Below are 144,179 nucleotides of genomic sequence, written 5' to 3' on the forward strand. Positions count from 1 at the left end.
GCGGGTCACCCTACTGGACCAAACCAGGGAGCAAATCTACGCAAAGTACCGCCTAAGTGGGCCAATGATAATCAAGCTGATCCGGGACCTAGACCCCCTCCTGCAGCACCCAACAAGGAGGACCAATGCCGTTCCCACACATGTGCAGGTATTGTGCAGCCTGCACCTACTGGCCTCCGGAAGCTTCCAGGGAATAGTTGCTGTTGCAGGGGGAATATCCCAGCCCCCTATGTCCCGCTGCCTAAGGAGTTTCCTGGAGGCCATGCTGGCCCGCCTACACCACTACATATCATTTCCCACCAGCCAACAGGACTTGAACGAAACCAAGCTGCAATTTTACAATGTAGCCCAATTTCCACACATCATAGGATGCATTGACTGTACCCACATCCACATCTGCCCACCAGCAAAAACAGAATACATGTATCGGAACCGCAAGTCCTACCACTCCCTCAATATACAGATGGTATGCAATGCGAAGACAATCATCACGGACATAGTAGCACAGTACCCGGGGAGCACACATGACTCCTTCATATTCCGGCACAGTGGCATCCACACACGACTGGCCAGGGTAGACTTTGGAGAAGGACACCTACTGGGTAAGTACACATGCCACAGAACAGTACAATGTGCTAATGACGCTGCGCTGCACAGGCACTCACCCTCTGCTCCTATCATGCAGGTGACAGCGGCTACGCTCTCCGTGAGTACCTACTCACCCCATACCTGAACCCAGCAACACCACAGCAACGGCGTTACAATGCAGCACACATACGCACAAGAAATTGCATTGAGAGGACATTTGGCCTTTTGAAGAGCAGATTCCGCATACTGCACAAGACTGGTGGGGCCATCAAATACGATCCTGAGGTCTGCTGCCGCATCGTGGCCGTGTGTGCTATCCTACACAACATTGCTACCAAGCGCAGGATACCTGTAGACATCTCAGGCAGTGAGTCAGAAGGGGACAATCGGCCACCTGCCTATGTGCGTCACGCACGCGGGGAGAATCCAGCAGAAGGACACAGGCGCCGCAACCAAATCTGCATGAACTATTTCTAGGGCACCCACTCCCCACACCCATTACTCAACTCATGCATGACAACATTAATAATGACATGATGCACTTTACGTTATTCAGAATTTTAGTTACTGTTACTGCACATTAAACATGCCATTCTGAAAAGTGTGAAAAGAGTGACATATTGCGTCATATGTCCAGGTTAGTCTGTATGGCATGCTTGTTGCGTCAGCATGTGGCCTCATTGTAATGCACCACAGTTCAGTGGCGTCTCCGGGTAGTTGCCCCTGACCTCCTCTCTACGTCCTCCTCCTGATTTTGCCGTGCGGCGGCAGAGGGCCTGCTGCTGCGGTGGGGTGCTACGACCGGTGGTAGGGACTGGCTGCTGTGGCTTGATGTTGCCTCACTGTTGTCGTCTGCCCTCCCCGCCTGGCCATGGCCACTGGCCTGCATGCCCTGCATGGCTATTGATATGTTCTCCAGGGCGGTAGCGACGTCCTGGCAGCACTGCACCATTTGGACCTGCATGGCCAGGGATCGGCGCGAGAGCTGGGAGGTGGCGTTCCCAATAATGTGATTTGACCTCGTGTACGCCGACAGGTGGGTCAACAGTTGTCGGTGTCTGCGACAATTGACATCCCGCTGCCTGGACATTGCCTGAGTGTTGGCCTCCACAGCTGCTGTGATTTGTGCCACATTACGTGCCGTCTTGTCCAGTTGGAGGTGGATGACGGCTAGGTGTCGGGCCTGGGCCTGATGCTCACTCAGCATCCTGCGCTCAATAGAGAGCCCACCTGCTCGAACAATTCTGCCCCTGCCAGCGCGGGATGTGTTGGTGCGCGGCTCCCTGACCAGACCGCTCGTCTGGCTCCTCACAGCCACAGGGCGGCGGGTTTGTTGGCGACCTGCTGCTGGTGTTGCAGGCCCCACTGGTGGCTGTGTGCTGCGTGGTGCTACAGCAGCGCCTGTTGTCACGGGGGTGGCACGGGCCAGAGGGGCGGGTGTTGGGATGACCGCTGTTGTGGCAGCTTGCCTGATGGTCCGGGCTGTGGGGTATGGTGTGTATCCCCCTCCGTGTCCTCCGTGTTCTCCTCAATCACCAGGGCCTCGCTGTCTGTGCTGGGGACATCAGCGCCACCTGTGATGTGAAGTGGGCATTGATTAGTGGCATGTTCCGTACACAGTTAGGCTTGCTACATGCATGCAGTCTACCATTCCCTGTCTCGCTGCAGGATTGACTGTCACTGGACATGTCAGGCTCTATGGTACAGGATGGTAATTGTGGGCAGACTACATGTCCCACAATGCAATTGCGTTATGGAGCTGTACATTGGCTGCATGATTGGGGTTTGTAATGGGATGCACTGGAGTCGTGGACAATGTTAGGGGACAGGGGGTTGCAGTCGCATGGCACTTACCTGGTGTGTGTTGGGTGGGTCGGGAGGAGTTAAGCTGGGTCACACCCACGCAGGCCTGTGGGTTGATGGTCTCCTCCACTTGGTCCTCCTGTGGGGTGTTCGGTGGGACGGTGGGCTCCCCTCCACCTGTCACCAATTGCTCCCCCAGCCTCTCAGCAATCTTTTCTTTTGCCCGCCCTCTCAAGTCATACCAGCACTTTTTCAGCTCGTCCACCGAGCGCTGGGTCACACCCACGGCGTTCACTTTGGCGCAGATGCGCAGCCATATGCGTCTTTTGTCTGCCTCTGGTACCCTTCGGGAGTCTTTGCCAAATAAGCGGTTGTGATCCCTGGAAACTCCTTCAATTAGGTGTTCGAGCTCCTGCTCCGAAAACTTTATTTTTCGCTTTCTCCCACTGGTGGAAGCTCCTGCTGCATCCTGTGCCATGCCTGCCACTGTGGTGTCTCCTGCTGTAGTCCTTTGGGAATGCTGGAGGGGAGCTCTGCAACTGCTGCCTGTACTTCAGCCTCTCACTGCTGAATGAGGGTGGGACCTGCCTACTTCCTGGTTATGATGTCATCACTGTGCTCAGGATGCGACTTCCCGTTTTTGCGATCTCGCAGTTAGCGAGATCGCAATTTGCGATATCGGTAATTGCGAAATCGCAATTTCAACAGGGGTATCGGCAGATTCTGCGATTTTTTACTGATTTCTGCCTTCTCGCAATCGGCGATTGCGGCCGCTTGCGAATCACATTTTTAAATCGCAAAACTTCATGAATGCCGTTCTGCGATTTCTAAATTGCGATTCGCATTTTCTCGCAATTTAAAAATCGCAGAATTGGACATTGATGAATCTGGCTGTTTTTTTGTTTTATTGTTGTTGTAACTTTTTTTTAAGTGCCTCTCTGAGAGTCAGAGAGGGGCCTCTGTCTAGTTGTAAGGTCTGACAGGGAAGGGAAGATTGCGTCTGGCATCTTCCAGTGTTCAATTGTGGGTTAGTTATAAAACATATTTAAGGTATACCTCTGTCTACTTATAAGGATTGACAGGGAAGGGATATCTCCCAGTCAGTAGTCCTGAGAAAGAAGCAGGAATACTGTATCTGTCTGGCCAACAGGTTAACGATTTCCTCTTGTGTTAAGGTTTTCTCTTATATAAGAAGTGAAGAAAGCAGTTGTTCCCCCGGGTTATATTAGACACTCTATTTTCGCTAGCTTAAGCATTGTTTCATTATATAGATATATTTGTGCTACAGAGATAGAGTTTATGCCTGTGCAGGAAGGCAAGGAGTTTGCATGATGCAAATCTCAGCTATTTGCGGGCTCAGGAGAAGTTCCGAGTCCCAGATAAGATGTGCCACTCTACGTCTTGTGACTGGCACATGAGGATTTATGATAAACAGTTATCAGACTTCCTCTGCTTTTGTTAGGGGCTGTCAATATATATTTTTATTTCCAAAGACAGTCAACATAAGTATTGTGTGATCATAGTTTGTGAACAAAACGCCTTTTCAATGTGGGTTTCTGTTCTCTTTCTGTGTTAAAATGAAACTTAAAGACGTTTATTTTTTGCTATGTTGTTTTAAGACATGCTTCTGTACGCATTTAGGCCAGCAGAGGAGAATGTGCAAATAAGTTCTGTGGGTTTATATATATAAATAGACGTGCACATAATATGATTCACATTTTGTATAATTGAAGTGCGATTATTTAATGGTCAAATCTCTTTTTATTGTGGTCTTTTTTTTTAGCATGCATTGTGGTTGTCTTTTTAAGCATCGGTGCCTGGCGCACCTACATTTTAAGGGGCAGATTTATGACGGACTTGCGCCACGTTTACGCCGCCGTTGCGTGACGCAATGGCGCGGAAACGTGGTGCATCCCTGCGACCTATTTACAACGTGACGCATCTAGGCAGATGCGTCACGTTGTAAAGCCCTGCGCCACATGAAACCTGCGTCAGGTTTCATGTGGGCGTTCTGTCGCAGGGTGGGCGTTCCCTCGTAGGAAAGCCCCGTAAAACTGACGCAGTGAAATCTACAAGATTTCACGGAGTCAGTTTTACGAGGCTGCTGCGTCAAATCCTTACGCCTGCTTGAAGCAGGCGTAAGGAGTGACGCACCACGTTATGTATGGGTGGCCTCTGTACATTGCAGGAGTTGCGTCGCACTTGCGACGCTACTCCAGCAATGCGCCACCCGTACACCACAAGATGCGTCACGCATCTCCCCTTCCTTGCACCATGGTGCGCCGCATTGTCAATGCGGCGCATCTGTGGTGCCGCAAGGAGGGAATTGCGTGACGCATCAGTTCCAGCGCATCCCTGCTGATTTGCAGAGATGCGCCAGAACTCATAAATCTGCCCCAAAGTATTTAGTGAAACTATTAATAATAATAATTAGAAATTATAGGTGTATATGAAAGCTGTTGCCTTTTTGTGAATAATTTGTATTATATAGTCACCCCCCCCCCCTCCCCCCCCCGCCACTATCTGACCCATGTGGCACAGCACCACATTTAATTAGCACAAGTCACTTTCAGAATAACTGACCACGTAATGCACAACAACCAACACCGATTTGTTGAATTCGTTCTTCACATTTATATTTTGGAGTATGTACTTGGTGACAGGAGGTTGCGTCTGGCGTCTCCCACTTTGTGCCACACATACGTGTTTATGGGACTGCTTCTGGCAGCTCACATTTGTTTTGAATTTTGATTAACTATTTGGTGTAAATTGTATTGTTTGATCTTTTATTTCTGCAAGGAATGGGAGGCATCTTATTGCATTGAGATTAACAGTGTCTTTTTTCAATTGCGTGCTTTCAAAGGGGAACTATTTTCCTTCATCACATTGCCTTGTGGGTTCCTCTCTCGGGCCTGGCATCAGCCAACGCCTTTCAAACTCTTTCTCTTCATGGTAAAAAGTATCCTTTGTTCTCCGCCGTTTTTAGTTACATGCAGTGTATTTTAATAGCTATACTCTAGTTCCTTCTCTCGGTCTGCATTTTGCGTCTCTCCCTCTCTTATCTGGCTTATGGGCCTTTCTTATCTCTTTTTCTCGCAGTTGTACAACAGGTTTTCAGTACTGTTTAGCAAGATCTTATATATGGGTGTACTTCTATCTTACGCCTGCAGTCTTTTTAATGCTTTAGCAAGATGTAATACATAGGTATAATTTCTTTAATTTCTTGGTTGCACAAGGTTAGTTGCACAACTCCACATTGATTGTTTTCTTTTTAATTCTATGTTTGTTACATATATGTGGATTAATTTTCTGTCTGCTTCTTTGATCATCCCCCCTCACGTTTCACCCATCACATTTTCTGCGTGCTTGGCCCCATAGTAATAGGTCTTCCCACTTGCCTTTTCAGACAAGTAGTAGCCAATGGGGGGAGGAGGGATTTCCCTTGACGCCAATGAGCAATGGCATAATATATTCAGGGCAAATGGACGTAAGAGTCACACTATAAGATTACATCAACACAAAATACTGCAACCCCAAGATACTAAGTACAGAATAATTTACTCCTACCTCCCGAATTCAGCAGCAGCCAAGGCAGGCACAAGCAAGAGATAAAACAATGGAATGAAATGCACGCTAGTTACATCCCATTTCGTTTTGGATAAATATAGGTCCAATACATCATTGTAGGCCCTTACAAGCAAAAGACTACAATATACGGCGTTTACACAACGTGCATGATACGTAATGAACGTGGGTTGGGTTTGTGGGAACCTGTGGTTGACTTGATAGTCACAGGTTCATATGCTTCTAGGTCTATTGAGCATTTCATCCTTCTTAAGTGGATAAAATGAGTACCATTGAGTTAGGGAACAATAAAGATTTGGTGTTTAGCGTCAATACCATTTTGAGTGAACGTTCAACGCTTTACAAAACCCACATATTATTTTAGAATAAGCTATATTTTGCATATTACGATTAAAGACAACACACGTTTTTAGATATTAAGTGGTGCTGAAGGGTTTATAGATTCTTTCTTGGGCTGCCTTCAGAAGTAATATTCCTGGCCGACCACAGATTCTGGGCGTTGAGCCAAACAAGAAAGAGACTTCCTGTGGTTGGCAACAAACATGAGATTGAGAAGAAAGAAAAATATGTATGTGTAGAAAAATATTTGTGTCTGTGAAAGTGAACAAGAGAAATAAGTTGCCTAGAATCACACAATTTTGTAACGGGGGAAGACCAGATTGAATACAGTGTTTCAGGTTTCACGTTGTGCAGTTTAGTGATGGAATATGTATGTATGTATGAGGCCATCCTATTTAAGGGTTATAGTAAGTGCAGCTGTGTAAGAGGAGGTAAGGAATAAGTTGTGGGATATGCACAGCTGTGTGCAGCCTTCAAAATATGAGACAACCAGAGATCCATAGGAATAGATTACCACAGGTAGCCATCACACCAACTTTCTTCAACCATGCCCCAGTGCTAGGAAAATACAAAAGAATAAACAATATGTGCAGATATAAAGTAGATTTCAATGTTAAAAGACGGTATGCATGGAGTAAGCAATGCTCAGTATTACAATAGTGTCAGAATAAAATGTGTAGATTTAAAGAGGCCTTTTAAAAGTACAGTTGCAAACTTTAGAGGTGTTTGCATATATTTTGCAGTTCGACCTCTATGAGTTTGTGTCTCCCTTAAATGTTTCTATCTCCCAGGAACTATTAGAGTACAATGTTTTGGTTCTTCTTTGTTTTTCGGAGTTAATTGATGTTTCGAGCATTTAGCAACATTATTACTATTATATTCTTCCCTGTGTTCCCAAGAAGTGTATTGGATTTCCTGTCTTCGGGAAGTTGGCATAGATAAGCTCAATGTTATTGTTTTCATCACCTCTTGTCTGGTTAGAAATAAAATATAAATAGGAAAGATTTGTCATGCCACAGGCTCAGGCCTCCTACATTTTCCCACACGTTTGGATGACGGCTGGACCATGTGTCCATTATGATATTAAAGCATCAACAACTTTCAGCAATGACTGAACGGAATGCTTAAAAATAAAATAGGCAAAATAAGCGCCACAATTGAGGGAAATAAACTAAATAAATAATTAAGAGAAAGCAAAAATAGTTATTGCCCATGGATCACTCTGTTTCCACTCACAAATATTTCAATGTTCTGACAACGACCTAACGCCCCATATACTTTTCACTGAAAAATTAATATATTTATAAGTCACATCAACTAGACCTAACAGTGACATTCAAATTATGAAAGAAGACATATATTTGTATAAGTTAACACGTGCTGTGAAGTTTCTGTCTACTCAGGTGCACCGGCAGAAGGAGAAGTGCCCCATCATTCCTAAGTCCAAATAGAGAGGAAGAGGACAGGTTATCAGCCGCAACAGGCACACCGCCATCTTCACAAGCAGATGTATATATATATATATATATATATATATATATATATATATAACCTACTGGCGGTCGCCAGTAGGCAGTTATAGTTAGGACCTAGTTTCCATAGGAAATCCACAACATTCTATTTGGAATAACTTTGCCGTCGGTGGACGAATCTTCGGGAATTTCTCCAAGAAATTGTCCTGCTCGGTTCCGCTCCTTCCCTGAAAGTTTAGGGGTGATTCGTCAAGTGGGGGCTGAGGAAAAAGGGGGTCCCAAAATGTGTTTTCCCCATGCAATTTTCCATGGGGACCTTTAGCCAGGGCTACAGCCCGAAAGGCTGAATGGAATTACACCAAATTTGGTAGAGAGGTAGAGTTCGGTTCGCAGATTGTGCATTTTGTTAAATGGTGTAAATCTGTTCAGTAGTTTTTGAGAAAATTACAAGTAAAATCATAGCGATATCTAGAGACGGAGTTCAGCACGCGTACGGAAATCCGTTCAATTATGAGCGCGAGCTGCATGCTGATTGGCTGTGAACTGTCTGTCAACACTCGAAACCAGGTAGCACCGAGTCACAAGAAAACAGCAAAACAAAGTTGAGAAATAAGGGAAGGGCGCAGGCTAGAAACATTCTGAACCTATAGTCTTGGTCAGGGGGTGGTACATGGATCTTTAGGCTCAATTTTAATTTTTTTAAAAATAAAAAATGGCGGGGTACTCGTGCAGTACTTGTACGTGGTGGAAAAGGTGAAAAAAAACTAGAAGTCCATTTTATTAATTCGGTCTCGGGTGGCAAATTACTGGGGCAATTCTTTTGCATAATGGGGGCTTGTAAGGTGCCCCGAGCACTGGGGAATGGCACTCCTCTGGTTTTATTTTGAAGTATGTGGGGGGGGGTTAGGATCCTACTCCCCGCAGTCTCGGGGAACGGCACCCCTCGGGTGTTTTTAAAAATAAAAAAAAGTTTTGAGCTCTATCTCTCTCTCTCCCCGTACACGTTGCGGGGAAAGCCACCTTTCTAGGGCAGTAATATGTAAAATGACCTTCCAGCTCCGGGTACCTGCCTTGTCTGGGGTTTTTTATTAATGTTGGGAGGGTGGGCTTGATAATACGTCCTTGTTAATTCGCATAGAAGCCTATGTTCTGGTGTTAACATGGGCTTCTATGGGAAATAACAAGGCCGTATTATCAAGCTCATTATCGCCGTTTTATCGTCAGTTTCCTGACAATAAAACGGCGATAATTTTAACACCGGTCCTTGATAATATGCACCTAAGTTTACTGGTAAAAAAAAAGAGCAATGGGCCATATTATCAACAAAAAGGCAATACTTTATCGACGCTTTTATCGGTAGGAAACTGTCGATAAAGCGGCGATAATGGGCTTGATAATACAACCTTGTTATTTCCCATAGAAGCCCATGTTAACACCAGAACATAGCTTCTATGGGAATTAACAAGGGCCTATTATCAGGCCCATTATCGCGGCCTAAAAGCGGCGGAATGTATCGCCTTTTGTTGATAATATACCCCTTCATTTCTATGATAGTATGTAGTATGTAAAACTTTCCTTTTTTTTGTGTAGCAGGTGTACTCTACGCATGCGCAGCCTCGTTTTGAAGCCCACGTTTTTGTCTTTTTCTTCAAGTTCAACAAGCAAACCTTTCTTTACTTCAGGTAGTAAATTTGTCGCTTTCTTTTCCCGGGTCGTGTGTGTCATCCGCTGCTGTACTTTTGTATTATATTAATAATCATAAATTTTCTATATTTATTTGAAAGGTAGTGCCGAGGCGCCAAACATTGATAACGTACTCCGTACACCGCCATTTTAGTAGTTTTTCACTGTTATTTTTATTATATCTGTTACTTAGAACTCAGTAGTTTTTAATCCTAGTCTTGAATATCTTACTATAGTATTTCAACATTATTTTTATTGTGGACCGTCATACCCCTCCCCCACAAAATAAAAGAAGTATGTCGTTTTTTTTAATTAACTTTTATTAAATCAATAAATGTAAACAAAACTGAATTATAACTTTATTAGAAGCAACTAGAAAAATAACTTTAACAACAAACAATATTATAAACAAATTGTTAAATGGACTCCAAAAGATGTCCGATTGGTATTCTGCAAAACAAAAAAGAAAATCAGAGTTTAGAATTATGTAGATGTGAGTAAATGAGCTGAAGCATAACAAGTTTTGGTAACTCTACGGTTTTACGTGTGCAGTGTGCCTCGTACATTTCAGTTCAGTTATACTGCCGCATTCAAGTGGTGTCTATATGGAAGTGCCTACTGCGTTACTGACGCCCGTTATGCCGACTTATTTCTAATGCATTGGTATAAAGGCTTTGTAGATCTAGCCTCTGTGCTTACCGTTGTATAAACACTGCGGCCAAACACTTCGGCCAGTTGAATTCACAACTTCTTTTGAACAATTCTTCTACACGTCCAAGCAGACAGGAGTGTCTATAAGTTTAAGAGAGAAAGAGAAATGATGTCACAGAGAGTGAGAGAGAGAAAGAGAGAGAAACAACATTAAAACTGTGTCGCAGAGTCTGGAGTTGAGATTTTTTCTTGAAAAGTCAGACGTAGATTTACAAGCTCCTTGCATCACTTTACCCATGTTAAAAGTGACTCAAAAGTGGCGTAATAAGGTGGTGGATCTGTTTGTCAGACAGTTGTAACCTATATGTTGTCACTGCTCGGAGGTAATTATAGATTTTACAGAGAAGCTGCTGTACACTACATACTCTGGGCGATATTATCAAGCCTGGGCGTCAAAATTATGGACAGGAAAGTGCCGCTGAAATGGCGATAATGGGTTTGATAATATGCTCTATGGAATTCCAATCGAAGCTCATGTTAGATGTCCTTCACATCTGCCGATAAAGTGGCGATAATTGTGTCGCCCAGGCTTGATATTATGGCCCCCTCTCCTTTCACAAATAAAGGTAACACAACAGTTTTACGAGTGCAGTGTACCTGGTGCATTTCACTTGTTATAGTGCCATGTTTAAGTGGTGGCTACATGGAAGTGCCTACTGCGTTACTGACGCCTGTTATGCCGACTTATTTCTAATGCATTGCTAGGAAGGCTTTGTAGATCTAGACCTCCGTGCTTACCGTTGTATAAACACTGCGGCCAAACACTTCAGCCAGTTGAATTCACAACTTATTTTCACCAATTCTTCTACACGTCCAAGCAGACAGCAGTGTCTATAGGAGAGAAAGAGAAATGATGTCACAGAGAGTGAGAGAGAGAAAGAGAGAGAAAACAACATTAAAACTGTGTCGCAGAGTCTGGAGTTGAGATTTTTTCTTGAAAAGTCAGACATAGATTATAAGCTCCTTGCGACACTTTACCCATGTTAAAAGTGATTTAAAAGTGGCGTAATAACTAAGCATGGGCGGAAAATCCGTTACGCTCGAGGATTTTGCGGATTTTCGGTAAATTCGCAATCCGCGAGATTCGCGAATTTCCCGCAAAATCCGCAAATTCGCACGCAGCGGATTTTTTTTCTTTGCGGTGTAAGTTCGCAATTGCGAACATGTAGGTGCGGCGGGCAGCAACAATCTCGCACTCGCGAAATTACAAAAATTGCAATTCCGCACAAGAAATCTACTAGCAAGCAGCATAGACCTTCTGAAAATGATTATTTTTATCAGAATAACTCCTCAGGTTGACATTTGCCTGCACTTTTTTAGATTTGAGGCCTTTTGATTTTCTTTGGATAACTTTTGGATTAGAAATCAACTTTCTCATATAAGCTTGGTGGGGCATTAAAGTTGCTGTAATGCTGCTCTGCAGAAAAACGAGTTTTGCAAAAGTGAAAGCAGGTTCAAAAGTTCAAACTCATCATTAGTAACCGTTCCCTGTAGTGCTTCCTGACAAGGGCCCCTCCAGAGTTCAGTTGCTAGTTGCAACAATTGTATGACCCTGCTCTGACCCTCACAGCAGGCTCATAGAATAGCTACAAGTAGGCCACAAAGGTCCTGGAAAAAAAATTGCACTGCAACAGAAAGCAAATTACAGATAAGGATGCAGGTGCCAGACTGGAATTTTAAAACAGTGACACATTAATAAATCAATCCCAAATTAATCCATGTCAGTTGAAGCAGGCTGGTGTGCTTGCTTTTTCCCCCCATAATCTACAGTGATGATGAACCAGAGGGTGGCATAAGGCATTGATGTACCAGAGGGTGGCATGGGTAAAACAGAGGGTGGCAGGGGTGAAACAGAGGGTGCTGGGAACCTGTGATGATGAACCAGACGTAGAAACAACATAATCGTGACCGTTGCGAGCCAACATGTAAGTTCGCAATTGCGAACTGGTACAAAACCCTCGCGAACTGGCAGAAATCCTTGCGAACTGGCAGAATTCCTTGCAAACACAAAAAAAGCATTCAGCAGGTTCAAAAGTTCAAACTCATCATTAGTAACCATTCCCTGTAGTGCTTCCTGACAAGGGCCCCTCCGGGGTTCAGTTGCTAGTTGCAACAATTGTATGACCCTGCTCTGACCCTCACAGCAGGCTCATAGAATAGCTACAAGTAGGCCACAAAGGTCCTGGGAAAAAAAATTGCACTGCAACAGAAAGCAAATTACAGATAAGGATGCAGGTGCCAGACTGGAATTTTAAAACAGTGACACATTAATAAATCAACCCCAAATTAATTCATGTCAGTTGAAGCAGGCAGGTGTGCTTGCTTTTTCCCCCCATAATCTACAGTGATGATGAACCAGAGGGTGGCATAAGGCATTGATGTACCAGAGGGTGGCATGGGTAAAACAGAGGGTGGCAGGGGTGAAACAGAGGGTGCTGGGAACCTATGATGATGAACCAGACGTAGAAACAACATAATCGTGACCGTTGCGAGCCGACATGTAAGTTTGCGATTGCGAACTGTTACAAAACCCTCGCGAACTGTCAGAAATCCTTGCGAACTGGCAGAAATCCTTGCGAACACAAAAAAATCCGCAAATTTGCGAGAATTCGCGGATTTTGCGGATTGCGAGTTCGCAAATTCGCAAAATTTGCGAACGCCAGATTCGCAAAATTCGCCCATGCTTAGTAATAACGTTGTGGATGGATTAGTTACTTACCTGTAATCCTAGTTCTCTTCCAGGGGTATCCTCATCAAAGTCATAAGCATTAGAATATTCCCGCCCATGCGCGGGACCCCGGAAACACTATATTATATGTGCCCCATATATATATATATACATATATATATATAAATAATATACATATAAAAACAAGCAATAGCAGCCAAATCACATTAGAGCTGAAAATGCTGTGAAGAATTTCCACCATACATGTATAATAAGCATTAGAAACATGAGAAACAACACCAAAGATTGTTTAGAAATTGTTTTAATGCTCAAAAAGCAGTAGAAATTCTTATAACTCACTGGAAGCATAGGAAGCTCCCAGGCTGCATTGCAAACACACAGTCTAAAAAGACTGAAAAGCTAACCTGTAGCTGAATAGCAATAAACTGACACCGTGCCTTTAAGGCACTCATGACCCCCAGTATCCCATCATGCCCCAGGGGTGACAGTTAGGTCAGTTGTTCTTTTCGGAGACTGAAAACAAACCCAATAACACATAGGTTAACAATATCTCCTTATTAAAGAGTATCCTGTGACCGGGGAGGCGGGAGGGTTGCTTATGACTTTGATGAGGATACCCCTGGAAGAGAACTAGGATTACAGGTAAGTAACTAATCCTTCTCTTCCAGGGGATCCTCATCAATAGTCATAAGCATTAGAATAGAATAGCGAGCCTCTCCTCATCCCTGCGGGCAAAGGAAAGATAAGACAGAAATCTCATCAATAAGCTTGAGTAGACAAACAGACTACCCAAACAGATTCCTCAAGGAGGCTTGTTGATAGGCCAACTTAATGCAAGAGACAATCCACCTGGAAATGGACCTTTTTGCTGCTGGAAAGCCAGTTCTCATTGCACCATAGTTCACAAACAGTTGGTCCGTTTTCCTAATCCCTTTAGTCTTTTGCAAATAAAACTTAAGCACTCTTTTAAGATCTAAGGAGTGAAGTGACCGCTCGGCCGGGGTCGTAGGATTTGGAAAAAAGGAAGGGAGGGAAATAGACTGATTTATATGAAAATCAGAGATGACCTTAGGCAAGAAGGATGGGTGAGCCCTTAGGACTACTCTGTTATGGTGGAATACAGTATAAGGTTCCTTTGCACAGAGCGCTTGTATCTCACTGACTCTGCGCGCAGAGGTAATTGCCACCAAAAAAGCTGCCTTCCAAGAGAGATGTTGTAAGGAAGCCTTGTGGATGGGCTCAAAAGGTGGAGACATTAACCTTGATAGAACTAGGTTTAATTCCCACGGAGGAGAAGGATTTCGCACAGGGGGATAAACTTTCTTCAATCCCTGGAGGAAATCCTTGACCACTGGAACCTGAAAGAAAGACACCTGGTCCGGTGACTTCCTGTAAGCCACAATAGCTGACAAATGCACTCTAATGGAAGCGTACTTTAAACCAGCTGTTGCGAGGGAAAGGAGGTATGGTAAGATGACGTCCTCCTGCCCCTTAATCGGATCCAAATGATGATCCCTACACCACAAGTAAAACCTTTTCCACTTGAAGGCATAAGATGCTCTCGTGGACGGTCTCTTAGCCTCCTTTAAAATGTTCATGCATTCTGGAGGCAGGTTCAAATGTCCGTATTGCAGGACCTCAGGAGCCATGCTGTTAGGTTCAATGATGGGAGGTTGGGATGCATTATCCTCCTGTTCATTTTGCTCAACAGGTCCGGTCTGCAAGGGAGTCGTTTGTGTGGACACACAGACAGATGTAGAAGGTCCGGATACCACCACTGCCGAGGCCAGTCTGGAGCAATCAGGATCATTTCCATGTTCGTCCTGAGGAGCTTGGAAACCACTCTCGGAATCAGAGCCAGGGGAGGAAACGCGTATGCGAACATCCCTGCCCAATCCAACAGAAGAGCGTTCCCCTGCGTCCCTGGCCTGTGGAACCTGGACGCGAAGGCGTGGCACTTGGCGTTTTCGTCGTCTGCAAACAAGTCTATGGATGGACGTCCCCAGCAACGAAAAAGCTCTTCCACTACTTTGTCGCTTAGCACCCAGTCTGGCTGATCTTCGAAGTGCCTGCTGAGTGCGTCTGCTTTGACGTTCAACTCGCCCGGAAGATGCACCGCCACTACTGTGAGACCTCGAGCGAGAAGCCAATGCCATATTGCCTGAGCCTCTCGAGACAGTGGGCGAGATTTTGTGGCTCCTTGCTTGTTCAGATAGAACATGGTTGTCGTATTGTCCGTCTGAACCAGGACTGAGTTGGATGTAATCGCTGGCAGGAAAGCTTTGAGAGCCAGGAATACCGCTCTGAGTTCCAGCATGTTGATGTGGTATGTCTGCTCCTGCGCAGACCACTGGCCCTGAATCTGAAGCGGACCCATGTGTGCTCCCCAGCCTTGCAGGGAGGCATCCGTCACTATAGATTGGGACGGAATGGGCTGGTGAAATGGCACTCCCACCATCACATTGTGTCTCCGAGTCCACCATCTGATGGACTCTTTTGTCGTCTGGGAAAGATGGATCCGGTCCTCCCAACGTCCTGTTGCCTGGTCCCACTGATCCTCCAGAGCCTGTTGTAGAGGACGCATTCTCAGCCTGGCGTTTGGGATGAGAAAGATGCAGGACGCCATGGAACCCAGTAGAGACGCTACTTGTCGTGCTGTTGGAGGCCGGGACTCTAGCAGAATCCCACATTTCAGGTTCATGGAAGAAAGTCTCTCCTCCGAAGGAAACGCTTTTCCCACGCTTGTGTCCAGAACGGAGCCTAGGTAGTGGATGGATTGCGTAGGCCGCTGGACTGACTTCTCCAGGTTCACATGGAGGCCGAGCCCGTGAAGCTGGTGCAGGCACAGATGCAGATCTTGTGTTACCCGTACCGGAGATGGACCCTTTAGGAGCCAGTCGTCCAGATATGGGTAAATGAAGAGACCCTTCTTGTGAAGAAAAGCCGCCACCACTGCCATGCATTTGGTGAAGACTCGTGGTGCGGACTTGAGACCGAAGGGTAACACCTTGTACTGGTAATGTTTGTTTCCCACAACAAACCTTAGGTACTTACGATGTTGTTGCGCAATCAGGATGTGAAAATACGCATCTTGTAGACCCACCGAACACATCCAATCTCCGGCTTGTAGATGAGGACATATTTGGTGAAGCGCCAACATGCGGAACTTTTCCTTGACGATAACCTTGTTTAGGAGTCGTAGGTCGAGTATGGGTCTGAACTTGTCCTCCTGATCTTTTTTGGGGACAAGGAAATATCTGGAGTAAACTCCTTTTCCTCTTAGAGCGAGAGGAACTTCCTCTATCGCTCTTTTTTGCAGCAGGATTTTTACCTCTCGTCGGAGCAAGCTTAGTTGGTGAGGGCAAGAGGTCTTCGGAGGGACGCTCTTTGGAAGAGCACGGAAACGTATCCTGTATCCATTGCGCAGTATATTCAGCACCCACTGATCTCTTGTGATGCTGACCCACTCTGCCAGGTGTTGTGAAGCACTTCCTCCCACTGGAGTGGGCAACGGCGTCAGAGGAAGCCACTGTTCAGGCCTTTCCTCCTCTCGTGGTGTTGGAGGACTGCTGGTGACCTCCCCTTCCTCTGCTGGGCTTGCCACGAAACTGGGGTTTCCCTTGAGTTTTGTTTTGGGACCACTGAGGGGTTTGAACCCTCTGTTGAGCCCCTCTCCCCCTGTTGGTCTTGAAGCGGCGCTTGAATTCCTTTTTCTTCTCCAAGCCCACCGCCTTCACCGTGTCCAGCTCAGTCTTCATTCGGGTCATCTCTTCGTCCGCATGTTCACCGAAGAGAGCAGAACCCGAAAAGGGAAGATTTAGAATCCGATGCTGAGCATCCGGTTTTAGACCTGTAAGGCACAACCAGGCCGATCTTCTGGCACAAACACCATGGGAATAGGAATGAGCCGAAAGCACCGCCCCATCCGCGGCCGTGCTTATCATCTGGTTTGCCACCAGACATCCCTCCGTAACAGTTTCTTCAAAGTCTTGCTGGTCCTCTTTCGGTAGCTTGGCTTTGAATCTTTCCATTGAGTCCCATAAGGCTCTGTCATACCGACCCAGGAGCGCAGCTGCACTGGCGACCTTAAGAGTGGAAGCAGCAGAGTTGCAAACCTTCCGACCCCAGGAGTCTTGGGTTTTGCTGTCCTTATCTGGCGGGACTGAAGATGAACCAGCAACCGCATGTGTCTTCCTCGCCGCTGCCACGATGACAGAGTCTGCTGGAGGGTCAGATTTCACAAACACCGGGTCAGAAGCCGCCGGTTTGTACTTCTTCTGAATGCGTGCCGGGACTGCTCTGATTGCTGCTGGGGTTAGGAAAACCTTCTTGACAGGGTCCATAATCCCCGGAACCAAAGGCAGCAGAGGTCTGGAGATGGCCTTCTTGTGTAAGGTTTCAAAAATGACTGTCGTCGTTACTTGAGGGACAGACATTTCGATGTTCAGTTTAAGCGCACCTCTCTGCAGAACATCCAGATACGTGCCAATATCATCCACTGGGGAGGACCTGGACGTTGGACTGTCCGTCAAAGTCGGGGAGTAGTCCCTCTTGGACGATCTGGTAGAAGAAGTTGAGGAAGTAGACGGAGTACATCTATGTCTATGGTGAGTACTGAGTCTTCGCTCCCGCGACCTCCTTGAACGCTCCTCCCGTCTAGGGGAGCGAGATCTGACCCGATCTCTTGTCCGATGTTCCCTTCTTGGGGATCGGGATGCCCTGGGGGATCTGGCAGGCGATCGCACGGGAGATCTGCCCTGAGGAGATCGAGACCTTTTCCGACCTTCCAGTCTAGGTTCCCTTGTAGGAGATCGAGACTTTCTCCGACCTTCCAGTCTAGGTTCCCTTGTAGGAGAACGGGATCTTCTTGGCGCTTTGGAGGGTAGCGCCACAGGGGATGTGCGCCTGGGAGGGCTACGCTTGTCCATCTCCTCCACCAGGTCTTGGAGAGGAGACCTGTGGTCTGGACTGGCATACTCCTGCATACGCTTGGTAGGCCCAGCGTCTCGCCAATGGTCCAAGGATCTGTACCATCTAGGTGACAGCCTGATGCGCCCTGCCGAAGGATCTGGACGACGCTCCGGAGTTCTGTGTATAGGGCTTCCGGACCTTGAATGCTCAGTAGAGGAGCCAGAGGACCGATAAGATGAATGGTGAGAAGCAGATTCTGTCACCATGATCGTATCCGAGTGTCTCGACATCGAGCGTTCCTTTCTCGCAGTCGAACGCATTCGAGGAGTCGGAGGATCAAACAATCTTGACCTCGAATGTCCATGAGAGGTTCTGTAGTCTCTCAACGTCGAGCGGCAATGAGTAGCCGTCGACCGAGCCCTCTGCTTCGACGTCGAACGGCGGTGACAGTTATGTCAGTTGTTCTTTTCGGAGACTGAAAACAAACCCAATAACACATAGGTTAACAATATCTCCTTATTAAAGAGTATCCTGTGACCGGGGAGGCGGGAGGGTTGCTTATGACTTTGATGAGGATACCCCTGGAAGAGAACTAGGATTACAGGTAAGTAACTAATCCTTCTCTTCCAGGGGATCCTCATCAATAGTCATAAGCATTAGAATAGAATAGCGAGCCTCTCCTCATCCCTGCGGGCAAAGGAAAGATAAGACAGAAATCTCATCAATAAGCTTGAGTAGACAAACAGACTACCCAAACAGATTCCTCAAGGAGGCTTGTTGATAGGCCAACTTAATGCAAGAGACAATCCACCTGGAAATGGACCTTTTTGCTGCTGGAAAGCCAGTTCTCATTGCACCATAGTTCACAAACAGTTGGTCCGTTTTCCTAATCCCTTTAGTCTTTTGCAAATAAAACTTAAGCACTCTTTTAAGATCTAAGGAGTGAAGTGACCGCTCGGCCGGGGTCGTAGGATTTGGAAAAAAGGAAGGGAGGGGAATAGACTGATTTATATGAAAATCAGAGATGACCTTAGGCAAGAAGGATGGGTGAGCCCTTAGGACTACTCTGTTATGGTGGAATACAGTATAAGGTTCCTTTGCACAGAGCGCTTGTATCTCACTGACTCTGCGCGCAGAGGTAATTGCCACCAAAAAAGCTGCCTTCCAAGAGAGATGTTGTAAGGAAGCCTTGTGGATGGGCTCGAAAGGTGGAGACATTAACCTTGATAGAACTAGGTTTAATTCCCACGGAGGAGAAGGATTTCGCACAGGGGGATAAACTTTCTTCAAGCCCTGGAGGAAATCCTTGACCACTGGAACCTGAAAGAAAAACACCTGGTCCGGTGACTTCCTGTAAGCCACAATAGCTGACAAATGCACTCTAATGGAAGCGTACTTTAAACCAGCTGTTGCGAGGGAAAGGAGGTATGGTAAGATGACGTCCTCCTGCCCCTTAATCGGATCCAAATGATGATCCCTACACCACAAGTAAAACCTTTTCCACTTGAAGGCATAAGATGCTCTCGTGGACGGTCTCTTAGCCTCCTTTAAAATGTTCATGCATTCTGGAGGCAGGTTCAAATGTCCGTATTGCAGGACCTCAGGAGCCATGCTGTTAGGTTCAATGATGGGAGGTTGGGATGCATTATCCTCCTGTTCATTTTGCTCAACAGGTCCGGTCTGCAAGGGAGTCGTTTGTGTGGACACACAGACAGATGTAGAAGGTCCGGATACCACCACTGCCGAGGCCAGTCTGGAACAATCAGGATCATTTCCATGTTCGTCCTGAGGAGCTTGGAAACCACTCTCGGAATCAGAGCCAGGGGAGGAAACGCGTATGCGAACATCCCTGCCCAATCCAACAGAAGAGCGTTCCCCTGCGTCCCTGGCCTGTGGAACCTGGACGCGAAGGCGTGGCACTTGGCGTTTTCGTCGTCTGCAAACAAGTCTATGGATGGACGTCCCCAGCAACGAAAAAGCTCTTCCACTACTTTGTCGCTTAGCACCCAGTCTGGCTGATCTTCGAAGTGCCTGCTGAGTGCGTCTGCTTTGACGTTCAACTCGCCCGGAAGATGCACCGCCACTACTGTGAGACCTCGAGCGAGAAGCCAATGCCATATTGCCTGAGCCTCTCGAGACAGTGGGCGAGATTTTGTGGCTCCTTGCTTGTTCAGATAGAACATGGTTGTCGTATTGTCCGTCTGAACCAGGACTGAGTTGGATGTAATCGCTGGCAGGAAAGCTTTGAGAGCCAGGAATACCGCTCTGAGTTCCAGCATGTTGATGTGGTATGTCTGCTCCTGCGCAGACCACTGGCCCTGAATTTGAAGCGGACCCATGTGTGCTCCCCAGCCTTGCAGGGAGGCATCCGTCACTATAGATTGGGACGGAATGGGCTGGTGAAATGGCACTCCCACCATCACATTGTGTCTCCGAGTCCACCATCTGATGGACTCTTTTGTCGTCTGGGAAAGATGGATCCGGTCCTCCCAACGTCCTGTTGCCTGGTCCCACTGATCCTCCAGAGCCTGTTGTAGAGGACGCATTCTCAGCCTGGCGTTTGGGATGAGAAAGATGCAGGACGCCATGGAACCCAGTAGAGACGCTACTTGTCGGGCTGTTGGAGGCCGGGACTCTAGCAGAATCCCACATTTCAGGTTCATGGAAGAAAGTCTCTCCTCCGAAGGAAACGCTTTTCCCACGCTTGTGTCCAGAACGGAGCCTAGGTAGTGGATGGATTGCGTAGGCCGCTGGACTGACTTCTCCAGGTTCACATGGAGGCCGAGCCCGTGAAGCTGGTGCAGGCACAGATGCAGATCTTGTGTTACCCGTACCGGAGATGGACCCTTTAGGAGCCAGTCGTCCAGATATGGGTAAATGAAGAGACCCTTCTTGTGAAGAAAAGCCGCCACCACTGCCATGCATTTGGTGAAGACTCGTGGTGCGGACTTGAGACCGAAGGGTAACACCTTGTACTGGTAATGTTTGTTTCCCACAACAAACCTTAGGTACTTACGATGTTGTTGCGCAATCAGGATGTGAAAATACGCATCTTGTAGACCCACCGAACACATCCAATCTCCGGCTTGTAGATGAGGACATATTTGGTGAAGCGCCAACATGCGGAACTTTTCCTTGACGATAACCTTGTTTAGGAGTCGTAGGTCGAGTATGGGTCTGAACTTGTCCTCCTGATCTTTTTTGGGGACAAGGAAATATCTGGAGTAAACTCCTTTTCCTCTTAGAGCGAGAGGAACTTCCTCTATCGCTCTTTTTTGCAGCAGGATTTTTACCTCTCGTCGGAGCAAGCTTAGTTGGTGAGGGCAAGAGGTCTTCGGAGGGACGCTCTTTGGAAGAGCACGGGAACGTATCCTGTATCCATTGCGCAGTATATTCAGCACCCACTGATCTCTTGTGATGCTGACCCACTCTGCCAGGTGTTGTGAAGCACTTCCTCCCACTGGAGTGGGCAACGGCGTCAGAGGAAGCCACTGTTCAGGCCTTTCCTCCTCTCGTGGTGTTGGAGGACTGCTGGTGACCTCCCCTTCCTCTGCTGGGCTTGCCACGAAACTGGGGTTTCCCTTGAGTTTTGTTTTGGGACCACTGAGGGGTTTGAACCCTCTGTTGAGCCCCTCTCCCCCTGTTGGTCTTGAAGCGGCGCTTGAATTCCTTTTTCTTCTCCAAGCCCACCGCCTTCACCGTGTCCAGCTCAGTCTTCATTCGGGTCATCTCTTCGTCCGCATGTTCACCGAAGAGAGCAGAACCCGAAAAGGGAAGATTTAGAATCCGATGCTGAGCATCCGGTTTTAGACCTGTAAGGCACAACCAGGCCGATCTTCTGGCACAAACACCATGGGAATAGGAATGAGCCGAAAGCACCGCCCCATCCGCGGCCGTGCTTATCATCTGGTTTGCCACCAGACATCCCTCCGTAACAGTTTCTTCAAAGTCTTGCTGGTCCTCTTTCGGTAGCTTGGCTTTGAATCTTTCCATCGAGTCCCATAAGGCTCTGTCATACCGACCCAGGAGCGCAGCTGCACTGGCGACCTTAAGAGTGGAAGCAGCAGAGTTGCAAACCTTCCGACCCCAGGAGTCTTGGGTTTTGCTGTCCTTATCTGGCGGGACTGAAGATGAACCAGCAACCGCATGTGTCTTCCTCGCCGCTGCCACGATGACAGAGTCTGCTGGAGGGTCAGATTTCACAAACACCGGGTCAGAAGCCGCCGGTTTGTACTTCTTCTGAATGCGTGCCGGGACTGCTCTGATTGCTGCTGGGGTTAGGAAAACCTCCTTGACAGGGTCCATAATCCCCGGAACCAAAGGCAGCAGAGGTCTGGAGATGGCCTTCTTGTGTAAGGTTTCAAAAATGACTGTCGTCGTTACTTGTGGGACAGACATTTCGATGTTCAGTTTAAGCGCACCTCTCTGCAGAACATCCAGATACGTGCCAATATCATCCACTGGGGAGGACCTGGACGTTGGACTGTCCGTCAAAGTCGGGGAGTAGTCCCTCTTGGACGATCTGGTAGAAGAAGTTGAGGAAGTAGACGGAGTACATCTATGTCTATGGTGAGTACTGAGTCTTCGCTCCCGCGACCTCCTTGAACGCTCCTCCCGTCTAGGGGAGCGAGATCTGACCCGATCTCTTGTCCGATGTTCCCTTCTTGGGGATCGGGATGCCCTGGGGGATCTGGCAGGCGATCGCACGGGAGATCTGCCCTGAGGAGATCGAGACCTTTTCCGACCTTCCAGTCTAGGTTCCCTTGTAGGAGATCGAGACTTTCTCCGACCTTCCAGTCTAGGTTCCCTTGTAGGAGAACGGAATCTTCTTGGCGCTTTGGAGGGTAGCGCCACAGGGGATGTGCGCCTGGGAGGGCTACGCTTGTCCATCTCCTCCACCAGGTCTTGGAGAGGAGACCTGTGGTCTGGACTGGCATACTCCTGCATACGCTTGGTAGGCCCAGCGTCTCGCCAATGGTCCAAGAATCTGTACCATCTAGGTGACAGCCTGATGCGCCCTGCCGAAGGATCTGGACGACGCTCCGGAGTTCTGTGTATAGGGCTTCCGGACCTTGAATGCTCAGTAGAGGAGCCAGAGGACCGATAAGATGAATGGTGAGAAGCAGATTCTGTCACCATGATCGTATCCGAGTGTCTCGACATCGAGCGTTCCTTTCTCGCAGTCGAACGCATTCGAGGAGTCGGAGGATCAAACAATCTTGACCTCGAATGTCCATGAGAGGTTCTGTAGTCTCTCAACGTCGAGCGGCAATGAGTAGCCGTCGACGGAGCCCTCTGCTTCGACGTCGAACGGCGGTGTCCGGCCGCCGACGGGGACCTCTGCCTCGACGTCGAACGACGATGTCCTGTCGTCGACGGAGCTTTCTGCCTCGACGTCGAACGGCGATGGCCAGCCGTCGACGGAGATCGCTGCCTCGACGTCGAATGCCTGTGCGACGACGGCGGAGGGGTATTGGGCACCCTCGACGCCGAGCGCTGCTGCTGCACTGACGGAGACAGCGTCCTCGACGCCGATCGACGAGGTACTGTCGACGGCGGAGGGGTCACACTTCTCGACGCGGGTCGTCGCCTGGTTGACGATGGCGAAGTGACCTCCCTCGACGCCGGTCGTCGCCTGGTTGACGACGGCGGAGGGGTAATGGATCTCGACGCCGACCATCGCCCGGTTGACGGCGGCGGAGTAGCCTTCCTCGACGCCAATTGCCGCCCGGTTGACGACGGCGGAGGGGATTTCGACGACGGAGCTGGTTCTTTCGACGTCGGCGACGTACCTGGTCTTCTGCTCGACAGCGAGCCCGCCGTCGACGGTAGCTTCGAAGAGGAAAACTCCACCTGTGGATCTTTTCTCAGCGCTGAGCTCGACGCTGAAGTTGAAGGGTGTGAAGACTTCTTTTTTGAAGAGGCATGAGTCTTCTTGGAGCTCTTCTTCACTGGAGATCTCCCTCTCGAAGCTCTGTGAGACAGGCCATAAATTCGAATTCTCTCCCTGTCCTTGAGAGTCCTTCCTGACAGGTTCTCACAATGAGGACAGGTGCCTGGATCATGATCTTCAGGCAGGCAAAGGATACAGACGTCGTGGCTGTCTGATTTGGCCTTCTTGTTGCCACAAGAAGGGCATTTATCAAAGAGTGAAGGCATTTTCAGAGGAAAGTGCTCACCAAACTGCTGGATACAAGCAGTATCTTACTTGACTAGATGTAAGACGTCGAAGTAAGAGCAAAAGTTGTCAAAAAGAAGCAATTTTTCGGTCAAAAACCAGAAAAATAGTGGAGCTGTGTAACCAGGGTCCTTCACTGAAGGAGCCGGAAAGAACAACTGACCTAACTGTCACCCCTGGGGCATGATGGGATACTGGGGGTCATGAGTGCCTTAAAGGCACGGTGTCAGTTTATTGCTATTCAGCTACAGGTTAGCTTTTCAGTCTTTTTAGACTGTGTGTTTGCAATGCAGCCTGGGAGCTTCCTATGCTTCCAGTGAGTTATAAGAATTTCTACTGCTTTTTGAGCATTAAAACAATTTCTAAACAATCTTTGGTGTTGTTTCTCATGTTTCTAATGCTTATTATACATGTATGGTGGAAATTCTTCACAGCATTTTCAGCTCTAATGTGATTTGGCTGCTATTGGTTGTTTTTATATATATATTATTTATATATATATGTGTATATATATATGTGGGGCACATATAATATAGTGTTTCCGGGGTCCCGCGCATGGGCGGGAATATTCTAATGCTTATGACTATTGATGAGGATCCCCTGGAAGAGAACTGTTTGTTAGACTGTTGTAACGCATCTGATTTTACAGAGGAGCTGCTGTACCCTACGCACTCTGGGCCATATTATCAAGCCTGGGCGACAAAATTATTGCCACTTTATCAGCAGGAAAGTGCCGCTAAAATGGCCATAATGTGTTTGATAATATGCTCTATGGAATTCCAATCGAAGCTCATGTTAGATGTCCTTCTCATCTAACATGAGCTTCGATTGGAATTCCATAGAGCATATCATCAAACCCATTATCGCCACTCTAGCGGCACTTTCTTGCCGATAAAGTGGTGATAATTTTGTCGCCAAGGCTTGATAATATGGCCCTCTCTCCTTTCACAAGTAAAGGTAACACCATAGTTTTATGAGTGCAGTGTACCTGTAACATTTCACTTGTTATAGTACCGCGTTCAAGTGGTGTCTATATGGAAGTGCCTACTGCGTTACTGATGCAAAAGTGGCATAACGGCATTATAAATATGTCGATTTATTTCTAATGCATTGCTATGAAGGCTTTGTACATGTAGGCTGCTGTGCTTACCTTGTATAAACATTGCGGCCACCGGAGTTCACCACTCGACTTGAACTCTTCTTCTATACGTCAAAGTATATTCAATACGTTGCAGACAATTCCATTGCTGTTGCTCGATAGGCGGTGGGTGCATCTGAAGGATGTTTGGTGAAGGAAACAAAAGGACATTTTGATTAGTCATCGTAAACTGAGTTGCGTAACTACTGTCAAAAGTGAATTTTAATGTGGGTTCTTAATATTCCGTAGTTAGACTGTTGCAGCTTCGCCACTTTTATTGGCAGGAAACTGCCAATAAAGCGGCTATAATGGGCTTGGTGGTATGCCCTTGTGAATTCCTATAGCAGCCCAGGTTAACACAAGAACCTGGGGTGCTATGGGAATTCACAAGGGCATATTATCAAGCCCATTATCATCGCTTTATCAGCAGTTTCCTGCTGATAAAACGGCGATAATTTGAACACCGGTCCTTGATAAAATGTCTGTTTGTATTGTGAATATATTCCGGACATTTCAGCCATTATAAAAACGTTACTATTGGAAAAAATAATTAAATATGTAAATAATACATTATATAGGAGTGTGTTTGTCTAAAATATTAAGTCACATTTTAGTATGTAGTCAGCTACAACCCTTTGACTCCTTCTGATGCGTACTCAAGTGTCACTGCTCAACTTTTGTGGAAACGAGTTTCTTCATGATGTAGTCACGATCTTCAACAAAGAAGTCTCATCCGTGTTGCCGAGCCTTGATACCTCTATGTCTCCCGACATACTCGTTCTCCCATCATCAGCATCATCGCAGGTTCTTCACCCGCTCAATGCTTCGGGTACCACTAACTCAGTGACCAAAGAGGCCACGCATGTGGTAGTGGGCCCATTGTTCGGTGCTTTGGGAACAACTCTAAAATGGCGTACAACGCGTGCACTCCGTCTTTTTTATAGATAGGGTCACGTGTGTAGTGACGGATGCACTGAATGGGTTTGGTGTGGGTGCATACCAGCCATGAGGGAGTGTGTATGACGATCTGACAACTAGACCTGCAACTAAGAAATCACTACAATGACAATTGTGGGCCTTGTACTTTTGTTGTGTTTTCCTCATAGCGTAAGAGTGGCCTTCTTTTTTCTATGTGACGTTATAGAGTCACCATGTATGTAACCTATTTTGTGAGGCATTTTATTGTACAATGCGTTTGAAAAACTAGTTGTGGTGGGGTGTTTTTTAAATTAAACTGTGTAATCTGGTTACCAGTTTGTTGAGTGTAGAAGTATATATATATTTTTTCTATTTTGTATTCTATCATAATTGTGCTGACTTTTTTGCTTTAGCGTGCAGTACTATATTATTTTATAAAATGTATAACAAACTGTTGAAATCATGTTTGAAATTAGAATGGAAGCATGTAAGCTGCTCTCTGTGAGGAATAGCAATGCCGGCTCCCGAATGATGCAGGGAGCCGGCTGGTACCGTGTTGGATTTGGGGCTCTACCTACGGTCTTGAACGTTATATTTGAGGCTTGGTGAATGGGGTGTCTGGTGATTGTAAAAAATTAGTGATATATGCTATTTTTTTTTTACAATATATTTATTGTGCGCGTACAGTGCGAATTTTGAAAGTTGTTCCATAAGTGTACGTAAGCAAGAAAAATGAATTAAAAATAAATCTTTTACAGATATTTATCAAGTTTATGTGTTTATATCTTTGTTGCTTGTAATGAGACGTTTTTGCTTTATTGGTACTTATAAGTAAGTGCTTATGCTTAGTCTAAATTTGTTGAGGAGCAGTGTTTTATACAGTGCTGAACTTTTGACCTCTGTTGACAGATGACTTTTGCATGATCTGTTGGGGGTAGGGTGGAAAGTTATGCCAGTTGGAAAGGTTTGGAATGTTAAATCAATAGAAATGTGTGTTTTGGTTTGAATTAATGTGTACAGGATTTTAATTGGTTATTTATATGTATGTATGTGTAAAATGAGAGGGAAAATGTTCCATTTGACGGTTCTGCTGCAAACACGGAACTAGAGAGATTCTGTACAAGAATATCCACTGTGTGAGTGGTATTCTTTTTAATCTACAAATCAATTTGAAAGGTGAGTTGATAAGTTGTATGGGAGTGTGTGCGGTGCATCTTTGTACATTAAGGAATTATGGGGTATATCAAGACAGGCAATAATAATATTGTCGCTTTATGGGTAGAAAACTGCTGATAAAGCGGCGATATTGTTATCGCCTGTCTTGATAATATGCCCCTATATTTGTCAGTTGTTAAACTTTTTCTAGTAGTAAATGTGTTTTGCTATAAGGCAGGCTGTTATGTTTTTTTGTTTAATATCAGTTTGTGCGTCTCTGTACATTAAGGGATTATGGGCCGTATTATTAATAAAGGGCGATACATTATCGCCGATTTTTTCGGCAGGAAACTGCAGGTAAAGCGGTGATAATGGTCTTGATAATATATCCTTGTGAATTGCCATAGAAGCCCAGGTTAACATTAAAACCTGGGCTGCTATGGGGGCCTATTATCAAGCCCATTATCATCACTTTAGCGGACGTTTCCTGCCAATAAAAGCGGCGATAATGTATCGCCCTTTACTGATAATATGGCACTGACGGGCATATTATCAAGGACCGTTGTTAAAATTATCGACGTTTTATGGGCAGGAAACTGCTGATAAAATGGCGAAAATGGTCTTGATAATACGCCCTTGTTAATTCCCATAGCAGCCCAGGTTAACACCAGATCCTGGGCTGCTATGGGAATTTACAAGGGCCTATTATCAAGCCCATTATCGCCGCTTTATCGGCAGTTTCCTGCCGATAAAAGCGGCGATAATGTATTGCCTTATGTTGTTGATAATATGCCCCTTCGTTCTGTACCCTGCATCACAATTTGTGATGCAGGGCGCGCTACGAAATTCAGGGGCATATTATCAAGGACCGGTGTTAAAATTATCGCTGTTTTATCGTATTCGTAGGGTATGCTGAGAATGATTAGCAGTAGAAACTATGGTGCGATCACTCTCTCACTGTCAAATCAGAGCACAGGACGCGCTATGAGAATAGTTAGAAGTGGTCACTTATTGGAGATCCGATTCAGCTGTGTGGCTTATTGTGCGATGTTAGCAGGCATCGCTTACATGATAACGGTAACTGAGCGTGTGGTTTGCTATAAAAAAGTTGTGTTTACTCCTCTGTATGGGAAGCTGGATGTTTCCATCTGGCCTTTGATTCTGACCTTGAAAGAAGAGTCAACCAAATGAGCCGTATAAGAGCGCTATTGTCTCACAAAGAGGTCGCAGTTATATCTACTACAGAAACATTTGTCCTTCATGTAGCAAACACCCGCACAGAAGTGTATGCTTTATTAAATACAGACGTGCCCTGGAATTTTAGGGAGGTAATTTAGACTATCTTTAATGCGTCCTCGAGTAGGATGTTAGCATACTTTTTTAAAGTTATAAGCATTGGCCTTGTGACTTCTGTAGAAACTATATTTGGTGTCTTGTCGGTGTTTTTTCATTCGATTTTTTCCAGCATCTTTGGTGAATTGTGCTTAATGCTCACATTAGTTGCCGGTGTGCTTGTATTAATTTGTTTAGTTAAATATGGATGCACATCTTGCAGCCGACGACAATATTTCTCGGTTGTTGCTGGTCCGCAACCGAATGCTTAGTTACTATGGAGCGCTGCCTCTTGCAACGTTGAGTGCAGTTTATGGATTATCGTTTCGATTCTCCTTTTTCACATGCGTTCAACCTGTGTTCCATTGCCTGAACTGTGATTTCGACTGGGCCCTGGATTTGTGTCTCTGCAGTACGGTGTCTCCCAACCCAGATTATGACCAGCTGATGAGCCCCTTAGTGGTTCATGACTTGCTCTGTTCTGGCATCGGGATTATGGCCTTAGCAGCGACACATGGAATAATGGGACATTGGAATGTTTTTGCAGCAGCGCATGACTTCTTGGCACGCAGTTACATTGAAGATGACCCTAGTTTTCCTCCGAGGCTCCAGTCGTTGAGGAACATGTATGTTCATTCTCACTATTGAATTGGATGGCTGAAATGTTTTCAGATGAGAACAATGACTTCCTGTTGGAGGCTGTTGCTACATACTGTACTTATACGCTGGTAGAATAAGACTGTTTGATTTTTCTACCTATTCTTTATTATTTAGTTACTGCTTTTTATCAAAGATCGAATAATTTTTTTTTGCAAAATTGAACTTGACTCTGCTTTTTAGGCTTGGACTGTGCGTTCGTAATTTGCCCACGTTTATATTATGTGCTTTGGTCAAGGAAATGTGTTGTGGGCTGAGCCTTGCACTCACACTGTGTTAAGTTAGCATGGGTTTATAAAGAGGCTTAAACGCCATTTTTGTTTTCCTGCTCTGCTTTGCACACAACACGCACTTGCAATATTGTTTAGAGAAGGGTGAGTATTTTACTTCATATGAGAATAATTTGATATACTACATTTGTAGACTGCCTCGCTACTTTAGTGTGTATAGTGAGAGCCTGAAACATCAAGGTTATGTTGGATACTGTGTGTGTTATTCGGAATGATGTTCGCACGTTCGAGCCATAAGAGATATGCAGCTGTGGCATCTCTTATACTTGTGCGTTTAGTAATGAAGTGTGCAGGCATGATTACACACAGTTTGAGAACTTTCGTATCTTGACAGTTTGTGTAGAACTCAATGTGATCCACTACTGCTGAGTAACAGAGGTATGGGTCTACCTATGTAGTCGTATGAGATCTTTTGTAGTTATAAACTAACCTTCTAAGTAGGGAGGGTGACATTTAGGTATATTTTAAATTTGTTTCACTTTTGCATTATATGATGCTTTCTCCCTTTGTATATTATGGAATAGTAACAATGCTGACAACTTTGTTTCTGATAATATGTTTGCTTGTATTATGTAAGGTACTGGGCATGAGATTATGGTGTTAGAAATAAACATTTCAAAGTTGCAGGTGTGCTTATTAAGTGCGTGTTTTTGACTGGTGTAAGAATGTAACGAAAGAGGGCTCTTTTTATCTACCCTATCTGAGGTAACCTAAGTCGCATGTTGTGGGTTGATTAATAATTGGTGTTTTTGCTATAGGAGGAAGAACCATTGAGTCACTGATTGCTAGTCTGTTAGGGTGTTTGGGTACTAAGGTGGGGTTTGGAACACCGTAATTCACTGAGGTCGTAAGTCTTTATGCACAGTTGTGTGTAGGAGCAGAATCACTGCAACAGTAGTTACAACAAAAAGGCTCGATAAAGGGCCTTGAGTTTGAATCAAAATATGAAATTGAAGAATAATTGATAAGTGCAGCCAAGAAAGGGAGCAAGTGTGCAAATTTCATAGTGCCTTCGTCCGGGGTAGTTTACATACGTTATAGTTAGGAATTAGCATTTCAAAAACTTTAGAAATTCACTAAAAAAAACATAGGTTTCACACACGTTATAGTTAGAAATTAGCATTTAAAAAAACCTAAGAAATTCAGTGAAAAAACCATAGGTTTCACAAACGATATAGTTAGGAATTAGCATTTAAAAAACTTTAGAAATTCACTGAAAAAACCATAGGTTTCACACACGTTATAGTTAGAAATTAGCATTTAAAAAACCTTAGAAATTCACTGAAAAAAACATAGGTTTCACACGTTATAGTTAACTGGACATTTCACTCATACAAAACCATTGAAATTCCCCCGCAATGCACTGCTGATGACGTCACATATTACATCACTCATGACATGGTCAGTGGCATCACTCATGGCATCACTGATGACATCTCAAGTGACATCACTGATGACATCACTGATGACATCATCCTTGTGAAAGAGTGACAGATCTCCTCTCGTAATAGCATAATATAACCCTTGATACACACATTCATAAAAATGGAAATACCAATTCTAGTTACAACAACTTATTCAGTAATTCTAAAATCTACATACACATCTAGTCATTCAATAACAGTTTTATATAGGTACTCATACATTTACTCACTCATCATATGTACTCATAGACCTATACATCTTATTACACACCGACCCTCATCTATAGATTTACTCACACACAAACTCACACATGCAAACATCCATTTACTTGCATATACAGCTATAGACCCACCACTACACTTACTTCTACAGAATCGTACACATACTTACTCTCTTAAACAATCACTTATAGAAAGAAAAAATACTTATTTATACAGGAACTCTTACAATCTCTCGCTCTCATATAAACTAACTTATATACATATACATCAATACTCACATATACTAGTTTAACACATATATAGTTACTCATAAATATACTATTGAGACAGTGATTCACTCACTAACACACCCAAACACACACTCATCCACCCATACAGTCCTGCACACATGCTGTCTGCAAAAAACATACAGTGAGTCACCCATTCATGCGTCTATGTGGTAAGTAATACCCCCCACTAAACCATACAGACACTCATACTGATACTCTAAAAACCAACTAATAACCCTTTTCGACACTCGTGTAGCTAGTCACCAACCCATGCAGCCACTTATACACAAAGTGAGACACTGATACAGATATTTTCATATTTAAACATTACTCGCTAATACATGTATTCACTAAGATACACTTAATAAGTCAGTTATACAATCATTTTTACAAAAAAAAACCATCCATTTAGACACTTATTTACACATTTTTTCTTCCATCGACCTTTAGATATACATATATAAAACATATTTATTTTTCAGAAAGACAAACATTCACTGGATGATGTCATTAGTGATGTCATCAGTGATGTCATTTGAGATGTCATGAGTGATGTCATGAGTGATGTCAATGACCGTGTCATGAGTGATGTAATATGAGACGTCATCAGCAGTGGTTTGCGCGCGTGCGAGTTATAGTTAGCTGAACTAATTGTAACGGGGGATTTTCATTCAATGGTTTTGTATGAGTGAAATGTCCAGCTAACTATAACGTGTGAAACCTATGTTTTTTTCAGTGAATTTCTAAGGTTTTTTAAATGCTAATTCCTAACTATAACGTGTTTGAAACCTATGGTTTTTTCAGTGAATATATATATATATACATATATAAAATAGCACTAGGTATATTGCGTTCTTGAAGTGGTTTGACTATTTGAATGGCGCAAGGAGGAGTGTGTATCTAAAAGAAATAATGTGTATGCATATTAATGTTTTTCATTCCTAGGTTCTTCAGAATTGGAGAGAATATTGTTGTAACAAATTACAATGTACGGTGGAATGTGCTAAAATGCATTCTAATGCAGTGCATTCGCCAGGGACAACAAAGTATAGGAGAAATTAGGAAAAATAGAAATGTTGTGTTTGTTATGTTATGTTCATGTATTGATTATTAGTAATGAGTATATGCAGAAGGATAGTGTGCATTGAATAACAGTGCTTCGTATTATAATGTTCTAAGGATACAGCATTTACAGATTTACATATGTCTTTTAGTATACAGGTGCAGTCTATAAGGGTGTTTGCAAATTGGATTTCAAGGTATACAGGATTGGCACATTTTGACAGCTATGAGTATTTTGATTCCCAGGGGTGTTGCTGTGACAGAGATTCTCAAATATGTTTGTTGTTGGGACAAGCTATAGTACAATGTTTAATTGTTCTTTTTCCTTTTGAGACAATGGATTCCTTTGTTAAAAGTGTTGTATAAGGATGCAATATCATTTTTAGATTATTTCCTTCATTTGGAGTTCCCTCCTTACCTCAGCTGGCCAACAAATGCAGCATGCCCCAAATAGCTACACTACTGCAAGGCATGTTGCTACCAAAGTTTCAATTGTAGAATGAACTGAACACACCTCCTCCAAGGACTATGTTTCATGAAGTAGACAATTTATTAATGCAGATGTAAAAAAAAAGGAATAGCATTAACTGGTTGTGAGTACACAATGGTTCAAATTGCTTCTACTGCACATAATATAATGAAACAAAGATAAAGGATGACCATATGTACTATGACCCTGAGTATATAATGCTTGCTTCCATGGCCTGTCCTTTTTCATGGCTCATCACTTGTAGGACGTGATGGGAAGATCGGACTGTTTTCCTAATGCTGTATTTCCACTGCACCAGGCCACTTCATTTCCCCACATTAAATGGACTTCATCATCATCCCCCCTACTCAAACTACAAGTACGTGTTGGTTATTGTGTGCATGTTCAGCAAATGGACTGAGGCATGCCAATCCATGAAAAGCAATGCACAAACTGTTGCCAAATGCCTCCTGAAAGAGTTCATACCGCCCACAACTCAGATATTATTGCAGCGGCTATGGGCCTCCAAATCTTCATTTTTTGCTGCTTTGATCTTCAGGAGTTTATCCATTTGTGTCAGTTGCCTCTGCATCTGAGAGCTGGCATCCTCTGTGTCCGTAACCCGTTGTTCCACTACTTTAAGCTGTTCATCATGTTTGTCTGCTGTTGTGTGTTGATTTAGATACCGTATATAGGTTTCCTGATTTATGCCCTTATATACACAAAATTCGCGTTGCCCATTTTAGGCATAGAAATCCTACCCTTATTTAGGCATTATCCATGCTAACCAAATACAGGCATGGCCACCTACAGCCGTCCATCCACATCACAATGAGTTCTTGGAAAACCAGATTCTTAAGCCTTTAGGACTTCCCCTTGCTTGGAATATTGATTTCTCCAAGAACTCATTCATCATGCATGAACATCTATTCCTTAGGGGTTCATTCATGACGTTCCTCTGCCCGACTTTTACGTCAATACTGGCATTCCTAAACACATTCAAGGTATAAATATACCTTCACTTGCCATGGCAAACCACGGTTCGGCTGCATACTTGCATGACACGGCTCACCACGGCAAGTTCGGAAGGAAGTCGAGTCCCCGCCTGACGCACTGACCAGACACTGTCATCCTCTTCGCAGAGAATCCAGCTCCTTGCGGGGTGTTAGAGATCGAGACCCGGAAAGAGATTCCAACCTCTCTCATTCTAAGGTATGTTGGGGACTAGAACATAGAGGAACTTTTGGAGAACCTTGCCAACACCAATCTTAAACTATAGCTAAATTAGACTATAGAAAAACAGTACCTACTTCTTACCTCATACTACACTTAGGCTAGGTACACTGGGGTAGAACTAGCTAGAAGCACCAGATGAGTATTCTCATTTTAGCCTGTGTAATTTATGTATGTATTTTTATGAATCTATGTCATAGCTACAAACCATGCTATTGCAGTATTATTTTATCTTACTGCTAAAGCTGTACGTATTTTACTTCACATTCTGTCTTACGATTATAGCAGTTCATATCTCTTGCACGAGAAATTAGACTGTTCAATAAACCCTTTTTATTGAAATGACCGTCTATCTACTTCTGTGTAACTCTGTAGAAACGAAGCATGCACGATTGACTGAGTGAAACTGTTATCTATTGTTTCCACGATTCTGGGACTGTTCCGATTCTAAGGGAAACAAAGTTGTTATGTTTATGCGGTTGTCAGAAACTAATCCCTTCTTGTTTATTCAAGAAGTTTCTAGTGAACTCTGAGTTAGCTGGCACACACAAGTAATTAAGGTTAATGTACTTGATAGAGACATATTGACCTCAGTCCTATGTCAAAACAGTACTGTATATTATTTCAATGTGCAGAGCCTATCAGGGATATAGGGACTACACTACATGGTGCCCAACGGTTTGGTAAGGCACTAATTTAACGCTAGGTACATAAGTAACTCAGTTGTGCTTTTCTCAGAGACCCCCACTCATAATACTCCATAAGACGTCTGGAGTGGTTAGGGATAATATCCGCCATATCTGAGTAGGACGAAAATCCTATGTAACAGCTTTTTGGTTTGTTCAACATTGAAGGATACAGTGTTCCAAAATATTGTGCACCTTATCTTTGTTCCCTTGAAACTTGCTCTGCAATTTTTCATTAAACAATGTCTAATAACGGGACTAACAACAAAACCGGTGAGCTGTACCCGACGATTTTGCGGTAGCCTTTGATTATACTGGTTTTAATGAAACCGATGAAAATGCGATAATCATCGCTCCAAATTTAAGGAGAGCCATCACTCTAAAACTTATAAAACATGGCCTAACAGCAAGAGGTGGTAGAGCAGTTTTTGTGATAGAGACACATGAATCTCACCAGACAGAGGTATTCTACTCATAGATAGTGTTCCCTGAATCACATCCAGTAACTAAAACGTTTCATTCTACAAAGAAGATGAACCACCTGAGGAATATGGGGCATATTATCAAGGGGGTTTATCTCTGCTTTTTTGGCTTTAAAAGCCAAGAAAGCGGAGATATAATTATCTCCCTATTTCCTAGCTGTCGCTAACACCAGTTAGCAACAGCTAGTAGGAGATAGCGACCTTCCTGGGCCCCACTTTGCATGTCAGAGAAATGTATCACTAATGACATGCAAAGTGGGCGTGCCAAGATGTTACCGACTGGAAACAGTCGCTAACATCGCTATCTCCTATTACCAACTTTTGGAGATATTCGCGCTAAGCGCGAATATCTCCAAAAGCTAACAACTACCCTGAGCAGTTCTTAGCCATGTTATCCAATGGGAGGTGGATAACATGGCTAAGAGCATTAGCTCTGTAATGCATGAATATCGCTGACTTTCAGCGATATTTATGCATTGCAGCCGATTTTTATCGCATTTGCGATAAACCTTGGTAATACCAAGGTTTATCTGCGATAAAAATCGCCGCAGGTCGGCGATACATTTTTGTCTCTAACCAAGCAATAGCGATAATTATCGCTATTGCTTGGTAATATGCCCCTATATTCCTTTCGAGGATATTGAAATTCCACTCACATACCAGGAGCATGATCTCTGCATAAAAGGCATCCTAAAAAATTACAATTACATTAACAGGCTCGGTCACTAGGTAGACCAGTAGCAACGTGGTTGATTTTAGCCAGCTACACACACCATCCTTACTTTGAAGAAATGTCAAATGATAAATTAAATACTCAACTCAAAGAGTTAATCAAAATGTATAGACAATTGGTTCAATATGTCATGCGGACTTTCACGGTCCAAAAAACAATAGCTATTCCAAGACAAACCTCTCGCCAGGGGAATGCGCTAAAAATCACCCCATAGACTTTACACGCAATCATGGGTAAAATGCCCACAAATTCCATTCTAGATAGCTCACAAAATTACTCAAATCGAAGTGGTAATTCCTAATTCTAGCCCTTATGAGAAACACAGAATTCTAACAATCTGTTTACCAAGGGGGATAACACCACATGGTGTTCCGTCTATGGCAGTAATACCTGATGTCCTGAAACAAATTCAAAACGAATACGGGGCAGAGCCTGCTCTGAATTTAGGTATGAAGTTACTGAAAAATTTCGACCAGGTCTCAACAATAATATTATCTAATATTAAAGGTGAAGCAGTATCATTGGCAATCCGCAAGAAATTAAGCAAATTTGATGTAACAGAACAACCACAAGAATTAGCCGGAATAATTGAAAAATCCTATGAAGAATTAGGCAGAGACAGTTTGGATGGGAAACCAGCTAAGCCACAACTGTCTGGAGGTCCTGAGAAGGGCTCTATTAAACATAATCCTACCTCTTCTAAAAAGAAGTGGGAAAATAACAAACAACATTCAAAAGAGAAACGTTCTCACTCTTGAGGTAGGTCTCCTCAAAACGAGCCCTCTGAAAGGAGGTATAACCTCAGGAATATGGATAATTTGAGAAAACCTGATATTTATCAAGATACTGATACACGTTCCTCTCGTATCTTTCAGACATCCGAAAGAAGAGGACGGTCAGATCAAAAAGAAGAACGTGTGAAGTCCCAAGACGATCAACATGTTCAGAAAAACAAAACAAAACCTCAATTCTCCCAAAAAGAAGGCAGCAGGTCTAAAGATCAAACATGCCGAGGATTCTGAGAACACAATTCAAGAACGGATAATGGGCTCAGACAATGCTGGACAGTGCAGCAGAAGTAACAATAGCTCACCAGAACCTGAAGGGAATTCTGGAGACAGTGGACTTGAATGAGGACATTCAAGTTGAGACTGTAGACACCATGGTTAGTTCTCCAAATAGGTTATATGAAATAACACTCCAGATGGAGGGAGACATACCAAGAAAAGTAAAAGCACTCTTTTGGTAGCATCTTTCAAAGGAATATGATATACTTCTAGCAGAACAGGACTAGCTACCAGAATTTGTCAGGGAGTGCCCACATGGGGAAGACATCATTATGCCAGCCTTCTCCAACCATATTTCAGTAAATTTAAAATATACTTATGCCAGGAAATGGGCAGTTGCCCAAGCCCCAGCATTATACAAAAATCATGTAGGATGGGATAAGGATTCACCTCACCATAAAATCCAGTTAGAAAATCAACTAACTGCGCAAAGGCAGTATCCAATTTAGCTAGAAGCTAAAAAACATGTCAGGTAGATCTTAGATCAACTTGAATACCAAGATTGAAACATGCACCTCATCAATGAAAAATCCTTTGTTTCCTGTTTCCAAACCAGACAGTACATATCGTACAGTTTTGAATTACAGACACCTAGATTCTTGTTGTAAAACATTTGTAGTGCAAAATGCACATAGTACAGTGTTTTAATCTCAGAGTAGTTTGGTATATTTTCCTCTTGGTACATTCCGCCTCCCCCTCCCAAAACAAATCTCCATGAATAAACAAATGGGTCCTGGGCCTAGAAAATTACTGCTTTAAGGTAGAATACCTACCAGGACCTGATAATGTGATTGTGGACTACCTATCCAGGTCTCCCCTTGCGGTCAATCATAGTGAGGAACCGTTAGATGTTCCTATTTTTTCCATGCATTTACCCTCACTAACAACAGATGAATGGGATGAGAGTGTGAAGAAAGACATAGACATGGAGGTTCTTAAAGACTTCATCATCAATGGATTGCCTAAAAGTCGATCTGTAGTTCCAGATGCTGTCAAAGATTATTGGGAGGTGAGGTATGAACTATCTCTCATGTCCGGTAGGATACATCGAGGTGGAAAAGTAATTCCACCCATGGATTTGGGGAACAAAATAATTGACCTAGCCCATGAAGGACACTTAGGCAGGAGTCTCCCAAAAAACAAAGTCAGAAGTTGCTTTTGGTTTCCAAGAATGGTTTCAATGGTCGAACTCAAGGTCAAGGAATGCACCAGCTGTGCGAAAAGTGACAAAAGCAAAGTCCTTCATAAAGCTCCTCTATCTCCTGTCGATGTTCCGGAAGTGCCATGGACCAAGCTGGCCATGGACATAATTTGTCCAATGGATGCCCTGGGTCCCCAGAAAAAGTTCATGTTTGTTCTCTTCGATTACACCTCCCATTGGGTCACTTTCAAGTTTACACCATCCACCACGACAAACAATCTCATCTCTTTCTTGAAAAGTATTTTTGTCTACGAAGGCATACCAGCCACTCTCTTAACAGACAATGGGATGCAATTCACTTCAGAGACAATGAGGGAATTCTTGAAAGATTTAAACATAAGACACGAGAAAACTGTACTCTATTGTCCAAAAGCGAATGGTCTGGCAGAGAGGGCCGATCGCATGGTGAAAGAACACATTCAATTATCCATCACCAATGGATTCAATGTCGAAGAGTCTTTAAGAGAGTGCATTTGGGCATACCACACCACAGCCAACGTTATCACTGGAGTGTCACCTTTTGAGTCCCTGAGAGGGAGAGAACCCAGCACCAAAATGAACCCCAGGTGGTTGGAGGGAGGGAAAAGAGTAATGCCTGATCTTGACCAGAGTAAGGAGAAAATCTATCGACACCAACAAAAATATAAGAGTTGGTATGACAAAAAACAGGGAGTCAAGGACCACGAGTACAAGGCAGATACCCCAGTGGCTGTCTAGAAACCCACTCATGTGCAACCTGGGTCGAGCAAGTACCATGCTCCCCTATGAGTGGAAAAGGCCGGCAGGAAAGTTGTTCGCCTGGAAAATGGACAGACATGGAGTGACGATAGACTTGTGGACATTTCCTAGAATTTTGTTTCCACCCTGACTTTGTGTTTCCTCAATATAAGGGAATGTGTTGTAATTTCAGAGTAGTTTGGTATATTTTCCTCTTGGTACATTCCGCCTCCCCCTCCTCTCTCCTGCTCCCTTAGAACATTCCTTTAGAGCTCAAGATAGAATGTTGAGAACCTTCAGTGAGGAGAGTGGATGATCAGAAGAAAGAGTCTTGTACCTTACCTGCTCTGGAGTCTGCCTTTCTTTCTTGAACTTCAACATACAGCATTAATGAATAACATTGTGCGTAAAAAATATAAAACCACATTAGATATTTCTAATGGTTTCTTTTGTCAAAACATACCACCTGAAAGCAGGTATTTTACAGCTTTCTCAATAATGGGGATGCAGCGTCACTTTTGTCGACTCGCACAAGGGTTCAAGAACAGCCCAGGGCTATTCTGAGCATGGATAACAGAGTTACTACAAATTTATGATAACAGACGATGACCTGGACAGGCACTTGAACAGGGTGAGTACCATTATATTGGGCTTCGCCTCTGAGGAATCTAAATTCAATTTAAAAAAATCAAGAATTGCCCATCTCAACGTCCTTTTCCTAGGATATGAACTATCAAGTGAAGGCAAAAGCCTGGCGTCCAACTTTTTAGAAAAGTGTGCGCTGCTTCAACCTCCAAAAATTCTGAAAAACTTGCAGTCGATTCTAGGTTTCCTGAATTTTGGAAGAACATACAGTCTAAACCACGCAGAAAGGGTTAAACCTCTCTACGAATTAATCAAACCTGATTTTAAAATCACACATTGGATACGGGAACACACAGATATCCTGCGTTTACTTCAAGCTGACATGTTAGTAACAAAACACTTACAAACATGCGTAAACGTACGCAACTTAGTGATCCGAATCATTCCGGGTCAATGCGGACTCACCTACTTAACTTTTAACGAAGGTGAAACAGTACCAATTGCATACAAATCACATTTGTATACACAAGCAGAAATTAAATTTTACATTAGCAGAAAAAATTCTGACAGCAGTTCAAACCGCTGTAGCAAAGGAAAGAGCCCTAGCACAGGGGAAACGCATTATGGTCATAACTCCTGTAACAGCCTTAGAGGCAGTTACAAAAGCTAGTACTCCGGATGCAAAAGCTTTACATCCAAGATGGATACAATGGGTTAATTCTCTTGCTGCAACTGATGTTGAATATGTTTTTGATCCTTATTTGAAAACTCAAGGATTCCTGCAATATGAACACGAATGTCCTCTGCCTACTGAAATGCTCCCTCTTGATCAGTACGAATTTATAATTTATACTGAGGGAGCTGCACAACCCGCTACGGGGTAAGCAGTGAAATAATACTGACTGTCAATGCTTCAAGCAAAGGCAGTGGTGCAGCGTTACCTAAAAATTTCCACTCACATACAATTGATGCGAACAATGCTCTGTTTGCTCGAATCCCTGGAGTGGGGGATAGGGTAATACCAAACATGGAACATAGATTAGGACTAATCCTAGCAGCACATGAAGGGATAGCCTCTGCTCATGCAGGTGTTTCCGCCACAGTATCATTATTAAAACAGATATACTGGTGGCCAGGCATTAGAAAACAGACCAGAAACTATGTTTTGTACTGTGAAATATGCCAGAAGATGAAAGTCTCAACTGTGAAACGTCCTGCGCAGACGCCCCTGTTAATTTCAGATAAACCATTAGCTTGTGTTTCCCTGGACCACTGTGGTCCCTTACAAAGGGATGGGAACTATAAATACATCATGGTCGCAGTGGATTCGTGTTCAAGGTTCCTTTGGATGTGGGCTCAGCGCTTGGCTGACGCTCAAACTGTTATAAAAGATTTGCGAGTCTTTATCGGCACATACGCAATTAACTACATTCTGACCAGGGTCCTGCGTTTAGCTCTCGAGCTTACAAAGAAGCCATGGCCAGTTTGGGCATAGCATTGCAGTATTCTTCTCCATCCCATCCTGAGAGGAATTCTGTTGTAGAAAGAAAAAAACGGGACATAAAGCAGTCTATAACAGCTAGGGCATTAGGTTCGAGTGATGGGTGGGTCAAACATCTTTATGGGGTCCAACGCTCATTAAACAATTTGCCAAGAAGTTCTCTAGGGGGTGTCACTCCATATGAGGTCCTATTTGGGACTAGAAGGTTGGTTCCGGACCATGACATGAAAGGCACAGTGGTGGAAAATAAAAAATGTGATATCAAAGATCATTTGGCTGTTTTATAGGACTTAAATGAACTAAGGGGCATATTAGCAAGAACCTCGTTAAAATTATCGCAGTTTTAGCGGCACGAAATTGCTGCTAAAACAGCGATAATGGGCTTGCTAATATGCGTTATAGAATTCCAATAGAAGCCCAGGTTAGATGTCCTGCACATCTAACCTGAGCTTCTATTAGAATTCTATAACGCATATTAGCAAGCCCATTCTTGCCATTTTAGCTGCAGTTTCCTGCCACTAAAACGGGGATAATTTTAACGTGGTTCTTGCTAATATGCCCCTAAGATCAAACCAAAGCAACGTGTTCCTGAAGCCAACCATCACTGGGGAAAAAACAGCCGTCCCAGCAAGGCCTGTCTGGATCCCAAAGCTTGGTGATCTAGTCAGAGAGAAAATCGCGGACAAGAAGGAATTTGGGCCTTCATACATACAAACAGTACCTATCCTAGTAATCCATTGATCAATAACAGTACTTTTGCCCCCCCTTGCTGGTAAAAAGGAGAAAAGACTTGTGTCTATCGACCTGATCAAACCACAATAAGTGGCCAATGTTAAGCAGTTGGCCAAGTGGACTCCGACAATGTAGCAGACGCACTCCTCTAGCTACAATCCAAGAGGTTCAAACTGAGAAACTCATCACATTTGAAGATTCTACAGTGAGAAATGAAGGACTAAGCAACAAAGCTATGGAACCCGTTCCTCTTGAGACCCAAATAACAGTTCGTCCTGATACACCAGCCTACAACGAAGTAACAAGTGACCAACTGGTTCCAGCGATTTCAACGAATCATGATGCAATTCCAGCCATTGACAGAACTGCCTCCGGCTAATTCATTAACTTTGATTCGTTTTCTGAGGATCCTAGCGAACCTGAAACAACGCCAGCACAAAGACCTTTCAAAGAAAAAGCAACAGACTTTTTTCATCTACTGAAAAAGACTTATCTGGTTTACCATGGATTGAACTATGGATTGTTTTGGGAATATTCTTCTTTCTACTTTGATTAGCTCTGGTAATAACTCTAAGTATGCTGATAAATGGAAGATATATTCATATGGACACAGCAAGTGAAAGAGTGAACTTACTTCTCCAGCCACACAAATCATCCCATCGTGAAGCAAGAGACTTGTCAGCAGTGAACATCACAACCGTTCCTATACCAGATGGTATAGTTTGGGACAAAACCTGAATATTAAATTTTTGGCCCGTCAGAACTTTTGAAGATTCCACACTTATTTAGGATTTCATTAGGTGACTTTATTACCTCTAGTACCTTTTCTGATGATTGGAACTTCGAGCCTGTTAAAATCATGATGTCTGATCTAGAAATGTCTGCAGTATTCAAAAAGCATGAATATTTAGAGGGTTCATCAGACTATGAACAAATGTATTGTTATAACCATGATGGTCATCATTTCTTGCATAAAACTGCAACACCTATAAATGTATTTATGTATAACCAATGGGAACATTGTCCTACACCTCCAAAGGGTAGCTCAAAAACGTATGCAAAGAAATTTCCATATTTTTCAGGGTTCAACTTGTCAAATCCAGAAACGTTTTATTTAAAAAATGTGAAGAAGACAGGAATGAAAAATATGTTAACCAATACAAAACAGATTTATTCTGCTGCCTTTATAGCCCAGCTGTCTAGACAGGGTTTCGACTTTTGGAAAGACAACATTGAGAGAAAATCCGTCTGGGGTACAAAAGATTGTCAAGTGCAGGGGATAGAAGCTTTGTTTAGAGCCTGCATCATTCCTGAGCAAATTATGTTTTTGAATGACACTATCCAACAAACATCTTGGCTTGGGTTAGCAAAGATCAAAGACATGCCTGCACCTGCAAGTAATAGCACTACACAGGGGGAGGTAAACGTACATACTATTTTTCATCACAACAGCTCAGATCCAGATTGGAAAAATGGTTGCTCTGGCCAACAGACACAAACAACTGTCAAAATCGATTCCTGAACAAAATACAGGGTTTCGCTATCATTAGGCCAGACCCACGCTATGTTCAAAGACAACATCCAGGGGTAGTAACAACATACAGTGTAGGGACACTTTGCCTTGATTGGCTACAGAAAGCTACACTAGAGGATGTGGAAAAACACTTAAATGTATTTCACGAAGGCGCAGACCTTAGGGAATTCTTGCTAGGTCCAAGAAGACTGCGTCAAAAATGTTTCATATATGCTGGTATTTACACTGCTTATAATGAAATATGGAAGGTTACCCAAGCAGAAACTGCAGAAATAATAAGAGAAATTAATCATAATAATTTTGAGAAATCTCTCGCTGTAGTAGACAATGGGTTAATGACTCTGTCATCCAGGATATATACATTGGACAGCATTGCATCCTCTGACATTATTGAACAAGACTTGGTCATGTTGCAACATGCTCAGTCTCAACTACGTTCTATCATGCTGTTAGGCTGGATGCTACAAAACCTGCGTGCAGGCTATGTGCCTTGGCGTTTAATCAACACTACAGCACTGTTTTCAGAATTCAATCTCACTGATAAACAGATCAAACTGGCACAAATGGGAGCAGACTATACGGTGCTGAGCATTCAAAAACTGGAAAAATGACCATTCACGGGGGCAGAAAACCAGCTACTGATTGGATTATACAAGGTAAAATTACTCTGCCTGTTACAACTTTCCATTTTCAGTATTGCCTAAAACATATACCAGCAGGCAAATATGAAAGGTTGGGTAAAGAATACATCAAGACATCCTAGGATTTACCTTACACACACAGATGTTGGAGTAGGGGGTGTGAATTGTTTCTTGGCGGTACAAACTGTGAAAACACACTAAGCGGTTCTCTCTTATTCTAGGGTATTAATTTACATGGGGCCTGTGATGGTTCCACTACAAACGTATCCTGCCACCTGCAAGGTTCACCAGCTGCAGTAATTATTCCAATTTTTGGCCAACTTTCGAATGGAAGTTACATTATGTTGAATGATCACAGCTGGTGTGGCATGTTGCCAGGTGTTCCATATCTAGTAACGGTTACATCCAGGGTCACTTGCGTTATGCAAGTCTTGTTCCCTCAGATCAAGACAGCCAGGAAGTCGCCTTAATGACCTTCACTGAACATCTCTTCTATACGAATTGGTACTCTAAGCAGAATGAAAGCCATTCTTTTACAACAAACAGTGCCGCTGACCTTGGCCAAATAAACCTATGATCTACAAGTCGCAAGAACTTCAGTCGAGATACAAGCCCTTTTGAATACAAACTGCCCTATACATTTCTCAGAAATGTTGGAACGGATCTTAAACATGTCTGATACTAGCGGTATTGTACATGTATTTAAGAACGTGTGCTCAGGACTGTTAGCACACTTTCAAGCAGTCCTCGGAATTATTCCCAACTTTGTGCACTCTGTGTTTGGCGGACTGCCACTATTTTTAGCACTTGTTGCAGGGATCCTATTTTTGCTCCTAATGCTGCGATATGGCAAGTCAAATTACCAACGTCACTCCAAGCACCATAGAGAGAGCTCTATTGGAGATGAAGTGTCCTGAGCGCATCGTCCAAATTTTAGGTTTACATTGTCTACGAGAATTAAATACCACATGGTTTCTGTCAGTCAGTCAGTCAGTCAGTCAAGTTTCTTTATTCGATTAATACAAATCAAAAAAGATGGACACATAATACATTTCATCATTACAACATTACAAGCACAGTACATTGATGGGGGCGCTAGTGAGCGCGCAAGCAGTATGGCCGCATTCACATGAGGCTCCTGCTGCCTGGATGCATATCCAACATTTATCATCTCTATTCCGCCACCTTTACCCTTCCTGACTCCTCTCGGACGGAGAGGCGGCTGTCTGGCGGCTTCGGTGCAATTTTCATGAAAATCCGATCTGCCGTTTTAAAGTTACAGCGCCCGGAATCCTGACCGGAGCTGAGCCCGGAGCTGGCTGCTGAGGCCGGCGGGATCGGCAATCTACTGGAGACCGCGGCGCACCACGAGGAGGTTAGGCCCTGAAGTGCTTGCTACACCGTGGTGATCTCCTACACACTTCGAGGACCCCTCCCGGACTGTCTGGTGGCCTCGGTAAAGCTCTTCGGGGAAATCTGATTTGCCGGTTTTGAGGCACAGCGCCCGGAATCTTGGACCGGGGCTGGGCTTTGGACTGGCTGCGGCGGCCGGCGGGATCGGCGACCTACGGGAGCCCGTGGCGCACCACGAGGAATCCAGGCCCTGAAGTGCTTATAACGCCCTGGTACTATCCTGAACGCTTTGAGCCCATTCGGGCCGCAGTATCCACGCCAGAGAGGCTTCCTATCAAGGGCACCACTGGGAAGTGCATGCTTTTAGCCCCCCTGCGGGAACGACGTTATTTCGTGGAGACGCTGTGGGCAGCGTGTGACAACCGGATCCGGTGAATAGCGACCATCTCCTCTGACCTTCACAGAGCACGGCGGCTTCAGGACTCAGAGGTACTGGGGGTGTTGTGGGGGCCTGGGTGGCCAAGACGACAGCTGCTTGCTCCAGATCGACTGCTAATTTCCCCCCCCCCCCACATCAGGACTGCGTCTTGGGGCGACGCACTGCCTCCTATCCGCGCTTAGAGACACACAGCCGGGGAGAGTAGGAACGTGTGCATGCTGAATGTGCCTTGGGGATAACCCAGCCCCCATTTCTCTCTGGACTCTGGTGCAGTGACCTCCGGAAAGCGACTTGCTGCCCTGCATACCCTACCTCTTTTGGGGCCATTCTGCCACACTAGTAAATTGACTGTTTACTCACCACTGCTGCGCCGATTGCCCCCCCCCCCCCCAGGACATCGCGGTATTCACGAGGAGTGTGGCGAAACAAGGGGCAGTCATTTATGACCTCGGACACCAGCCCACTGTGTGGCACCCGTAAGCAGCGTCTCTCGCCGACTGCGTCAAGCCCCTACAAAAGACCTACGATGGGCAAACCAGATCATCGACAGCCCAAGCTATCGTTTGACCCGCTCACGTCCAAAAAAGGGCTCCGGAGCACACAAGATGCAGGTACCTCTCAAGCCAATTCAACGGCCGAACATGGCGCCACCTCGGTCACAGCCGACTTGCAGCAGATGATGCAGGAGATGAGGCAGGGCTTCACCACCATAGTGGACAAAGTGGACAGGATGTCCTCCAGAATGGACGCCATGGTCCACAAAATAGATGTGCACGAGGAACGCATCACTGCAACTGAACGACGCTTATCTGACAACGATGATACCACGGCCTCCCATACAACGCAACTCTCGAGAATGGACAATGTTCTACGAGTCATTGCGGCTAAAAACGAGGAGTTGGAAGCCCGCAGTCGCCGGAATAATATACGCGTCATAGGTGTGCCGGAGTCTACCAACACAGGTCGCATGGAGGAGCATGTGGAAAAAATACTCATAGCGGCGATCGGTCCAGACGCATTTTCCCAACAGTTCATTGTCGAAAGAGCACATCGATCACTGGGGCCGCGGCCTAACCCTGGAGCAGCACCACGGCCTATCATCGCGCGTCTCCTTAACTATCGAGACCGAGACGCTGCACTGAAGGCAGCGCGCGCCAACCGCACTCTTACCTGTGATGGGGTCTCCTTCTCTATCTATCCTGACTTCACCCCTGTGGTGCAAGAGCAGCGCCAAAAATTCCTGGAAGTAAAGAAAAAACTTTGTGCGCTACAGGTGGATTATGCACTATTATACCCCGCCAAACTTACCGCCTGATTCATCAACGGGCCGTTTTGCGAGCCCCTAATAGCGATTCATAGCGAATCGCTATTAAGGACTCGCAAAACGGCATTCATGTAGGAATCGCATAATAAAATGCGATTCCTACTGATTCCTAATTTGCGATTAGCAAATTGCTAATCGCAAATAAGGAATAACTCGCCATTCATTCCTATGGGCCAAAAGGCCCGTAGGAATGAATGGGGAGTATTCCTTATTTGCGATTAGCAATTAGCTAATCGCAAATAAGATTGCGATTTGAAGGGTGCCAGGGGTGTCCACAGGACACCCTGTAGCACCCCTCAAATGAAATGTGACACAGGTGTTGCACACACACATGTCCAAAGGACATGTGTGTGTGTAACATGCAACTCAGAAAAATGCATTTAAATGCATTTTTCTGAGTTTTCGCAATTTACCGCGAGGTTTGACCTCGCGGTAAATTGCGTCCAAAAATAGCGAATTATCAATTTTATATTGGGTCATGAATATCATTTAAGGAATCTCAAATTGAGATTCCTTAAATGTGATCGCAATTTGAAAAATCGCAATTTTTTGCGATTTCTCAATTTGCGAGTACATGACCCAATGATGAATTGCTAATGCAATTTTTGCGGCCGCAAACGGCCGAATTCTGCGATTCGCACCGTTTGCGCCCGCAAAAATGCTTCATGAATCTGGCTGTTAGAGTGACGCATCCGGCCAAGCAGCACTTCTTTACGAACCCACAGCAGGTGGAAGACTTTGTGAAAACTTTGAAACGTGACCGCGCTGGTGACAGGCGAAATTGTGATGACAAGCAAGATGACTTCCATTCGGCAAACGAAGATGAGTAACACCGATCACTTCCTGATTGGGCGATATCGCATTTCACTACTTTCCTCTTAGATCTACTGGAAGGCCTGCCGCAGATCGAGCCTCGATGGCCGCTTGGAGGTCATGGAGTGGACATTGGACTTCTGGTGGTAAAGTATTCCAGGCACCCCCCCCCCCCCCACTACCCGATTGAGCCCAAATGTGGCCGTACAGGACGAGGGGCGAGGTGTGGGGGGTGGATTTGTGCGCTACTAGACTGCACCCCGAAGGGAATACCCCATTACACTTGTTGACTTTGATCCAAATGTTGTTTTTTTGGGGGTTTGTTAACGGTGGGGGGAGGATTAGGGTTACTGGCAAGTTGGCGCTGCTTCAGTGGGTGGGAGGTGGATGTGCGCTTCCTAGAGCGGCATGGCACTACGGTGCCCTTTTCTTTGCCTATCTTATATTGCTGGTATTACTGCATGCTATTTTCTGTTTGCGATGCATGTTTCAGCGCTTTCGTTGCATGGCACTTGTAGCGAATGATGCTTCTATCACACACGGGTACCGTTCCTGCGATACAGTGAGGACCAGTGCATACTATGTTAAGTGGCGATGCTGGGAGGGGGGGAGATTTTGCCTGGCACAACGATATACTGACTTTTCTACACTACACATAATGTTGTTTACGGGGACCTTGCCATGTGGGGAGATTAGAAGGTGGTATCCTGCGCATGATTTGACGCGACCAATGGAGTCGATTGCATTTGCTTCTGTGCATGCTTCTGGGTCGCAAATGTTGAAGTTGTTATTCAATGGGGGAAGGGGGGTTGTTTTGTTTTTTCACTATGTAACACTGTTTGACACGAAACCTACCAGAGAGTTGCTTAACCTTGACGCATCAGGACTTTGTAATAGTAAACGAGACGGAGGTCTCACAATGCAAGTTACACACACAAGCGTTAGGCTTTTACTGGGCACCGGGGTGCAGGCTTCACCACAGCACGGAGTGATGGATTGCGGCCCTTGGCACGTGCTCCTCCACAAAATAAGACCGTATGCCACTGATGGGTGATACTGACCTTAATATCTTAACGTGGAATATACAAGGCCTTGGAGATCCCAGGAAGCGTAGACAGGTACTGGCATATCTAGATCGCCACTCAATTCACATAGCCTTCCTGCAAGAAACCCACTTTAGGAAGCAAACTACACACACCTCTGCCAGCCGGTGGGCAGCCTACACTGTGTTCTTGTCTTTTTCAACGTACGCTAGAGGTACAGCAATCTTAGTGAAAAAGGGCGTACCCTTTGCTATTGCTGGGACCAAGATCGACTCTCAGGGGCGATACTGCATGATGTGGGGCAGGCTGGGGCATTTGGCAGTCACATTGATATGTTGCTATGGTCCTAACATTGATGACCCGAATTTCTTCACTGAGTTGTGGGCGGCAATTATGGGAACAGGGCCCCATCACATTATTTGGGGAGGAGACTTTAATACCACATTAGATCCCACCTTGGATAGATCACACCCTGCCCCTCAACATTACACTAAGGCGCGTACGAAATTGTGTGCTACACTCACTGATCATAGCCTGATGGACGCCTGGAGGCGCCAACACGTTGATACGCGGGAGGGCACACACTTTACTGCCCAGGCGCGCTCATGGGCCAGACTTGACTATATTTTCCTAACATCATTACTCTACACCACACTTACCAATGCACAACACCTCCCCAGGACTTATTCCGATCACTCCCCTGTGAAAATTACACTGCGCTCAAGGGACCTAGGCCCCCCCACGACAGCTTTGCGTATGCACCCTATGATGTTATTGGACACCACCTTTCAGGAGGAACTTAGGAAGGAGTGCCTAGATTTTTTCAGGAGGAATAAAGATTCAGTTAGAGATGTGGAAACTATTTGGGACGCATTCAAGGTGACACTCAGAGGGATATGCATCGCTAAGGGTGCCAGTGTCTTGAAGGCTATTATTGCCCGGATAAGAGCACTTGAGAAGGACCTTAAATTATTGGAAGCTATGCTAGCTACTGCTCCCACTGAGGCTACACTCTTACAGGTGCAGGATAAGATTTCTGAATACACTACTGAGGCGGCAAAGGAATCGAACTTTAGAGGTAAATACTGGACCGCACACCGTTATGGCGAGGGCGAGAGACCAGGGAAGGCCTTGGCTTCCACGATCAGGCTGATTCGTACACCTAATATCATACTTGAACTCGAAAACCCGGATGGGCTGGTGGTTCGAGACACTACACAAATCCTCAATTCCTTCGTGTCATATTATAGTACATTATATGAGTCCTCTAGAGTGGGAGCACTTCGGTTGCAGGACTATCTAGCTGACGTCTCCCTCGGATGACTGAGTGATGCCCAGAGGGCCTTCCTTAGTGCGCCATTTGAACTGGACGAGGTTCGAGAGGCAATTATGGGCATGAGGTCAGGGAAAGCCACCGGGTTGGACGGTATTCCGATAGAGTTTTATAAAACTTATATTGACTTTATGGCCCCAGTGTTACGGGAGGTTTATGAGGACGCTCTGGAGGTAGGCCATCTACCACCGTCTATGAGAGTTGCGCTCATCACTTCGCTACTCAAACCCGGCAAACCTGCGACTAAATGTGACTCCTATCGCCCACTCTCATTACTCAATTGCGATGTTAAGGTGCTTGCTAAGCTTATTGCTAACCGTATCAGTCTTCTCCTTCCCACCCTGATACTGCCTGACCAATCCGGATTTGTGCCTGGAAGGGCAACCTCACATAATCTGCTAACCTTTTTCTCGGTTCTTAATTCAGTTCATGAATATCTGCCAATGGCGGCGGTCTTCCTCGACGCCACCAAGGCGTTTGACTCCCTCGAATGGGATTATGTTTTTCGGGTTCTGGAGAGAATGGGGTTTCCGTTGATCTTTATCTCCTGGATTCGGCTTCTCTACGAACGGCCCGTTGCCAGGGTACTCATCAACGGCAGTCTGTCTGAAGAATTCCCCATCACCCGGGGAACCAGGCAGGGAAGCCCCCTCTCACCTCTTTTATTCGCGATAGCCACAGAACCCCTTGCTGCCAAATTGCACCAACATCATAATGACAGGGCGCTGCGATGCTTTCAACGGCAAATATTGATATCAATGTATGCGGATGACATCACTTTGTACATACGAGATCCACTCAAAAATGTAAACCCCGTCCTCAGAGAATTCATACAGTTTGGGAGGCTCTCCGGCGTCCAGATTAACTGGGGTAAATCTTACATTTTCCCGCTCACAACCTCCACAACACGATTTGATTTAGACTATCCCGTTTCCTGGAGTGACGGGGATTTCAAATATTTAGGCATACACATTGAGAAAGACAGGGATGAACTACTTCGCGCCAACTACGGCACTACTATGAATCGCATCACAGACAACGTTACACGATGGATTACCCTGCCCCTTTCTATGGCAGGTAGAACATCCTTGATTAAGATGGTGATCCTCCCACAACTTCTATACCTTTTTTTGAATATCCCGTTTTACCCGGGAAAATCCTTTTTCCAACAGCTTCGATCTGAGCTCATATGGGGCGGTAAATCCCCGCGGATAAGATGGGACACTTTGACTCGACCTTATTCTCAGGGTGGCTTTGGAGTACCTGACTTCGAGCTATATTATCAGGCAGCACAGGCCCATTATGCCTACTACTGGGTGCATCAGCCCAGATATATGCCTCAGCTAGCCGCTGAGCACTGGTTGGCCCATCCTATTCCTATAGAAGGCGTTCTCTACTCTGTGGTACCTGGCAGGGATAAAACACCTACAACAGTGATGAGCACGGTCACGGCATGGTCTCGACTGACTACTAGTCTTGGAGCTACAATGCTCTATGCGCCGCTGCTACCGCTGGCGTATCATCCAGATGTGCCCTTATTGCAGGAAGGGGGGTTTCGCAAATTACTCCACAAGATTCATGTGAAAACTTGGGGTGACCTATACCACGATGGCACGTTTCGCTCCATGGAACACTTATATGAAGGCATACGACCGTCCCCCCTTGACATTTTTTTCTATATTAGGCTCCGTCAAGGGCTTAAAGCGTTAACGCCTGACTTTCCTGCCGAACCTGATGCCTTAGCCCCTCTGCAGCTTATGCTCCAAACTGATAGTCCGTAGTCCGTGCAAACTAGTGTCAACTATTTACAGGACGGTGCATACACAAATAGACTATCAGCCTTTGATAGCTCAACGGAAATGGGACCTGGAACTCGAAAGCCCCCTCACAGACATACAGTGGACGTTCTGCCTTCAGCAGACTGAACGCATATCTGCGAGCAGCCGGCATAGAATCATACACTATAAATTCCTACATAGGGTGTATTATACCCCTGCCCGTATGTGTCGACTACAGCTCCGCACTACTGACAATTGTGACAGGTGCCGGGCTCCTGGGGCTGACTTCCTACATCTTGCCTGGGCATGCGAACCGGTCCAACTCTATTGGGCACAAGTACTTGCGGCACTGTCCAAAATGATTAACACTGTGATCACCCCATCCCCTGTACTGACACTGTTGGGGTACGTGGAGCCCCTACAGGCGGCACACCGCAAATTTGTTGCTTTGGCTCTCCTAGTGGCGAAAAGGTGGGTCGCCTGTCGATGGGGCAGGGGCAGGGCCCCAAAATTCAAGGAATGGCTGCATGACTTAACATATTGCCAGGAACAACTGAACACATATTCTGATTTATTACCTACCGCTTCACGGCCCAGTGATATATGGGCCCCTTTGAGGTGTTACCTTTCCCAAGTACAAGCTGTCAATGCAGAGGGATCCTTGGGCTGATTCCCCCCCCCCTCCCCCCACCCCACCTCAGCGTTTCCGCTAGATACTCCCCCGCCATAGGCACAGATATTAGATGGTAAGGCACTGCCCGAGATTTTGTTCAGTGCAATGAACAGGCCCTGGTAGGGGAAATGAGGATATTATGTGTAATTGATACACCTTCTCGCCGTGAGGCCTACTCCTTGATTCTTGTTGCTAGAGACGCTATCAGTTGTTCACGGTTAATGGCACTGTGAAAGCATTTTTTTTTTTGTGGGAAATAATTGAATAGATTGCCCTCTGGAGGATTGTATGCCTTGATTACTGCATTATTGAAATAACTGTCTCTACTATTGTATGACTGTGCTGTGCTAAGTACTCCGGTGTCCTAGATTTTGTATAACTATTGTATTATGACTTGATGTGTAACTGTGATGCACTCCTTGATGAAGGTTATCGATGTAAAATCCAAAAATAAAGTTTAAAAAAAAAAGCACAGTACATTGATCTATTGATTACGAATTTAAAAAGTGTAAGAAATTCATACAACCATATTTCATTAAATTAATAGATATGGATGGTATCTAAAAGTTATAAAAAGTTATAAAAAGTAATAAAAACATCATATATGCTAAAAATGATCAAATATTAATTAGTGAAGACCCTGAGTTTGAGCGATTCTTGTTAATGCGTACTCCTGCAACTAAAAAATGTGCTACATGGAATGTTACTTTTGCAGTGGGTAAAAGTTGCAGGAACATGAGTGCTGGCCTGACCTGTACAAAGCCTGCCTCACGCAAAATTGATAGCAAGTATTTCTTCCTAATCATGGTGTAGTGATCACAAAACATAATAAAATGTAAAGTGTCCTGAACGGAAAAATGATCACAGTCACAGGGTTTCGCATTCTCTGGTATATCCCAATTTTGATAATGACCAAGCATTAAATGAATAAGGTTAAAACGAAATCTGATTAAAAGAAATCGATGAAATGGTCTGGTTACTAAAATAAGATAGGGTTCAATGCCCAGGACAGTCATTAGTGTGTAGTTCTTTCTGACAAGTTGCTTCTTTAGTTCAGTTTCTTCCCTTTCTGATATATACATATTAGCCAAGGTACTTTTTACTGTGTTGACATCCGCTTTTGTAATACATTCTGGGGAGAAAAAATGGTCAGGACGACCCGCTTGTGTGAGTTGTAACTTTACATATCTCACCCATGGGATGTTTAAGGCTCTATCCAAGGCTAAACAATCTTTAAGAATTATATGATTTAATGATATCTCCTTGTTGAGCCAGGTTTTTAGCCAGCAAGTAACTGGGGCTAACTTTAATGCGTCCGTTACTTAACCCAGACCCAGTTCCGCGTGTAGTGAGTATATAGGGGTGGAATTAGGGACAGAAAGCAACGATCTCAGAAATTTATTTTCCACCTTTTGAATCTTGTTGTGGTTCGTGTGTCCCCAGATGGCGGAGCCATAATAGGCTATAGACAGGCATTTTGCTTTATATATTTTTATAATAGCTTCCATTGGGCGGGCTCCCAGCCTTTTCGTAAATCCAAGCAAAGCTGCAGCCGCTCTAGCTACAGCGTTGCTTTTTGAAAGTTTCTGGGGGCCCCAGGTTCCTCTATCATCAAATAAGACTCCTAAGTATGGAAAGGATGGGACTCTCTTTTACTCCTGCCCAGTACAAAAAAAAGTTTTAGTTTTCTTTTTTCTACCTGCAGCTCAAGTGATCATGATCTGCGATTTCTGAGTGTTAATTTTCAGATCTAGGGAGGCCATAAAATTACCAAAAGAATCCAGTAGACGGCTAAGGGCCACCCCTGAGCGTGCCTAAAGAACGGCGTCATCCGCGTACAGGAGGACTGGGATCTTTGTCTCTCCTGCACGCGGGATGTCCAGGGATGCGTCCGCCAAAGCTGGCTCTAGGGCGTTAATGTAAAGTGTGAAGAGGAGGGGAGCTAGGATACATCCTTGCCTAACCCCCTCTCTGATTTAAAATGACCGGTGCACCTTCCCTCCTTGGTGACTCTAACCGAGGCCGAAAGGTCGCGGTGAAGTTCGGCTATATAGCTAACCAGTGGGGGATCAAAGCCCATGTCCAAGAGGACACCCCACAGCTTCGCCCTGTTAACAAGGTTGAAAGCTGAGGAGAGGTCCATAAAGGCCATGTACAGAGAACCCCCCTGGCGATCGAGTACTTATTTATAAGGAGTTCAAGATTAAGACACTGATCCAGTGTGCTCCTGTTTGCCCTGAAGCCATATTGTGCATTTGACATAATCCCTTTCCCATCGAGCAAGGTGGCCAGTCTCCCCAATAACACTCTACCCAGGATTTTTACACTGGAGTCTATTCGCGAGATCGGCCTATAACAGGCTGGATCTCCCCTCAGACCTTTTTTAAAAATTGGGATGATTATCGATTTTGCCCAAGACTCAGGAAAGTTATAGTCTCTTGTGGCATTAAAAACATTAGTAAGAATTTTGGCCCAAAAAGTCGGTGCGCATTTGAAGAGATCGGCGGGTACCCCATCTGGGCCCGGTGCTTTGTTCTTTAGTGTGTCATTTATGGCTTTCTCCACTTCCTCAGCCCTAAAGGCCGGCACCATTACTACATTTCCCGAGTACGTTATCTCATGTGCAGTAGTATGGGCTGGATGACTGTATATGTTTCCAAAGTGTGCCACCCACTGTTCATCCGGAATAATGCATTTGACTCCATGGTTTTCTGTGCCCGAGAAGTAGGGATGATTTATGATTGACCAAAATTTGGAGCTGTCCCGCTGTGCCTCAACCGATAATAAATAATTCCAGGCCTTGTCTTTAATCTTTAGTTTACGGGCCTGGATGGCTTGTTTATATTGTTTTCTAAGGGATGCAATAAGTGCTCTGTCCCTTGGTTTATCTTTTAGCGCTGTAAGGAGGACTGAGTGGGCTTTTGTACAATTGGAGTCAAACCATTTTGTTCCCGAACTCAAACCTTGTTTTTTTTTTACCGTTAACTCGGCATTGACTTGATGGCATATGACGTTAAAAGCCTCAATTAGTGTTATATTTGGGTCGATATTATCCAGGCAAATGCCCACCTCTGCCTCAACCTTAGCCAGGGTATCTTGTAGGAAGGTCATTGGGATTACTTTGTCCCATTTTAGCCTCCGATTCTGGTCTTTAGGGACCAGGTCAGTGGCACAAAGAACCTGCGTCTCAATTCGTCCCAATGGCCCCCATCGAGCAACCTCCAGAATTATGGGATTGTGGTTACTAAAAACAGAATGTTCTACCCTGTAATTTATGGCCTGCAATAAAACATAAGTAGAAATGAAAATAAAATCAATAACTGTGCCTGTGTTATTTCCTACATATGTATTCAACCTATGCCCAGTTTCACAGCATTCAGATTCATAGAGGTTCATTGATGCCAGGAGAAGCTCCAAGTATGTTCAAAGTGCGTCGGGAGCGAGTGAGGGGGGCCCTCGCTATCTTCCCTTAGGCACTCTAAGCTACATGGGTGAATATTAAAGTCTCCCATGAGTATGACCTCAAACTCATGTTTACTGGACTCCCTATACTTGTTCAAGAACTCTCCTAAAGAGCCTAGATGCTCACTTGGGGTGTGACTGACTGGGGAATTATAAAAGTTTATCAATAATAGGGTGGGGGAGTTAGCTATCTTAAGTTCGACAACTAGACAATTTCTAGAACCAGAATCAATCTGTTTAACTCTACCTTTAATATTTAATGAGATGAGTGTAACTAGTCCTCCCTTCGCTCTGCCAGCCGTGCTAGGTTCCGCTGGGATACTAAAGTGAGTATATCCATCCAGAGCCATGCTATTTCTCGTGTCCCATGTTTCTTGCAATGCTATAATTTCATGGGCTCTAATCATACCCAGCCAATTTTCATCCTTGCTTTTAGATCTGAGACCGGTTATATTCCAGATCAGGATACCACATGTGTTTTTGGGAGGTGGTGTGGCAGCGATCTCAGCTTTTTTTTACCACATTGATTTGGTTGTTAATCAATGTCGTCCATCCCAACAAGTGGCAAAAAACGGTTTGAAAGAGGTATACCCCTGCATGATGTGTTGGCCTTATTCTTAGGGTCCTTTGATGATGTGATATATTGCTCAGGTGGAATACAGCATGCCCTCGGTCTGGAAGTTCCGTCGCGTGCAAGTATACCTGATTGGGGTTGGCTGTTGGATAATGATACAGGCCGCCTACCCTTCTGTGCATTTAAAGGTGGATAGAAAAAACCCAAAGGATATGGTCTAACCCCCATTTTTGTGATCTCAGAGCCAGCCCAAAACAGTCTATCAGCTGCATTTTTCTCACCAAAATTCACAACAATACAGTCCCCTGGTATTGACTTGGTGCCTTTACCTACCCACCCCACTCTCCTAACCATAGTGATGGATGCAGGTATGTCGTAGTCCTCACTAGAGTAGTGTCTACACCACTCTCTAGTTTTGCTTAGAAGGTCCACTGTAGACTCGGTGGCCCTATGTGCTAGGGGTGGAATCCCGGTTAGTACAGCTACAAAGGGGGTGGCATCGGGGGGGAGATGCAGCCTACAATTACTAGCTTTATGAATATTTGTAGTGAGATTTGACTGGGATGTTGTATGTTTCTGGGTGGTGGGATTGATAGCAAGTGCACCGATGAGGGTGTTTTCTTTACTATGGGTCGGATTTATAAGGTCACCTCCGTGTTTAGCGTTCATTTTTGCTCGTGTGTCAGGTGTAATTGTGCTTCGACCTGAGCATTCCATTGCTTCCAAAACTATGGGGAGAGCAGGCTTAGGGATGGTGTTCCCCTCCCGGGAGTGCGATAGATAGTCCTTTATAAAAATGTCTATAGTTTTGCACCTTTTTAATAAGCCAGCTACGCAAGCGTTAAGTGAGTCCACAATATCTTTAGCAATGCTCACGAGTAGTGGTTCTATTCGTGAGTTAACCAATTCCTCCAGTTTGTCTCCCAAGAATGCGTTCATAATTTGTCCTTGATCTTGATCTACTTGCAAATGTTTTGTTTTACGGACACATTTTTTGTGTTTTGACTGATCCGGATTTGGAGGCTTCCTACGGCTGGGCTCCTCCTCCGTTGATAGTATACATGTATTGGTGACGATGTCTTGTGGTATGTCAGAAACAGGGATTGTGTTCTCTTGTGGGGATTCTGACGGGGTAGGATGGGTAGAGGACTTGTTGGTAGTGCCATTTATCCTTTCTAGTTCCAGAACCTTTTCAGCATTTGCGATTTTTTCGTTTATAGTCCCCACGGCAGAAGTTAAATAGGAGATGATGGTGTCAGCCTTACGTGGGACTTTAGCATTTTTAGTACCAACTCCCTCCACTCCCATCAGTTTTCGCTTACCCATGGTTAGCAGGTTAGAGGGGTGGCCCGGCCTGGCCCCCTCCGGCCCCTGACGGCCCGCCCTCTGCCCGGGCTCCGCCCGGCGCCATCCGCGCGCGTCCCCACGGGGCAGCAGGCGCCTCTCACCCTTGTAGCGCCTCCGGGCGCAGGAATGCCATCACAGGTGTTGCACCGGCGGCCGGGGCTGCTGGGGGATGTAAATCCCGCTGCGACCGGACCGTCAGGAGTGTAGCCAGCAGCCGTTGCCCTCACGGCGCGGTAGGGGTAAAGGAGATGTCGGTGTCCCAGCAATTGTCTATGCAAGCCGTTCCCCTCACGGCGCCTGTCACTGAGAGAGTCTGCTTTTTAACACTATTGCCTTCCTTCTGGCGTCTCACCTCCCGATATTATTAAAGTTGAAAGTTTAACGTCGTCTGCTTTAAAGTCCTGGGAAGGTGCAACAAGTACTTGTACAATGTTTTTTCTGGCCGTTTTTTCCCGTCGTCTGTGCCCCACCGCCTGCTGGAAGCTCCACTAGCGTTCGGATGCTTGCTACTCGAATCTGCACAATCAGCCACAGGTATGCACAGCCCTGTGCAGCCCAGCGAGCTTCGGGAGTGAACGCCGTGAACGCCGTAGTCCAATGAACGCTGCTGCCAACGCCCTCACCGGGACCAGCGAGCCCCGCAAAACACACACCAAGTGACCTCCAACGCCGAATCCAACGCAAAGTCACAAGAAACAAAAGGACTCCCAGTCGGCAATCAGCTCAAGACCACTGCCGCGCCACACCGCCGAGCTGCAAACGCTCGCCTCTCACAGTAGGATTCTTCGAGCAAATGCATGCAAGAAATTCACCTCGAGACTCGATTTCAATTTCGTTTTACCGTTGGACTGCTGAGATTAGAGAGCAGAAAGCAGAACGGCACTCTCTAGTCGAGTTACAGCGTGTTTCACAGCATCCGCTACTGTTATGGGAGTCTGTCATTCAGACCAATCTGGCAACATTGCATCTTACGTGTTCTACGCTGCCTGCTTTGCGGTGAAGAATGCGTGCTAGACATCCGTCTAACACTTCCATCAGCCATGCCTACGGATATCGATACTCTGCTGGACCCGGTAACGACCCATGCTCTGTGTTGTCCCCAGGGGCTACCAATCCTGATGATGGGATTCATTGAGCGCTCACAGACGCAAATTGCTACTGCTGAGGTATGAGAGGAAACAACAGGCGTGCAGGTAACATCCGATATGAGCATTGTTCATGCGAACAATGCTGAAGGCGAGGCTTTTCATCTATGTGCGGTTAGTCTTCTAAACGAGGTAATCCAACTTTCACCTACAACGGTAGATGACATTTTGTCTACAGGATTAGAATATTTCATGTTTTCTCCATTCCCATACACTGACTTTTTTTTCAGCACACAGTGTACCTGGAAGACTCTGAATTTGGCCTTTATTTTTTCAAAACAAAGACTAAACTTGGAACTTTTTCGTATGATTAATTTGTTTTCTCCAAATTTTTATTTTTTCCTTTTTGGCAAAGTAATCTGCTTACAGTAGAACTATTCATAGAGAACAGAATTCTCAGAAAACACTTTCAGAGACAATATGTCACCTTGTCAATAACAAATTGCTTTATGTAACTTGACATGAAATGGTTTTGACCTTTTTCTTCTGTATTTAAGAGGCATTTCATCATGTGTATATATATATATGTATGTTCATTCATTTAGCATTGACTAAATGCCCCCAGGTGATTGCCAGGATACACTTGTTTGTGGTAGTGTAGCAGCCGGGTAATAAAAAGGATATGGCGGTGTATAAACAGGCCCGCAAAGTCCTCGTGCAGGCACAATAGATATCCCAGGTTAGAGCAGGTGCCTCCCAAGCCACATAGCGTCAATCAGCGACCTACCTCCGGAAATCACAATCAGCACGGGTCCGGGGCGAGACTTCCAGGTAATAATCTAAGCACCAGGAGATGGTGTCCTCAAGGGCGTGTTCGGTAGGCACACGGATCCCTCCATGATGTGAGCAGTAAGCAGGATATTTCTGAGGATAAGTGGCATAAGAGAACGCAAGGGCGCTCAGAAGTTATTATTTCTTGGCCTTACGTGGGAGGCCATATGGGCGGAATCGTCAATGGCTGCAGCCTCGAGGCGGCGAAGAACATCAGTGGGAAGCCGGAGATGCAATCGTCCCCGCCAACAGTGAGTAGCGCTAATTGAGCGAGATGTAAGTTCAGCGTTGTAACTGTGTTGTACCTGCTGTTGTTTATAATATGCGTTCTAGGGGTTGTTAAGCATAGTATGTTTTCCACCTCCATGACCTGACATCACTCGGTGTCATCATGGAATGTTCACACTCTATTAATGTGACGTCACCGTGACAGTCTGACAGTTGTCACCTGACTCTCACGGTGGACACTGTTCTTCTTTCTGCGCCCAGCGGGCCTTTGTTATATCTTAATAAACCTAACGTTAACCTTACTTTGTGGCTGTCCATCTGTCCACACTACAATTGGCGACGGGGGTGTTCGGACCAGAAAGGGCCCGCGGGTGAAGCACGTGAAAAGAAAACGGATTTGTTTTAAGAAGTCCGCAATCGACGTGAAGGAAAGGAAGAAAAACAAGTAAAAATACGCGGAGTAAGTACCCGTGATATGTTTGAAAGGCGCCGCCTGTGAGAGGAGCAACGCAGCGTGAGCATGAAGGAGCGCCGCTAGTACGCTTAAGGAATCTGCAGCAAATAGCAATCGGCGCAGAGTAAAGCGTCAGGAGACAAGTTGAATTGTGTGCGCAAGCTGTAAGCCTCGAGCATTAAGCGGAGACAACTAACACAGTAAAGCGCTGCTAAAATCAAGAACGGCTGCATACCTAAGGATTTGGCGCAAGTTCATGTTTCTGACAGGAAAGTTTTGAAGGCGCAAGCAATCACCTCAGCTGTGCGCGTGAAGCATGCTGGGATAGATGATCAAGGTGCTCATTGGACGGCCGCAGCGTACGTCATCGAACGTGAGCTGCGTGCGGCCATTTTGAATGTAGTTTTTTACCTCCGCATAAGAAAATAAAGAGGCGAAAAGCAAGTACATCGAGCACTACGCGCTAGTGAGGATCCTGTCAAAACGAAGGGAGGAATAATTCTAGTAAGCAATATAAACAAAGGATGAAAGTAAACGGTAAAGTAAACGCATCAGCAGACAGAAATGAAATTCAGTATTAAGTGAAGGCATAATCTGCTGACAGGAATAAAGGAGTAATAACAACTAAAGGATAATTTTTAATTTTTATAGTTCTTATCTAAGTGATCTGATCTGGAGAGTAAATGAAGCTCCCAGGGAGCGTCACTGCAACGCCTGTGGGTAGCCTGGAATAGGAGCGGACAGCATCAGATGATCCGGGGCCTAAGGCACTTCTTAGGGCACAGCATGCATCTCACTGTGTGTCTGTAGAGATGACATCCGGTCTCCTCTTTGCCTCCGCTCCCTGCTAGCGGCTACCGGGCAGGTGAGCTAGCAGATTGCAGGTGTCAGCAGTCTCTGCCTTCTGAGGAGCGGGCAGCGACACTCAGCTCGGGGCTTCCAGTGATTATAAAAAAGCAGCACGTACACCCTTGAAGACTCTAAGGAATGCCCGCCTCGCTTCTCTCTCTCTGCAGTGACCCCAGGGCATGCAGGCGGGCAGATCGTAGGACACCAGCAACCCCCGCTGGCAAAGAAGGCCTACCGCCACGTGGGATCCCCGGGGCTCCCTTAGCGGTGACAGCCTTGCAGACCTCCAGGAGCAGCAGCACCCACGCCTCCCGACAATTAGAGGTTGATCTGGAGTTTGCCAGCCACGTCAGAGAGTCATGAAATCCGCCACAGTGGTGCAGAGTAATTTAAAGAATAATCCTCAGGCATAACAGGCAAGTTCCATGCGGTGAGGGTAGGATGTATGAAAGATTTTGTTCACCAAGCTACCAGAATCTGACAGGCGTGCAGCCATCCTGGTTTTGCGCCACCTAGCGGCCCCCTTCAATTAGATGATTAATTTCCTCTAATGTGCTTTTTAGGTTTTGCCTGGCGAAAGCTGCGCTCTGCGCAGCTTTTTCGCGCAGGCGAAAACCTAATGATGTATAGTAGGGGAGACAGGAACGGCCCCCGTCTTCCATTGGCTAGCTCCATAAATGGAGGCTAGCCATTGGAAGACGGGCCTGTCCGTCAATGCCGGACCAGATTCGGGGGCGTTCTCGAGAATTTTTGGCTTTTGGCTACGTCAGTCTCGGGAACGCCCCCGAATCTGGTCCGGCATTGAAGGCACCCGCCTTCCTGCTCAGGGCCGTACTGCTAAAGCTGTCCCCGTCGCCGCCCGGCCGAACCGGAAGTCAGGCAGGCCGAGGGCGGGATGAGCGGGACAAGAGGAAGCAAGGGCCGGAGCCTACCCCGCCTCGCAGGACGTCCTGAGAGTGAGAGGAGAGACGGGCGGTGGAGAGTTCAGGCGGGGCTTGGAGTTGCAGGTGTGCCCCACGCTGCTTGGAGAGACACACTAGCCGTGTGTCCCGCACTCATTACCAAAGAGAGAGAGGAGCATCCGCCTGAGAGCCCGGTGAGTGTACACGGGCAGGGGGAGAGCTCAGGTCGCATTTCCTTGGTGTTCGAGCCCCGAGCGGCTCAAAGGGCATGGTTATACCGAGTCCACAGAGGACTCTCACGACGCACAGCGTGCTAATGTTTTGCTTGCACTAGGGACACGGCCCGTGGTATGCCGCTGGATCTTAGGCGGGTGCGGATCTTAAAGTAAACCTGACTTTGCTCCCTCCCCAACCTATCATTTCAAGCCCTTTCATCCATTCATTATAGCGATCCTGGGAACTGCCCCTTCCTCAGCCAATCACAGAATAACTGGCTCTTTCCCAGGACATGTGGGAGCTGCCTGGCGGGTTGTTTAAAATGCACGCGCCGTATGTTCAAAAAGGCTACTGTACATGTAATGTGTAAGTGCAAGTACGAGATAACGGTCACTGCTGCGAGGTCAAAAACTGCCAGTCCGCCCGCCGCCCGAAGAAGACCAGGTGTGTGCTTTGTATTCATTGTCGCCGTTCCTTCCCCCCCCCCCCCCTGGTCTGCCCATGTGAAATGGGAGAGCGACGGCTGTCCCTCATCCCACCACGGAGCACAGTGACCGATGTAACAACAAGACGTGTTTGTTTATATAGTTCTCCAAAGCTGCTGCTTTGACACCTGAGACACAGTGGTCTCGGTATTAACAGCGTGTAGGAAAGTTATTTATAGCAGAAACAAAGCGTAGATTTTAGAGGAGCTTTCAGAAAAGGGACAGTAAAAATAAGAAATTGAAAGTATACACCCTGCCTTCAGGTGCCTCAGCACAATTTCGTCATGTCTGAAAGTGTATTGCTTTACTATTGTTTTAGAATATCGAGTGTGCACCTTTTTATGTGTAGCCCCCCCCCCTGTTTACATATTACACTGCAAGGCCGCGCTGACGCTCTGCACATATCCTTTGGCTCCGGGCGCCGTTGTCATGCAGCCGGCGTTTCTCCGCGCGCCCTCGTCCAGGGAGGGGGCCTGTGGCCAGGGCCTCTCACAGAGGCAAAGTATATGTTTATGTCATTCTGCTAACGACGGGATCAGGGAGATTAGCTGGTGTGAATGCTTTGTCCAGGCCCATTGTCCTAGAGTTTCACAAAATGTGCACCGTGCATATGTCTATTGCAAATGTTTGATTAAAAACTGCAGGTTTGCCAAGAGCAGACTTACTGGATTTGCCAATGTTTGCCTTTATCTTGATGTCTCCATGAACATTTTGTTGTTTTGTCGAATGTCACAAGTGCTTGTTTTCTATGGTGACAACAGTGGAATCCGTTGTTTAAAATAAGAAATCTGCAGTTTTCTGCTGTAAATATTTAAAACATCTTTTGGTACACAAACAACGTGCAGACCTTCCAGGCTGTGTCATGGATGTATACGTATTTTCCTTTATGAGTAAATTAGGTTTCTTTGCTGCCTTCCCGTCACAGGATTATGACACAGGCCCCAACTGTGGAAATACTGACCTGAAAGGCTCTTCTCTCGGGCCTGGCACTGGTTCCCAGCTTGTCCCGAGATAGAATGATGTGTCATATCTGCAGCGTTCTGTTCCATCCCTATCTGGAATATGAAGTGACCTTTCTCTGAGCTGCCGGTCTGCCAGCATAGCATGCCTTTGTTGCAGATAAACCACGAGTCTGCAAGCTGAGAAGCTGCACAAAGGCTCTGCGTTGTTTACACCTGCCAGCTGCACGGCCTTTCATTCTTCTAGAAAGAACATTTTGGTATTTTCTCCCTCTACGTTTGAGCAGGCTCGTCCCACCTGAGCCTGCCTCGATGGATCGCTTTGGCGTGGAGAGAAGGAAGAGCCCCAGGTGGACTTGTGGACTTGTAGACGTGGTTTATCCTCTGCTTCAGTAAGCCCTCTAATTAAAGCACACATTTGGCCCCGAGCTAGTGAATATTGCAGACTGCTCTGGTGATGGGTCGGCCAAGGCGCCGGGCTCAACGATCAGGTAAGCAGCATTTTGTTTATATTTGTCTTTTCCCTTTCTCATGTCCTTTTTCCGTCCCTTTCTCATGTCCTTTTTCTGTTCCGACCCCCCCTCCCGCTGTCCGTGAGCCCGTCCCCCCCCACACCCCCCTCCCGCTGTCCGTAAGGCCTACGGGCTCCTCCAGGGTTTGTTTAGACTGCAGCCTCTCCTCCCATGCCAGCTCCCGCTATCAGCCGCACCATATGTGTGTAGTGCTTTCCAATGCACTTTTTACGTTTTCCTAAATAGAGGGACTTTCAAACCGCGTTCTTCATTTGTTGGTTTGTTGAGGTGTTATTCGCATTTTGCTTTGAGCGGTGTGTTGAGGTGGTGAAGGGTCGAGATGGGGGTGAATGGGCAGTTTGTAGTTTCAGTTGCTCGCAAGGACCAACCTCCCATCCTTTTCCGTGATGCTAATGAAATGGATCGGAATGCTGGATGAGGTGTAAGTGTGGGTGGTGTCTGTTTCTCATTGGCTGCCAGATGTATTGCGGCTCCGTGTGATTGGCTTTTAAAAGGTACCGAGTTAGGTTTTTTATGCACATAGTATGTACAAAGGAGCACGGAACTTATTTTGTCGTCATTGCCTATAAACTGAAAAGCAGCAGGATTCATTGGTTAACACAAACGTCCATTTTCTATAATTTAAGGCCAGTTATTGAAGCGGTCACACGTGGACAGCGATGCTTCATTTGTCCATGGCCTGCGTTAGATGCTGCCACATTGAAGTGCCATATGGTTCCCTGGGCCTCGTGTTTTCTGCCAATCTGCCCTCCGTTACAATCATCCCTCCTCTACTGCATATACTAGTGAATACAGTCATCTCTATATACAGTTCTATTTAGAGGGGTCGGAGTGGGACACAGTGGGTGGATGGATGCGTGATGGATGGATGTATGCATGATGAATGGATGTATGGGTGGATGCATGGATGGGTTGTTGGTTGGATGGGTTGGTGGATTGCATAAATTGTTGAGGGATTGGCTGTATATGTGCATCTATCCATCCACCCATCCACCCATCCATGCATCTATCCATACACCCATCCATACACCTATCCATGCATGCACCCATCCATGCATCCACCAACTCATCCATGCAAGCATTACAACAAGAGCCCGCAGCTCTCCTTCGTCTCTCCTCGCCCCCCCTTCCCTGAGCCCGCAGCTCTCCTTCGTCCCCCTTCCCTGTGCCCTGCCCTGCTATTGTAAATGACAATGCCATTTATTTATGTTAAACAAAACATAAATAAAAAAAATGTCAAGAGCAATGCCAATAGCTCTAACTTTAACAAAGGCAAAACCATTGCATTGTAAATGCTTGTTTTACTTCCACCCCTGATTTCTTTTGCAACTTGGCTTTTCCCTGGGCCTAATCTACAGCCTTGCACTTCCCCATTACAAGTGAGTTAGGTACATTTAAACAGTACACTTAATATAACCCAAGAGCTATTACAATTACTGATTTATTGATTTAGCAAAATATATTGATGGTTGTATGCAAACTATGTACGGATATCTGATCATTGCAAAATCGTGATAAAAGTCAATCCAAAGGTAAAAGTCTTAGGTGGATGTAAACAGTACCTTGAGTGTCCGGCTTGAGAAACCAAGAGAGGGGGCCCAGCCCAGCCTCTTCCAGACTTTGACTGGCCCGCTCTTGGCCCAGTCTTCGGCCAGTCTTTGAATGGGTCACACTCCGCATGACACCTCTGAGCCTTTTACGGTGCTCCAACACCAGAAAGTGACATTGGGCCCCAGGGCCAAACAAGGAATGCCAGGAGTTGTGGTCCCTCTCCCCCAGATATAGACCAGCAGGAAGCAGTAAGATGAGGGTCCAACATTGGCTGATGCCTCTGAGCCTTTTATGGTGCTCCGGCACCAGAAAGTGAAGTTGGGCCTCTGGGCCAAACAAGGAATGCCGGCAGTTATGGTCACTCTCCCCCAGTGATAGGCCAGCAGGAATCAGTAGGATGAGGGTCCTGCACAGCAGGATGCCTCTGAGCTTTTTACGGTGCTCCGGCACCAGAAAGTTATGTCTGGCCTCCGGATAAAATAAGGAATGCCAGGAGTTGTGGTCTCTCTCCCCCAGGGATAGACCAGCAGGAATCAATCAAATGAGGAACCTAATACCCAATTTTCATGTGATCAAGGCCCAGTGCATGATCTTAATCTGGAAGCGAAGGCAGCCAACCATGATCCGTTTACTACAGTATCTATATAAAACAGACCCCCTGACCTGGGCTAAGTTCTTGTCATGCGTCTTTAATGCGACTAATAAGTGTGGCTTTCCAGCTTCTTGGTCCAAAGCTATTATAGTACCAATTTTTTATAAAGGAGCGAGGGATGTCCCAGCATGCTATTGCCCCATCTCCCTCTTTGATTCTGCTGCTATAATCATGGGGAAAGGAGTTTTGGATTGATTAACCTTTTGGCTGAATAATTCCAGCGTAGTCTCAGAGCTTCAATATGGCTTCAGGCAGGGCAGAGGGACTGTGGACCAATGCGTCAACTCACAACTGATAGTGGGAAAATACACTATAGCCAAAATGAGTTGTTTACACATTGCCTTTATGGAGCTAACCTCAGCGTTCGATCGTGTCAACAGATCACAGCTTTGGCTAATACTCTTGAAGTTGGGCATGGGCCCAGACCTGGTGACATTTCTTCACTTGTGATTCAAACAAAAAGGGGGGGTTGCTGCACTGTTCCTAGAGAAAGATGAAGAAGTGGGGAGGGTTTTACCTGGCGTGACCAAGGGTGATTTAATGATACCCTGGGGCATCCATTATGTTGGATGTAATTGCCTCACACACCCCGAAGAGTGTCATGCTTCATCATCGGCGGTTGCTCCTCGTCGGGGAGGCGGTGCAATCCCCGACGGGCACACCTCAAAGAGGGGCTCTTTGGCGGAGATCTTTTTTCCAACTGCCTTTTGGTGAAGTGGGGGTATGTGGGCAGGATGGTGTATTCCTGTGATCAGGTAGTTAAAATGTAACAAGGGGTACCGGAATGGACTTTATTCTGAGGGTCCCCTGGCTACAGTTAAAAGGTGGGGCTAGTTTCCTAGGTGTCAACTAATTATGTTGTGTGACCCTAGAAGAGACTAGAAGTGCATGTGGTCAACATGTTTCTCGCTAGTGGTATGTTAACTGCGATTCTTCAGGACCAAAGTGAAAACAACAACATGCTAGTATCATATGTGTTGTGTTTGTTACCTTAGTGGATCCTCCTATGCCTATACATAGAGAAAGGATAAGGAAACAGTAATTAAACAGATATGCAAGTCACAACATTGCCAGGGAGAAAATATATACATATACTTACATGCTGGTGGTACTGGGAGTGATTTTACACATCCACCGCATGCCAAGTGTATTGAGCGTGCAATGTACAAGGTGAAGAGCACACGCAATAACTGAAACTGTGACTAGGACTGTGATTTAGTGAGGGTGATGGCTTAAAAACATAAATGTAAAGATTTCTAGTTAAAAATGCAGCAGTCTTAATATGAATGCCTGCCTGTAGTATGTCAGGTACTGGGCAGGTCTTTCGTGCAAACACCAATTAGCAACCTTTTAGGCGTAGCAACAAACTCTCACTGTGATCTGAACAAACTGTTTATAGAAACACATGTTAGGTTCCCCACTCACCTACTGGTCATATGCTAGAGGCCACATGAGTGATCGGCGGGGCAGAACTACAGAGCTGAGCCCTAAGAGTGTGGCTGCAGTAGGGGTAGAAAAAAAGTGTCCCTGCATTAGTACAAGTGGGCTACACAAGACCAAGTAACTGGTATGGAACTAGTGACTCACCCTCTTACAAGCGCTAAACGCACTCACCTTTAGTCTTCTGAGTCCGCGTGTTGTGACCTACCCATGACCGCCGAGCTCGAGTAGATGTGTGAGCTCGGCGGCGAGGGTTATTTCAACAACACCGGAAGACCTGCGTGCCGCGTCTGGTCACCGCCCCCTGTCCAAGGTCACGTGTGCAGAGCCGAGTGTGTGGCGGCCATCTTGTGATGGTGTAAAAACAGCGGAGTTACTACTGCCCTGGGTTTAACACCGTTTTTATCGCTTAACAGAGCTTCGGTTGCAGGGACCTTTGTACAGCTTAGGACACGGAACGGACCTAGATGGGTATGGCGGTAGGGGTTGTTGAGACGTTCCAATAACTGTGACACTCACGTCGATACAAACCGGGCTGGTGTTTTATGACGGATGGCGGCCATGATGTAAGGGGCCCCCGAGATTGCTAGAGCATAGAGATGCAGATGACTGTTTATGTTCATGCTGCCCCAAGGCGGCCATGGTGCCAAGGACTATCCAAACTATACAAAATTATGTAGGTGACTGAATCGGATCCATATATGTAGTTGGACCGAGGTGTCCATGTGGTGGGGGACCAATGGCAGTGGGTGTGTTAAGGTCAGCAGTGGCACTGGCGAGGGTGGGAGTAACCCAGAATTGGGTCGGAATGTGGTCTGTGTATATGTCAGATCTCTTGTCTCGGGAATGTGGCTGGTAACTGTATCTCATGGGGGGATTTAAGAATTTAGGAATTTATAATGAATGCCAGGGAATGTCTTCGTTGAGCCCCTGTTTATCAGATGACAATCGATGCACCCATCTCTGTTCCTTGTTGAAGAGGACTTTTGTCGGGCAGTTGGGACTGGATTCCAAAACTACCCACTTCATAGAATTCTCATCATGGTTAAATTCCACATAATGTTTGCACATTTTGGTGTGGGTCTTTCTGCAGCGAAAATTGCTGCGATGTTCTATGATTCGAGTCTTGATAGGGCGGGTTGTCATCCCTATGTACTGTAAGCCACACGGGCATATTAGCAAGTATATACAGTGTGATGTATTGCAATTTGTGTGTTGCCTGAGTTCCCATTTGAAGGTCTCGGAGAGTTGTATGGTTTTGAGAGTCAGGATGTATCTACAGACCCCACACATGCCACAAGGGTAGTGGCCCATCACGGGGGGTAGGTGCCATAAGGTTAGTTGGGTTTCTTTCCTCACATGTTTTGGCCTGGTGCTGATCAAGATATCTTTTAGATTTTGTGACCTCTTGAAAGCAAACCTGGGTTCCTCTAGGGTCATGTCACCTGTGTTGAGTATGCCCCAATGATGTTTAATCGTGTTCCTGATTTTATTGGACAAAGGGGTAAATGTGGTTACACAGGTGATCGGTTGGTTTTCAACAGGGACTCTCTCCTGCCGTTCCAGAAGGGCTTCTCGATTATTGTTTCTGGCCCGTTTCCTTGCCTTGAGAACATCACTCTTGGGGTAGCCCCTGTCAAGCAGGTTCCTTGAGAGAAGTGCGGATTCCTTCTTGTAATCAGACACAGCGCTACAATTACGCCTAATTCGTAAGAATTGGCCAAAGGGCAGGTTGGTACGTAGGGCCCTAGGGTGGTGACTCTTGTAGTGCAGGAGGCTGTTACGATCTGTAGGTTTACGGTACATGGTGGTGTTTATGGAACCTGCTTCCAATCTGATGGTTAGGTCAAGGAAAGCGATTTCATGGGGTGAGGATGCCATGGTGAAGTGTAGGTGAGGGTTTAGTGTGTTGACCCATACCAAAAAACCTTTGTGTGAGGTCGGTGGACCGCTCCACAGGATCAGGATGTCATCTATGAAGCGTTTCCACATTCTGATGTTATTAAGAAAGGGATTAGACTCATGGTGTATATGAGTACCTTCAAATTTAGCCATATATAGACAGGCCACCGAGGGGGCGAAGGTGCTGCCCATAGAAGTCCCCTGGGTCTGATGGTAGAACTTGCCTCTGTATTCAAAATAGTTTTCCGTCAGGGCTAGTGTGGCGCACTCCATGATGAAGGTCTGGGGAGTGTTGGAGCTCCAAGGTTCTTGGCCCAGTCTTTCCTCAATTACCTCTAGAGTGGCCCTCTGGGGGATGTTCGTGTAGAGGGCTTCGACGTCTAGGGTAATTAGAAGGTCAATCTCTCCTGTGTCCTGGACTGTATCCAGTATTCTTAGAACATCTGTGGTGTCCTGAATGTAGGAGGGAATGCTTTTCACCAGGGGTTGCAGGAAATGGTCGCAAAACTGTGACAGGGGCTCCAACACAGAGTCTATCCCAGAGACAATTGGTCTCCCTGGTACTGGCCTAGTGGCTTTATGGATTTTGGGCAGGATGTAAAAATATGGTACCCTAGGGTCCTTTTTCATGAGGAATTCTGCCTCCTTTCTGCTGATCCATTGATCACATTCAGCACTGGTAACCAGGCTTGTGATCTTGGTCTGTAGTCGTGTGGTCGGGTCGTCAGTGATTGGAGTATAATATCTCCGGTCACTGAGCTGTCTGGTACATTCCAACTCATAATCCACAGTATTCATCAGAACTGTGGCTCCCCCTTTGTCTGCCTGTTTGATTGTGATTAAGGGGTCATTTGCCAGTGATTTTAGTACAGCCAACTCATTCCTAGAGATGTTTGAGTGTGGTGTCTGCCGGTCAAGCCTATTGATGTCTCTCAGTACTGCTTGTTCGAATGTCAACACTTCGTGAGGGACTATTCCATTATGAGGTGTAAAGGTTGAGGGATTGTGGAGTCCCGAATCTTCAGTGGGTTCACTAGGTTTCCCTTCAAAGAAGGCTTTCAACCTTATTTTTCTGAAAAAGCCTTTGAGTTCCCTGGTTTGTTGGAACTGATCGATCCTGGGTGTTGGGACGAAGCCCAAACCTTTTTGCAGGACTTCTTCCTCTCTTTGAGTCAGGTGGCGATTCGATAGATTGACCACCAAGCTCACTGTTGTCCTGACCGGCTCGTGCTCCTCGTGTCCATCCCTTGGGGGCGTGTGTCCTCCCATTGGACCCTTTTCTCTGCTGTGTTCCCTCTTTTTCGCCCTTGCCCTCTGCCCCAACCTCTGCCTAAAAAAGGAGGGTGTGAGGGGTTTTGGGGGGGATAGAATGGAGGGTATTGTGTTGCAAAAGGAGGTTGGAAGTGGGGGAATTGTGGGTATTGCCAGAACGGGGGACCCATAGGTTGCCCCTGATTTTGGTAATTGGGGAAGTTGTGCTGTCCCCGCCCCCTACCTCTTTTTGCTCTGGGGGGCATCTGTGCAGGGTTGTTGTCCCCGTTGCTGTCCGAGCCACTATTTGAGCCCCTCCTTGATGAAGTTGTGCTAGAATCTGAACTATAGCTAGTACCCGGGGGGACATAGTCATCCCTTAAGTAGGGGTAGACTTTCTCTTTTGAGAATTTTTTGATGTCCTTTTGCAATTTGGCTACCTTCTGGTTCATAAGATACTCCTTATGTTCTGCCATTTCTTTGTTGATCTCGGCCAATTTTGTTTTGAAGCCTGGGTTTTGTACCACAGTCTTCAGGGCAGCCTCCGCTGCTTGTATTTTGACTAGAAGAGCATCTGCTAGTCATTTAGCTGTATTAACTATAAGGATGAGAAGGTCGTGGGTACACTTCCACGAGACCTGTGACCTGCCAGCTGCACGGCCTTTCATTCTTCTAGAAAGAACATTTTGGTATTTTCTCCCTCTACGTTTGAGCAGGCTCGTCCCACCTGAGCCTGCCTCGATGGATCGCTTTGGCGTGGAGAGAAGGAAGAGCCCCAGGTGGACTTGTGGACTTGTAGACGTGGTTTATCCTCTGCTTCAGTAAGCCCTCTAATTAAAGCACACATTTGGCCCCGAGCTAGTGAATATTGCAGACTGCTCTGGTGATTGGTCGGCCAAGGCGCCGGGCTCAACGATCAGGTAAGCAGCATTTTGTTTATATTTGTCTTTTCCCTTTCTCATGTCCTTTTTCCGTCCCTTTGTCATGTCCTTTTTCTGTTCCGACCCCCCCTCCCGCTGTCCGTGAGCCCGTCCCCCCCCACACCCCCCTCCCGCTGTCCGTAAGGCCTACGGGCTCCTCCAGGGTTTGTTTAGACTGCGGCCTCTCCTCCCATGCCAGCTCCCGCTATCAGCCGCACCATATGTGTGTAGTGCTTTCCAATGCACTTTTTACGTTTTCCTAAATAGAGGGACTTTCAAACCGCGTTCTTCATTTGTTGGTTTGTTGAGGTGTTATTCGCATTTTGCTTTGAGCGGTGTGTTGAGGTGGTGAAGGGTCGAGATGGGGGTGAATGGGCAGTTTGTAGTTTCAGTTGCTCGCAAGGACCAACCTCCCATCCTTTTCCGTGATGCTAATGAAATGAATCGGAATGCTGGATGAGGTGTAAGTGTGGGTGGTGTCTGTTTCTCATTGGCTGCCAGATGTATTGCGGCTCCGTGTGATTGGCTTTTAAAAGGTACCGAGTTAGGTTTTTTATGCACATAGTATGTACAAAGGAGCACGGAACTTATTTTGTCGTCATTGCCTATAAACTGAAAAGCAGCAGGATTCATTGGTTAACACAAACGTCCATTTTCTATAATTTAAGGCCAGTTATTGAAGCGGTCACACGTGGACAGCGATGCTTCATTTGTCCATGGCCTGCGTTAGATGCTGCCACATTGAAGTGCCATATGGTTCCCTGGGCCTCGTGTTTTCTGCCAATCTGCCCTCCGTTACAATCATCCCTCCTCTACTGCATATACTAGTGAATACAGTCATCTCTATATACAGTTCTATTTAGAGGGGTCGGAGTGGGACACAGTGGGTGGATGGATGCGTGATGGATGGATGTATGCATGATGAATGGATGTATGGGTGGATGCATGGATGGGTTGTTGGTTGGATGGGTTGGTGGATTGCATAAATTGTTGAGGGATTGGCTGTATATGTGCATCTATCCATCCACCCATCCATGCATCTATCCATACACCCATCCATACACCTATCCATGCATGCACCCATCCATGCATCCACCAACTCATCCATGCAAGCATTACAACAAGAGCCCGCAGCTCTCCTTCGTCTCTCCTCGCCCCCCCTTCCCTGAGCCCGCAGCTCTCCTTCGTCCCCCTTCCCTGTGCCCTGCCCTGCTATTGTAAATGACAATGCCATTTATTTATGTTAAACAAAACATAAATAAAAAAAATGTCAAGAGCAATGCCAATAGCTCTAACTTTAACAAAGGCAAAACCATTGCATTGTAAATGCTTGTTTTACTTCCACCCCTGATTTCTTTTGCAACTTGGCTTTTCCCTGGGCCTAATCTACAGCCTTGCACTTCCCCATTACAAGTGAGTTAGGTACATTTAAACAGTACACTTAATATAACCCAAGAGCTATTACAATTACTGATTTATTGATTTAGCAAAATATATTGATGGTTGTATGCAAACTATGTACGGATATCTGATCATTGCAAAATCGTGATAAAAGTCAATCCAAAGGTAAAAGTCTTAGGTGGATGTAAACAGTACCTTGAGTGTCCGGCTTGAGAAACCAAGAGAGGGGGCCCAGCCCAGCCTCTTCCAGACTTTGACTGGCCCGCTCTTGGCCCAGTCTTCGGCCAGTCTTTGAATGGGTCACACTCCGCATGACACCTCTGAGCCTTTTACGGTGCTCCAACACCAGAAAGTGACATTGGGCCCCAGGGCCAAACAAGGAATGCCAGGAGTTGTGGTCCCTCTCCCCCAGATATAGACCAGCAGGAAGCAGTAAGATGAGGGTCCAACATTGGCTGATGCCTCTGAGCCTTTTATGGTGCTCCGGCACCAGAAAGTGAAGTTGGGCCTCTGGGCCAAACAAGGAATGCCGGCAGTTATGGTCACTCTCCCCCAGTGATAGGCCAGCAGGAATCAGTAGGATGAGGGTCCTGCACAGCAGGATGCCTCTGAGCTTTTTACGGTGCTCCGGCACCAGAAAGTTATGTCTGGCCTCCGGATAAAATAAGGAATGCCAGGAGTTGTGGTCTCTCTCCCCCAGGGATAGACCAGCAGGAATCAATCAAATGAGGAACCTAATACCCAATTTTCATGTGATCAAGGCCCAGTGCATGATCTTAATCTGGAAGCGAAGGCAGCCAACCATGATCCGTTTACTACAGTATCTATATAAAACAGACCCCCTGACCTGGGCTAAGTTCTTGTCATGCGTCTTTAATGCGACTAATAAGTGTGGCTTTCCAGCTTCTTGGTCCAAAGCTATTATAGTACCAATTTTTTATAAAGGAGCGAGGGATGTCCCAGCATGCTATTGCCCCATCTCCCTCTTTGATTCTGCTGCTATAATCATGGGGAAAGGAGTTTTGGATTGATTAACCTTTTGGCTGAATAATTCCAGCGTAGTCTCAGAGCTTCAATATGGCTTCAGGCAGGGCAGAGGGACTGTGGACCAATGCGTCAACTCACAACTGATAGTGGGAAAATACACTATAGCCAAAATGAGTTGTTTACACATTGCCTTTATGGAGCTAACCTCAGCGTTCGATCGTGTCAACAGATCACAGCTTTGGCTAATACTCTTGAAGTTGGGCATGGGCCCAGACCTGGTGACATTTCTTCACTTGTGATTCAAACAAAAAGGGGGGGTTGCTGCACTGTTCCTAGAGAAAGATGAAGAAGTGGGGAGGGTTTTACCTGGCGTGACCAAGGGTGATTTAATGATACCCTGGGGCATCCATTATGTTGGATGTAATTGCCTCACACACCCCGAAGAGTGTCATGCTTCATCATCGGCGGTTGCTCCTCGTCGGGGAGGCGGTGCAATCCCCGACGGGCACACCTCAAAGAGGGGCTCTTTGGCGGAGATCTTTTTTCCAACTGCCTTTTGGTGAAGTGGGGGTATGTGGGCAGGATGGTGTATTCCTGTGATCAGGTAGTTAAAATGTAACAAGGGGTACCGGAATGGACTTTATTCTGGGGGTCCCCTGGCTACAGTTAAAAGGTGGGGCTAGTTTCCTAGGTGTCAACTAATTATGTTGTGTGACCCTAGAAGAGACTAGAAGTGCATGTGGTCAACATGTTTCTCGCTAGTGGTATGTTAACCGCGATTCTTCAGGACCAAAGTGAAAACAACAACATGCTAGTATCATATGTGTTGTGTTTGTTACCTTAGTGGATCCTCCTATGCCTATACATAGAGAAAGGATAAGGAAACAGTAATTAAACAGATATGCAAGTCACAACATTGCCAGGGAGAAAATATATACATATACTTACATGCTGGTGGTACTGGGAGTGATTTTACACATCCACCGCATGCCAAGTGTATTGAGCGTGCAATGTACAAGGTGAAGAGCACACGCAATAACTGAAACTGTGACTAGGACTGTGATTTAGTGAGGGTGATGGCTTAAAAACATAAATGTAAAGATTTCTAGTTAAAAATGCAGCAGTCTTAATATGAATGCCTGCCTGTAGTATGTCAGGTACTGGGCAGGTCTTTCGTGCAAACACCAATTAGCAACCTTTTAGGCGTAGCAACAAACTCTCACTGTGATCTGAACAAACTGTTTATAGAAACACATGTTAGGTTCCCCACTCACCTACTGGCCATATGCTAGAGGCCACATGAGTGATCGGCGGGGCAGAACTACAGAGCTGAGCCCTAAGAGTGTGGCTGCAGTAGGGGTCGAAAAAAAGTGTCCCTGCATTAGTACAAGTGGGCTACACAAGACCAAGTAACTGGTATGGAACTAGTGACTCACCCTCTTACAAGCGCTAAACGCACTCACCTTTAGTCTTCTGAGTCCGCGTGTTGTGACCTACCCATGACCGCCGAGCTCGAGTAGATGTGTGAGCTCGGCGGCGAGGGTTATTTCAACAACACCGGAAGACCTGCGTGCCGCGTCTGGTCACCGCCCCCTGTCCAAGGTCACGTGTGCAGAGCCGAGTGTGTGGCGGCCATCTTGTGATGGTGTAAAAACAGCGGAGTTACTACTGCCCTGGGTTTAACACCGTTTTTATCGCTTAACAGAGCTTCGGTTGCAGGGACCTTTGTACAGCTTAGGACACGGAACGGACCTAGATGGGTATGGCGGTAGGGGTTGTTGAGACGTTCCAATAACTGTGACACTCACGTCGATACAAACCGGGCTGGTGTTTTATGACGGATGGCGGCCATGATGTAAGGGGCCCCCGAGATTGCTAGAGCATAGAGATGCAGATGACTGTTTATGTTCATGCTGCCCCAAGGCGGCCATGGTGCCAAGGACTATCCAAACTATACAAAATTATGTAGGTGACTGAATCGGATCCATATATGTAGTTGGACCGAGGTGTCCATGTGGTGGGGGACCAATGGCAGTGGGTGTGTTAAGGTCAGCAGTGGCACTGGCGAGGGTGGGAGTAACCCAGAATTGGGTCGGAATGTGGTCTGTGTATATGTCAGATCTCTTGTCTCGGGAATGTGGCTGGTAACTGTATCTCATGGGGGGATTTAAGAATTTAGGAATTTATAATGAATGCCAGGGAATGTCTTCGTTGAGCCCCTGTTTATCAGATGACAATCGATGCACCCATCTCTGTTCCTTGTTGAAGAGGACTTTTGTCGGGCAGTTGGGACTGGATTCCAAAACTACCCACTTCATAGAATTCTCATCATGGTTAAATTCCACATAATGTTTGCACATTTTGGTGTGGGTCTTTCTGCAGCGAAAATTGCTGCGATGTTCTATGATTCGAGTCTTGATAGGGCGGGTTGTCATCCCTATGTACTGTAAGCCACACGGGCATATTAGCAAGTATATACAGTGTGATGTATTGCAATTTGTGTGTTGCCTGAGTTCCCATTTGAAGGTCTCGGAGAGTTGTATGGTTTTGAGAGTCAGGATGTATCTACAGACCCCACACATGCCACAAGGGTAGTGGCCCATCACGGGGGGTAGGTGCCATAAGGTTAGTTGGGTTTCTTTCCTCACATGTTTTGGCCTGGTGCTGATCAAGATATCTTTTAGATTTTGTGACCTCTTGAAAGCAAACCTGGGTTCCTCTAGGGTCATGTCACCTGTGTTGAGTATGCCCCAATGATGTTTAATCGTGTTCCTGATTTTATTGGACAAAGGGGTAAATGTGGTTACACAGGTGATCGGTTGGTTTTCAACAGGGACTCTCTCCTGCCGTTCCAGAAGGGCTTCTCGATTATTGTTTCTGGCCCGTTTCCTTGCCTTGAGAACATCACTCTTGGGGTAGCCCCTGTCAAGCAGGTTCCTTGAGAGAAGTGCGGATTCCTTCTTGTAATCAGACACAGCGCTACAATTACGCCTAATTCGTAAGAATTGGCCAAAGGGCAGGTTGGTACGTAGGGCCCTAGGGTGGTGACTCTTGTAGTGCAGGAGGCTGTTACGATCTGTAGGTTTACGGTACATGGTGGTGTTTATGGAACCTGCTTCCAATCTGATGGTTAGGTCAAGGAAAGCGATTTCATGGGGTGAGGATGCCATGGTGAAGTGTAGGTGAGGGTTTAGTGTGTTGACCCATACCAAAAAACCTTTGTGTGAGGTCGGTGGACCGCTCCACAGGATCAGGATGTCATCTATGAAGCGTTTCCACATTCTGATGTTATTAAGAAAGGGATTAGACTCATGGTGTATATGAGTACCTTCAAATTTAGCCATATATAGACAGGCCACCGAGGGGGCGAAGGTGCTGCCCATAGAAGTCCCCTGGGTCTGATGGTAGAACTTGCCTCTGTATTCAAAATAGTTTTCCGTCAGGGCTAGTGTGGCGCACTCCATGATGAAGGTCTGGGGAGTGTTGGAGCTCCAAGGTTCTTGGCCCAGTCTTTCCTCAATTACCTCTAGAGTGGCCCTCTGGGGGATGTTCGTGTAGAGGGCTTCGACGTCTAGGGTAATTAGAAGGTCAATCTCTCCTGTGTCCTGGACTGTATCCAGTATTCTTAGAACATCTGTGGTGTCCTGAATGTAGGAGGGAATGCTTTTCACCAGGGGTTGCAGGAAATGGTCGCAAAACTGTGACAGGGGCTCCAACACAGAGTCTATCCCAGAGACAATTGGTCTCCCTGGTACTGGCCTAGTGGCTTTATGGATTTTGGGCAGGATGTAAAAATATGGTACCCTAGGGTCCTTTTTCATGAGGAATTCTGCCTCCTTTCTGCTGATCCATTGATCACATTCAGCACTGGTAACCAGGCTTGTGATCTTGGTCTGTAGTCGTGTGGTCGGGTCGTCAGTGATTGGAGTATAATATCTCCGGTCACTGAGCTGTCTGGTACATTCCAACTCATAATCCACAGTATTCATCAGAACTGTGGCTCCCCCTTTGTCTGCCTGTTTGATTGTGATTAAGGGGTCATTTGCCAGTGATTTTAGTACAGCCAACTCATTCCTAGAGATGTTTGAGTGTGGTGTCTGCCGGTCAAGCCTATTGATGTCTCTCAGTACTGCTTGTTCGAATGTCAACACTTCGTGAGGGACTATTCCATTATGAGGTGTAAAGGTTGAGGGATTGTGGAGTCCCGAATCTTCAGTGGGTTCACTAGGTTTCCCTTCAAAGAAGGCTTTCAACCTTATTTTTCTGAAAAAGCCTTTGAGTTCCCTGGTTTGTTGGAACTGATCGATCCTGGGTGTTGGGACGAAGCCCAAACCTTTTTGCAGGACTTCTTCCTCTCTTTGAGTCAGGTGGCGATTCGATAGATTGACCACCAAGCTCACTGTTGTCCTGACCGGCTCGTGCTCCTCGTGTCCATCCCTTGGGGGCGTGTGTCCTCCCATTGGACCCTTTTCTCTGCTGTGTTCCCTCTTTTTCGCCCTTGCCCTCTGCCCCAACCTCTGCCTAAAAAAGGAGGGTGTGAGGGGTTTTGGGGGGGATAGAATGGAGGGTATTGTGTTGCAAAAGGAGGTTGGAAGTGGGGGAATTGTGGGTATTGCCAGAACGGGGGACCCATAGGTTGCCCCTGATTTTGGTAATTGGGGAAGTTGTGCTGTCCCCGCCCCCTACCTCTTTTTGCTCTGGGGGGCATCTGTGCAGGGTTTTTGTCCCCGTTGCTGTCCGAGCCACTATTTGAGCCCCTCCTTGATGAAGTCGTGCTAGAATCTGAACTATAGCTAGTACCCGGGGGGACATAGTCATCCCTTAAGTAGGGGTAGACTTTCTCTTTTGAGAATTTTTTGATGTCCTTTTGCAATTTGGCTACCTTCTGGTTCATAAGATACTCCTTATGTTCTGCCATTTCTTTGTTGATCTCGGCCAATTTTGTTTTGAAGCCTGGGTTTTGTACCACAGTCTTCAGGGCAGCCTCCGCTGCTTGTATTTTGACTAGAAGAGCATCTGCTAGTCATTTAGCTGTATTAACTATAAGGATGAGAAGGTCGTGGGTACACTTCCACGAGACCTGTGACCATTCCACTTTAAATTGTCCGTCCTCCCAGAATATTCTTGGGAAGTTTTTGACTATCAATCCATTGGGTGCAATTTTAGCTTTGAAATATTGTGCCATCATTGTTCCATGGATTGTTACCCTAATCCATTCCCATTTGAGGTCTGACAGGGATTGCCACTCGGTGGTGTTGCTGCTCGTTCCTGGTTCGATATCGATGCCAAAGAGAGAAGGTGTCCTCATTATGGCTGCTGCATCCTCCTCACCAAAACTCAGTCCCTGCCCCTCCATAGTGGTGAGGTCTAATAGGACTGGTCCCGGTGTGGTGGGGTCCTTCACAGAAGGTAGGGAATAAAGGAGAGGGGTGAAGTAAGGGTAGTTCACATTAGAAGCACAGCCTGGAGTGAGTGAGAGAAGGTCCCACGCCGGATTCGGCTATGGACCGGGTGTGAGCCACCACTGAAGTGTGGGCTCAAGTCTTTTGGGGGATTTGAACAGGCTAACCCACCATATGAGAGCTCCCACGGTTGCACCGTGCACGAGTAGGTTTTAAAAGGGGGGAGGCGAGAGGACACTATTAACCACTCAAGATGGTGGAAGGTCCAGTAGCAGCTTAGTGTCCGTACTGAGTACTAGAGATTCAAACAAAAAGGGGGGGTTGCTGCACTGTTCCTAGAGAAAGATGAAGAAGTGGGGAGGGTTTTACCTGGCGTGACCAAGGGTGATTTAATGATACCCTGGGGCATCCATTATGTTGGATGTAATTGCCTCACACACCCCGAAGAGTGTCATGTTTCATCATCGGCGGTTGCTCCTCGTCGGGGAGGCGGTGCAATCCCCGACGGGCACACCTCAAAGAGGGGCTCTTTGGCGGAGATCTTTTTTCCAACTGCCTTTTCTTAATAACATCAGAATGTGGAAACGCTTCATAGATGACATCCTGATCCTGTGGAGCGGTCCACCGACCTCACACGAAGGTTTTTTGGTATGGGTCAACACACTAAACCCTCACCTACACTTCACCATGGCATCCTCACCCCATGAAATCGCTTTCCTTGACCTAACCATCAGATTGGAAGCAGGTTCCATAAACACCACCATGTACCGTAAACCTACAGATCGTAACAGCCTCCTGCACTACAAGAGTCACCACCCTAGGGCCCTACGTACCAACCTGCCCTTTGGCCAATTCTTATGAATTAGGCGTAATTGTAGCGCTGTGTCTGATTACAAGAAGGAATCCGCACTTCTCTCAAGGAACCTGCTTGACAGGGGCTACCCCAAGAGTGATGTTCTCAAGGCAAGGAAACGGGCCAGAAACAATAATCGAGAAGCCCTTCTGGAACGGCAGGAGAGAGTCCCTGTTGAAAACCAACCGATCACCTGTGTAACCACATTTACCCCTTTGTCCAATAAAATCAGGAACACGATTAAACATCATTGGGGCATACTCAACACAGGTGACATGTCCCTAGAGCAACCCAGGTTTGCTTTCAAGAGGTCACAAAATCTAAAAGATATCTTGATCAGCACCAGGCCAAAACATGTGAGGAAAGAAACCCAACTAACCTTATTGCACCTACCCCCCGTGATGGGCCACTACCCTTGTGGCATGTGTGGGGTCTGTAGATACACCCTGACTCTCAAAACCATACAACTCTCCGAGGCCTTCAAATGGGAACTCAGGCAACACACAAATTGCAATACATCACACTGTATATACTTGCTAATATGCCCGTGTGGCTTACAGTACATAGGGATGACAACCCGCCCTATCAAGACTCGAATCATAGAACATCGCAGCAATTTTCGCTGCAGAAAGACCCACACCAAAATGTGCAAACATTATGTGGAATTTAACCATGATGAGAATGCTATGAAGTGGGTAGTTTTGGAATCCAGTCCCAACTGCCCGACAAAAGTCCTCTTCAACAAGGAACAGAGATGGGTGCATCGATTGTCATCTGATAAACAGGGGCTCAACGAAGACATTCCCTGGCATTCATTATAAATTCCTAAATTCTTAAATCCCCCCATGAGATACAGTTACCAGCCACATTCCCGAGACAAGAGATCTGACATATACACAGACCACATTCCGACCCAATTCTGGGTTACTCCCACCCTCGCCAGTGCCACTGCTGACCTTAACACACCCACTGCCATTGGTCCCCCACCACATGGACACCTCGGTCCAACTACATATATGGATCCGATTCAGTCACCTACATAATTTTGTATAGTTTGGATAGTCCTTGGCACCATGGCCGCCTTGGGGCAGCATGAACATATACAGTCATCTGCATCTCTATGCTCTAGCAATCTCGGGGGCCCCTTACATCATGGCCGCCATCCGTCATAAAACACCAGCCCGGTTTGTATCGACGTGAGTGTCACAGTTATTGGAACGTCTCAACAACCCCTACCGCCATACCCATCTAGGTCCGTTCCGTGTCCTAAGCTGTACAAAGGTCCCTGCAACCGAGGCTCTGTTAAGCGATAAAAACGGTGTTAAACCCAGGGCAGTAGTAACTCCGCTGTTTTTACACCATCACAAGATGGCCGCCACACACTCGGCTCTGCACACGTGACCTTGGACAGGGGGCGGTGACCAGACGCGGCACGCAGGTCTTCCGGTGTTGTTGAAATAACCCTCGCCGCCGAGTTCACACATCTACTCGAGCTCGGCGGTCATGGGTAGGTCACAACACGGGGACTCAGAAGACTAAAGGTGAGTGCGTTTAGCGCTTGTAAGAGGGTGAGTCACTAGTTCCATACCAGTTACTTGGTCTTGTGTAGCCCACTTGTACTAATGCAGGGACACTTTTTTTCTACCCCTACTGCAGCCACACTCTTAGGGCTCAGCTCTGTAGTTCTGCCCCGCCGATCACTCATGTGGCCTCTAGCATATGACCAGTAGGTGAGTGGGGAACCTAACATGTGTTTCTATAAACAGTTTGTTCAGATCACAGTGAGAGTTTGTTGCTACGCCTAAAAAGTTGCTAATTGGTGTTTGCACGAAAGACCTGCCCAGTACCTGACATACTACAGGCAGGCATTCATATTAAGACTGCTGCATTTTTAACTAGAAATCTTTACATTTATGTTTTTAAGCCATCACCCTCACTAAATCACAGTCCTAGTCACAGTTTCAGTTATTGCGTGTGCTCTTCACCTTGTACATTGCACGCTCAATACACTTGGCATGCGGTGGATGTGTAAAATCACTCCCAGTACCACCAGCATGTAAGTATATGTATATATTTTCTCCCTGGCAATGTTGTGACTGGCATATCTGTTTAATTACTGTTTCCTTATCCTTTCTCTATGTATAGGCATAGGAGGATCCACTAAGGTAACAAACACAACACATATGATACTAGCATGTTGTTGTTTTCACTTTGGTCCTGAAGAATCGCGGTTAACATACCACTAGCGAGAAACATGTTGACCACATGCACTTCTAGTCTCTTCTAGGGTCACACAACATAATTAGTTGACACCTAGGAAACTAGCCCCACCTTTTAACTGTAGCCAGGGGACCCCCAGCATAAAGTCCATTCCGGTACCCCTTGTTACATTTTAACTACCTGATCACAGAATACACCATCCTGCCCACATACCCCCACTTCACCAAAAGGCAGTTGGAAAAAAGATCTCCGCCAAAGAGCCCCTCTTTGAGGTGTGCCCGTCGGGGATTGCACCGCCTCCCTGACGAGGAGCAACCGCCGATGATGAAGCATGACACTCTTCGGGGTGTGTGAGGCAATTACATCCAACATAATGGATGCCCCAGGGTATCATTAAATCACCCTTGGTCACGCCAGGTAAAACCCTCCCCACTTCTTCATCTTTCTCTAGGAACAGTGCAGCAACCCCCCCTTTTTGTTTGAATCTCTAGTACTCAGTACGGACACTAAGCTGCTACTGGACCTTCCACCATCTTGAGTGGTTAATAGTGTCCTCTTGCCTCCCCCCTTTTGAAACCCATTTCTTCACTTGTCCCATCTCAATCTCACTGTATTGGCCAGATATGACGCACATGGTAGCCTGTTCTTCTCTTGGGGGGTCAAGAGAGGGTTAGGGCAGGGATGCATTTGGCCTTCTTGCTGTTTAAACTCTACATCAACAAACTAGGAGATACCTTGACAGCTGCCTGTATAGACATACCTAGGGCAGGCACAAAACGAATACCCCCATTACTTTTTGCCCACGATGCAGTGTTGCTTGCTCCCACTGCATTGGGTCCACAGAACCTTGTAAGGTATTTTAACTGTTTTATAATTGATATTTTGTGAACAATAGATTTTATGATGTAGTTCGAAAGTTTGATGTGCAAGCTGTAACATTCCACAAAAATCCTATTAACCTTTTATATCCTGCATGAGGACTTGGGTTATTATGGACCTTAACACCCCTAGAGGGATTGATGCAAAGCAAACCAAGTAGGGTTTGAATGCCATATGTGTTAAGCTCAAATCCAGATGTATGCATTTAACTGAGGAACTTGGACTCAAGGCTAGATAAGCCTTCCATAGACTGCCTTCAACCTTAGCCAAGGAATCTAGCCCTAAGCATTTGGCATCTAGGCCTGTAAAGCACAACCACTGGGATCTCAGCTACATACCCCTGGAGTAGGTATTACTACAACACTGTTGCCCCTCAATTAAAAAAACTTTAACAGAACCATGCCCATGGAAGTGGAAATTTAAAAGAAAGATTGCTGGTTCAGATAGTCCCAGATACCGATAATTCTTAACAGGCTTGAGTGTGGTCCCATTCAATCACACTCTATAGCTGTATTCTCTCATCTTCCAAAGGCCATTTTAGTTTTCGTAGGTTTATTCATCGGCTATTTTCTGATGTATATTCTGCCAACCTGTGTAACTTGATTTTAAGCTTATTTGCTTTACATCCAGCAAAACTAAATCATCTTCATGCATGCGAATGAGAATAGAAGTACCCCCTGGTTTCTTCAATCAATCAATCAATCAGTAGATTTGTTGAGTGCTTTTTGTCACCCATGAGGATATCCAGCCACTGGCAGGGTCCAGTTGATTAGCCAAATAGCCAAGTTTTCAGGGACTTTATGAACTCTGGAATAGATGGGGGGATGGTCCAGAGGGGAGAGGGTAGCTCACTCCATGTCTTCGCTGCTAGGTAGGAGAAGGAGCCACCTCTGCACTTGATGTTTTGGATACGTGGGCTGAAGTTTAGAGAAAGGGAAGCAGAGCGGAGTAGTGGTGTCTGGGGGGCTGATGGAAGTTCAGGCGGTGGTTCAAGTAGGCAGGGCCGCAGTTGTGTATGGCCTTGTATGCATGAGTTAGGAGCTTGAGCTGACCATTTTCTGTACAGGGAGCTAGTGAACTTCCCTGAGGTAGAGGGTGATGGTGGTTTGTCTAGGCAGATCGAGGACAAGTCTGGCTGTGGCGTTCTGTATGGTCTATAGTCTTGGGAGGAGGTGAGCTTCAATCCCTGTATAGAGAACATTGTCGTTGTCCAGTCAGCTAGAGATGAGGGCCTGGGTGATGGTGTGTTTTGAGCTTTGGGGTAGGCATTTGAATATCTTACAAAGCAAGCGCAGGATGATGAAGCAGGAGGAGACCGAGTTGAGCTAAGTCATCATCGTTAGCATGTTGTCCAGAATGATACCTAGGTTCCTAGCGTGGTCAGAGGGGGTAGGAGTAAGTCTGAGTTCTGATGGGCCACCAGTATGTGTCCCATGGGGAGTTTGTATCTAAAGATCAGCACCTCTGTTTTCTCAGTGGTGAGTGTCGGGTAGTTGCCTTTCATCCAGTTGGCGACGTCTTTTGTAAGGCAGTTGTGGAAGTTGGTCTTTGTGTTGGTGGTGTCTTAAGAGACGATGAGTTGTCTGTTGTCAGGGTAGGATATGATGTTGAGCCAGTGGGTTTTGACAATGCTGTCCAGAGGTGTCATATAAGTGTTGAAGATTGTGGGGCCGAGCAAGGATCCTTGGGGTACTCCACAAATGATTTCCTTGGGTTCGGAGGTGAAGGCAGACTTTTTGCAATGTCTGGTGAGGAAAGAGGCAATCCATCTGAGAGCCGCTCCTTAGATGCCTATGTTGTGCAGCTTTGTGATGAGTGTGTGATGGGGGACCGTACTGAAGGCTGCTGCAAGGTCTAGGAGGATCAGAGCTGCAGTCTTGGCCGAGTAGGGCTCAAATGTTATTAGTAGCCACTACGAGAGTTGTCTCAGTTCTGTAGTTGCGGCAGGAGCCTGATTGGGAGGAGTTGAGTAGGAGGTTCCATTCCATATGTGAGGAGAGTTGTTGGTTGATGGCTTTTTCTAATACTTAGACTGGGAATGGGAGCAGAGAATTTGGGCGGTAGTTTTTGAGTTCCGTGGTTTCTTTAGTAGAGCATTAACCGCTGTGTGTTTCCTGTCCTCAAGGAGGGTGGCCGTAGCAATTGAGGTGTTGACCTAGGTGGCATGTGTCTGTTTCTACCTTTCCCTTGGTAGAAGATGTGGTGAGGTCATGGGTCAGTTGGGGCCCCTGAGTGGACCGAGTTCATGATGGGGCATCTGGCTCCATTTAGTTAGTTGGATGTCTGTCGTGGTAGCAGGGTTGTTGTGTTGCTTGAAGATGTCGGTGGCCTTGGCCTAGGATTTGATGTTTCTGTAGATGTTGGCGATCTTGTTGTGGAAGAAATTTTCAAGGTTGTTGCAGAGTCCCTGTGAGGTGACAATGTTGTTTGTTACAGCTAAGGGGGTGGAGAAATGTTTGACGATGATGAAGAGTTCTTGGCTGTTATTGGAGCTTGATTTGATGCATGAGGCTAAGGCCTTTTTTTTATTCTCTCAATTGTCTGTGCAAGACACTCAGGCGGTTTTGAAGGCGGTTTTGTCGTTCGTGTCCTTACTGGTGTACCATCTCATTTCCACTTATTTCCAGTGTAATTTAACAGTTATTAGTTCTTCATTGTTCCAGTGTACCAGCTAGCCTGCTTGGTGGACCTTCCGTGGGTGTTTTTGCCGATGGGAGCAACACCATTCTCGCAATCAGTGCTTAAATTATTGAAGTTTTTGACATTCTGGTCGAAGTTGTTGGAGAAGATGAGGTGGGTGGCGTTTAGGGCATAAATCCATGTGTCCTTTGAGACTTTGCTCCAGCTGAGTTGTGGTGCATGGGCAGACTGTAGGCAGGGTCAGTGACTGGTTATGTTGAAGTGGATAATGGAGTGGGTGGTCCTGGTGATTTCCGTGGTGTGGGTGTACCTGATGCAGTTGCTGGAGGTGAAGATACGGTCTAGTGTGTGGCACATGGTATATGTGGGTCATGGACGAGTTGGATGAGTCCAATGTTGTTCATGCTGTCTAGGAGGTTAGTAGAGTTGCTATCATTGTGGTCGTCAAGATGGAATTTGAGGTCATCAAGAAAAATGTAGTTGTTGGAGTCCATGGAGAGGCGGGAAATTAAGTTGACGATAAAGTTGCAAAAGGCTGGACGTGATCCTAGAGGACAGCAAGTGAGGGTGACAGACGTTTTGCTATCTGTTTGGAGTCAGACATTGCAGTGTTCCATAGCTGGGGTGGGGTCGTCATTTGTGGTAGTGCACTGGATGGATTCCTTGCGTATGATGGTGATCCCTCTGCCAGGCTTGATGATGCAGTGGGTGACCAAGTATCCTTCAGGTACAGCAGTAGAAATGTCAGGCACGGAAATGGGGTTGAGCCAGGGCTCGGTGAGGAAGAGGATGTCAGGTGTGAGGGTAGAGATGAAGTCTTAAATCACGTGTTGTGTTTGCATAGTGAGCGTGTGTTGAGATGATGCATGCAAGTTGGTGTTTTGTTCAGGTGGTGTCTGCGGTGTTTTCGGGCTGGAGCTTGTCAGTGGGCTGGTGTATGTGCAGTGGCAGGTGAAGTGGAAGTGGGTGCAGGTGAAAGGTCCTAATGTGGAGTGTGGGTGGTGGCAGAGTTTGTTCCAGAGTCCGTGGTATAGGGTGTAGAGTTTAGCGAATGTGTATCTGTGGGGAGGAGACCAGTTGGTGTGGCCCTGGGCATGGTCAAGACATGGACGAGCACAGATGGGCTTACTTTCGGCGCACCTGCATTAAGTAGGTTCTGGGGTTGGTGGGGCTTCTGTTGATGGGAAGAACGGTTAATGAGAAAACCTGGACAGGAAAACCCAGACAGTAGTGGTGTCACTTGGTTAAAAGGAGGGAACTGTATCAGGCTGGAAGAAGCAGGAACTTGAGGTCACAGGCAAGCGGCAGGCTAGGTGCCCGGGTTCTTTCAGGAAACAAGGGCAGATCATCTAGCATTCTACAAAAATACTGACATAAAAACAGAACAACAAAAGTGATAAAACTCACTCTTGTTTTAATCTGTTATTTATAGGAAGCTTACCTTTGAGCTCAGTTTTAGAACCATGCATTACTCTTACCCAATTGTAAGGGTATTAGGCAATGATTATAGCTCATCTGGGCTTTCCCCTTGGGATAATTTGGACAATAATTTAGTACAATCAACAGTATTGAGAGCACTATGGAAATCAATAAAGACTGTTGACATCATTTGTCTGTTTTGTAATACTTACTTCTCTAATATCAGTCTTAAAGTCAAATTAATTGTTGCAGCGCCCTATCGCAAGATGATGGGTCTAGCTAGCTCTATATAAAACGTATATTGATAAATAAATGCAGCCTCTCTACAGAATGTGGTAAGGGCCCCTGCAACACCCATATATCACAGATACTGATAGGCCTTTGACTGAAAGTGGTACCCCAGAAGGGTGCGGGTCAACCTACATTACAAGGGCTGCAGTGATCTGCATTACGCCACTCAACTGTTGCCTCCATTTCACTGTTCAGAAACTCAGACATGACTCACAAAGAGGCCTCCATGTTGATGCGGGTGGGATCAAGAGCTGTGGAATCTGTCCCTTTCTCCAGGGTCAGCCCAGATTTTTGCCTTCCTTTGCTGAACTCGTTTTTGTTGGCTTTCAGGATTCTCTGCACTTTTTCCAGGCTACAAAGTTGTCAAGTGCTTGTGCTTGCCCCTGCGAACATGGGAAAATGCCCTACCTGATTGGTGCATTTAATTTACTTGTAAACCCCTCGTATATGGTACTACATGTACGCAAGGTCATTAAAGTAAATGCAACTAGGAAGCTGCAGCACCAATTATGCAACCTAATGGAGTAGCCTTTTAAAGCATGTCTCAGGCGTGACACTGAAGCCTAAAGCACAGTTTTAAGCTGGAATTTCGACCTTAGGCCAATCCCAAACCTTCCTTTTTAATATTTATAAGTCATTCCTAAGTTAAGCCCTAATTACCCATAGGGCAGAGTGCCTGGTTATTAAAAAGTAGAACATGTGGGTTTGAGTTTTACCTAACTACACTAACATTGGGTTACCTTATTTTGCTTAATAAGTGAAAACATCAGTTTGGGGAAGATAGAGAAATGCTGTTTCCCATCAAATTAACTGTAATGTAAAGTCCTCTTTAATGGTAAATTCCGTTTTATGTTTAACTTTAAGAAAGATTCAATTTTTCTGCACAAACCAACTGTGCCTTTATGCCGGTGTCCTTGGTAACATGCCAGTGAATGGCTCTCCTCTTGTATGTTGATAGACATCAAAAATATCGTTTTGAAGGTAAGTAATGTAATATCGAAATTTAAAATATAGATAGTCAAAATATCGAAGTACATAATATAGGTTATTAAAAATATCGAAAATTTAATAATATCGATTTTTTTATAGAGTATTTTATGTGTTAAAAGTGTTTATTTATGTTATAATGTATTTTAATTAATGAATTTAATGTTATTTAAATTTTGCTTAATTTAATTATGTAGCGGGTTGTGGGTTTATAGGGGAATATGGTGGGAAGTAATTTAATTATAATTAATTAAATATGTAAATTTATTTATTGGTATTTGTTTATAATTAATTGTTAATTAATTTTTATTTTGTAATTAATTACATTTTAATTGCCAATTAATTTTATTTAATTGATTAATTGATAATTATGGTAATTTATTAATGTAATTTTTGTAGCGGGTTGTGGGTTTATAGGGGAATAGGGTGGGAAGTAATTTAATTATAATTAATTAAATATGTAAATGTATTTATTGGTATTTGTTTATAATTAAATGTTAATTATTTTTATTTTGTAATTAATTACATTTTAATTGCCAATTAATTTTATTTAATTGATTAATTGATAATTATGTTAATTTAATTAATGTAATTTTTGTAGCGGGTTGTGGGTTTATAGGGGAATAGGGTGGGAAGTAATTTAATTATAAATAATTAAATATGTACATTTATTTACTGGTATTTGTTTATAATTAATTGTTAATTAATTTTTATTTTGTAATTAATTACATTTTAATTGCCAATTAATTTTATTTAATTGATTAATTGATAATTACGTTAATTTAATTAATGTAATTTTTGTAGCGGGTTGTGGGTTTATAGGGGAATAGGGTGGGAAGTAATTTAATTATAAATAAATAAATATGTACATTTATTTATCGGTATTTGTTTATAATTAATTGTTAATTAATTTTTATTTTGTAATTAATTACATTTTAATTGCCAATACATTTTATTTAATTGATTAATTGATAATTATGTTAATTTAATAATGTAATTTTTGTAGTGGAATGTGGATTTATAGGGGAGTAGGGTGGGAAGTAATTTATTTATAATTAATTAAATGTGTAAATTTATTTATTGGTATTTGTTGCACTCTTTGGAGTGGGAATAGTAATTTTTACCTCTACGCTATCCAACGCTTTCCCTACTGTTGCACTCTCTGGAGTGGGAATAGTAATTTTTACCCCTACGCTATCCAACGCCTTATCTACTGTTGCACTTTTTGGAGTGGGAATAGTAATTTTTACCCCTATGCTATCCAACGCTTTCTCTACTGTTGCACTCTCTGGAGTGGGAATAGTAATTTTTACCCCTAAGCTATCCAACGCTTTCCCTACTGTTGCACTGTCTGGAGTGGGAATAGTAATTTTTACCCCTACGCTATCCAACGCTTTCCCTACTGTTGCACTCTCTGGAGTGGGAAAAGTAATTTTAACCCCTACGCTATCCAACGCTTTCCCTACTGTTGCACTCTCTGGAGTGGGAATAGTAATTTTTACCCCTACGCTATCCAACGCTTTCCCTACTGTTGCACTCTCTGGAGTGGGAATAGTAATTTTTACCCCTACGCTATCCCTACTGTAGCACTCTCTGGAGTGGGAATAGTAATTTTTACCCCTACGCTATCCAACGCTTTCCCTACTGTTGCACTCTCTGGGGTGTGAATAGTAATTTTTACTCCTACGCTATCCAACCCTTTCCCTACTGTTGCACTCTCTGGAGTGGGAATAGTAATTTTACACTTCCGCTATCCTACGGTAATAATATTGGTTTTTTTTTAAAATTATATTATGTTACTATATATATATATATGTTTTAACAAATATGATTGTACATTTTTTTTATAACTTTAATTAATTATTTAATTATTATAAGTTAATTCAAGTATTTTAAGTTTATTTTAGTAAATAATTTTTAATATTAATTTAATTTAACATTGTTTTTACTAAATTCGATATTTTTACAAACTATATTTTAGTAGACAATATTTTTTACTCGATATTTTTGTACTTACCTGTTTGTAGATACAAAGTCGATATTCTGTCTGTCAATATTTTGTCGCCGATATTTTAGGTAGTCGATATTATGTCCCTCGATATTATGTCAGTGATCCAGTGACAACATCACAAATGGACAGTACACCAGGTAAAAAAAAATAAAGTATTTGTATCCAAACCAAACAAGACCAAAAAGACAAAAATCCAACATACATAAATCAGGATATCTCTTTGAAAATAGTTATTTTAAAAATAGAACTGTTGAAACAAATAGCTCCACCTGGGGCTACTATGACATAACAGGCATAAATCCAAAGTATGACATCAACTGCGAAGTGCGTGGGTTGGGCACAGAGTCATACGGACCCCCTAAACAACACTACTTTGGAAAATGGAGTCAACAAGCGATGTACGGTGTCATGGAGGTGTGGCGTGAATGGCTGAGGCAAAGCCGGTACCTTTCTGCCATGAAGGAGACGAGGCATTGAGTACGTGAGGAGGCAAGGCATCGAGAACAGGACAGTGGAGGTTAGGCAGCATCGGCAGTGAGGCATCGGTTCCGGTGAGGTGATGTGACATCAAAGAGTTTGTGAAATCACCCTCATCGGTTATTGGCTCTGCGATAACGGTATTCAGGCGCTGGCGGTGACGGTGTCGGTGCAAGCACTTGCGGTGCATCATGCTCTTCATGAGAAGTGCCCTGGCCTTGGTGCAGGTCGCAGCATCACTGGTGCTGTCCCTGAATGGGTCAGAATTGTTCTTCTTGCTTTGCAGCACCAACCACACAATTTTCAGGGCCCACGAACTGGAGTTGGTGCCCTTTTGAATACAGAAGTCCACGGAGCAGTCCAAATGCTGCTCAGTGAGTTGCAGTTACAGTCTTTGTGTCCCTGAGACTTCAGAACAGGAGGCACACACACACAAGCCCTTGGAGATTCTTCTCAAGCATGTTCACAGCAAAGTTCCAGTAATTGTACTTTCTTTGGTAGAAGCAGCAACTGCACGCCAACCCAGCAAAGCAGCAAAGCAGCAAAGCAAAGGGGCAGTACTCCTCATTCCAGCTCTCCAGATTTTATCCTTGGTTGAGGTTCCTCTTGAATCCAAAAGTGATCTAATTCTCTCAGGTCTAAGATCCAATACGTATACCCCATTTTCTCTTTGTTCTCTCTGCGGCAAGGGTCTCGGAGCCCATTCGAAACCAGTTCTGTCCTCTCTGGCACAGCTACACTACAGGAGATGGAGACAGCATTGTGCAAAGGAGACCCATCCAATTCATGCTAGTGAAACTCCTCCCACTACTCTAAATGCAGACCAGGTCTATTCAGCCCAGCTATGAGTCACTCAGGAAAGGCAGGGCACAACTCAACCCTCCTTGTGACTGTCTAGAGTGAATGCACATCCCCAGCTCCTTTCACTCCAAAACTAGACAGTACATACACAAACAGGCAGAGGCACACAGAATGGTTAAACAAGAAAATGCCCACTTTCTGAAAGTGTGTAGCAAGGAAATGGACCAGGACCTGTGTCGTTTTTACGTCTTGAATTAGCGCTAGACCAAAATATTACTTTTATTTGTTCTGGTACTTTATTTATACCTTTCTTTAACTTTTTTTTAAAATTCTTTGTTGCATATTTGGAACAGAAAAAGACAATAATGTCTATATATAGAAAACACTTGTGTACATATGATTAACAAAACATTAAGCAACAAAATTGCGTTTTAAATGCACAATTTAAATAAACATTAATGTGAACAAACCATAAACTAAAGCATCCTAATATCTTAGAAGTCTTGTATCAAAATCCTATTTCATATATGGATATTATTTCATAATTTTTCGACAAATGATGTATGTGTCAACATGTCAGTTAAGAAAACATGAAAGAAAAAACATGGGGAAAACATTAGTGTCAAATACATGGGACTAAGGGCCAGATGTATCAAGGCTTTTGCGACTTGTTTGTTCTGCTCTTATCTTCTGATTCTCTCTGTTGAGGTCAACAGATAATTAATATAGCATGAAGGTTTCATTGCGCTAAACCACACAGTCGTCAAAAAGTCCCCGTGAGCAGTAAATATGAAGGTTTCACCGCAAGTGTAAACCAAAGTATTCAGAGCCGGGGTATGAAGTAAAATAAAGGCAGACAAGTCCTTTGCTAAGCACTCTCGGCTGAAAGAAAAGATAAAGAAGATTAAAACGGAGAAAAAACACACTAGTGCCCAGAAACCCACATTGCTGTTAAAAATTAAGAGCCCTGATGAGAGTCCGCATATTTAGTACCAGAGACTTGAAACACGTTGGCTTTAGTGCATGCTGGGTAAACAATGTGCCTGTGTAAGTACAGAATGCATCAATTTAAAGCCAGACCAATTGGCATTGGCAATGCTTCTCTGTATTTGTGAGCAAGCCTTTTGAATGAGGGCTGAGGCACATTTTCCAATAAACTTCTCTTGCATCATGCAGGCCCGGATTTGCTAAGACCGCACACTACACAGTGCAGGATGAGAAGATTCTGCACTGGGGTGAGTGAAAGGGAGAGAGCAGAACTGCATCATTTTTAAAAAGAGCTGCTGCAGTTCTATTCTTTGCTAGTATTGGAGCACTCTGGGCTGCATAGTGCCAACGCAGGCACCCTTGCATAGTGCAAGGTTGCCTGCTTTAACCCCTTCACTGCGGCGGGTATTCCGCCGCAGTGCTAAGGGGCGGGGCGGCCGCGTGGCGGGCCCATGCTGGTGACGGAACCGCTCCGTCACCAGCCGCGGTTAAGCTGTGCTCATGACGGTGCGGTTCCGTCATGGCCCCGCCCGCTCAATAGAATGCGCCGCGCAGGCGCGAAATCAGCGCCGCGCAGGCACGGCGGCCGGGCCATGATGGAACCGCTCCGTCATCAGCACAGCGCCACCGCGGCTGATGAGGGAGCGGTTCCTTCATCAGCATGGATAGGGTTAAGCTTAGGATTGTTTGTGTACAGTAAGGACTACATTTCTGCATAAGAACTAGGCTGACACATACAAAGAGTAAATAACGAGGAAAAATATATTTCTCATTATTTCACCAACCTGGGGTAGGTACACCATTTTCGCGCAAACCCATGTTCATAAGTCTTTGTAAATATGGGATTGTGTCACAGCATGAGGGCAGCTGCATGGATAGGCCCATTCTTCACCCATTGAACGCCTGCCTGACGTGTGGTAATGCAGTGCTGCATTGTATTACTTTTTTTACAAAGCCACGCAGATTTGGCTTCACATGGCTTTGTTGAACCCCAAATTGATTTTGTGTCGATCTGCTTCAAAAAAGTGATGCAATCCCGACGCAAAATCTTAGTAAATCTGAGCTGTAGTTTGATAATATGCAAAAACAACAGTTGATGGACAGAATGCAGAACAATGTCATACAGTCACCCCCGTACAGAGATCTGGGCCTAAATCCATCGTTTTTTTGCACTCCACACCACCCAAGTTCAGACATGGCCATATGCAAATCAGCCTTGACCCTGTCCCTCATGGGAACAGTCCTGCCCGAACTGCCAAGCCATGTCCTTACTGGACCGGAATCAAGCATCCTAGGACCGGTTTCTGGCTATCAGCCGTCTTGAGCCAGGATAGCTTGACTCCAGTTGTAAATTTAAACTTGTAGGTTTAAACCTATGTTTATGGAAATCTACAGATTTTCAGAATGCTCAAAGAATTCCAGGAGTATTTCTCGGACACTGTGATATTCACATCTTTCATGGAGTGCTCACAAGTGTAAGTTGTTACACATGTGTAATTGTTTCAGAGTGCATAATTATCCCAGTGTGAATGCTTCCATGTGGTTCATTCGATCTATTTGTCTTTCTCCTCATAGTCAAAAGCTTTCCCCCTGTACAGTTTGATTACAAATTCATACTCACTATCAAACACACCATTGCACCTCCAGAGTCTAATTCACAAACACAGTTGAAAATTTAAACCTGTTGGTTTAAAGCTATTTTTATGGAAATCTACAGATTTTCAGAATGCTCAAAGAATTCCAGAAGTATTTCTCGGACACTGTGATATTCACATCTTTCATGGAGTGCTCACAAGTGTAAGTTGCTACACATGTGTAATTGTTTCAGAGTGCACAATTATCCCAGTGTGAATGCTTTCATGCGGTTCATTTGATCTATTTGACTTTCTCCTCATAGTCAAAAGTTTTGCCTCTGAAAGTTTGATTACAAATTCATACTCACTATCAAACACACCTTTGCACCTCCAGAGTCTAATTTACAAACACAGTTGTAAATTTAAACCTGTAGGTTTAAACCTATGTTTATGGAAATCTACAGATTTTCAGAATGCTCAAAGAATTCCAGAAGTTTTTTTTGGAAACTGTAATATTCACATCTTTTTTTCATGGAGTGCTCACACGTGTAAGTTGTTACACATGAGTAATTGTTTCAGAGTGCATAATTATCCTAGGGTGAATGCTTTCATGTGGTTCATTCGATCTATTTGCCTCTCTCCTCATAGTCAAAAGCTTTCCCCCTGGAGAAACGAATTCAATACTCCCAATTTTGCGGGTGTTTACTATACGTTCCCACAGTGGCAATGAATTTACTGCTACCCTTGACAACAGAAAATATTTGATTGCTCCCAGAATTGTCAAGGGCCATGAAACATCTTGTAAACATCCACAAACTTACAACTTTGTGGGTGTGTACACATTTTCTAGGGCCTCCCCGCCCTGGAACACCCATCCTTGTCCGTGGGAATAGATTTACTGGCATGCAAGATTACATCATACTCGTGTAACATTACATGAAAATAAACAGAACATTCATGCTTTATGAAAACAAAACTTAATTTGTACTCCAAAAATACGCCATTTGCATGTGTAAGGGGGCGTGTGTAAGCAAAGAGCTTTGGGAATAAGGCCATTTACACCTTCCAAATAATAATGCACACAAAGTACAATTAAAACTGCTTCTCTGTACCCTACTGCAATTTGGAAAGCTGTGCAGTAAGTATGCCAGGCCTCCCACAGAAATAGGACAACGCATTAACTATTATTAACCTGTCTGCTTCTTGACACATTTTAAAAGTGCTGCTCATAGTGCAGGTCTGATATTTGATAAACAAAGGTTTGATAGCTCAAGACCACATAGAGTTATAGTTAGTGAAAGATTGGTAAGTGTGTGAAGTTCTACCCATTATTTCATTTCCTAGGAACATTAATTACTGGGAAAGTATTAGTTGAATTAATTAGTGGAAGACCTTATATTCCCTGTTCTTTGGTTCAGTACTGCCACATCTGAAAAGGCAACCCATTGCCATAATTATGTAAATTGTCCACCCAATCATATTGGTTATCCTTAGCTACTCCCCCTCCAAGCAGGTGCCTTAAGATGGTAGCACCACTTCTGTCTTACCTGACCAATATCAAAACTCTCCTACGAACAATTCAGTCTGACCTTTAGGGACTGGGAATTACAGTGACGAAGTTCACCTGTGTAAGTAATCTAGCATTACTTCCTTACTCACAGCCTCATGGCAGTTCCTAGATTGTGACAGCAAACGAACAGACAGGCGGTGGGGATTGTTCAAGCCTGATACATCTTTAATTTAAGTTCTACAATGAAGTTGTGAGCAATCCACAATGGACACCGGGGAGTTTCATCAAAGGCGGCGGGGGATGATTAAGGGTGCATAGATATATCAGGTTGTGCCACGTTGCTAACACTTCCCTTGTCCTACAGTCAGACTCAGAAGAACCTCTGGAGTGGACCCTTTAATAAAAATCACAGTTTTATGAGGTCAATAATAACACACCCAGGCATAACACTGCCCGCACTCTCAATAGAGCCACTGTGTGGAGTCTACGAAGGTGGTGTCATAAACGGGACTCCCTCAACCCTGAATGCCTGGAGGCCTAAATCACCTTCGATTAAAACACAGTCCTCACCTAGAGGATCAACTTGTTTAGAAAACAATCCCTCAGATAAGGTGCTGCACTACTGGTTCTTGCTGCCTGAACTAGGCTTTGGAGGTCATTCTTTTGCAGTTTTAAATAGAGCGAACTTGACCCGATTGAGGTATCAGAGCGCTTCACATGAGCACCAGTTTGAGCCTCCCACCAGAGGCAAACCTGGTTCCCCAGCTTAAAAGTCGACTGCCCTAGCTGTTAAGCCACACCCTATAAAGAGAATACTTTCAGAGTTGGGAAACTGTAGGGTGCCTTCTACAGAGTTTCAACGGGTATTCACCCTAAGGCAGAGGTCTGCAAACTTTTTGATGCCGAGACCCCCTTGTAAAAAAAATTTAGGCGTAAGGACCCCCTTCCGACAAAGGTTTCTAGAAACTGGTACTCCTCATCATCAACAACTATCGCCAACCATAAATGTGCCTGTTAGACCTCATCACATCCATCCATCCATTATTCATCCACCCACAATTTCACACATCCATCCATCCTACATCCATCCAGCCTTTCATCCTTCCATTCATACATCCATCCTTCATCCATCCACCCTTTCATCCTTCCATCCATACATCCATCCTTTACCCATCCACCCTTCCAATCAACCATCCATCCACCCATTATTCATCCACCCACCTTTTCACACATCCATCCATCATTTATCCATGCAACCTTTTATCCATCCATACATCCATCCTTCATCCATCCACACTTTAATCCTTCCATCCATGCACTAATCCTTCATCCATCCACCCACCTTTTCACGCATCCATCCATGCATCATTCATCCATGCAACCTTTTATCCATCCATACATCCATCCTTCATCCATCCACCCTTTCATCCTTCCATCCAAACATACATCCTTCATCCATCCAGCCTTTCATCCATCCTTCATCCGGCCACCATTTCATCCATCCATCCACTTATCATTCCTCCACCCACCTTTAAATATATCCATCCATCTATCCTTCATCCATCCACCCTTTCATGCTTACATCCACCCATCCATCCATACATCTGTCCACCCTTTCATCCATCCACCCTTTCATACATCCTTCCACCCATCATTCTCCAACCCACCTTTTCTGCGCCTCTCTCATGGGGCGTGGGGGGGGGGGGGGTCAGTATCTCTCTGTGTCTTCTTTCTTCTTCTTCCTCTCTCATGGGAGGGCATCTCTGTGCCTCCCTGCTGGATCGAGGGGGAGGGCAGACAGGGTGTAACAACATCTCACTGTGAAGAACAGCGCCAGATATGAGGGCTCATGGGACTTGAACCAATGATTTATGGGACGTGGGGGGGGAGGACCTTTCACGTGCATTACTGGCGGGAGCCACAGCTTAAGGCGCGCAACGTCCATTGAATTCAAACTCAAAAGTACTAGTCTCTGTCAGGTGGTCAGCAGCAGCATGCTGTGACTAGCACTGGTCTCTGTCAGGTGGTCAGTGGTAGCATGCTGTAACTAGCACTGGTCTGTCAGGTGATCAGCGTTAGTGTGCTGTGACTAGTATGGGTCTGTCCGGTGATCAACAGTTGCATGCTCTGGCTATCATTGGTTCATTGTCGCCTGTCAGGTAATCAGCTGCAGCACATCGAGCATTGTTGAGTGATCATAAGAAGCATACTCCAGTTGTCACTGCTGAGTGGTCAGAGGCATCATGAAATGTCTCTCGCATGTCATTACCAGACGTCACAGTCAGCATGCATCACTGCCATTGGTAGTTTTCAGCTGTCACTGTCCATTGGTGAGGCGCGGCATGCTCCAACTGTCACTGCTCATTGGCAGGGACAGGAGGCTCCATCAGTCACTGATCACCCTTCAGTGGTCAGAGGCAGAGTCATGCTGCTCTCGAAAGGCAGCATGCTCCAGCTATCAGTGGTCGCTGTCACAGGCAGCATGTTGTGGATATCACTGGTGACGGTCCGGTGGTCAGAAGCAGAGTGCTTCAGCTACCGCTGGACAGTGTCAGGCAGTAAGAGGCAGTACCCTCTAGCTTTCTTTGCTAGAATCAGCATGCTACGGATGTCACTGGTCACTACAGCTGGTCGGAGGCAAAGTGCTGCGGCTATTGCCACACGCATCCCTGGCCACTGCCAAGGGGTCAGAGGTAGCATGCTGCAGCTGTGAAGTGGTACAAAAGGGGGTGGTGATGGACGGAGCATCTGAATCAATCAAACACTCACACCCAGTCAAAAGATCTGGGTTTAATCCATCACCGTTCTTTTAGCCCACTCTGCCACCCCAGTTCAGACATGGCTATATGCAATTCAGTCTGACCCTGTGCCTCATGGGAACAGTCCAGCCCGAACTGCCAAGCCACGTCTGAACTGGAGCGAATTAGCTCTATGAAGGATATTCTGAAAATTCAGGTAAATAATGGTCAAAGAAATGTATGGACCCAAAATCTTGAAGCAAAAGAGGCCAGAAAAACAACAGAATATTGGGCCTGGATATCAGAGGCCTTAAACAGCAACAAACAAGAACAACGATTGCAATGCACTGTTTAACAGTAGCTTAAAGATTACCTCGTGGAATATGGCCGGAAAGTTACCCAATAAAATGACTATAGAGCTGAAAGATAACCCTGACATTCTAGCCATCCAGGAAACATGGGCAATAAATCCATTTAAACAGAAGGGTTACTTTGTTTACGATATCCCAGCTATAACAACTAGCAGAGGTCACGCCAAGGGAGGCTTGGCTATTCTCTTAAGCGAAGAACATCAATGGTCTCAAGAAATAATCGATTCCAAATCTAACAACTTTCAATGTATCAAGATCATAACAAAAACAAATACTTCTGATAAAAAAAAAGCCTTCTTGTTTTTCAATATGTACAACCCTCCAGGCACTTCACAAGATGCATCTTTTATAGAAACCATAGATCTAATATCCAAAATAATCAAAGAACGAGCAAATACTCCGTACTTAATTGTGGGTGATGTGAACGGGAAACTTTCCAATACTGAAATTGGCAAATGGGCAAAAATGTATGAAGATGAGCTAATTGATTTACCTATTCCAATATTCCCGAAAGGAAAAGTTGCCGATAAAAGAGGGAAAATGTTATTAGCTTCACTCCCAAATATAAACGGATTAATCCTGAATGGTAACGTAGAAGGCGACAGACCAGCATCTGACACAAGGCGGGGAAATGGATCCTCTTCTATCATCGACTACCTAATATGTAGCATAGAGATATCGGACACATTCCATTGCCTGAAAGTAAATTTTACAGAAGAAAGCGACCATGCGCTCTTATGCCTAAACACTGGTTGGTCACTAAAAGCAGCTCCGTCTAACCCAATTATGTACCTTAAGGGAAAAATTGAAATTGATAAAAAGCAGAGACGAATCTTTTGGAACTCAGGGACACTAGACTACATAAATGGAAAGATTCTACAAAATAACATTCTAACTAAAATACACTCTGAAGATCAAATAATAAACTTCGAATGTATTATGACAATCCTTAAAAGACTTCTTCTTAATGGAGAGAAACCACGCAAAAACAAAGTCTATAATAACTCTAATGAGAATATACACAGGAGGAAATTAAATAAACTTATACGAGGGCAATTTCTAGATTACTCACCTGTTATACAGCAAGAGATAAACAAGTTAAAAAATCAACTCAGAAGGGAGAAAATAAGCAAAAAAAAGAATGCAACAAGACAAAAATTGGGTGGACATTCAAGAGGCGGCGAAACAGTACAATCAAAGAAAATACTGGTCTTTGATAGCCAAAATAACTGGAAGTAAAAAGAAACTATCTGCCATTCCAGTACCACCCCAAGAGTGGAAAGACTATTTAACTGATCTTTATAAAGCGAACCCAACTGAGACCGACAGTAATGTTGCTGAAACTTATCTGGAAAGCAACTTAATAGAAAAAAGTACAGCACATTCTATTGAAATTCATATCAGAAATGCCAGGAGCACTTCAGCGTCAGGCCCTGACCTGATACCGATTAAAGTTCTGCAGTCTAATCCTAAGGAATGGAGTCAGATGTTAACATCACTTTTTAACCTTATCTTTTGTACTAGGAGAATTCCTAAATCGTGGCAAGGAAGTACAATAATCCCTATATACAAAAAAGGGAATCGAAATGTTGCTAGTAATTATCGCCAGATCGCATTAATGGATGCGGCAGGTAAAATATTTGAGGCAGAGGTACTGGACAGATTAAAAGCCTGGTGCTTCTCGAATGAAATAATACCGAAGTATCAGGCTGGCTTTCGTCCTAATCACTCGGTAACAGACAACATCTCCGTACTTCAGACTATCCTCGATAAATACGTTGGGAATAAATCACAATCAGTGTATGCTGCCTTTATAGATTATTCCACAGCGTTTGATCGCGTGGATAGACCAACGCTGTGGAAAAAACTGAGAAGACTGGGGATCTCTGAAAATTTGTTGCAAATTATAATCCAATTACACACGAATACCTGGTCCCAGGTACAAATGGGAAGTGAAAAAGGTCTGACGCAATCAATTAATACGTCGAATGGTATTAAACAAGGATGTCTTCTTGCACCAATTCTTTTCTCACTGTATCTGAGCGACCTACCATCATATTTACAAAAATGCTCGAGCCTGCCACCAAAGATTGCCCTTCAGAGCATACACGCGCTACTCTATGCAGACGACATAGTTCTGTTAGACCTCACTCCTTTTGGTCTCCAAAATTTACTGGATTCTTTAAATATTTATTCGAAGGATCATTTTTTAATCCCTAACCTAACAAAAACAAAAGTAGTGGCGTTTTCTGGCCGGAAAAAAAGCGCTAAATATCACTGGAACCTTGACGGGAAAAGAGTAGAGGAAGTAGATGAGTACACTTACCTTGGCAGGATCTTCACTAAGAACTTACAAAATTTTAAACACATAAACAATTTAAAGAAAAAATCTGAAATCCATGCCGGGGCACTCTCTAGAATGTATACTGCCACAGGAAGTAGGCACTTCTCCTCACTACTCAAGGTGTATAAAGTAAAAATACCCTCGGTCCTGTCTTATGCAACTGAACATTTACCTACAAAACAATGGTCCTTTATGGACATTACTGAAGGAAAGATCTTGAAAAGACTACTAAAGGTTTCTACATCTACATCTGTACAGGCTCTGAGATTGGAATTTTCTTTGACAAGCTCATATGCAACAGCTATGGCAAACGTTATTCGATGGGCGTACAACATTCTGCACGCTAAGGAAGGAACGCTAAGATTTTTGTTAAAGACTGAGATATTTAAAACAGATTCTCGGCAACTGATCTTCTCTAAAAGCATGTCTGAAGCATTTAAAATAGCGAACCTGACTGAAAATATTCTGTCATCATGGACAAAACCCCAATTAAAGCTCTTCTTGAAATGCTCTATTCCAAGACTAAGTTATGATCTTGACCTCACGCACTGTAGTAAGTTATCCACGTACAAAACTTACATAGAGTCGTTGGAATATAAGCAATTACGGCCATACCTGGGGCTCTCCCTTTCACATGGAGCAAGAAGGTCCATAACTATGTTGCGCCTAGGCATTCTCCCAGTCTCTACTGTTACATCTAAATGGTCTCCGGGAGATTCCCCCATCTGTAAACTCTGTTTTGGCGGTGATCAAGATATTGTGCATATTTTATTTGTTTGTCCTCATGCAACCGTAGTTCAAGCACGCGCAAGATATCTTAAGCCGATATACCTGAAATGCAATATTACAACAGTTAATAATTTACTAGCATTATGTAAACGACCGACTGACGAATGGGTTTGCTATAATTTCTATACATTTTTAAAATCCTTTTTAAAATTGTATTGAATATGCATATATTTTGTAAACTGTTTTAAATTTGTGGTCCTCAGCTGAGTACCAAAGCAAATAAAACTTTTTGACTTGACTTGACTTGACCAAGCCACGTCTTCCCTGGACCGGAAACAAGCTTCCGAGGACCGGTTTCTGGCATTCCAGCCGTCTTCAGCCCGGCTTGCTTGAATCCAGTGGCAAAGTGAGCAAGGGACTCACGTCTGAGCATACCCTGCCACACTTATGGCAGCCAAAAGCGGTACAAAAGGGGGTGGTGATGGACGGAGCATCTGAATCAATCAAACACTCACACCCAGTCAAAAGATCTGGGTTTAATCCATCACGGTTCTTTAGCCCACTCTGCCACCCCAGTTCAGACATGGCTATATGCAATTCAGTCTGACCCTGTGCCTCATGGGAACAGTCCAGCCCGAACTGCCAAGCCACGTCTTCCCTGGACCAGAAACAAGCTTCCGAGGACCGGTTTCTGGCATTCCAGCCGTCTTCAGCCCGGCTTGCTTGAATCCAGTGGCAAAGTGAGCAAGGGACTCACCATACCCTGCCACACTTATGGCGGCCAAAAGCGGTACAAAAGGGGGTGGTGATGGACGGAGCATCTGAATCAATCAAACACTCACACCCAGTCAAAAGATCTGGGTTTAATCCATCACCGTTCTTTAGCCCACTCTGCCGCCCCAGTTCAGACATGGCTATATGCAATTCAGTCTGACCCTGTGCCTCATGGGAACAGTCCAGCCCGAACTGCCAAGCCACGTCTTCCCTGGACCGGAAACAAGCTTCCGAGGACCGGTTTCTGGCATTCCAGCCGTCTTTAGCCTGGCTTGCTTGAATCCAGTGGCAAAGTGAGCAAGGGACTCACGTCTGAGCATACCCTGCCACACTTATGGCGGCCAAAAGCGGTACAAACAAAAGGGGGTGGTGATGGACAGAGCATCTGAATCAATCAAACACTCACACCCAGTCAAAAGATCTGGGTTTAATCCATCACCGTTCTTTAGCCCACTCTGCCACCCCAGTTCAGACATGGCTATATGCAATTCAGTCTGACCCTGTGCCTCATGGGAACAGTCCAGCCCGAACTGCCAAGCCACGTCTTCCCTGGACCGGAAACAAGCTTCCGAGGACCGGTTTCTGGCATTCCAGCCGTCTTCAGCCCGGCTTGCTTGAATCCAGTGGCAAAGTGAGCAAGGGACTCACGTCTGAGCATACCCTGCCACACTTATGGCGGCCAAAAGCGGTACAAAAGGGGGTGGTGATGGACGGAGCATCTGAATCAATGAAACACTCACACCCAGTCAAAAGATCTGGGTTTAATCCATCACCGTTCTTTAGCCCACTCTGCCACCCCAGTTCAGACATGGCTATATGCAATTCAGTCTGACCCTGTGCCTCATGGGAACAGTCCAGCCCGAACTGCCAAGCCACGTCGTCCCTGGACCGGAAACAAGCTTCCGAGGACCGGTTTCTGGCATTCCAGCCGTCTTCAGCCCGGCTTGCTTGAATCCAGTGGCAAAGTGAGCAAGGGACTCAAGTCTGAGCATGCCCTGCCACACTTATGGCGGCCAAAAGCGGTACAAAAGGGGGTGGTGATGGACAGAGCATCTGAATCAATCAAACACTCACACCCAGTCAAAAGATCTGGGTTTAATCCATCACCGTTCTTTAGCTCACTCTGCCACCCCAGTTCAGACATGGCTATATGCAATTCAGTCTGCCCTGTGCCTCATGGGAACAGTCCAGCCCGAACTGCCAAGCCACGTCTTCCCTGGACCGGAAACAAGCTTCCGAGGACCGGTTTCTGGCATTCCAGCCGTCTTCAGCTCGGCTTGCTTGAATCCAGTGGCAAAGTGAGCAAGGGACTCACGTCTGAGTATACCCTGCCACATTTATGGCGGCCAAAAGCGGTACAAAAGGGGGTGGTGAAGGATGGAGATTCTGAATCAATCAAACTCTCACACCCAGTCAAAAGATCTGGGTTTAATCCATCACCGTTCTTTAGCCCACTCTGCCACCCCAGTTCAGACATGGCTATATGCAATTCAGTCTGACCCTGTGCCTCATGGGAACAGTCCAGCCCGAACTGCCAAGCCACGTCTTCCCTGGACCGGAAACAAGCTTCCGAGGACCGGTTTCTGGCATTCCAGCCGTCTTCAGCCCGGCTTGCTTGAATCCAGTGGCAAAGTGAGCAAGGGACTCACGTCTGAGCATACCCTGCCACACTTATGGCGGCCAAAAGCGGTACAAAAGGGGGTGGTGATGGACAGAGCATCTGAATCAATCAAACACTCACACCCAGTCAAAAGATCTGGGTTTAATCCATCACCGTTCTTTAGCTCACTCTGCCACCCCAGTTCAGACATGGCTATATGCAATTCAGTCTGACCCTGTGCCTCATGGGAACAGTCCAGCCCGAACTGCCAAGCCACGTCTTCCCTGGACCGGAAACAAGCTTCCGAGAACCGGTTTCTGGCATTCCAGCCGTCTTCAGCCCGGCTTGCTTGAATCCAGTGGCAAAGTGAGCAAGGGACTCAAGTCTGAGCATACCCTGCCACACTTATGGCGGCCAAAAGCGGTACCTAGGGTTGTAGTGTGTACCCAGGATTGAGTGATAATGGGCGAGAACATAGTCTTACACATTGTATTTTGCATTTTAGATAAACCCCTGACGAAGGGCCGGACTGAGGGCCCGAAATGCATTGGGTAAAGCAAACTTTTATGGATGTGTACAAAACTTACATACACTGTCGTGGTGCAGAATAAGGCTTATGAGCATGTCTGCTTCATTAAGAATAGAGCGAAGATGTAAGCGTCCTCTCTTGTGATTTGCGCAAAAGAAAAAACGATTAAGGAATGATGAAACTTTGATTCACAATGACAAATAAAACGGATTTGGATAAAAGAAAGAAAAAATATGATGGCATTTTTTGTGATGCCATGGACATTTAAGCTGTGCACCCAACACGGGGTGGAATCCACTCCCTTTCCAGTGTGGTATAATTTAACATAGCGGTTTTGGGCTGTCTGCGTTTCCTGGGGAAGCACGCGACCAAAAGATAAAAAACAGTGGAATAAATCAAATATAAGTGAAAGAGAAAAAGGTGTGCACCTTGTGAATCCTTACTATGCCGATATAATGACAGGATGCCATATCCATTCCTCTTTCTTTGCTGCCCCGCACCAGAGATATGTACTTCTGACCTTTATTCTCATTATTGTGTTTAAAGTGATTATAACGTTATCACCCGCATATTGCGGGCTCGCTGCTGCATATCACGCACCAGAAGTGGGTGCTCATGAGGCTGGAAGTGGAGAGTTTTAATCACTCACATGAGCTCTCCCATTTCTACCACGCCGCCTGCACATTATGCACACTGCGGGAAGCCCTGGCATATTGGGCAGCATAACCCACGCTGCCTCGCAAACTGAGCTGCAATTGCCAGAGGGCACAGTTTAACGTTTCCCCTATGGACATGCAGGCAAGTGTAAACGAACAGTACAGGCTTCGCCTGAGAGGCCATGTGTTACTCGTCGGGCTGCTAGCCTCCCTCAGCTGCTTGTGCCAGCCTTTTGCCTCCCCTACAAGTGCGACCAGCAAGCTTCAATCATCCTCTTCATCATAGCATGGCATCAGTTTTTTTGCTGAGGACTCCTATCAACCTGATTTACAGGACAATCTCTTTGAGTAGAATCTAGTAGAGGCCCAAGATGCCTCAGTAACACATTCTGCAAACCAGGCCCTAGCAGCCACCCTTCAGCCTTTTACCAGTCACCTGTAGATGTCTGTCGTCAATTCCGCCCTCCAACCAGCCCGACCCACGCAGGTAATGATCCACTCAAGGGCGTAGGAGACACTAAAATTCTGGGGGGGACAGAGACAACCTTGTGGACTTTCCAGTGACCGTATACAAATCACCGCCCGTTAAACAAATACAATCGCATACTTTCGAAATTAAATATTGAGAAAAGCAGGCATGTTGTCACAGTTTTCATGTATGCTTTATTGTTATTTGCATTCATATAGTAATCAGACCAAATATTAAAGAACCATGTATATGAATCTTGCTGCACCAAGCAAACATAGGTCGCTGACTTAGGGTAGGGGCGTCGTGTTTGCAAGTGCATTATGATTTGAAAAGTACCTGCTGCTGCATTCCTGGTCTCCAGCAATTTTCAGGCAACAATAAAAATGTGAAGATAACTTTGGTGATTAATGTTCTTTATTGAGAGAGATCGGAGGTTTGTCTAGTGGAAGTTTTGACTCTTGGTAAGGTAGACACAGTGGGGTAATATGCATGCTGCAAAGAATGTGTAGCACGCAGATCACAAAATGCATATCATGTAAATTGGTCAGTGAGTTACTGCTTTTGTCTGAGAGATTATTTTGGTATTTGCAGTTTATAAGTTAAAATCCTAACATTGAGCTATTAACCATCATCAAAGAGCTGCATGAAAACTTCAAGGTATAGATTAGAACATTATGATTTTTCCCCAGTGTTTCCTTATCCTAACGTTGGAGAATGGGTTAATTATGATAGAAATCAATTCTGATTATTAAAGAGAACCCTCCAACCATGGTGTTATGTTTTAAATTCTGAGTTTGTGCTTCTTTAGTGTTGCAAAGCCATCCTGTGCCCTGGGCACTCCCCAACGTTTTGCTGACTGGTGCTGGTGATACTTGACTCTGACTGACCCTGGCCTCTGCCTGAACAGGCACAGGGCCAGTGCTATTCTGAAAGAGACACTTAAAGATGTTGTCAAACACCTACATACACTAGGGTGCACTATGGATTAGGGTACCCCTATGATTTGCATGCCCTTTCCTATAAGGCCCTAGTTCATAAAAGGGCAGGGAGATTAGAACTACCTTTAAGTCCCTAGAATATATTAGGGAATGGCAGTTTAGAGGCCAGCAGCCCTTTCTGTGTTCGCATGTGTGCACTGCTGAAGCCTGAGGTCAGTTTAAAAGTAGCCCTGTGTTGTAGGACTGTTTTTAAAATGCAAATTGTGCCCAAACTCGGCTTTTGGGTTTGGGGAACTTATAAATTGATCAACTACAATGCTGGGGCAAAATTAAGTTAAGTGCAAAAATGTTTTCCACTTAACTATGGCTGTATCATATTTGCAATAATATACACGAAGAGGGGTGGAGAGGAAAGAAAAACATATAACAAAGCGTACAAGCAGTGACACAGTTGTGTATTATGAAAAACTGCCCTCACTCACACACAATGTGTGTGACATGCTTCATCATCGGGTCTGCTGCGACGCCCAGGCCTGCCCACGCTAAGGGCGGAACATAGGGAGGGGAAACATAAAATACAAGGACAAAGTGCAACACAAAACTGAAAGTGACAACAATGTTCACAACAGGATAAGACAATCCAGGACTGGGTACTGTGACAGAACAAAAAGTGCAGTCAAAAATAGTGAGGTTAAAACTGGCTCCTGGATACCCAATGTAACTGTATTGATAGGTTAAAGGACAGGATTATAACTGATTTACGGATGGTGGTGTTAAAGTAGGAAATTAGGAACCCCTAACATCCCTCCTTTACTGCTAATGTCAACATGTTTCGACCTAAGCGTGCCCTCAAAACGTCGGTCACATCGGTCTTCTTCAGGCCGTCTGGCTGTCCCAGTTTCATATAGTAACCCCCTTACCTTAGTCTGGTGCTATAGAGGTACTAGTAGATTTCTCAATCAATTAGGTCCATGTGGAGGGAATTCCGCCAACACAGATGACATGTACTGCAAGGAAATAAATAGCATACACAACTGTCAACAAGGCCAAATGTTGCCTACACTGCAGTGTTTCAAAACAACGTATTCCCTCGTCTTGCGTAATGCCCCTCCATCTTAAATATATTTCTTTATTTCAAACCCACAGGCAACTGCTAGCCAGTCAGTTGACCCTACCTTAAACCAATTGTTACAAAAATTGATAAAAAAGAGTGTCCCATTAATCTTTTAAAATACCAAACATATCGTAAATGGCTCTCATAGGAAGATTATAATCTCCACTAGGTGACTTCATGATCTTTTCGTAATCCATGATATGTGCTCATATATATGTGTATGTATGTATCCTCCTCGTTCATTAAAAATAGTACCAACTCACCGAGTTTATTAGGAGATTAAACTCGACCTGATGTCTGGGGGGAGGAGTTCTAAAGAACACAACCTATGTCATAAAACAAACGGAGATTCACAAATGCAGAAATGCCAGAATCACGACATGTATCCATGTCTACATAGTTATGCGCCCCTCTAGACAGGTATAAATAGTTTGTTTTGAAACACTGCAGTATAGGCAACATTTGGCCTTGTTGACAGGTGTAAATGTTATTTATTTTCATGATGAAGCATGTCACACACATTCTGTGTGAGTGAGGGCAGTTTTTCATAATACACAACCGTGTCACTGCTTGTACGCTTTGTTATATGTTTTTCTTTCCTCTCCACCCCTCTTCGTGTATATTATATTTACTTTAGGGGGTTCGGGTGGTAGAGATGTGTGTAGACCCTCTCCCCTCCCATATGTGAGAGAATGTATCACTAGGGTGGTGTGGGGAACTGGGGTGGTGTGGATTCTGTCCATCACCTGTGGTTTTTGCATTTGTCACCCCAAGTGGGATGGGTATGCTCAGACGTGAGTCCCATGCACTCCACACCACTGGATTCAAGCAAGCCGGGCTGAAGACGGCTGGAATACCAGAAACCGGTCCTCGGAAGCTTGTTTCCGGCCCAGGGAAGGCATGGCTTGGCAGTTCGGGCTGGACTGTTCCCATGAGGCACAGGGTCAGACTGATTTGCATATGGCCATGTCTGAACTGGGGTGGTGTGGAGTGCAAAAAAACGATGGATTTAGGCCCAGATCTCTGTACTGGGGTGAATGTATGACATTGTTCTGCATTCTGTCCATCACCTGTGGTTTTTGCAATTGTAATATGGTTTGCGTAGATGCAGTCACCGATGGCGGTAGGACCACCACTGACGGGGTGATGTGGCGGTTCCATCTCCATTATAATCACCCCTTAAGTTTGGTGTGCATGCAAATCCTACATTGCCGACCCCTGGTAAGTTGCACATCTACTGCTGAAAAAGGCCAATGGAAGTATCAATGGATGCGATGGACTGGCCTCAAGGATCTTGTGACCTCAGTGACAGTCACTGTCAATCTAGGGTGTGCTTCTTCGTATGCCTGCTCGCAAGACTGGAGGTGAACTGCAGTATGGATTGTGGTGGACAGGCCTTCAAGGTTAACTCACACTTGCCACCGTTAGGGTCCACCTGCGGGTGCTAAGACACCAGGGCTTCTAAGGTATATCGGTGCTCCTAAGGTGTAGCATCGGAATGAGCTCGGTCAGGAGTGCGGTCTGGTGGACTGGTCATGAAGGCTGAAAATGGTGCGCCAGTTCCAAATTCAGCAGCTCTGGGCAGAGTGCCACATCCTCTCCCACACTGAACACCATAGTGCTCCACTGAGAGAAACTTGCACTGCCTTCAGCTACAACTCAATTGTGCAGCAACTAAATTCAAATTATGCACTAGACAACAGTAAAATGCTGTGTGAAAAAAATGAAGAACACCATGAAAAAAAAGCAAACACTCATAAGGAATGCAAGAATAAGCAAATCATGTCAAATGTATTCAGGAACAACATGGTTACCTTAACAGTTTTAAACTCATTATTCAGAAATCAGTAAGTGATTTTTCCTGAAAAATTCAGGACATGGCTACAGGACCAGGAAGGGACCCGTTTCAATGTCCATTGCTTATATCCTTTCAAAATGTAAGCAGTTTGGTTTAAAAAAAAAACACATCCCCGAACACAGAGATCCAGTACGCATTTTATAAGCTAAAATAATTAAAACAGTTGAAAACGATTGAATTAAACATTTCCACTTCACCCATCAACCAGGTATTGCAGTCTCTTTAGGAATGGTTCACTTCCCCACCATGGGAAAACAATGTTGTTCAAAGAAAGAAGAAAAACAGAAAGCGCTTTCACTGGCAAACTCTGTACAGTGGTTCTAATATGTGTGGATGTAAATACCAATCCGGCCTGTCTGCTGACCACTCTGTATTGCTTAATTTAGATATTTCATTTTTTTTCTCTCCGTCCCGAGGTTTTTCTTTGGGATTATAAAACGGTCATTAAATGAGGAAATATCCAGCCGAAGTGTCCGCCTATTTTGGATCCATTTCACAGAGAAACAAATAAAGAAAAAGAGATGCAAGAGAGAGTACATGAGAGCTCTTGAAATCAGAACTTAAGCAGGAGCGAGACAGAGACAGCATAACAAAGGGCAGAGGGCGGGTGGCCTCTTTGACTGCAGGCAGGTCAAGTGCAGGGCCATTAGGTAGCGCTTTCACGCGCTAATGGCCCTGCCACAGACAGGAGAGAGAGGGGAAATTCTTTTGTCCCCTCATCCCCCCCACCCTTGTCCCCCGTGTCCCCCCACTCCAAAATCTGGGGGTGATATATCCCCTGCGTCCCCAACACTTCCTACGCCCATGGATCCACTCTCCAATGACTGGCTCTACATTGCATTTATGACCTGCATCTCTCGTACCTTTTTCTGCGGACCTGCGTATTATGCAAGCGGCATGTCGCCAGAACAAGTAACCAGACTCTGACCCACGCTCTTCTCTCGACACCGATGACTCTGTTGCGCCACCTCACACACGTCTGAGGAGCCACCATTACTACTATTGTCCCTCTACTTCCTCTCACACTCCTCCACCCTACAAAGCCCCCTAGACTGTGACCCAGATTCTATCAATCACCCTCTTTCTTCAGCTTGGGCCCTTCTTTCTCTTGTTGTACACTATGTCCAGATACGCATTAGGAAAGGATTTGATAAGAAAATGCACACTAGATTGCACTTGGAGTGTCTCCGGCCTGACTTCACAGATAGAGTGACAGAAACCCTAGAACTGGCCCCTAATTTAGCGACCTTTTTAAAACACTCATCCAAAGATCCCAGGAAGGGGATCGACAGGTCATGGGAAGCCTGTCAAGATAAGGTCCTCGATTTGGCAGCACTTATGCAACATTTTGGAAATGGTAGTTTGGGCTAAAATGCGATATGGCTTAGGGTTTTGGTCGTGCACTGCCTCTCTATGCCCTGTAGTTTAATCTTGTGCCTGTGCTCCTAGGGATCACTCCCCGCCTGGAGTGTGAACATTTAAAACTTGTAGGTAGCAGTCCTGTCGACTATAGGGCTGTCTCCTAGGGCACTGGATATGTGCTGTGGTATCCAGCTCGTAGTTTCAATAAATCAAATTGTACTCAATGTTCACCACGTGATTTCATTTGTTTATTCAATTTCTTTTCTTCTTTTTGAATGTTCAAATCACATTTAGTTTTCTTATATATGCCGTCCTGATTGTACTTTCTCGCTATGCATCATTAATACATTCTTCTTTCCAATGCATTTCGGCGAGTTATCGCCTTCATCAGGGAAATACTCTTCTCTGCATTTGCTGCCTCTAATGCTGCTCGCTATCTCTCCGCCATAGCGTTTGTAAACTGTTGGCTTTTGAAAGATATGGCGTCCTGTCATTATATCTACAGAGGCATGACCTGATTGGGTGTATTGCGGATGAGGTCAGGTGTGGATTATTGGGAAATTTACTTTTTGAAAAAGTTTGAATTTTAATTGGCTGCGGTAAAAATATGTTAATAAACAGCGAAGAAAGAGAAAGCACAATACTCACCTACGAGTCCATAATAGAACAGAAACTTCAAGATGCGTTTGCTAGAATTTTTTTTATCTTACTACAAGTAGCAAGGAAGCCCAAGACAAAAATTAGACTGTATATGAGGAGAGGATGTGGCCTAACAGCTAGGGCAGTCGATCTCAAATCTGGGGAACCGGGTTTGAGTCTCAGCAATGACGCTCAACATCCTGTGATTTTGAGCAAATCACTTAATCTCCCTGTGCCTAACAAAAACCGAATGTGTCCTTGTGTAATGCAACTGGTGCTCGTGTAAAGCGCTCTGATACCCAATACCTTCGGGTCAAGTTTGCGCTATATACAACTACGGGGAAAAAAATATGTTTACTTTCAGATTTACTACATGAACAGCTGAAAGACCCATTTATGGTCACATGCTAATGGAAATCTATAAACAAATACATAACAAACAGAATACAACCTAATCTACATATGTTTTATTTGCATGCTCGCAGGCTTACAAAGTAAAACTTGGCCAACAAGCCAAACAAAAACATCTTTATATGTACCTCTGTGCAACAAAATTAAAAATGTCCCTAACAGTGAGCTACACAAACTACTATTTCGAGGAAATGATAGTTGGCCACTAGGAAAGAAATAATAATCTTATTTTGCATAATAACAATCATGACTTTCATTCACTTTGGCCTTCATATGTACAGTGTTGCCAGTACTCCCAAAGCACAAGCCAAAGCCCAAAGCTGGGCAGGTACTAGCCCAAATTCATCCCAATGCAGATTTCAAGTTTGTATTCCAACCATCTAGGATTTGAAACCCCTCACCCTGAAACCCAACTCACCTACCATAGTAATAATAGAAAAAACGTAAGCTAACAATTTCCATTAAGGAAAATCAGCAGCTCCCTTTCCATTTGCTACCATACCCATCAAAGCCTTGTGGAACAAGTGGGTAAATAACTTCTGTATTCTTTCCACTGGCAGCCAGAATCCAAATGAGCCATCTATCATTGTTCAAATGTGTAAATAAATACTCCACTTCCGCAGTTTGCAAATAGTGAAAATTCTTCCGAACGTGGGGGCATATTACCAACAACTAGCGATAATTATCGCTATGTTGGCTTAGCGGCAATATTTTTATCGCCGTGCTGCGGCGATTTCTATCGCTTAGGAACCTTGCTATTATCAAGGTTTATTTCCTAAGCGATAAAAATCGGCCGAAATGCATGAATATCGCTGAAAAGTCAGCGATATTCATGCATTACCGAGCTAATGCTCTTAGCCATGTTATCCCCCTACCATTGGATAACATGGCTAAGAACTGCTCAGGGGCAGGTATTAGCTTTTGGAGATATTAGCGCTTAGCGCGAATATCTCCAAAAGTTGGTAATAGGAGATAGCGATGCTAGCGACTGTTTCCAGTCGCTAACATCTTGGCACGCCCACTTTGCATGTCATTAGTGATAAATATCACTGACATGCAAAGCGGGGCCCAAGATGGTCGCTATCTCCTACTAGCTGTCGCTAACTAGTGTTAGCGACAGCTAGGTAATAGGGAGATAATTTTATCTCTGCTTTCTTGGCTTTTAAAGCCAAAAAAACGGAGATAAACCCCCTTGATAATATACCCCACAGTTGTGTACAAATAGGCCACTTCGGAAAATTCAGATTCAGAGTAGATCGCAGTCAGACCTATCTCTCAAAATCTTGAGGTAGGTTACAAATTGTGACTCACTCCCATTGGAGGCCTTCATAGGGTTGTGGCCTGATGGCACCAGCAGACCACTATGTCTGTAATCGGTTTTGAAAAACACAAACTGTTATTTTAAACTGTCGCTCAATTTCCTTAACGAAAATGGACAGAGTTTAAAAAGAAAGTTTACTTTTTTTGTTTGTTTGAGAGTTGAGTGTAACCCCATAGACCACTGCCTATTCCCAACAATTTTTTTTCTTTTCTTTAATTCACAAAGGTAAAGGAGTCCTGATGGGGACCCCTTCCCTTTTACAAATGGGTTACATCTCCAACTTGGGGAGCTGTAAAAACTTCAATGTTCTAAGAGTGGATTTTGGTAGCAAGACATTAATAAATAGTATACCATCTCTATTTGGAAGAGGTGCCTACAACATGCATCTTCCCACCATCCAATGACAATCCCGTTTTAGAAATAGGAAGAACTTTTGTGACCCTTCAAATGGGAATAATACATTGGAAAACACATTTTTATGACCACAAAAACTAAATCAGTGTGCTTGCAACTACAAAAATGCTTAGTATATCTATGCCTTAATTCCAGCTCCGTAATAACAAGGGAAGCAATGAGGCATTGGTTGACATATAAGGTGTGTGGTACAAACTCTGCATGGAACTGCTGCTGAAACACAATCACAAATTTGTGCAGACCAAAACATACAGAAGATAGAAGTGCTCTCCAGTTTCAATGCAGTGAAACAGTGTGACATCCCTCAAATTAAAGCCTTGTGACTGATGAGAAGTCAGTTGTGTGCACTTCCTCGAGCACAGCATTGTACATTTGTCCAGAAAGCAGCAGGGGAGCTGTTTTACTATATGAAATGTCCAGACAACACCGTCAATCACAGACTCGCAGCCTCTGTCAACAGTTGTCATTAGCATGGAAAGGCTCTTAAAAACCTGAGCTGAATTTCCAGAACTGAATCAGGGTGAGAGACAAAAAACTTGCATCCCACCAGCACACTTTCACCAATTTTATGACACGTACAACACCACACATTCTCGTGTTAATACATTTTACAAGGATGCCCAGACTTGCTTGTGAAAAATAGGCGTCCCAGGCTCAAGCACTCAAGACTATGGCAGTAGCTTTTAAGTGATGCACACAAAAAGGTTCTGGTGTTTTTACAGAAATCTGACATTTGCTATGCACACAAATATATGTCCATACATGCATAGATAGTTACGTATGCCGGCCTCCTGCTGCACGTGCTCATACACAACCCAAATGCAAGTATTTACAACCCAAATGCAAGTATTAACTTATTCATGCACACAGAAAAAAGCAATTTCTTAAACGGATATATATTTCCCATCTTCCTAGACTCAGTCAGGTCTGACTTTTTTGTAGATACTGCTAGCTGTGTGCCAATGAAAAAGACTGCAGTTTAAGGCACACTAGAGTGGATTCTAAGGAAACGAATAATTAAGTGGAAGCTTGAGGGAGGTGGGAGGAAACACATGACTCGTGTCTGCCCCCCACCCCCAGGCAGACAGGCACTCTTATGCCATACAGACCACGGCAGCAAAAGAAAAACATCACTCCAGAAATGTTCCTTTCAGATAACGGCTCTATTTGCTTCCTGCATAAGCATTTTGCATTGTGCTGTAGAACGTGCTCACAGACTGAGGGGTGTCAGGAGGTATGATAAATCTACTGTTCATGACCTGTTACTCCTAGTCCATAGAGTCCTTCCTATTGTCAACACCTTCATTCCCACCCCTCCGTAACAGGTCAGAATCATTACGCACACGATGGGACCGGCCTTATCATCCTCAAAAGGATGAATGCAAGTGGTGACCCACTGGAGTTTGAATGTTAACTGTAACTGACACTAGGGTCTTTGTGGTCGGACCATTAACAGACCCCATTGTATATATTAGAGACGGAAACTGCTCGACTGCATTGTGCACACACACAAAATGTGGATGCACTAATCTAAATCGCAGTTCAAGCTCAACGCTTACACCAAAAAAGATCCCCTTGAAGGCTCCATTTGAACCACAGCTTCACTGAGTTTCACAAAGCACAGAAAGCAGCCTGCAGGATTCTGTACCTGGCAGCAGACAACCTCCAGTTCCACTTTGTGCATCTGCGTCCCTCCACACAGTACCACTAGCTGCTAAACTTCCACACATATAATAAAAATAATAACCCTTGAATTTCTCTTGGCCGAAGGACACTACATACCACACTGTGCTTGGAAGTAAGGCATTTGGGACACGTATGTCACTGCAGCAGTGTCCAGACTATCACCCAGTATCTACTACAGATGGGGTACCTTCATCTGGCTATCTGTTGAGCACACAACCTCCCTGACTCTTCCTGGCACTAGCTGCAGAAACAACAGAAACACAATATGATCGGGCTCAACACTCTGTCGGACAGAAAAGTGTTCTCAATGGTTGAAGTGAGGGGAAAAAAAGTAGGGGAACTGTGGGAAGAGAATCAGAGGGCAGGAATAAGCAGAAGATTTGGTCAGTGGGTGTCGTCAGAAGTGTGGCTAGAAAAAGCAAAACATCTCAATTATTAGTATTTGTTTGATATTTCACTGGCCAGTTACAGCTTATTACGTTATTTAATTCAACCAAGAAATACACATGTTTATTTAAGGTTTAATATGAGTTACTGACCTTACAATACATTCACTATTTGGGATACGTTTCCAATCACAGAATTTCCCAAATACGCTTAAAAGAGGAATCGCAAGCCATTTGTCATCAGCACTTCTCCCTTTTTCCACAAGAGCAGTTCAAACATGAATGACAAAATATTGTAGTTTGCAATTGTTTCCACATAATTATGGCTCTGCCACATTTGCCACATAATACATCTGTTTCATAATCTGATAATTCTCGCTAAAATTTGATTGTAGCTCAAATGGATCAAAAGTTACTAAAAAACGTGACTTGTGTTGCTGTAAAGTGAAGACCCTTTGTAAAGGTTGACTGGTCACCTTTCTCACTGCTGCATTTATATGTTCCACTGGTACTGAGGCTAAATCTTTTCAAAGACTGTGTGAGAAGTTGGCCTGATATGTAGTGTTTCCAATTCTGGAACCACTTGGTATCAGTCCAAACAAACCCCAAAGATGTCTGGTTGTAAGTCAACCTTGTTAGACAAGCTATCCTAGTGGTAGCATGGACTAAGCAGCCTTAAAGGCTTAACTTAAGAGGTCGTGTTAAGCGAGCTGTTTTACCACATACAATCCTGTAATCAAATGAAAGGACACCACACAAGTATATATTATAAAAATATATGTATTTATTTCTAAATTACTCCCCAGTACTCTTTATGAGGAAAGGGGCACAAGCGTTAAATCAAAAGCACTGTTACACATATAAAGTTGCACGTTTATGGATGAGGGCGGGTGGCCACTCAGACCATATATCAAAAAAGTGGTATAAGTAACACTTTACGAACAATGGTTAGGCCTAGGGCCTAGAGATTCGCTGGGAGCAGTCAGGACAAGCAATGAAGAAGTCGGGAGTAGCCCACAGGAGACGGGTGCAGCACGGAAAGTGCGGCGCGCACCAATGCACTGTCAATGGTGCGTAAAAGTCAATTAAAGTGAATTAAAAGATACTTCCGCTGAACCTAGGAACACAAAACTTTAGACACAGACCCTAGAGGTGTGTACCAGTGTAAAGACACCGGCGTTGCAAAGTTACCTCACCCACAGGCCGTGGGTGCACAGGGTCGAAGTGGCGTCGGGTTCTGTCACGCAGGTTCTTGGTGCTTGGAGCTGTTGCAGCTGCAGGCGCTGTGAAGCAGAAGTGTCCGGTGCGATCCAAGGGTGGATCGAAGTAGAAAAGTACCTGAAAGCAGAGGGGACAGAGTCTGGGTCACTCAGCAGTGACCAGGGTGGAACCAGGACGGAACCAGGCAATGTCGGGCGCAATCAGGCGGTTGTCGATAGGCTTCTCTCCGCTGTCACGTGGGCTCTGGGGCATCTGCGACGTCCAGGAGCAGGTCACGATCTGTCCCACGTAGGCTCTCGCCGTCAGCACCGTCGGCTTGAAGATTGTAGCAAACAGCACTTGGCAAAAGCAATCCACGCGGAACCGGGAGATTGCTTATCACTCGAACCAGGAGGGTCAGAGTGGGTGCTCCTTTTCACAGGAGCTGGTGCAGATCTGGAGCAACCAGAAAAGCAAGTCGGATTTCAAAGTTCGTTGGCACAGGGGCCACAAGCCAGCTGGCAAGTGACCGGGCCAATGCGTCGAGCGCACACAAGCAGAAGGGCCCCACGCAGCACTCGTCGAGTGTGGAGGGGTGAGCTTTGGTGCAAGTGGAGCTCGGGGCTGGGGCTTCTCAAACCCCGGTGTACAGCTTCGAGGGTCACTCGTGGGCCGCACGGTCAGCGTCTCGTGGCCTTTTCAAGATGGCGTGCCCCACGCTTCCGGTCGCCTCCACGGGTCTCAGCTCTGCAGGGACTGTGGATCGGGCAGGTAGAAGGCAGGCAAGCTTGATCTCGTCGATCTCTGTCGCTCGAGTTCCGGCGGGAACTGCAACAAAGCAAGGGTCGAGGGCTGGATGGTGCCTGTTTGCACAGGGTGGTCACTCCTTGACCACAAGGGAGATTCTTCAGTCTTCTCACGTCGTGTAAAAAGTCGAAGGGTCCAGATTTCGTTTCTTATGTTTCTTCAGGATGATCTGAGGTCCGTTGGGACTGCTCCCCCTCTTATTCGAATCTCGGGGGTTGGACATCCTGCTAGGTCCCCTCCTATGGGTGGGACCCAGGAAGGGGGTGGTTACACCCCTCTCCTTTGATCCTGGCCGCGCTGGGACAGGGGCTGGGAGGCCCCAGAACCGGTTTGGCCGGATCCTGCAAGGGGCAGCCTTGTGCTCCCCAGGCAGTGTCTGGTTTCATTGAAACCTCCCTACTCCAATCCACTATCTCCTGTCTGGGGTGGTTTGACACCGCCCTGTGACAGGAAACTCTTTGTCCAGGCCTCCTCTGCCGGGTTTTGGTCAGCAGCAGGAGGTCAGACCCGTGTCTGTGGCAGGGGCATCCATTTTGTGGATCTGAGGCTCATTTTAAATCAACCGCGTTTCAGTAAAGTAACATGTCTTCTCCCTCTAGAAGGGTGGAATGCTACCCCCGTCGCCAGAACTGGCGAGGGGGTAGTATTCCAATTCGTATGACACCTTACACGACATGTTTTGATAAAGCCAAACCAAAGTTGCTATATAACCGCGAGGATTATAAGGCGCTTAAGAGTATATGGTATGGCGTTATCCCGGATCAGCTTAGGGAGTTGTTCCCGACAGCTGCAGACAGGCTCAGCTCATGCCAGAGCACCATCTCACATAAAACCACGCACTCTGCCTCCAGGATTGATGAGGCCTTCCATAGGAGTGGCTTACAGGCTATATATGTGTCCAGATATAGGGTTAGATATAGGTATACTATATCTAAGCAAGGGGTGATTACACCCACTTGCCCCAGCTGAGTGATCAGCCAGTTGTGTCAATTTAAGAACCAGCCAGGGGTGGCAAAAGCTATGCTTCAGCCCCTGGTAGGCCTTGGTGGCACCTATGCCCTGGGCACCTATAGTGCATGGTACAGGGGCTGACAAGGAGTCCATTTCCAATTGTGGTATGTACCTATAGCACATGTATTATGAATTTAGAGAGAGAACAGCAGGCTGGGGGTCTGATTAGCAGGCCCACAGCCTCAGTAAGTCGAAAACCAGTGAAGCAAAAAGCAAAAATTGGGGTGACCATAGGATAGCAGACCCTACTCTCCTACATAACCCCCCCCCCAAACGCAGGGACATTAAACTTAACCTTGACCAGATAAGTCTTCATGTTCTAAGTGGAAGTACCTGGAGAGACCATCTGCATTACCATGGTCAGTCCCTGGGCGGTGCTCCACTGTAAAGTCCATCCCCTGTAGGGAAATGGACCACCTGAGCAGTTTGGGATTTTCACCCTTCATCTGATTTAGCCACAAGAGGGGCTTATGGTCTGTCTGAATTAGGAAGTGAGTACCAAACAAGTATGGCCTCAACTTCTTCAGGGCCCAAACCACAGCAAAGGCCTCCCTCTCAATAGCTGACCAACGTTTCTCCCTGGGGGTCAGCCTTCTGCTAATAAAAGCAATGGGCTGGTCTTGACCATCTTGATTAAGTTGTGAAAGCACAGCTCCCACCCCCAACTCAGAAGCATCTGTCTGTACAATGAACTGTTTGGAGTAGTCAGGACTCTTCAGGATAGGTGCAGAGCACATGGCCTTCTTCAGGTCATCAAATGCCTTTTGACAGCTAACTGTCCACTGAACCTTTTTGGGCATCTTCTTGGATGTCAAGTCATTCAATGGTGTCACAATGGACCCATAGTTCTTTACAAATTTTCTGTAATACCCAGTCAGGCCCAAGAAGGCTCTGACTTGTGTCTGGGTAGTTGGAGGAGCCCAGTCCTGTATGATCTGGATCTTGCTCTCCAGTGGTTGAACTTGACCCCCACCTACTAGGTGGCCCAAGTACACAACCTTGCTCTGCCCTATCTGGCACTTTGTCGCCTTGATAGTCAGGCCTGCCTTTTGCAGGGCCTCCAGAACCTTCTTCAGGTGGATCAGGTGATCCTCCCAGGTGGAGCTAAAGACAGCAATATCATCTAGATATGCTGCACAAAAGTCATCCAGCCCAGCAAGGACTTGGTTCACCAACCTTTGGAAAGTGGCAGGTGCATTCTTCAAACCAAAGGGCATTACCACAAACTGATAATGCCCACTAGGGGTAGAGAATGCTGTTTTGGCTTTTGACTCTTCAGCTAGTCTGATTTGCCAGTAGCCAGCTGTCAAATCAAATGTGCTCAGAAACTTGGCAGAAGCCAATTTATCAATGAGCTCATCTGCTCTTGGAATGGGATGAGCATCTGTCCTAGTGACAGCATTGAGACCTCTGTAGTCCACACAAAACCTCATTTCTCTCTTCCCATCTTTGGTATGAGGTTTTGGCACAAGGACCACTGGGCTAGCCCATGGGCTCTCTGATGGCTCAATCACTCCAAGCTCCAACATCTTTTGCACCTCAGCCTTTATACAATCCCTGACATGGTCAGGTTGCCTGTAGATCTTATTCTTCACAGGCAGATTGTCACCAGTATCCACCTCATGGGTGCACCAGTTAGTCTGACTGGGTGTGAGTGAAAACAAATGTCTGTGGGCCTGCAACACCTGTCTGCAGTCCACCTGTTGCTGCTCAGTGAGGCTGCCTGCCAAGGCTACTCCATCAACTGAACCATCACCAGGGTTCTGGGAAAGCAGGTCTGGGAGAGGGTCACTCTCTTCCTCCTGTTCCCCATCTGTGGCCATGAGGAGACTCATGTCCTCCCTGTCAACAAATGCTTTCAAACGATTGACATGGAGCACCCTGTGGGGGCTCCTAGGGGTGCCAAAGTCAACCACATAGGTGACTTCTCCCTTTTTCTCAATGATAGGGTAGGGTCCAGTCCATTTGTCCTGGAGAGCTGCTGGCCCCACTGGGTCCAACACCCACACCTTCTGCCCTGGCTGGTACTCAACCAGAACAGCCTTTTGGTCATGCCAGGCTTTCTGTAATTCCTGACTTGCCTCAAGGTTTTTGGATGCTCTCTCCATGTATTCAGCCATCCTGGAGCGGAGACCAAGTACATAGTCCACAATGTCTAGTTTAGGCTTTCTGAGAGGTAACTCCCATCCTTCCTTCACTAAACTCAGTGGACCCCTCACAGGGTGGCCAAACAAAAGTTCAAAAGGGCTGTAGCCAACCCCCTTCTGTGGGACCTCTCTGTAAGCAAAGAGCAAGCAGGGTAAAAGGATGTCCCATTTCCGCCTAAGCTTCTCTGGTAACCCTTTTATCATTCCCTTTAGGGTCTTGTTGAACCTTTCCACAAGCCCATTGCACTGTGGATGGTAGGGTGTGGTAAACTTATAGTTTACTCCACACTCTTTCCACATTGCTTTTAAGTATCCAGACATGAAGTTAGTACCTCTGTCTGAAAGAACCTCCTTTGGAAAGCCCACTCTTGAGAAAACTGCAATGAGGGCTTTTGCCACCACAGGAGCTGTGGTGGTCCTCTGGGGAATTGCTTCTGGGTACCTGGTGGCATGATCCACTACCACCAGTATAAATCTGTGCCCAGATGCTGTTTGAGGATCCATGGGACCCACAATGTCTATTCCAACTCTTTCAAAGGGTACCCCCACCACAGGTAGTGGTATCAGGGGGGCCTTTGTTGTGCCACCTGACTTACCACTGGCTTGGCAAGTGACACAGGAGCGACAAAACTCCTTGACATTTTCTGACATGTGAGGCCAGTGAAAGTGTGGAACAAGCCTGTCCCAAGTCTTATTCTGGCCTAAGTGTCCTGCAAGGGGAATATCATGGGCCAAGGTAAGAAGAAAGCCCCTAAACTTCAAAGGTATAACCAACCTCCTGGTTGTGCCAGGCTTGGGGTCTCTAGCCTCTGAATAAAGGAGTCCTTCATCCCAATACACTTTATGGGTACCTTGAGCATTCCCTGCAGCCTCAGCAGCAGCTTGCTGTCTGAGGGGTTCAAGTGAAGGGCAATCTAGTTGGGCCTGCCCCAGGTCTGCCCTTGAGGGTCCCCCTGTCCCCAGAAACTCAACCTGATCAGGTTCAAGCTCCTCTGAGACAGTCTCCTCTTGGACTGCAGAATCAGTTTCCTGTGAAACTTGATCCTCAACCTGGGGCAAGTGGGAAGGCACAGCCTTAACCCTCTTGCTCCTTCTCTTGGGTTGTGGTTGGTCTATTGTTTCAAGATCCACCACTGGTTCAGGAAGGCACTTCTTAGCCTGAGACCTTGTCACTGCAAGGACATGAGCTGAAATCCCTAGCATTTCTGCATGAGTCCTGTACTCCACTTCTGACCAAACTGAGCTTTCAAGATCATTGCCTAACAGACAGTCTACTGGGAGGTCTGCACTCACAACAACTTTCTTTAGGCCATCTACCCCTCCCCAGGAGAAGTTCACAACAGCCACACTATGGGAAGTAGTGGAGTTGCTTGCATTGGTCACTAGGTAACTTTCACCTAGTACAATTTGTCCAGGGTCCACAAAGCCAGGTGCCACCATTGTGACACTGGCACAAGTGTCCCTGTAGGCCTGAGCCAGTTTCTCATTAATTAAGGGAGTCTGCCTATATTTGCCCAGGTTACTGGGGCTTACTGCAGTGGGCAAAGATATGTCCACATCATATAGGAGAACTGCCTGTGTGGGGATTCTGACTAGGCCAGATTCCACCTCAGTACCCAGGGTCAACCCTACTAAACCCTTTGGCTGTGTACCACCACTGCTGACTGTACTAGGGGGTGCAGTTGCTTTAGGAGCTGCAGTGGTGGGGACTGGATTTTTCTTAGTGCATTCACTGCCCCAGTGTGAAACTGATTTGCAGGTATTACACCAAGGTTTCTTTGGGCCATCATTCTTCTTTTTCTTGTTTCCATTTTGGGAACCCCCCTCCTTATTGCTAGTTTGGGGGCCTGAAGACTTCTGGTCCTTTTCTTTATCTTTCTGATTCCCACCCTTCTGGTCTGTTTTCTTCTGGTCACCTTGGTTCTGGTTCTTCTGCTTAATCCTTGTTCTGACCCATTTGTCTGCCTTCTTTCACAATTCTTGGGGAGAGGTCAAATCAGAGTCAACAAGGTATTGATGCAACAGCTGGTTCTGACAGTTATTAAGGATCTGTTCTCTCATCATAAGATTGTACAATCCTGTATAGTCTGAAACTTTACTTCCCTGCAGCCAACCCTCCAGAGCCTTAGTGGCACAATCTACAAAATCAGTCCAGTCCTGAGTCTGTGCTTTTTGGGTGTCTCTGAACAACAACCTGTATTGCTCAGTGGTTAGGCCAAACCCTTCAATAAGAGCACTCTTCAGAACAGAGTAGTTTTTGGCATCCTCAGGTCTAACAGTGAGGAGCCTGTCCCTCCCTTTCTCAGAAAAGGAGTACCATAAAATTGCTGCCCACTGATCCTCAGGGACCTGCTGTACCATGCAGGCCCTCTCAAGAGCAGTCATCCATTTGTGGATATCATCCCCTTCCTTGTAGGGGGGCACAATTTTTGTCAGGTTTCTATTGTCATAGGCCCTGTCTTTTTCTTTAGGAACTTTGCTGCCACCAGTGGCATCTAAGCCACACAATTTTCTCTCTCTTGCTAAAGCAAGTTTAGCTTGAGCCAAGGCTACCTCTTCCCTTTCTATTTGGAGTTGGACAGCCCTCATCCTGGCCCTATGCTCTTTTCTCTGGGAGGAAGTCATTCCTCTTTGAGATTCTCTTGAGGCACTAGAAAGGTGAGAGTCCCTTGACAGAGATCTCTCCCTTCTATTACCTGGGAGAATTTGGTTATGAGATCTGGAGTGGTGCTGGCCCCCTCCATTCCCATGTAGGTCCAAGTTGGCCTGGTTAAGCCTGGCAACCTGTACCTGGTTTCCCCCCTGATCCTGATCTTCAGGCTCATCTACATCTGAGCCTTCTTCTTCTTCTTCCTCCTCCACTACATCATCTTGAAGATCCTCATTCTCAGGGGAGTTTATCCCTTCCTCTGTTTCTAAGGGAGTCTGACTCACCTTATCTAGGTCATCCTTTTCTAGGAGAGCTACTAGGGAAGGAATGGTAGGGCCTCTGCCCTTTTTTAGCCCCCTGGCTGTGCACAAGGCACTCAGGTCTTTGTGGCTAAGGTTGTCATATCTGGATGTTGTCCCTATAGGATCAACTATTACAGGAGCAGAGCCTGAAGCTCTACCTGCATCAGACATGACTGCTAGTGAGGTGTAAGTGGTGCACTTACCTACACTAAGTGGTTTCCTACTGTACCTTGCTAGTGAGTTGTAGTCAGGGTGTGCTAATCCCTTTAATCTACAACTACTAAGTTCAGTAGAACTTAATATGCTAAGCTTTTGATTTATATGTACCTAGAGGTACTTGATGTGATCTTTCAATTTGATAAAGATTGCAATGGTAAAACAAACAGCAAGCTCAAATCCGCACCGCTGCACACCAATGTGAGAAGTTGGCCTGATATGTAGTGTTTCCAATTCTGGAACCACTTGGTATCAGTCCAAACAAACCCCAAAGATGTCTGGTTGTAAGTCAACCTTGTTAGACAAGCTATCCTAGTGGTAGCATGGACTAAGCAGCCTTAAAGGCTTAACTTAAGAGGTCGTGTTAAGCGAGCTGTTTTACCACATACAATCCTGTAATCAAATGAAAGGACACCACACAAGTATATATTATAAAAATATATGTATTTATTTCTAAATTACTCCCCAGTACTCTTTATGAGGAAAGGGGCACAAGCGTTAAATCAAAAGCACTGTTACACATATAAAGTTGCACGTTTATGGATGAGGGCGGGTGGCCACTCAGACCATATATCAAAAAAGTGGTATAAGTAACACTTTACGAACAATGGTTAGGCCTAGGGCCTAGAGATTCGCTGGGAGCAGTCAGGACAAGCAATGAAGAAGTCGGGAGTAGCCCACAGGAGACGGGTGCAGCACGGAAAGTGCGGCGCGCACCAATGCACTGTCAATGGTGCGTAAAAGTCAATTAAAGTGAATTAAAAGATACTTCCGCTGAACCTAGGAACACAAAACTTTAGACACAGACCCTAGAGGTGTGTACCAGTGTAAAGACACCGGCGTTGCAAAGTTACCTCACCCACAGGCCGTGGGTGCACAGGGTCGAAGTGGCGTCGGGTTCTGTCACGCAGGTTCTTGGTGCTTGGAGCTGTTGCAGCTGCAGGCGCTGTGAAGCAGAAGTGTCCGGTGCGATCCAAGGGTGGATCGAAGTAGAAAAGTACCTGAAAGCAGAGGGGACAGAGTCTGGGTCACTCAGCAGTGACCAGGGTGGAACCAGGACGGAACCAGGCAATGTCGGGCGCAATCAGGCGGTTGTCGATAGGCTTCTCTCCGCTGTCACGTGGGCTCTGGGGCATCTGCGACGTCCAGGAGCAGGTCACGATCTGTCCCACGTAGGCTCTCGCCGTCAGCACCGTCGGCTTGAAGATTGTAGCAAACAGCACTTGGCAAAAGCAATCCAGGCGGAACCGGGAGATTGCTTATCACTCGAACCAGGAGGGTCAGAGTGGGTGCTCCTTTTCACAGGAGCTGGTGCAGATCTGGAGCAACCAGAAAAGCAAGTCGGATTTCAAAGTTCGTCGGCACAGGGGCCACAAGCCAGCTGGCAAGTGACCGGGCCAACGCGTCGAGCGCACACAAGCAGAAGGGCCCCACGCAGCACTCGTCGAGTGTGGAGGGGTGAGCTTTGGTGCAAGTGGAGCTCGGGGCTGGGGCTTCTCAAACCCCGGTGTACAGCTTCGAGGGTCACTCGTGGGCCGCACGGTCAGCGTCTCGTGGCCTTTTCAAGATGGCGTGCCCCACGCTTCCGGTCGCCTCCACGGGTCTCAGCTCTGCAGGGACTGTGGATCGGGCAGGTAGAAGGCAGGCAAGCTTGATCTCGTCGATCTCTGTCGCTCGAGTTCCGGCGGGAACTGCAACAAAGCAAGGGTCGAGGGCTGGATGGTGCCTGTTTGCACAGGGTGGTCACTCCTTGACCACAAGGGAGATTCTTCAGTCTTCTCACGTCGTGTAGAAAGTCGAAGGGTCCAGATTTCGTTTCTTATGTTTCTTCAGGATGATCTGAGGTCCGTTGGGACTGCTCCCCCTCTTATTCGAATCTCGGGGGTTGGACATCCTGCTAGGTCCCCTCCTATGGGTGGGACCCAGGAAGGGGGTGGTTACACCCCTCTCCTTTGATCCTGGCCGCGCTGGGACAGGGGCTGGGAGGCCCCAGAACCGGTTTGGCCGGATCCTGCAAGGGGCAGCCTTGTGCTCCCCAGGCAGTGTCTAGTTTCATTGAAACCTCCCTACTCCAATCCACTATCTCCTGTCTGGGGTGGTTTGACACCGCCCTGTGACAGGAAACTCTTTGTCCAGGCCTCCTCTGCCGGGTTTCGGTCAGCAGCAGGAGGTCAGACCCGTGTCTGTGGCAGGGGCATCCATTTTGTGGATCTGAGGCTCATTTTAAATCAACCGCGTTTCAGTAAAGTAACATGTCTTCTCCCTCTAGAAGGGTGGAATGCTACCCCCGTCGCCAGAACTGGCGAGGGGGTAGTATTCCAATTCGTATGACACCTTACACGACATGTTTTGATAAAGCCAAACCAAAGTTGCTATATAACCGCGAGGATTATAAGGCGCTTAAGAGTATATGGTATGGCGTTATCCCGGATCAGCTTAGGGAGTTGTTCCCGACAGCTGCAGACAGGCTCAGCTCATGCCAGAGCACCATCTCACATAAAACCACGCACTCTGCCTCCAGGATTGATGAGGCCTTCCATAGGAGTGGCTTACAGGCTATATATGTGTCCAGATATAGGGTTAGATATAGGTATACTATATCTAAGCAAGGGGTGATTACACCCACTTGCCCCAGCTGAGTGATCAGCCAGTTGTGTCAATTTAAGAACCAGCCAGGGGTGGCAAAAGCTATGCTTCAGCCCCTGGTAGGCCTTGGTGGCACCTATGCCCTGGGCACCTATAGTGCATGGTACAGGGGCTGACAAGGAGTCCATTTCCAATTGTGGTATGTACCTATAGCACATGTATTATGAATTTAGAGAGAGAACAGCAGGCTGGGGGTCTGATTAGCAGGCCCACAGCCTCAGTAAGTCGAAAACCAGTGAAGCAAAAAGCAAAAATTGGGGTGACCATAGGATAGCAGACCCTACTCTCCTACAGACTGTTAGTATATGTGTAAAAATGTCAAAATAATAAAGTATCAGAAAATGTACCGCATTACACTGCAGCCTTTTTTTTGCTGCATAATTTAGTTAACACTGCCACTTTATTTTGTCCTCTATTTCTGCATAATTCCAGTGCCCCCAAAGCAGACAGCACATGTTAAAAGTTCTTGTGCATGAAGCAGAGAGAAACTTAGGGGATATTTACAACAGAAGTGGCGGATTGTGTCGTTAGCCTCCTTGGCTTAACGACGTGCTTTGCCACTCCAGAAATGCAGGGCTGCATCATATTCACAAGAATATGGTGTAGCCCTATGTTTCCCCCTGTGCTGGCGCTACACTTAGCAGTATAGTGCCAACGCAGGCACCCTTGCACCATAGTGCAACAATCTTGAAATGCCGTTTTGTCACTTCTATGTGTGCTGCTTTATGCAGCATACATTGAAGTCACAAATGTATTTTTTTAAAAGATTGTTTATGTACAGGAAGGGTCATCTTCCTCAACATAAACAATCCAAGGCGTTTTGCTTTTTCTATGTATGCTGCACAAGTCAGCACACATGGAAAAAGCAAAAATAGGGAGAAATAAAGCATTTCTCCTCATTTTGCCAAGTTAAGGCCAGGTTTTCCCTGGTCTTAATTTTGGCACTACCTCCTATTTCTGCTGCCCTTGTAAATAGGGGGCAGCGTCAAAATCAATGGGTTTTGGGGTGGAACACCCACTGCAACACCCACTGCCCTCCCCTTTCACACTAAGCAAAGCGTGAAAGGGGGACTTATTTACAAGGCGGTTTATAGATGTGGGGGTTTACCCAATAATAGTCACTGGGACCTGGGTTCAGTAAATACTAAGAGGAAGGGATCCCAGTGTGTACAAGGAGCAGTTAGTACAATTCAATGAATTAATCAAGAACAATTATTTTGATCCGCAAAGTTTTATTCACTGTGGGATCCAGTATATTGAATATACGTAGCATAACAAACAGTCAACTGTATTAGAGGTCATACAGTGCCCCAGGAGGGAGAAGGGAAGTGATAGTGAAGAGGTAAGGGAAGTGGTGGGATATTGTGACAGTAAAATCAATCCTTCAAAGAACTTTTCATGCTATAATTCGTATAGCAACAGCTGCCATAAAACATGGCGACATTATTTGAAAAGAGGCATACAACACAAGGTACAGTGTATATACAAAATATTGCCGTGAGGTTGCCGCAATTGAAAAAAACCGTCGACGTTTCGACCCTCTGAAGCTGCAGGACAATTTAACCTTGCTGTGGGGTCTTCATCAGGACGAGGGGGAGGGGCAGGGGACCTAATGAAACAAGTATAATAGATTGAAGTTAGAGGGTTGCTACTCCAGCCTCTAATTATCACATAGGTAGAATTGGACAATATCCTGAATAGAGTCTGTTCAATAGTTAATTATGAATCAAAAATGATAGGAATCAACCAGGTTTGGGCAGGTCCAAAACATGGAACAGGGTGAAACCTTGTTAATTGCGAAAATTAGAGCGCCTGAGTGGGGAAACCGGCACGGTACAAGACGGCCAACCACTCGCATAAGGCATACACTGAAGGGAACTAATACAAGAATTAAAGAAGGGGTCATGGAAGAGCCTAAAAAATATTTAAATTAGGGCTTACAAATAGCGCGAGTCCAAAAGCTGAAAATGAAAAACATACCACAGGGTCAAAAGTCCTCCGTGTGGTCTTGTAACTAATTAGGGAATTGACGATAATGGAGCTGCATCTGCAATGATGAGCGTACATTGATTACAAGTCTGTATTAGAAGGGGACATTCGTGAGAGAAAATTACAACAATATCCGATTAGGTACAGTGAAATGATGCTTACCGATGGTAGCGTCATGCACTGAATCGGGATTCGGTAAGTTCAGGCATCGTGGGGAATTGATCCGTAGTTAGTCTAATGGGGCGAAACAATGGGACCATGAAGAAACAAACCACTATTGACTGATTTAAGGCGGGAGGCGCACAAAGAGGGAAGCCATACTCACTCGATAGGGATTAATCTGGGAGCTCCGTACGAGGGCAGCCGATTAATGCTGCGTTTCCTGGTTTGGAGAGGAAGTCATGGTAACGGGTCACGTGGTGACCGTGAGACTCATGAAATGAGAAGAAAGACTATCAGTTTAGTCTATAATGATTGGAAAGACTAAAGGGCGCTGGGGTGGAATAGAGGAGTTTAGTGTATCATTCGTCCAGTATATTATCAAGCGACAACAATTAAATGCGAAATGATATTGAAAGCGTTAAGTTAAAATTAAAAGCCACTATAGTCTTAAAACAACACATTGGTGAATTCAGGGCGTACCTCTCAAACATGAGGGTAAAGACCCGTTAAACAGTTAATCAACAATTACAATCACATATCATGTAATACACAACATTTGGACAGTGGTGTACCTCTCGAACATGAGGGTAAGGCCACATGTTGAGACTAAAGAGCAATTGGATGGAATAGGAACCCCTACTCAAGATGGAAAAAGAGGGGGGGTTTTAGTAGATTCAATGGTGAAGGATTTGAAACTAGTATGGGCAGACAAACCCATCATGGTAGTGTGGCCAATTGGGAAAATGAGCTGTCAAGTTCATTGAGACCAGTTTCAATTGAATTAAAAAAGTAGATCCATTTCAGTTCTCGGGTGTTTAGAATGTCAGTGATATTGCCACCTCGTGGTCCCATCGTTGCTTTTTCAATGACCAACCATTGTAGACTTTCAGGGGGATGGGAATTCAGCTTGAAATGTTCTACTAAAGGTGCGCCTTGGACATCACCTCGGATTTGGCTCATGTGTTGTAGGATCCGAGCTTTTATTTTTTGCTGAGTTTGGCCAATGTAGATTTTTTGGCATGGGCATACAATGGCGTAGATGATGTTATTAGAGTTACAATTGCTGAAGGATTTGAGTTTAACAGTGAGATGGAGGTATACAAATTCTTTGGTCTGAATAGTAGAATCGCAAGCCTTGCAATGGCCACATTTAAAATGACCAATGACTGGTGGTAAGTTCCACATGGTGTTGATCGTGGGTTGGCTGTCTGGGGATAGGAAGGAGCAGACAACATAGTCCTTAATGCTCTTGGCCTTCTTAAACGCATGAAGTGGTGTCCCAGGTTGTTTGATATCATCCGATACCAAATGCCAATGCTTGTTGATGATCCGTTTGATGGTGTTACTTTTAGTATTGAAAGTAGTGACACAGACAATACGACTCTCTTCACAGTTGGTTCTATCTTTAGATGTTAATAGTTCCTCACGGGGATAGAACCAAGCACGTTTGCGAGCTTTTTTTATGAAACGTCTTGGGTAACCACGGTTTAGCAGGCGGTTCGAAAGATCCTGTGATTCAGAAAAATAGTCGTCTTTATTTGAACAATTCCTCCGTATCCTCAGAAATTGCCCAAAGGGCAGGTTATCGCGGAGAGCTCGAGGATGATGACTATTGTAAGCTAGTAGGGAATTTCTTTCAGATGCTTTCCGATATAGTTTGGTACAGAGTTTTCCAGAGTGGTGGTAAATTGTGACATCCAAAAAGTCAATGGTGTTGCTGTCCGATTGGATTGTAAACTTGACATATTGGGATTGTTGGTTAAGCCAAGTAAAGAAACTGTTCAATTGGTCATGACTGCCGTTCCAGATCATTAAAATGTCATCAATGTACCTCATCCAGAGGCCCACATGGTCTCTGAATGGGTTCAATTGATTGAGGATGGTATCTTCTTCAAACGCTGCCATGTACAAAATGGCTACATCAGGAGCGAAGGGAGCACCCATGGCTACACCAGAAGTTTGAAGGTAAAAGTTGTTGTCAAACAAAAAGAAATTGCGGGTCATTGCGATTTTGAGCAAAGCTACAATGAACTCTGAGGGTACTTGAACAGGTGCAGGACGTTTCTGAAGACATCTGGCTATCACTGTAAGAGCCTCTTGTTGGGGAATGCAAGTATAAAGGGAGACTACATCACAGGTAGCTAGTCTTTGGTTCAACGGATCATAGGGTATACTTTCAACTATGTTAATGGTGTGCATCGTGTCTCGAAGGTATGAGGGAGTAGCCTCAGCAAGTGGCTTGATAAAAAAGTCAATATATTTTCCCAATGGTTCCAGTATTTCTGAATCACAGGATCTTTCGAACCGCCTGCTAAACCGTGGTTACCCAAGACGTTTCATAAAAAAAGCTCGCAAACGTGCTTGGTTCTATCCCCGTGAGGAACTATTAACATCTAAAGATAGAACCAACTGTGAAGAGAGTCGTATTGTCTGTGTCACTACTTTCAATACTAAAAGTAACAGCATCAAACGGATCATCAACAAGCATTGGCATTTGGTAACGGATGATATCAAACAACCTGAGACACCACTTCATGCGTTTAAGAAGGCCAAGAGCATTAAGGACTATGTTGTCTGCTCCTTCCTATCCCCAGACAGCCAACCCACGATCAACACCATGTGGAACTTACCACCAGTCATTGGTCATTTTAAATGTGGCCATTGCAAGGCTTGCGATTCTACTATTCAGACCAAAGAATTTGTATACCTCCATCTCACTGTTAAACTCAAATCCTTCAGCAATTGTAACTCTAATAACATCATCTACGCCATTGTATGCCCATGCCAAAAATTCTACATTGGCCAAACTCAGCAAAAAATAAAAGCTCGGATCCTACAACACATGAGCCGAATCCGATGTGATGTCCAAGGCGCACCTTTAGTAGAACATTTCAAGCTGAATTCCCATCCCCCTGAAAGTCTACAATGGTTGGTCATTGAAAAAGCAACGATGGGACCACGAGGTGGCAATATCACTGACATTCTAAACACCCGAGAACTGAAATGGATCTACTTTTTTAATTCAATTGAAACTGGTCTCAATGAACTTGACAGCTCATTTTCCCAATTGGCCACACTACCATGATGGGTCTGTCTGCCCATACTAGTTTCAAATCCTTCACCATTGAATCTACTAAAACCCCCCCTCTTTTTCCATCTTGAGTAGGGGTTCCTATTCCATCCAATTGCTCTTTAGTCTCAACATGTGGCCTTACCCTCATGTTCGAGAGGTACACCACTGTCCAAATGTTGTGTATTACATGATATGTGATTGTAATTGTTGATTAACTGTTTAACGGGTCTTTACCCTCATGTTTGAGAGGTACGCCCTGAATTCACCAATGTGTTGTTTTAAGACTATAGTGGCTTTTAATTTTAACTTAACGCTTTCAATATCATTTCGCATTTAATTGTTGTTGCTTGATAATATACTGGACGAATGATACACTAAACTCCTCTATTCCACCCCAGCGCCCTTTAGTCTTTCCAATCATTATAGACTAAACTGATAGTCTTTCTTCTCATTTCATGAGTCTCACGGTCACCACGTGACCCGTTACCATGACTTCCTCTCCAAATCAGGAAACGCAGCATTAATCGGCTGCCCTCTTACGGAGCTCCCAGATTAATCCCTATCGAGTGAGTATGGCTTCCCTCTTTGTGCGCCTCCCCCCTTAAATCAGTCAATAGTGGTTTGTTTCTTCATGGTCCCATTGTTTCGCCCCATTAGACTAACTACGGATCAATTCCCCACGATGCCTGAACTTACCGAATCCCGATTCAGTGCATGACGCTACCATCGGTAAGCATCATTTCACTGTACCTAATCGGATATTGTTGTAATTTTCTCTCACGAATGTCCCCTTCTAATACAGACTTGTAATCAATGTACGCTCATCATTGCAGATGCAGCTCCATTATCGTCAATTCCCTAATTAGTTACAAGACCACACGGAGGACTTTTGACCCTGTGGTATGTTTTTCATTTTCAGCTTTTGGACTCGCGCTATTTGTCAGCCCTAATTTAAATATTTTTTAGGCTCTTCCATGACCCCTTCTTTAATTCTTGTATTAGTTCCCTTCAGTGTATGCCTTATGCGAGTGGTTGGCCGTCTTGTACCGTGCCGGTTTCCCCACTCAGGCGCTCTAATTTTCGCAATTAACAAGGTTTCACCCTGTTCCATGTTTTGGACCTGCCCAAACCTGGTTGATTCCTATCATTTTTGATTCATAATTAACTATTGAACAGACTCTATTCAGGATATTGTCCAATTCTACCTATGTGCTAATTAGAGGCTGGAGTAGCAACCCTCTAACTTCAATCTATTATACTTGTTTCATTAGGTCCCCTGCCCCTCCCCCTCGTCCTGATGAAGACCCCACAGCAAGGTTAAATTGTCCTGCAGCTTCAGAGGGTCGAAACGTCGACGGTTTTTTTCAATTGCGGCAACCTCACGCCAATATTTTGTATATTTATTTATTTATTTATTTGAAAGTTTTATATAGCGCGAACAAGATCTTCGCAGATATCAGAGCGCTTTACAGCGAAGGGGAGCATGTATACGCAGATACAACAATCATGTTGGAAGTACATTGAAGTTATATCATAAAACAGTGAAGTAAATCAAATTCAGAGTCAAAATAAAAATACAAAGGGTTCGAACAAATAGTACAGATGAGTAACGAGTCTTTGTAGTTTTATCTCCAGTAGTGGTTCAAGTGTATTTAGCCATGAGGATCGCTTTTACTTCTTTCTTGAAAAGTATGAAGGATGTGATCAGCCTGGTTTCAGGGGGAAGCGAATTCCAAATCCTGGGAGCCATTCCCGAGAAGGAGCGTTTATAGGTTTTTTCCTTGCGGAATCTTTTAGGCTTTAGCAAAAGATTGTTTGTACCTCTAGTGTTTCTGGTGCCTCCAGAAATCGTCAGCTTCTGTGCGAGGTATCTAGGTGAGCTCAGGTGGATAGCCTTGTGCGTCAAACAAGCGATTTTCAGGTGTATTCTGGCTTCAAACGGCAGCCAGTTCAGGGATTTGAAGTCAGGGGAAATGTGTGAGTGTTTTTTTGATCCAGTGATAAGTCTCGCTGCGGCGTTTAAAGAGGCTCTTAAGGGTGCCGTAGTAGCTCGGGGGAGACCGCAGAGTGCGGTGCTGCCGTATTCTATTCGAGGTATGACTAGTGAATGTACCGCAGTTTGGAAGTCTTTGGCTGGAAGGAAAGGTTTAAGTTTCCTAAGGGTGTTGATTTGGTAGTTCGCTCCCTTAGTTGCTTTGTTGATGTGTTCCTGCATGCTGAGATTGGTGTCAAGTGTTATGCCCAAAGATTTTGCTGAGTCCACAATGGTGGGTTGAACATTAAGTTCTGTGAGGTCTTTAAGCCACATTTGTGCGGTAGTGATCTTCGCGGGTGGTGAGATCAGAAGGAACTCTGTTTTAAGGGCATTGAGTTTGAGATGATTAGCGGCCAGCCAAGATTGAGTGCTTCTGATCGTTGAGTTCAAGAGCGTGATGTCTTTGGGTGATTGTAGTTTGAGATAAAGTTGGGTGTCATCAGCATACATGTGGAAGTGTATATTGGATTCTTGCAGCAAAGTGGTTAGAGGTTCCATAACTAAGTTGAACAAAGTTGGGGATAGGGAGGATCCTTGTGGTACGCCTAGCGATACAGGTCTTGGCGCGGACATCAAGTTGTTGCTCTTGAATTTCTGCGACCTGTTATGCAGAAAGGACGTAAACCAATTGAGCACAGTTCCAGATAGGCCCATTCTTGTGTTTAATAGTTCGAGTAAGTTCTCATGTTTGACGGTGTCAAATGCGGAGGAGAGATCAAGGAGGATGAGGAGGCAGGTGTCGTTATGATCTAGGATTTGGAGGGCGTCGTCGATTATGTGAGTCATAGCAGTTTCAGTACTGTGATTTGCTCGGAAGCCTGATTGATGAGAGTTGAGGAGATCAAACTGAGTAATGTGTTTAGTCAATTGTATTTGTGCGCATTTTTCCAGCAGTTTGGCAAGAGTCGGAATGTTGGTAATGGGACGGTAGTTGTTTAGGTCAGAGGGGTCGGCTGTAGGTTTCTTTAGCAAAGGTGTGACTTGTCCGACTTTGAGGGAGTCGGGAATGATCCCTTGTTGAAGTGAGCTGTTAATGATTTTGGTCCAGAGTGGAAGGAGCGACGGGGTAAGGACTTTGACAGCGTTAGCAGGAAGGGGGTCCGTGAGGTGATTGGATGGTTTCAGAGTGCTGAGCAGTTTGCCAATTTCTTCTTCTGTGTAGGTGACAAAGGTTGACCAGGAGGCATTGTTTTTTGGTTTGGTGGGTGCTATGCGGTGGGGTTTGGGGAAGAGGCTTGCGTCCATGAGGAGATCATTCTTTATGTTGTCAGTTTTTTGGTTAAAGAAAGAGGCGAAGTCTTCGCAGGAGGGAGCTTCGCGCATGGTGTTGAGAGGTTGGGGTTGTTCTTTGGATTGTGTTCGGATAAGCTCAAACAGCTTTCTCGGACGATTTTTGGCTTGGTCGAGCTGACGCTTGAAGAAGTCTGATTTTGATCGTTTTATTTTCCTGAAGTAGGCATTTCTCTTTTTCTTCAGTTTTTTTAGGTTCAGTGCAGAGGGAGCTGATCTCCAGGTGCGCTCTGCCATTCGCATTGCGCGTCTATCGTCATTGAGACTCCCGTCGTACCAGGGGTTGGAGATTTTTGCGGTGGCTTTTTTTAGCTGCAAGGGTGCGACTTCGTTAATTATTGAGGTCATAGTGTTAAGATAGTGATCAGTCAAGGATTGGACGTCCTTAACGCCAGCAGGAGGAAGCAGTGAGTTGCAGCTGTTGGGGGGCAGCGAGTTTGAGTTTAGCTTTTTCATGTCTCTTTTCCAGACTTTGGGCCTGGCGGATTGAGCAGGGTTAAGTTTAACTTTTTCATTGATGAAGAATGTGACAATATGATGATCTGACCAGTCACAGGGTTGGATAGATTCGAGTTGGATAGAGCCCTCTTTGGAGATGATAAGGTCAAGGATAGAGCCTTTATCGTGTGTTGGACTGTTGCAAATTTGGGTGAGGTCAAGGGCGTTAAGGAAATTCTTCAGACCTTTTACCACCGCATCATTGTGATCGTTCCAGCGGAGGTTGAAGTCACCAAGGTATATTTGTGTGAGTTGTCGCCCGGAGTTGGTTGAGATCATGTCCATGATTTGTTGGGAGAAGGTAAGGTTGTCACCGGGTGGGTGGTAAACGCCGTGCAGAGTGCAGATCTGTTTGCCCTCACTGACAATATCGAGGCAGATGTATTCACAAGACGTAGGGGAGGGTATGGAAGGGGAAGTTACTTTCAAGACAGAGAGGTTGCTCCTGTATATACATGCGATTCCGCCACCTTTTTTATTGCCAGACCTATCAAGTCTAGTGATGTGGTAGTTGGGGGGAACCAGAATGTCCATTATAGGTGTAGAAGCTTCTGTTAGCCATGTTTCAGTAATGATGATTAAGTCAAGATCCAATTTTAGGATGAGATCGGCAATGGCGGCGGAGTGTCTAGCGGCTGATCTGCAGTTGAGCAGAGTGCATTTGAGACGGGGTGTGTCGATGGCAGAAGGGTGTTCTAGAGCGAGGGGGACCTTACTCAGGTTACTATGGATAGCGATTCTGTTGTTCAGTGTGGGGGGTCTAAGGGGATTGGAGTGAATCGTGGGAATGGCAGTGAGAGTGTCGGGTGTGATGCTATGGGGACCTGAGTCATAGGAGCGGAGGAGTGTGGTTGTGTCTAGGTCTGAGAGAGGGTTGCAGGAGCGGTGGGGGCGATTTTCGCGATTGTGAACAGGGATTGAGGTCCAATGCGGTGGGAGTCGAGTGCGAGAGTTCGCCGCCCGGTTGGAGGACCATTTGGGAGGGGAGGTGATGGTGGAGGCGCGTGAGTGGTGTCTGGGGTGTGTGCTGAGTATTTGTTTGATGCTGTGAATGTCTTGTTTGATCTGGTGGAGGGTGTTGGGTGAGGGGTGATTGGAGTGTGATAGACAGAGTAGTTGTTGTTTGATGATGTACATGTCTTCTTTGAGCTGGAGGAGGGAGGCCGTAATGTGGTCTATTGTGGGAAATGTGTTGGAGGTGGGGATGGGAGGGTCGGGCGTGGATGACATAGGGGAGAGGTTGGTGGCGTGGATGAGAGTATTGGTGGTAGGCGTAGAGTGCAAGGTGGAGGATGGGCATTTATTAGTGGTGGAGGTTGGGTAGTGGGGGGTGAGACTGGGGAGGGTAGCGGGATTGTAGATGGTTCTTTTTTGAGAGGGTGGAGTTGAGTTGATGGAGGTGGTGTGTTCTGTGTGCTTAGTTAATGGGAGGAAGTGGGGGCTGAGAATGGGGGGGGGATAAATAGTGGGGTTTGCCTTTGTGTGTGACGGTCTGATGTTGATCTATGTTAGGCGGGTTGTGGGTGTGAGTTGTGGTATCAGGGGTGAGAGGAACGGGGATGAGAGGGACGTGGATGAGGGCTGTTGAGTAGGGGGAAGGGGTGGGGTGGTTGTTGTAAGCGGGAGAGAGGTCTAGGTCTGTGTTTGAGGGATGAGGGGTAACTACGGTGGGTGGGTGAGTGACTAAGATGCCGGGAGTAAGGGGGTGGTGCATGTCGTTTTGGGTGGGAGCTGTGGTATTAGGGGTGGGAAAGTGGGTGAGGGCTGGTGTGTGATGGGAAGGGGTGAGGTGGTTGGTGTAGGCGGGGGAGTGATCTATGTCTGTGCTCGACGGGAGTGAGGTAGATACGGTAAGTGGGTGAGTGACTAGGGTGTCGGGAGTAAAGGAGAGGTGCATGGCGTTTCGAGGCTGGGCTAGGTTAGAATGAATGTGGCTTGAGGCTGTGGTGTCAGGGATGGGTGTGGTATGAGAGGATGACAAGGTGAGGTTTTAGGGGGGGAAGGGGGTGCCGCTGGAATGTGCGGCTGAAGGATCTATGTCTGTAGCTGTGGAGTGCAAGGTAGCTACATTAGGTGGGTGAGTGTCTGAGGTGCCGGGGGTGGGGGGAAGGTGCGTGTCGCTTTGGGGTTGATTGGGGGTGACTTCAGGGGTGATAGGCCTGCGAGTGCTATGGGTGGGGGTCCGATGACTGGCGAGGTGTTGTTTGAACTTGGGGAACATGTTGTCTAGTAGTTCCAGGTTCTTGTCAGTGGATTGCATTAGGATGATCCCGTTATTGTATATAGTGATGGTTGTTCTGCCCGGGAAGAGTTGGGATGGAGTGATGGTGAGTTTTAGGCCATGCGCGAAATTCCTGGAGGTGGAGACGGTGAGTAAGGTGCGGAACATGTTTCTCCATTGGGCTCTGCGTGTGGTGTGGAAGATAATATCAATGTTCAGTGAACCATTGACTGGTGAGAAGTAGGTGTCTGCACAAGGAGTTTCAGGGTGGGACCTCAGGAAGTTGTGTTTAAAACGTTTAGCGGCTTTTTTAGTAAGTGAGGGTGGGTAGTTGATTCTATATGTGTGTTTGCCGACGGGTTCCATGATGGGAGGGCAGTCTAGATAGGTTTTAGGAGGGAAGGGTGCAGGAGGGAAGGGTGTAGGAGGGAAGGGTGCACTGTCCTAAAACAGCTGCGTGGGCCTAAGGTGACACTAGTGAGAGCACTAGTGAGTGCACAGTAATGCTATACGCAGAGTACCAATGCAGACAGTCATAGTGAGCTAATGGTAAGTGCTACTAGTGAGCTGCCAGGTATTTGAGGTAGTAGTCGTTGCATAGGACAGTCTAGGTAGGTTTTAGGAGGGAGGGTGTAGGAGGGAAGGGTGCACTGTCCTAAACAGTTGCGTGGGCCTAAAGTGCCACTAGTGAGTGCACAGTAGTGCTATACCCAGAGTACAAATGCAGACCATCATAGTGAGGTAATGGTAAGTGACACTAGTGAGCTGCCAGGTATTTGAGGTAGTAGTCGGTGCATACAGGATTGGCTGACACTAGGCTTCCGAGGTATTTGGGGTAGTACTCGGAGCAAGTAGCAATAGAATACTGACAAAATACTGGAATAAAACACTGTGCAAACCATAATAATATCATTAGTGTTATCACATTAGTGAGCAGCAACGAAAAGATATATGAGGTATAAGATATGAAATATAGAAAAATATAGAAAAATACTTGAATAAAATAACTGTGCAGACCATAAAAAATATCTAAATCAAAGGTGTCAATAACGAGTAGTCAAAAATATATAGGGTACAGGAGTCAGTGACAGAATACAAATGCACACACAGATTAAATGACACAGATTAAATAACACCACAGGTGGCATTAGCGAGCAGCAAAAGAGAAATATATGAGGTAGCAAACGGTGCATTACCAGTGACGATAAAGTAGGACGTGCAAGATATAGTAGGGTATATAGAACATAATGCTACTGTAAGAGGCACTAATAGATGGGTAGCAATCGGTGCAGGAAAAGTGAAATGTGCTAGATACAATCAGAAATGTAATAATAAATAAATAACACTGCGAAAGAGCAGACTATCTAAATCCAACAAAATAACTAAATCCAATGCAGGAGAAGTGAAAAGTGCTGGATACAATCAGGAATATAATATTAAGTAACACTGCGAAAGAGCAGGCTATCTAAATCCAACGTGAAATACGCCCAGCTGTGTAAATTGTGTAGCCGATAATAAGAAGTTCCATGATACAGACAGGTGCGCACCCAAGTACGGTAGCTGGGTGGGTGAGTTCTTAGTGTCAGTTAGAGAATTAAATCAATGGCTCAGCAGCCAATGACTAGTCCAAGATGGCGACCCTAGAGAGAGACTGGACCAAGATGGCCACCACAAAAGGGAATGAGACATTAGTCCTCTGTTTATTTCTATTGCTTTGTGAGCAGGGAAGGGAGTTTCACTTTCGTGCTAGCCCGGTCTCAAGGTTGCTGCTGTGATGGGGTCTTATCTTGAAGGAGCCTCGTGGGCCCAGGCGGTGATTTATTGCCTTCGTTATTTTAGACCCCCGCCATTTTGGACAATAGAGCTTTGCGAGTGAGTGCCGGCGAATGTAATAAATACCTTTTTTGACTTTGAGCAGCGCGAAGCTCTCACAGGTCCGCTGTGAGAGAATGTGCCAACACTGTGTCTGCCAACAACCATCGTCCCAGTCCCCTCTCAGCCCTCAAGACCGCCAGGGTTCCTGTGCTGCAGAGCGAGCGGGTGGGCGGGCGGGAGGGGGGGTTGTGTTGTTGTTATGGCCTCGTCCCGGTGCTTTGCCTCCGTTCCAGCGCCTTTTGCTGCCGTCGGGAGGGGTCCCTGTTTCAGGACGCGAATGAGTGATTGAGTGAGTGGGGGCGAGGTCCGGTGATCGCTCTGATCCTCCTGGTGCCTGTTGTCCGCTAGCGAAGATCCGCTGAGGGTGGGGGAGGGGGTCCGTTGTCCTCGTTGTATCGTCCCGCGCTGATCCCGGTGCTGCAGCCAGCGTCCTTCACTGCCGTGGGGGGGGGGCGCGGGGGTCCGTTGTATATACACTGTACCTTGTGTTGTATGCCTCTTTTCAAATAATGTCGCCATGTTTTATGGCAGCTGTTGCTATACGAATTATAGCATGAAAAGTTCTTTGAAGGATTGATTTTACTGTCACAATATCCCACCACTTCCCTTACCTCTTCACTATCACTTCCCTTCTCCCTCCTGGGGCACTGTATGACCTCTAATACAGTTGACTGTTTGTTATGCTACGTATATTCAATATACTGGATCCCACAGTGAATAAAACTTTGCGGATCAAAATAATTGTTCTTGATTAATTCCTTGAATTGTACTAACTGCTCCTTGTACACACTGGGATCCCTTCCTCTTAGTATTTATTTACAAGGCAGCGTTAAGCGACATTAAGTGGCTTACCGCTGCCTTGTAAATAAGGCAAAGCCCATGTCGCCATGGAAACATCGCCAAAAGTAATGTTTCCATGTCGATAGGGGCTTGTAAATATGCCCCTTAGTTTGGTGTACGTGCAAATCCTACATTGCCAATCCCTGGTGAGTTGCACTACTACTGCTGAAACAAGGCCAATGGAGGTACCAATGGGTGAGGGAGACTAGCCTCAAGAGTTCTGTGACCTCTGTGACAGACTCACTATTCCTCCAGGGTGTGCTGCTTTGTAGGCCCGGAAGACTGGAGGTGAACTTCAGTATGGATTGTGGTGGACAGGCCTTCAAGGTTAACCCACACTTGACCCGCTTGGGTCCAACTTCTGGTGCTAAAACATCAGGGCTTCTAAAGTCTAGTGGGGCCTTCTAAGGACTAGCATGGGAATTTGCTACCTCGGGGGAGTGGTCTGGTCATGAAGGCTAAACCTCGTTCCCCAGTTCAAAATTCGGCAGCTCTGGCCAAAATGCCACACCCTCTCGCCCACTGAACACCATACAGTTCCACTGAAAGAAACTCGCACTGCCTTTAGCTGCAACCCAATTGTGCCCCACTATAAATGCCTTGAAGCAACTCAATTCAAATTATGCACTAGACAAGAGTAATATTCTGCCTGAAAACACAGTAAGAACCTCCTGGAAAAAGCAAACACTCACAGGGAATGCAAGACTAAGTAAAGTATGTGAAATGGAAGTAGGAACAACATGGTTACTTTACTGTTTGTGTACTCATTATTCAGAAATCAATTTGTGTTTTTGCCTGAAAAGCTAAGCACATGCCTGCAGGGCACGGAAGGTACCCGTTTCAATGTCCATTGCTTACATCCTTACAAAACATAAGCAGTATGGTTTAAAAAGACCACATCCCTGAACACAGTCATAGTATACATTTTATAAACTAAAATAAGTAAAACAGCTGATAAGGATCACATTAAACGTTTTCTACTCCATGCATCAACCAGATATTGCAGTAACTCCAGGAATGGTGAACTTCCTCACCTGAGGAACACAATGCTATTCAAAGATGAGAAAAAATGAACGTAGTGCTTCACTGCAAAGTCTATAAAGTGCCCCTAATGTGTTTGGGTGTCAATAAAACCAATCTGGCCACTTTGTGGCCACCCTGTCTTGCTTTATTTAGTTATTTATTTTTCGTATTTTGAACCTTTTTTTCTCTTCATTCCGAGGCTGCACTTTGGAATAGAAAAATGTTAGAAAAAGACATTACCAGCAAAAGTATTACTTCTTTTTTGGATCAATTTCACAGGAAAACGAATGAAGCAAAGGAAAGGCAAGAGAGGGTAAGAGTTAGCTTTTCGAGGCACGGTTTTCTTCAAGTGAGGAGCTACACAAAGTCAGAAAACAGGAGATGTTATGACTTACTTCAAGCTGGGGTAGCAGGCAGGCCTGGTACTTTTCTCTTCATCTTGCAGATCAGCAGTCATTTTCCCACTCGTCAAGCAGGGCCGTCATTACAAACGCTTTCTCACGCTTGAAATATTGGTGACCCGGCAGACAAACACCACTGTGGGGGCTGTCAATAACAACACAAGTAGTTACAGTAAGGTGCGTTTCATCGCGCCTTAACGTAACTACTTGTATCATTTTGTGTGAGCCTGCCACCTCATAGTTGACGGTGGGGGCTGACTTGGGGGAGGGTGGCAAGGGCAAGTTATGGAGTGCCTGAGTTTGCTTGAGAAAAAGAAACCAGGCCGCTTAATTGAATCATGTGTGCACCTTGGACGTAATCAGAGGCATTTAAGGGATGCCGCCTCCCCTTAATAAATTAAGCACACAGGGCTAAGTCCAGCCCAAAAATAAGTCACCCGCCACATGGGTCTTTTCCCCTCACAAATAGGAAAAATGTTGCCCATTTGAGCGGGAAATAGCCCAATCTGGTAACAATGCATATGTAGCACAATCCTACTAAAAGTTGCAAGGAATCCCAAAAAATAAACTAGACTGCCTATGTAAAGTTTCAGATTTACTACATGAACAAC

The sequence above is a fragment of the Lissotriton vulgaris genome, chromosome 12, assembly GCF_964263255.1.
Source record: "Lissotriton vulgaris chromosome 12, aLisVul1.2, whole genome shotgun sequence".
NCBI classification, from domain to species: domain Eukaryota; kingdom Metazoa; phylum Chordata; class Amphibia; order Caudata; family Salamandridae; genus Lissotriton; species Lissotriton vulgaris.